General features: G+C 53.6%; 3 protein-coding genes across 3 annotated transcripts in view; 1 reads left to right on the top strand and 2 right to left on the bottom strand.

The window, feature by feature from the left end:
* Window positions 1-48,891: 48,891 nt before the first annotated feature.
* LOC137340372 (inactive pancreatic lipase-related protein 1-like) lies at window positions 48,892-118,327 on the bottom strand. The gene is made up of 13 exons (XM_068002791.1): window positions 118,322-118,327; window positions 118,178-118,226; window positions 117,249-117,403; window positions 114,930-115,055; window positions 107,912-108,046; window positions 107,072-107,180; window positions 106,616-106,735; window positions 104,019-104,138; window positions 53,988-54,106; window positions 51,930-52,059; window positions 50,747-50,858; window positions 49,491-49,658; window positions 48,892-49,077 (listed from the first exon to the last, which is right to left on the bottom strand). Exons 1-13 carry the CDS (start codon window positions 118,325-118,327, stop codon window positions 49,008-49,010), a joined length of 1,419 nt encoding a protein of 472 aa, XP_067858892.1. The 3' UTR covers window positions 48,892-49,007.
* A 5,632-nt stretch (window positions 118,328-123,959) lies between these two features.
* Window positions 123,960-139,799, top strand: taf5 (TAF5 RNA polymerase II, TATA box binding protein (TBP)-associated factor). Its single transcript, XM_068002790.1, has 10 exons — window positions 123,960-124,639; window positions 127,874-128,189; window positions 129,473-129,636; window positions 131,402-131,537; window positions 133,057-133,177; window positions 134,066-134,195; window positions 135,953-136,117; window positions 137,766-137,943; window positions 138,419-138,596; window positions 139,547-139,799. Exons 1-10 carry the CDS (start codon window positions 123,960-123,962, stop codon window positions 139,762-139,764), a joined length of 2,286 nt encoding a protein of 761 aa, XP_067858891.1. The 3' UTR covers window positions 139,765-139,799.
* Window positions 139,800-143,886: 4,087 nt separating this feature from the next.
* The window catches only part of atp5md (ATP synthase membrane subunit k), a 4,142-nt gene continuing 3,849 nt past the window's right edge, over window positions 143,887-144,179 (bottom strand). Inside the window, exon 4 of the mRNA XM_068002682.1 lies at window positions 143,887-144,039. The gene's annotated coding sequence lies outside the window, so the exon portion shown is untranslated. The remainder of the gene's footprint in view (window positions 144,040-144,179) is intronic.

Below are 144,179 nucleotides of genomic sequence, written 5' to 3'. Positions count from 1 at the left end.
GATCGTGACCTGGTGTTCTGATCGTGACCTGGTGTTCTGATCGTGACCTGGTGCTCTGATCGTGACCTGGTGCTCTGATCGTGACCTGGTGCACTGATCGTGACCTGGTGCTCTGATCGTGACCTGGTGCTCTGATCGTGACCTGGTGCACTGATCGTGACCTGGTGCTCTGATCGTGACCTGGTGCTATGATCGTGACCTGGTGCACCGATCGTGACCTGGTGTTCTGATCGTGACCTGGTGCACGAATCGTGAACTGGTGTTCTGATCGTGACCTGGTGCACGAATCGTGAACTGGTGTTCTGATCGTGACCTGGTGCTCTGATCGTGACATGGTGTTCTGATCGTGACCTGGTGCTCTGATCGTGACCTGGTGTTCTGATCGTGACCTGGTGCTCTGATCGTGACCTGGTGTTCTGATCGTGACCTGGTGCACCGATCGTGACCTGGTGCTCTGATCGTGACCGGGTGCACGAATCGTGAACTGGTGTTCTGATCGTGACCTGGTGCACCGATCGTGACCTGGTGTTCTGATCGTGACCTGGTGCTCTCATCATGACCTGGTGCTCTGATCGTGACCTGGTCCATGTATCGTGACCTGGTACTCTGATCGTGACCTGGTGTTCTGATCGTGACCTGGTGCACGAATCGTGAACTGGTGTTCTGATCGTGACCTGGTGCACCGATCGTGACCTGGTGTTCTGATCGTGACCTGGTGCTCTCATCATGACCTGGTGCTCTGATCGTGACCTGGTCCATGTATCGTGACCTGGTACTCTGATCGTGACCTGGTGTTCTGATCGTGACCTGGTGCACGAATAGTGAACTGGTGTTCTGATCGTGACCTGGTGCACCGATCGTGACCTGGTGTTCTGATCGTGACCTGGTACTCTGATCGTGACCTGGTGTTCTGATCGTGACCTGGTGCACGAATCGTGAACTGGTGTTCTGATCGTGACCTGGTGCACCAATCGTGACCTGGTGCTCTGATCGTGACCTGGTGCACGAATCGTGAACTGGTGTTCTGATCGTGACCTGGTGCACCGATCGTGACCTGGTGTTCTGATCGTGACCTGGTGCTCTCATCGTGACCTGGTGCTCTGATCGTGACCTGGTCCATGTATCGTGACCTGGTGCTCTGATCGTGACCTGGTGCTCTGATCGTGACCTGGTGTTCTGATCGTGACCTGGTGCTCTGATCGTGACCTGGTGCACGGATCGTGACCTGGTGCACGAATCATGAACTGGTGCTCTCATCGTGACCTGGTGCTCTGATCGTGACCTGGTGCACTGATCGTGACCTGGTGCTCTGATCGTGACCTGGTGCTCTGATCGTGACCTGGTGTTCTGATCGTGACCGGTGTTCTGATCGTGACCTGGTGCTCTGATCGTGACCTGGTGCTCTGATCGTGACCTGGTGCATTGATCGTGACCTGGTGTTCTGATCGTGACCTGGTGCACTGATCGTGAACTGGTGTTCTGATCGTGACCTGGGGTTCTGATCGTGACCTGGTGCTCTGATCGTGACCTGGTGCACGGATCGTGACCTGGTGCACGAATCATGAACTGGTGCTCTCATCGTGACCTGGTGCTCTGATCGTGACCTGGTCCATGTATCGTGACCTGGTGCTATAATCGTGGCCTGGTGCTCTGATCGTGACCTGGTGCTCTGATCGTGACCTGGTGCTCTGATCGTGACCTGGTGCACTGATTGTGGCCTGGTGTTCTGATCGTGACCTGGTGCTATAATCGTGACCTGGTGCACTGATCGTGACCTGGTGCTCTGATCGTGACCTGGTGCTCTGATCGTGACCTGGTGCACTGGTGGTGAACTGGAGTTCTGATCGTGACCCGGAGCACTGATCGTGACCTGGTGCACTGATCGTGAACTGGTGTTCTGATCGTGACCTGGTGCTATGGTCGTGACCTGGTGCACTGATCGTGAACTGGTGTTCTGATCGTGAACTGGTGCACTGATTGTGACCTGGTGTTCTGATCGTGACCTGGTGTTCTGATCGTGACCTGGTGCACTGATCGTGACCTGGTGCTATGGTCGTGACCTGGTGCACTGATCGTGAACTGGTTTTCTGATCGTGACCTGGTGCACTGATCGTGACCTGGTGTTCTGATCGTGACCTGGTGTTCTGATCGTGACCTGGTGTTCTGATCGTGACCTGGTGCACTGATCGTGACCTGGTGCTCTGATCGTGACCTGGTGTTCTGATTGTGACCTGGTGTTCTGATCGTGACCTGGTGCTCTGATCGTGACCTGGTGTTCTGATCGTGACCTGGTGTTCTGATCGTGACCTGGTGCTCTGATCTTGACCTGGTGGTATGATCGTGAACTGGTGCACTGATTGTGAACTGTTGCACTGATCGTGACCTGGTGTTCTGATCGTGACCTGGTGCTCTGATCGTGACCTGGTGTTCTGATCGTGACCTGGTGCTATGATCGTGACCTGGTGTTCTGATCGTGACCTGGTGCTCTGATCGTGACCTAGTGTTCTGATCGTGACCTGGTGCTATGATCGTGACCTGGTGCACTGATCGTGACCTGGTGCACTGATCGTGACCTGGTGCTCTGATCATGACCTGGTGTTCTGATCGTGACCTGGTGCACAAATTGTGACCTGGTGTTCTGATCGTGACCTGGTGCACTGATCGTGACCTGGTGCACTGATCGTGACCTGGTGCACTGATCGTGAACTGGTGCTCTGATTGTGACCTGGGGTTCTGATCGTGACCTGGTGCTCTGATCGTGACCTGGTGCTCTGATCGTGACCTGGTGCACTGATCGTGAACTGGTGTTCTGATCGTGACCTGGTGCTATGGTCGTGACCTGGTGCACTGATCGTGAACTGGTGTTCTGATCGTGACCTGGTGCACTGATTGTGACCTGGTGTTCTGATCGTGACCTGGTGCTATGATCGTGACCTGGTGCACTGATCGTGACCTGGTGCTCTGATCGTGACCTGGTGCTATGATCGTGACCTGGTGCACTGATCGTGACCTGGTGTTCTGATCGTGACCTGGTGCTCTGATCGTGACCTTGTGTTCTGATCGTGACCTGTTGCACTGATCGTGACCTGGTGCTATGATCGTGACCTGGTGCACTGATTGTGACCTGGTGTTCTGATCGTGACCTGGTGCTCTGATCGTGACCTGGTGCTCTGATCGTGACCTGGTGCACTGATCGTGAACTGGTGCACTGATCGTGACCTGGTGCACAAATTGTGACCTGGTGCACTGATCGTGACCTGGTGCTCTGCTCGTGACCTGGTGCTCTGATTGTGACCTCGTGCACTGATTGTGAACTGGTGCACTGATTGTGAACTGGTGCACTGATCGTGACCTGGTGTTCTGATCGTGATCTGGTGCACTGATTGTGAACTGGTGCACTGATCATGACCTGGTGCACTGATCATGACCTGGTGCTCTGATCGTGACCTGGTGCTCTGATCATGACCTGGTGTTCTGATCGTGACCTGGTGCTCTGATCGTGACCTGGTGGTATGATTGTGAACTGGTGCACCGATTGTGAACTGTTGCACTGATCGTGACCTGGTGTTCTGATCGTGACCTGGTGCTCTGATCGTGACCTGGTGTTCTGATCGTGACCTGGTGCTCTGATCGTGACCTGGTGTTCTGATCGTGACCTGGTGCTCTGATCGTGACCTAGTGTTCTGATCGTGACCTGGTGCTATGATCGTGAGCTGGTGCACTGATCGTGACCTGGTGCACTGATCATGACCTGGTGCTCTGATCGTGACCTGGTGCACAAATTGTGACCTGGTGTTCTGATCGTGACCTGGTGCACTGATCGTGACCTGGTGCACTGATCGTGAACTGGTGCTCTGATCGTGACCTGGGGTTCTGATCGTGACCTTGTGCACTGATCGTGAACTGGTGTTCTGATCGTGACCTGGTGCACTGATTGTGACCTGGTGTTCTGATCGTGACCTGGTATTCTGATCGTGACCTGGTGCAATGATCGTGACCTGGTGCTATGGTCGTGACCTGGTGCACTGATCGTGACCTGGTGCACGAATCGTGAACTGGTGTTCTGATCGTGACCTGGTGCACAAATCGTGAACTGGTGTTCTGATCGTGACCTGGTGCTCTGATCGTGACCTGGTGTTCTGATCGTGACCTGGTGCTCTGATCGTGACCTGGTGTTCTGATCGTGACCTGGTGCTCTGATCGTGACCTGGTGTTCTGATCGTGACCTGGTGCACTGATCGTGACCTGGTGCTCTGATCGTGACCTGGTGCATTGATCGTGACCTGGTGCTCTGATCGTGACCTGGTGCTCTGATCGTGACCTGGTGCTCTGATCGTGACCTGGTGCACTGATCATGACCTGGTGCACGAATCATGAACTGGTGCTCTGATCGTGACCTGGTCCATGTATCGTGACCTGGTGCTATAATCGTGGCCTGGTGCTCTGATCGTGACCTGGTGCACTGATTGTGACCTGGTGCTGTGATCGTGACCTGGTGCTCTGATCGTGACCTGGTGAATTGATCGTGACCTGGTGTTCTGATCGGGACCTGGTGCTATAATCGTGACCTGGTGCACTGATCGTGACCTGGTGCATTGATCGTGACCTGGTGCTCTGATCGTGACCGGTGTTCTGATCGTGATCTGGTGCTCTGATCGTGACCTGGTGTTCTGATCGTGACCTGGTGCATTGATCGTGACCTGGTGCTATGGTCGTGATCTGGTGCACTGGTGGTGAACTGGAGTTCTGATCGTCACCTGGTGCACTGATCGTGACCTGGTGCTCTGATCGTGACCTGGTGTTCTGATCGTGACCTGGTGCTCTGATCGTGACCTGGTGCTCTGATCGTGACCTGGTGCACTGATCGTGACCTGGTGCTCTGATCGTGACCTGGTGCTCTGATCGTGACCTGGTGCACTGATCGTGACCTGGTGCTCTGATCGTGACCTGGTGCTATGATCGTGACCTGGTGCACCGATCGTGACCTGGTGTTCTGATCGTGACCTGGTGCACGAATCGTGAACTGGTGTTCTGATCGTGACCTGGTGCACGAATCGTGAACTGGTGTTCTGATCGTGACCTGGTGCTCTGATCGTGACATGGTGTTCTGATCGTGACCTGGTGCTCTGATCGTGACCTGGTGTTCTGATCGTGACCTGGTGCTCTGATCGTGACCTGGTGCTCTGATCGTGACCTGGTGCACTGATCGTGACCTGGTGCTCTGATCGTGACCTGGTGCTCTGATCGTGACCTGGTGCACTGATCGTGACCTGGTGCTCTGATCGTGACCTGGTGCTATGATCGTGACCTGGTGCACCGATCGTGACCTGGTGTTCTGATCGTGACCTGGTGCACGAATCGTGAACTGGTGTTCTGATCGTGACCTGGTGCACGAATCGTGAACTGGTGTTCTGATCGTGACCTGGTGCTCTGATCGTGACATGGTGTTCTGATCGTGACCTGGTGCTCTGATCGTGACCTGGTGTTCTGATCGTGACCTGGTGCTCTGATCGTGACCTGGTGTTCTGATCGTGACCTGGTGCACCGATCGTGACCTGGTGCTCTGATCGTGACCGGGTGCACGAATCGTGAACTGGTGTTCTGATCGTGACCTGGTGCACCGATCGTGACCTGGTGTTCTGATCGTGACCTGGTGCTCTCATCATGACCTGGTGCTCTGATCGTGACCTGGTCCATGTATCGTGACCTGGTACTCTGATCGTGACCTGGTGTTCTGATCGTGACCTGGTGCACGAATAGTGAACTGGTGTTCTGATCGTGACCTGGTGCACCGATCGTGACCTGGTGTTCTGATCGTGACCTGGTGCTCTCATCATGACCTGGTGCTCTGATCGTGACCTGGTCCATGTATCGTGACCTGGTACTCTGATCGTGACCTGGTGTTCTGATCGTGACCTGGTGCACGAATCGTGAACTGGTGTTCTGATCGTGACCTGGTGCACCGATCGTGACCTGGTGTTCTGATCGTGACCTGGTACTCTGATCGTGACCTGGTGTTCTGATCGTGACCTGGTGCACGAATCGTGAACTGGTGTTCTGATCGTGACCTGGTGCACCAATCGTGACCTGGTGCTCTGATCGTGACCTGGTGCACGAATCGTGAACTGGTGTTCTGATCGTGACCTGGTGCACCGATCGTGACCTGGTGTTCTGATCGTGACCTGGTGCTCTCATCGTGACCTGGTGCTCTGATCGTGACCTGGTCCATGTATCGTGACCTGGTGCTCTGATCGTGACCTGGTGCTCTGATCGTGACCTGGTGCTCTGATCGTGACCTGGTGCACGGATCGTGACCTGGTGCACGAATCATGAACTGGTGCTCTCATCGTGACCTGGTGCTCTGATCGTGACCTGGTGCACTGATCGTGACCTGGTGCTCTGATCGTGACCTGGTGCTCTGATCGTGACCTGGTGTTCTGATCGTGACCGGTGTTCTGATCGTGACCTGGTGCTCTGATCGTGACCTGGTGCTCTGATCGTGACCTGGTGCATTGATCGTGACCTGGTGTTCTGATCGTGACCTGGTGCACTGATCGTGAACTGGTGTTCTGATCGTGACCTGGGGTTCTGATCGTGACCTGGTGCTCTGATCGTGACCTGGTGCACGGATCGTGACCTGGTGCACGAATCATGAACTGGTGCTCTCATCGTGACCTGGTGCTCTGATCGTGACCTGGTCCATGTATCGTGACCTGGTGCTATAATCGTGGCCTGGTGCTCTGATCGTGACCTGGTGCTCTGATCGTGACCTGGTGCTCTGATCGTGACCTGGTGCACTGATTGTGGCCTGGTGTTCTGATCGTGACCTGGTGCTATAATCGTGACCTGGTGCACTGATCGTGACCTGGTGCTCTGATCGTGACCTGGTGCTCTGATCGTGACCTGGTGCACTGGTGGTGAACTGGAGTTCTGATCGTGACCCGGAGCACTGATCGTGACCTGGTGCACTGATCGTGAACTGGTGTTCTGATCGTGACCTGGTGCTATGGTCGTGACCTGGTGCACTGATCGTGAACTGGTGTTCTGATCGTGAACTGGTGCACTGATTGTGACCTGGTGTTCTGATCGTGACCTGGTGTTCTGATCGTGACCTGGTGCACTGATCGTGACCTGGTGCTATGGTCGTGACCTGGTGCACTGATCGTGAACTGGTTTTCTGATCGTGACCTGGTGCACTGATCGTGACCTGGTGTTCTGATCGTGACCTGGTGTTCTGATCGTGACCTGGTGTTCTGATCGTGACCTGGTGCACTGATCGTGACCTGGTGCTCTGATCGTGACCTGGTGTTCTGATTGTGACCTGGTGTTCTGATCGTGACCTGGTGCTCTGATCGTGACCTGGTGTTCTGATCGTGACCTGGTGTTCTGATCGTGACCTGGTGCTCTGATCGTGACCTGGTGGTATGATTGTGAACTGGTGCACTGATTGTGAACTGTTGCACTGATCGTGACCTGGTGTTCTGATCGTGACCTGGTGCTCTGATCGTGACCTGGTGTTCTGATCGTGACCTGGTGCTATGATCGTGACCTGGTGTTCTGATCGTGACCTGGTGCTCTGATCGTGACCTAGTGTTCTGATCGTGACCTGGTGCTATGTTCGTGACCTGGTGCACTGATCGTGACCTGGTGCACTGATCGTGACCTGGTGCTCTGATCATGACCTGGTGTTCTGATCGTGACCTGGTGCACAAATTGTGACCTGGTGTTCTGATCGTGACCTGGTGCACTGATCGTGACCTGGTGCACTGATCGTGACCTGGTGCACTGATCGTGAACTGGTGCTCTGATTGTGACCTGGGGTTCTGATCGTGACCTGGTGCTCTGATCGTGACCTGGTGCTCTGATCGTGACCTGGTGCACTGATCGTGAACTGGTGTTCTGATCGTGACCTGGTGCTATGGTCGTGACCTGGTGCACTGATCGTGAACTGGTGTTCTGATCGTGACCTGGTGCACTGATTGTGACCTGGTGTTCTGATCGTGACCTGGTGCTATGATCGTGACCTGGTGCACTGATCGTGACCTGGTGCTCTGGTCGTGACCTGGTGCTATGATCGTGACCTGGTGCACTGATCGTGACCTGGTGTTCTGATCGTGACCTGGTGCTCTGATCGTGACCTTGTGTTCTGATCGTGACCTGTTGCACTGATCGTGACCTGGTGCTATGATCGTGACCTGGTGCACTGATTGTGACCTGGTGTTCTGATCGTGACCTGGTGCTCTGATCGTGACCTGGTGCTCTGATCGTGACCTGGTGCACTGATCGTGAACTGGTGCACTGATCGTGACCTGGTGCACAAATTGTGACCTGGTGCACTGATCGTGACCTGGTGCTCTGCTCGTGACCTGGTGCTCTGATTGTGACCTCGTGCACTGATTGTGAACTGGTGCACTGATTGTGAACTGGTGCACTGATCGTGACCTGGTGTTCTGATCGTGATCTGGTGCACTGATTGTGAACTGGTGCACTGATCATGACCTGGTGCACTGATCATGACCTGGTGCTCTGATCGTGACCTGGTGCTCTGATCATGACCTGGTGTTCTGATCGTGACCTGGTGCTCTGATCGTGACCTGGTGGTATGATTGTGAACTGGTGCACTGATTGTGAACTGTTGCACTGATCGTGACCTGGTGTTCTGATCGTGACCTGGTGCTCTGATCGTGACCTGGTGTTCTGATCGTGACCTGGTGCTCTGATCGTGACCTGGTGTTCTGATCGTGACCTGGTGCTCTGATCGTGACCTAGTGTTCTGATCGTGACCTGGTGCTATGATCGTGACCTGGTGCACTGATCGTGACCTGGTGCACTGATCATGACCTGGTGCACTGATCATGACCTGGTGCTCTGATCGTGACCTGGTGCACAAATTGTGACCTGGTGTTCTGATCGTGACCTGGTGCACTGATCGTGACCCGGTGCACTGATCGTGACCTGGTGCACTGATCGTGAACTGGTGCTCTGATCGTGACCTGGGGTTCTGATCGTGACCTTGTGCACTGATCGTGAACTGGTGTTCTGATCGTGACCTGGTGCACTGATTGTGACCTGGTGTTCTGATCGTGACCTGGTATTCTGATCGTGACCTGGTGCAATGATCGTGACCTGGTGCTATGGTCGTGACCTGGTGCACTGATCGTGACCTGGTGCACGAATCGTGAACTGGTGTTCTGATCGTGACCTGGTGCACAAATCGTGAACTGGTGTTCTGATCGTGACCTGGTGCTCTGATCGTGACCTGGTGTTCTGATCGTGACCTGGTGCTCTGATTGTGACCTGGGGTTCTGATCGTGACCTGGTGCTCTGATCGTGACCTGGTGCTCTGATCGTGACCTGGTGCACTGATCGTGAACTGGTGTTCTGATCGTGACCTGGTGCTATGGTCGTGACCTGGTGCACTGATCGTGAACTGGTGTTCTGATCGTGACCTGGTGCACTGATTGTGACCTGGTGTTCTGATCGTGACCTGGTGCTATGATCGTGACCTGGTGCACTGATCGTGACCTGGTGCTCTGGTCGTGACCTGGTGCTATGATCGTGACCTGGTGCACTGATCGTGACCTGGTGTTCTGATCGTGACCTGGTGCTCTGATCGTGACCTTGTGTTCTGATCGTGACCTGTTGCACTGATCGTGACCTGGTGCTATGATCGTGACCTGGTGCACTGATTGTGACCTGGTGTTCTGATCGTGACCTGGTGCTCTGATCGTGACCTGGTGCTCTGATCGTGACCTGGTGCACTGATCGTGAACTGGTGCACTGATCGTGACCTGGTGCACAAATTGTGACCTGGTGCACTGATCGTGACCTGGTGCTCTGCTCGTGACCTGGTGCTCTGATTGTGACCTCGTGCACTGATTGTGAACTGGTGCACTGATTGTGAACTGGTGCACTGATCGTGACCTGGTGTTCTGATCGTGACCTGGTGCACTGATTGTGAACTGGTGCACTGATCATGACCTGGTGCACTGATCATGACCTGGTGCTCTGATCGTGACCTGGTGCTCTGATCATGACCTGGTGTTCTGATCGTGACCTGGTGCTCTGATCGTGACCTGGTGGTATGATTGTGAACTGGTGCACTGATTGTGAACTGTTGCACTGATCGTGACCTGGTGTTCTGATCGTGACCTGGTGCTCTGATCGTGACCTGGTGTTCTGATCGTGACCTGGTGCTCTGATCGTGACCTGGTGTTCTGATCGTGACCTGGTGCTCTGATCGTGACCTAGTGTTCTGATCGTGACCTGGTGCTATGATCGTGACCTGGTGCACTGATCGTGACCTGGTGCACTGATCATGACCTGGTGCACTGATCATGACCTGGTGCTCTGATCGTGACCTGGTGCACAAATTGTGACCTGGTGTTCTGATCGTGACCTGGTGCACTGATCGTGACCCGGTGCACTGATCGTGACCTGGTGCACTGATCGTGAACTGGTGCTCTGATCGTGACCTGGGGTTCTGATCGTGACCTTGTGCACTGATCGTGAACTGGTGTTCTGATCGTGACCTGGTGCACTGATTGTGACCTGGTGTTCTGATCGTGACCTGGTATTCTGATCGTGACCTGGTGCAATGATCGTGACCTGGTGCTATGGTCGTGACCTGGTGCACTGATCGTGACCTGGTGCACGAATCGTGAACTGGTGTTCTGATCGTGACCTGGTGCACAAATCGTGAACTGGTGTTCTGATCGTGACCTGGTGCTCTGATCGTGACCTGGTGTTCTGATCGTGACCTGGTGCTCTGATCGTGACCTGGTGTTCTGATCGTGACCTGGTGCTCTGATCGTGACCTGGTGTTCTGATCGTGACCTGGTGCACTGATCGTGACCTGGTGCTCTGATCGTGACCTGGTGCATTGATCGTGACCTGGTGCTCTGATCGTGACCTGGTGCTCTGATCGTGACCTGGTGCTCTGATCGTGACCTGGTGCACTGATCATGACCTGGTGCACGAATCATGAACTGGTGCTCTGATCGTGACCTGGTCCATGTATCGTGACCTGGTGCTATAATCGTGGCCTGGTGCTCTGATCGTGACCTGGTGCACTGATTGTGACCTGGTGCTGTGATCGTGACCTGGTGCTCTGATCGTGACCTGGTGAATTGATCGTGACCTGGTGTTCTGATCGGGACCTGGTGCTATAATCGTGACCTGGTGCACTGATCGTGACCTGGTGCATTGATCGTGACCTGGTGCTCTGATCGTGACCGGTGTTCTGATCGTGATCTGGTGCTCTGATCGTGACCTGGTGTTCTGATCGTGACCTGGTGCATTGATCGTGACCTGGTGCTATGGTCGTGATCTGGTGCACTGGTGGTGAACTGGAGTTCTGATCGTCACCTGGTGCACTGATCGTGACCTGGTGCTCTGATCGTGACCTGGTGTTCTGATCGTGACCTGGTGCTCTGATCGTGACCTGGTGCTCTGATCGTGACCTGGTGCACTGATCGTGACCTGGTGCTCTGATCGTGACCTGGTGCTCTGATCGTGACCTGGTGCTATGATCGTGACCTGGTGCACCGATCGTGACCTGGTGTTCTGATCGTGACCTGGTGCACGAATCGTGAACTGGTGTTCTGATCGTGACCTGGTGCACGAATCGTGAACTGGTGTTCTGATCGTGACCTGGTGCTCTGATCGTGACATGGTGTTCTGATCGTGACCTGGTGCTCTGATCGTGACCTGGTGTTCTGATCGTGACCTGGTGCTCTGATCGTGACCTGGTGTTCTGATCGTGACCTGGTGCACCGATCGTGACCTGGTGCTCTGATCGTGACCGGGTGCACGAATCGTGAACTGGTGTTCTGATCGTGACCTGGTGCACCGATCGTGACCTGGTGTTCTGATCGTGACCTGGTGCTCTCATCATGACCTGGTGCTCTGATCGTGACCTGGTCCATGTATCGTGACCTGGTACTCTGATCGTGACCTGGTGTTCTGATCGTGACCTGGTGCACGAATAGTGAACTGGTGTTCTGATCGTGACCTGGTGCACCGATCGTGACCTGGTGTTCTGATCGTGACCTGGTGCTCTCATCATGACCTGGTGCTCTGATCGTGACCTTGTCCATGTATCGTGACCTGGTACTCTGATCGTGACCTGGTGTTCTGATCGTGACCTGGTGCACGAATCGTGAACTGGTGTTCTGATCGTGACCTGGTGCACCGATCGTGACCTGGTGTTCTGATCGTGACCTGGTACTCTGATCGTGACCTGGTGTTCTGATCGTGACCTGGTGCACGAATCGTGAACTGGTGTTCTGATCGTGACCTGGTGCACCGATCGTGACCTGGTGTTCTGATCGTGACCTGGTGCTCTCATCGTGACCTGGTGCTCTGATCGTGACCTGGTCCATGTATCGTGACATGGTGCTCTGATCGTGACCTGGTGCTCTGATCGTGACCTGGTGTTCTGATCGTGACCTGGTGCTCTGATCGTGACCTGGTGCACGGATCGTGACCTGGTGCACGAATCATGAACTGGTGCTCTCATCGTGACCTGGTGCTCTGATCGTGACCTGGTGCACTGATCGTGACCTGGTGCTCTGATCGTGACCTGGTGCTCTGATCGTGACCTGGTGTTCTGATCGTGACCGGTGTTCTGATCGTGACCTGGTGCTCTGATCGTGACCTGGTGCTCTGATCGTGACCTGGTGCATTGATCGTGACCTGGTGTTCTGATCGTGACCTGGTGCACTGATCGTGAACTGGTGCACGGATCGTGACCTGGTGCACGAATCATGAACTGGTGCTCTCATCGTGACCTGGTGCTCTGATCGTGACCTGGTGCACTGATCGTGACCTGGTGCTCTGATCGTGACCTGGTGCTCTGATCGTGACCTGGTGCTCTGATCGTGACCTGGTGCATTGATCGTGACCTGGGGCTCTGATCGTGACCTGGTGCTCTGATCGTGACCTGGTGCACGGATCGTGACCTGGTGCTATAATCGTGGCCTGGTGCTCTGATCGTGACCTGGTGCTCTGATCGTGACCTGGTGCTCTGATCGTGACCTGGTGCACTGATTGTGGCCTGGTGTTCTGATCGTGACCTGGTGCTATAATCGTGACCTGGTGCACTGATCGTGACCTGGTGCTCTGATCGTGACCTGGTGCTCTGATCGTGACCTGGTGCACTGGTGGTGAACTGGAGTTCTGATCGTGACCCGGAGCACTGATCGTGACCTGGTGCACTGATCGTGAACTGGTGTTCTGATCGTGACCTGGTGCTATGGTCGTGACCTGGTGCACTGATCGTGAACTGGTGTTCTGATCGTGAACTGGTGCACTGATTGTGACCTGGTGTTCTGATCGTGACCTGGTGTTCTGATCGTAACCTGGTGCACTGATCGTGACCTGGTGCTATGGTCGTGACCTGGTGCACTGATCGTGAACTGGTTTTCTGATCGTGACCTGGTGCACTGATCGTGACCTGGTGTTCTGATCGTGACCTGGTGTTCTGATCATGACCTGGTGTTCTGATCGTGACCTGGTGTTCTGATCGTGACCTGGTGCACTGATCGTGACCTGGTGCTCTGATCGTGACCTGGTGTTCTGATTGTGACCTGGTGTTCTGATCGTGACCTGGTGCTCTGATCGTGACCTGGTGTTCTGATCGTGACCTGGTGCTCTGATCGTGACCTGGTGGTATGATTGTGAACTGGTGCACTGATTGTGAACTGTTGCACTGATCGTGACCTGGTGTTCTGATCGTGACCTGGTGCTCTGATCGTGACCTGGTGTTCTGATCGTGACCTGGTGCTCTGATCGTGACCTGGTGTTCTGATCGTGACCTGGTGCTCTGATCGTGAACTAGTGTTCTGATCGTGACCTGGTGCTGTGATCGTGACCTGGTGCACTGATCGTGACCTGGTGCACTGATCATGACCTGGTGCACTGATCGTGACCTGGTGCTCTGATCATGACCTGGTGTTCTGATCGTGACCTGGTGCACAAATTGTGACCTGGTGTTCTGATCGTGACCTGGTGCACTGATCGTGACCTGGTGCACTGATCGTGACCTGGTGCACTGATCGTGAACTGGGGTTCTGATCGTGACCTGGTGCACTGATCGTGACCTGGTGCTATGGTCGTGACCTGGTGCACTGATCGTGAACTGGTTTTCTGATCGTGACCTGGTGCACTGATCGTGACCTGGTGTTCTGATCGTGACCTGGTGTTCTGATCGTGACCTGGTGTTCTGATCGTGACCTGGTGTTCTGATCGTGACCTGGTGCACTGATCGTGACCTGGTGCTCTGATCGTGACCTGGTGTTCTGATTGTGACCTGGTGTTCTGATCGTGACCTGGTGCTCTGATCGTGACCTGGTGTTCTGATCGTGACCTGGTGTTCTGATCGTGACCTGGTGCTCTGATCGTGACCTGGTGCACAAATTGTGACCTGGTGTTCTGATCGTGACCTGGTGCACTGATCGTGACCCGGTGCACTGATCGTGACCTGGTGCACTGATCGTGAACTGGTGCTCTGATCGTGACCTGGGGTTCTGATCGTGACCTTGTGCACTGATCGTGAACTGGTGTTCTGATCGTGACCTGGTGCACTGATTGTGACCTGGTGTTCTGATCGTGACCTGGTATTCTGATCGTGACCTGGTGCAATGATCGTGACCTGGTGCTATGGTCGTGACCTGGTGCACTGATCGTGACCTGGTGCACGAATCGTGAACTGGTGTTCTGATCGTGACCTGGTGCACAAATCGTGAACTGGTGTTCTGATCGTGACCTGGTGCTCTGATCGTGACCTGGTGTTCTGATCGTGACCTGGTGCTCTGATCGTGACCTGGTGTTCTGATCGTGACCTGGTGCTCTGATCGTGACCTGGTGTTCTGATCGTGACCTGGTGCACTGATCGTGACCTGGTGCTCTGATCGTGACCTGGTGCATTGATCGTGACCTGGTGCTCTGATCGTGACCTGGTGCTCTGATCGTGACCTGGTGCTCTGATCGTGACCTGGTGCACTGATCATGACCTGGTGCACGAATCATGAACTGGTGCTCTGATCGTGACCTGGTCCATGTATCGTGACCTGGTGCTATAATCGTGGCCTGGTGCTCTGATCGTGACCTGGTGCACTGATTGTGACCTGGTGCTGTGATCGTGACCTGGTGCTCTGATCGTGACCTGGTGAATTGATCGTGACCTGGTGTTCTGATCGGGACCTGGTGCTATAATCGTGACCTGGTGCACTGATCGTGACCTGGTGCATTGATCGTGACCTGGTGCTCTGATCGTGACCGGTGTTCTGATCGTGATCTGGTGCTCTGATCGTGACCTGGTGTTCTGATCGTGACCTGGTGCATTGATCGTGACCTGGTGCTATGGTCGTGATCTGGTGCACTGGTGGTGAACTGGAGTTCTGATCGTCACCTGGTGCACTGATCGTGACCTGGTGCTCTGATCGTGACCTGGTGTTCTGATCGTGACCTGGTGCTCTGATCGTGACCTGGTGCTCTGATCGTGACCTGGTGCACTGATCGTGACCTGGTGCTCTGATCGTGACCTGGTGCTCTGATCGTGACCTGGTGCACTGATCGTGACCTGGTGCTCTGATCGTGACCTGGTGCTATGATCGTGACCTGGTGCACCGATCGTGACCTGGTGTTCTGATCGTGACCTGGTGCACGAATCGTGAACTGGTGTTCTGATCGTGACCTGGTGCACGAATCGTGAACTGGTGTTCTGATCGTGACCTGGTGCTCTGATCGTGACATGGTGTTCTGATCGTGACCTGGTGCTCTGATCGTGACCTGGTGTTCTGATCGTGACCTGGTGCTCTGATCGTGACCTGGTGTTCTGATCGTGACCTGGTGCACCGATCGTGACCTGGTGCTCTGATCGTGACCGGGTGCACGAATCGTGAACTGGTGTTCTGATCGTGACCTGGTGCACCGATCGTGACCTGGTGTTCTGATCGTGACCTGGTGCTCTCATCATGACCTGGTGCTCTGATCGTGACCTGGTCCATGTATCGTGACCTGGTACTCTGATCGTGACCTGGTGTTCTGATCGTGACCTGGTGCACGAATAGTGAACTGGTGTTCTGATCGTGACCTGGTGCACCGATCGTGACCTGGTGTTCTGATCGTGACCTGGTGCTCTCATCATGACCTGGTGCTCTGATCGTGACCTTGTCCATGTATCGTGACCTGGTACTCTGATCGTGACCTGGTGTTCTGATCGTGACCTGGTGCACGAATCGTGAACTGGTGTTCTGATCGTGACCTGGTGCACCGATCGTGACCTGGTGTTCTGATCGTGACCTGGTACTCTGATCGTGACCTGGTGTTCTGATCGTGACCTGGTGCACGAATCGTGAACTGGTGTTCTGATCGTGACCTGGTGCACCGATCGTGACCTGGTGTTCTGATCGTGACCTGGTGCTCTCATCGTGACCTGGTGCTCTGATCGTGACCTGGTCCATGTATCGTGACATGGTGCTCTGATCGTGACCTGGTGCTCTGATCGTGACCTGGTGTTCTGATCGTGACCTGGTGCTCTGATCGTGACCTGGTGCACGGATCGTGACCTGGTGCACGAATCATGAACTGGTGCTCTCATCGTGACCTGGTGCTCTGATCGTGACCTGGTGCACTGATCGTGACCTGGTGCTCTGATCGTGACCTGGTGCTCTGATCGTGACCTGGTGTTCTGATCGTGACCGGTGTTCTGATCGTGACCTGGTGCTCTGATCGTGACCTGGTGCTCTGATCGTGACCTGGTGCATTGATCGTGACCTGGTGTTCTGATCGTGACCTGGTGCACTGATCGTGAACTGGTGCACGGATCGTGACCTGGTGCACGAATCATGAACTGGTGCTCTCATCGTGACCTGGTGCTCTGATCGTGACCTGGTGCACTGATCGTGACCTGGTGCTCTGATCGTGACCTGGTGCTCTGATCGTGACCTGGTGCTCTGATCGTGACCTGGTGCATTGATCGTGACCTGGGGTTCTGATCGTGACCTGGTGCTCTGATCGTGACCTGGTGCACGGATCGTGACCTGGTGCTATAATCGTGGCCTGGTGCTCTGATCGTGACCTGGTGCTCTGATCGTGACCTGGTGCTCTGATCGTGACCTGGTGCACTGATTGTGGCCTGGTGTTCTGATCGTGACCTGGTGCTATAATCGTGACCTGGTGCACTGATCGTTACCTGGTGCTCTGATCGTGACCTGGTGCTCTGATCGTGACCTGGTGCACTGGTGGTGAACTGGAGTTCTGATCGTGACCCGGAGCACTGATCGTGACCTGGTGCACTGATCGTGAACTGGTGTTCTGATCGTGACCTGGTGCTATGGTCGTGACCTGGTGCACTGATCGTGAACTGGTGTTCTGATCGTGAACTGGTGCACTGATTGTGACCTGGTGTTCTGATCGTGACCTGGTGTTCTGATCGTAACCTGGTGCACTGATCGTGACCTGGTGCTATGGTCGTGACCTGGTGCACTGATCGTGAACTGGTTTTCTGATCGTGACCTGGTGCACTGATCGTGACCTGGTGTTCTGATCGTGACCTGGTGTTCTGATCATGACCTGGTGTTCTGATCGTGACCTGGTGTTCTGATCGTGACCTGGTGCACTGATCGTGACCTGGTGCTCTGATCGTGACCTGGTGCACTGATCGTGAACTGGTGCTCTGATCGTGACCTGGGGTTCTGATCGTGACCTTGTGCACTGATCGTGAACTGGTGTTCTGATCGTGACCTGGTGCACTGATTGTGACCTGGTGTTCTGATCGTGACCTGGTATTCTGATCGTGACCTGGTGCAATGATCGTGACCTGGTGCTATGGTCGTGACCTGGTGCACTGATCGTGACCTGGTGCACGAATCGTGAACTGGTGTTCTGATCGTGACCTGGTGCACAAATCGTGAACTGGTGTTCTGATCGTGACCTGGTGCTCTGATCGTGACCTGGTGTTCTGATCGTGACCTGGTGCTCTGATCGTGACCTGGTGTTCTGATCGTGACCTGGTGCTCTGATCGTGACCTGGTGTTCTGATCGTGACCTGGTGCACTGATCGTGACCTGGTGCTCTGATCGTGACCTGGTGCATTGATCGTGACCTGGTGCTCTGATCGTGACCTGGTGCTCTGATCGTGACCTGGTGCTCTGATCGTGACCTGGTGCACTGATCATGACCTGGTGCACGAATCATGAACTGGTGCTCTGATCGTGACCTGGTCCATGTATCGTGACCTGGTGCTATAATCGTGGCCTGGTGCTCTGATCGTGACCTGGTGCACTGATTGTGACCTGGTGCTGTGATCGTGACCTGGTGCTCTGATCGTGACCTGGTGAATTGATCGTGACCTGGTGTTCTGATCGGGACCTGGTGCTATAATCGTGACCTGGTGCACTGATCGTGACCTGGTGCATTGATCGTGACCTGGTGCTCTGATCGTGACCGGTGTTCTGATCGTGATCTGGTGCTCTGATCGTGACCTGGTGTTCTGATCGTGACCTGGTGCATTGATCGTGACCTGGTGCTATGGTCGTGATCTGGTGCACTGGTGGTGAACTGGAGTTCTGATCGTCACCTGGTGCACTGATCGTGACCTGGTGCTCTGATCGTGACCTGGTGTTCTGATCGTGACCTGGTGCTCTGATCGTGACCTGGTGCTCTGATCGTGACCTGGTGCACTGATCGTGACCTGGTGCTCTGATCGTGACCTGGTGCTCTGATCGTGACCTGGTGCACTGATCGTGACCTGGTGCTCTGATCGTGACCTGGTGCTATGATCGTGACCTGGTGCACCGATCGTGACCTGGTGTTCTGATCGTGACCTGGTGCACGAATCGTGAACTGGTGTTCTGATCGTGACCTGGTGCACGAATCGTGAACTGGTGTTCTGATCGTGACCTGGTGCTCTGATCGTGACATGGTGTTCTGATCGTGACCTGGTGCTCTGATCGTGACCTGGTGTTCTGATCGTGACCTGGTGCTCTGATCGTGACCTGGTGTTCTGATCGTGACCTGGTGCACCGATCGTGACCTGGTGCTCTGATCGTGACCGGGTGCACGAATCGTGAACTGGTGTTCTGATCGTGACCTGGTGCACCGATCGTGACCTGGTGTTCTGATCGTGACCTGGTGCTCTCATCATGACCTGGTGCTCTGATCGTGACCTGGTCCATGTATCGTGACCTGGTACTCTGATCGTGACCTGGTGTTCTGATCGTGACCTGGTGCACGAATAGTGAACTGGTGTTCTGATCGTGACCTGGTGCACCGATCGTGACCTGGTGTTCTGATCGTGACCTGGTGCTCTCATCATGACCTGGTGCTCTGATCGTGACCTTGTCCATGTATCGTGACCTGGTACTCTGATCGTGACCTGGTGTTCTGATCGTGACCTGGTGCACGAATCGTGAACTGGTGTTCTGATCGTGACCTGGTGCACCGATCGTGACCTGGTGTTCTGATCGTGACCTGGTACTCTGATCGTGACCTGGTGTTCTGATCGTGACCTGGTGCACGAATCGTGAACTGGTGTTCTGATCGTGACCTGGTGCACCGATCGTGACCTGGTGTTCTGATCGTGACCTGGTGCTCTCATCGTGACCTGGTGCTCTGATCGTGACCTGGTCCATGTATCGTGACATGGTGCTCTGATCGTGACCTGGTGCTCTGATCGTGACCTGGTGTTCTGATCGTGACCTGGTGCTCTGATCGTGACCTGGTGCACGGATCGTGACCTGGTGCACGAATCATGAACTGGTGCTCTCATCGTGACCTGGTGCTCTGATCGTGACCTGGTGCACTGATCGTGACCTGGTGCTCTGATCGTGACCTGGTGCTCTGATCGTGACCTGGTGTTCTGATCGTGACCGGTGTTCTGATCGTGACCTGGTGCTCTGATCGTGACCTGGTGCTCTGATCGTGACCTGGTGCATTGATCGTGACCTGGTGTTCTGATCGTGACCTGGTGCACTGATCGTGAACTGGTGCACGGATCGTGACCTGGTGCACGAATCATGAACTGGTGCTCTCATCGTGACCTGGTGCTCTGATCGTGACCTGGTGCACTGATCGTGACCTGGTGCTCTGATCGTGACCTGGTGCTCTGATCGTGACCTGGTGCTCTGATCGTGACCTGGTGCATTGATCGTGACCTGGGGTTCTGATCGTGACCTGGTGCTCTGATCGTGACCTGGTGCACGGATCGTGACCTGGTGCTATAATCGTGGCCTGGTGCTCTGATCGTGACCTGGTGCTCTGATCGTGACCTGGTGCTCTGATCGTGACCTGGTGCACTGATTGTGGCCTGGTGTTCTGATCGTGACCTGGTGCTATAATCGTGACCTGGTGCACTGATCGTTACCTGGTGCTCTGATCGTGACCTGGTGCTCTGATCGTGACCTGGTGCACTGGTGGTGAACTGGAGTTCTGATCGTGACCCGGAGCACTGATCGTGACCTGGTGCACTGATCGTGAACTGGTGTTCTGATCGTGACCTGGTGCTATGGTCGTGACCTGGTGCACTGATCGTGAACTGGTGTTCTGATCGTGAACTGGTGCACTGATTGTGACCTGGTGTTCTGATCGTGACCTGGTGTTCTGATCGTAACCTGGTGCACTGATCGTGACCTGGTGCTATGGTCGTGACCTGGTGCACTGATCGTGAACTGGTTTTCTGATCGTGACCTGGTGCACTGATCGTGACCTGGTGTTCTGATCGTGACCTGGTGTTCTGATCATGACCTGGTGTTCTGATCGTGACCTGGTGTTCTGATCGTGACCTGGTGCACTGATCGTGACCTGGTGCTCTGATCGTGACCTGGTGTTCTGATTGTGACCTGGTGTTCTGATCGTGACCTGGTGCTCTGATCGTGACCTGGTGTTCTGATCGTGACCTGGTGCTCTGATCGTGACCTGGTGGTATGATTGTGAACTGGTGCACTGATTGTGAACTGTTGCACTGATCGTGACCTGGTGTTCTGATCGTGACCTGGTGCTCTGATCGTGACCTGGTGTTCTGATCGTGACCTGGTGCTCTGATCGTGACCTGGTGTTCTGATCGTGACCTGGTGCTCTGATCGTGACCTAGTGTTCTGATCGTGACCTGGTGCTGTGATCGTGACCTGGTGCACTGATCGTGACCTGGTGCACTGATCATGACCTGGTGCACTGATCGTGACCTGGTGCTCTGATCATGACCTGGTGTTCTGATCGTGACCTGGTGCACAAATTGTGACCTGGTGTTCTGATCGTGACCTGGTGCACTGATCGTGACCTGGTGCACTGATCGTGACCTGGTGCACTGATCGTGAACTGGGGTTCTGATCGTGACCTGGTGCACTGATCGTGACCTGGTGCTATGGTCGTGACCTGGTGCACTGATCGTGAACTGGTTTTCTGATCGTGACCTGGTGCACTGATCGTGACCTGGTGTTCTGATCGTGACCTGGTGTTCTGATCGTGACCTGGTGTTCTGATCGTGACCTGGTGTTCTGATCGTGACCTGGTGCACTGATCGTGACCTGGTGCTCTGATCGTGACCTGGTGTTCTGATTGTGACCTGGTGTTCTGATCGTGACCTGGTGCTCTGATCGTGACCTGGTGTTCTGATCGTGACCTGGTGTTCTGATCGTGACCTGGTGCTCTGATCGTGACCTGGTGGTATGATTGTGAACTGATGCACTGATTGTGAACTGTTGCACTGATCGTGACCTGGTGTTCTGATCGTGACCTGGTGCTCTGATCGTGACCTGGTGTTCTGATCGTGACCTGGTGCTCTGATCGTGACCTGGTGTTCTGATCGTGACCTGGTGCTCTGATCGTGACCTAGTGTTCTGATCGTGACCTGGTGCTATGATCGTGACCTGGTGCACTGATCGTGACCTGGTGCACTGATCATGACCTGGTGCACTGATCGTGACCTGGTGCTCTGATCATGACCTGGTGTTCTGATCGTGACCTGGTGCACAAATTGTGACCTGGTGTTCTGATCGTGACCTGGTGCACTGATCGTGACCTGGTGCACTGATCGTGACCTGGTGCACTGATCGTGAACTGGTGCTCTGATCGTGACCTGGGGTTCTGATCGTGACCTGGTGCTCTGATCGTGACCTGGTGCTCTGATCGTGACCTGGTGCACTGATCGTGAACTGGTGTTCTGATCGTGACCTGGTGCTATGGTCGTGACCTGGTGCACTGATCGTGAACTGGTGTTCTGATCGTGACCTGGTGCACTGATTGTGACCTGGTGTTCTGATCGTGACCTGGTGCTATGATCGTGACCTGGTGCACTGATCGTGACCTGGTGCTCTGATCGTGACCTGGTGCTATGATCGTGACCTGGTGCACTGATCGTGACCTGGTGTTCTGATCGTGACCTGGTGCTCTGATCGTGACCTGGTGTTCTGATCGTGACCTGTTGCACTGATCGTGACCTGGTGCTATGATCGTGACCTGGTGCACTGATTGTGACCTGGTGTTCTGATCGTCACCTGGTGCTCTGATCGTGACCTGGTGCTCTGATCGTGACCTGGTGCACTGATCGTGAACTGGTGCACTGATCGTGACCTGGTGCACAAATTGTGACCTGGTGCACTGATCGTGACCTGGTGCTCTGCTCGTGACCTGGTGCTCTGATTGTGACCTCGTGCACTGATTGTGAACTGGTGCACTGATTGTGAACTGGTGCACTGATCGTGACCTGGTGTTCTGATCGTGATCTGGTGCACTGATTGTGAACTGGTGCACTGATCATGACCTGGTGCACTGATCATGACCTGGTGCTCTGATCGTGACCTGGTGCTCTGATCATGACCTGGTGTTCTGATCGTGACCTGGTGCTCTGATCGTGACCTGGTGGTATGATTGTGAACTGGTGCACTGATTGTGAACTGTTGCACTGATCGTGACCTGGTGTTCTGATCGTGACCTGGTGCTCTGATCGTGACCTGGTGTTCTGATCGTGACCTGGTGCTCTGATCGTGACCTGGTGTTCTGATCGTGACCTGGTGCTCTGATCGTGACCTAGTGTTCTGATCGTGACCTGGTGCACTGATCGTGACCTGGTGCACTGATCGTGACCTGGTGCACTGATCATGACCTGGTGCTCTGATCGTGACCTGGTGCACAAATTGTGACCTGGTGTTCTGATCGTGACCTGGTGCACTGATCGTGACCCGGTGCACTGATCGTGACCTGGTGCACTGATCGTGAACTGGTGCTCTGATCGTGACCTGGGGTTCTGATCGTGACCTGGTGCTCTGATCGTGACCTGGTCCATGTATCGTGACCTGGTGCTATAATCGTGGCCTGGTGGTCTGATCGTGACCTGGTGCTCTGATCGTGACCTGGTGCTCTGATCGTGACCTGGTGCACTGATTGTGGCCTGGTGTTCTGATCGTGACCTGGTGCTATAATCGTGACCTGGTGCACTGATCGTGACCTGGTGCTCTGATCGTGACCTGGTGCTCTGATCGTGACCTGGTGCACTGGTGGTGAACTGGAGTTCTGATCGTGACCCGGAGCACTGATCGTGACCTGGTGCACTGATCGTGAACTGGTGTTCTGATCGTGACCTGGTGCTATGGTCGTGACCTGGTGCACTGATCGTGAACTGGTGTTCTGATCGTGAACTGGTGCACTGATTGTGACCTGGTGTTCTGATCGTGACCTGGTGTTCTGATCGTGACCTGGTGCACTGATCGTGACCTGGTGCTATGGTCGTGACCTGGTGCACTGATCGTGAACTGGTTTTCTGATCGTGACCTGGTGCACTGATCGTGACCTGGTGTTCTGATCGTGACCTGGTGTTCTGATCGTGACCTGGTGTTCTGATCGTGACCTGGTGCACTGATCGTGACCTGGTGCTCTGATCGTGACCTGGTGTTCTGATTGTGACCTGGTGTTCTGATCGTGACCTGGTGCTCTGATCGTGACCTGGTGTTCTGATCGGGACCTGGTGTTCTGATCGTGACCTGGTGCTCTGATCGTGACCTGGTGGTATGATTGTGAACTGGTGCACTGATTGTGAACTGTTGCACTGATCGTGACCTGGTGTTCTGATCGTGACCTGGTGCACTGATCGTGACCTGGTGCACTGATCATGACCTGGTGCACTGATCGTGACCTGGTGCTCTGATCATGACCTGGTGTTCTGATCGTGACCTGGTGCACAAATTGTGACCTGGTGTTCTGATCGTGACCTGGTGCACTGATCGTGACCTGGTGCACTGATCGTGACCTGGTGCACTGATCGTGAACTGGTGCTCTGATCGTGACCTGGGGTTCTGATCGTGACCTGGTGCTCTGATCGTGACCTGGTGCTCTGATCGTGACCTGGTGCACTGATCGTGAACTGGTGTTCTGATCGTGACCTGGTGCTATGGTCGTGACCTGGTGCACTGATCGTGAACTGGTGTTCTGATCGTGACCTGGTGCACTGATTGTGACCTGGTGTTCTGATCGTGACCTGGTGCTATGATCGTGACCTGGTGCACTGATCGTGACCTGGTGCTCTGATCGTGACCTGGTGCTATGATCGTGACCTGGTGCACTGATCGTGACCTGGTGTTCTGATCGTGACCTGGTGCTCTGATCGTGACCTGGTGTTCTGATCGTGACCTGTTGCACTGATCGTGACCTGGTGCTATGATCGTGACCTGGTGCACTGATTGTGACCTGGTGCTCTGATCGTGACCTGGTGTTCTGATCGTGACCTGGTGCTCTGATCGTGACCTGGTGCACGGATCGTGACCTGGTGCACGAATCATGAACTGGTGCTCTCATCGTGACCTGGTGCTCTGATCGTGACCTGGTGCACTGATCGTGACCTGGTGCTCTGATCGTGACCTGGTGCTCTGATCGTGACCTGGTGTTCTGATCGTGACCGGTGTTCTGATCGTGACCTGGTGCTCTGATCGTGACCTGGTGCTCTGATCGTGACCTGGTGCATTGATCGTGACCTGGTGTTCTGATCGTGACCTGGTGCACTGATCGTGAACTGGTGCACGGATCGTGACCTGGTGCACGAATCATGAACTGGTGCTCTCATCGTGACCTGGTGCTCTGATCGTGACCTGGTGCACTGATCGTGACCTGGTGCTCTGATCGTGACCTGGTGCTCTGATCGTGACCTGGTGCTCTGATCGTGACCTGGTGCATTGATCGTGACCTGGGGTTCTGATCGTGACCTGGTGCTCTGATCGTGACCTGGTGCACGGATCGTGACCTGGTGCTATAATCGTGGCCTGGTGCTCTGATCGTGACCTGGTGCTCTGATCGTGACCTGGTGCTCTGATCGTGACCTGGTGCACTGATTGTGGCCTGGTGTTCTGATCGTGACCTGGTGCTATAATCGTGACCTGGTGCACTGATCGTTACCTGGTGCTCTGATCGTGACCTGGTGCTCTGATCGTGACCTGGTGCACTGGTGGTGAACTGGAGTTCTGATCGTGACCCGGAGCACTGATCGTGACCTGGTGCACTGATCGTGAACTGGTGTTCTGATCGTGACCTGGTGCTATGGTCGTGACCTGGTGCACTGATCGTGAACTGGTGTTCTGATCGTGAACTGGTGCACTGATTGTGACCTGGTGTTCTGATCGTGACCTGGTGTTCTGATCGTAACCTGGTGCACTGATCGTGACCTGGTGCTATGGTCGTGACCTGGTGCACTGATCGTGAACTGGTTTTCTGATCGTGACCTGGTGCACTGATCGTGACCTGGTGTTCTGATCGTGACCTGGTGTTCTGATCATGACCTGGTGTTCTGATCGTGACCTGGTGTTCTGATCGTGACCTGGTGCACTGATCGTGACCTGGTGCTCTGATCGTGACCTGGTGTTCTGATTGTGACCTGGTGTTCTGATCGTGACCTGGTGCTCTGATCGTGACCTGGTGTTCTGATCGTGACCTGGTGCTCTGATCGTGACCTGGTGGTATGATTGTGAACTGGTGCACTGATTGTGAACTGTTGCACTGATCGTGACCTGGTGTTCTGATCGTGACCTGGTGCTCTGATCGTGACCTGGTGTTCTGATCGTGACCTGGTGCTCTGATCGTGACCTGGTGTTCTGATCGTGACCTGGTGCTCTGATCGTGACCTAGTGTTCTGATCGTGACCTGGTGCTGTGATCGTGACCTGGTGCACTGATCGTGACCTGGTGCACTGATCATGACCTGGTGCACTGATCGTGACCTGGTGCTCTGATCATGACCTGGTGTTCTGATCGTGACCTGGTGCACAAATTGTGACCTGGTGTTCTGATCGTGACCTGGTGCACTGATCGTGACCTGGTGCACTGATCGTGACCTGGTGCACTGATCGTGAACTGGGGTTCTGATCGTGACCTGGTGCACTGATCGTGACCTGGTGCTATGGTCGTGACCTGGTGCACTGATCGTGAACTGGTTTTCTGATCGTGACCTGGTGCACTGATCGTGACCTGGTGTTCTGATCGTGACCTGGTGTTCTGATCGTGACCTGGTGTTCTGATCGTGACCTGGTGTTCTGATCGTGACCTGGTGCACTGATCGTGACCTGGTGCTCTGATCGTGACCTGGTGTTCTGATTGTGACCTGGTGTTCTGATCGTGACCTGGTGCTCTGATCGTGACCTGGTGTTCTGATCGTGACCTGGTGTTCTGATCGTGACCTGGTGCTCTGATCGTGACCTGGTGGTATGATTGTGAACTGATGCACTGATTGTGAACTGTTGCACTGATCGTGACCTGGTGTTCTGATCGTGACCTGGTGCTCTGATCGTGACCTGGTGTTCTGATCGTGACCTGGTGCTCTGATCGTGACCTGGTGTTCTGATCGTGACCTGGTGCTCTGATCGTGACCTAGTGTTCTGATCGTGACCTGGTGCTATGATCGTGACCTGGTGCACTGATCGTGACCTGGTGCACTGATCATGACCTGGTGCACTGATCGTGACCTGGTGCTCTGATCATGACCTGGTGTTCTGATCGTGACCTGGTGCACAAATTGTGACCTGGTGTTCTGATCGTGACCTGGTGCACTGATCGTGACCTGGTGCACTGATCGTGACCTGGTGCACTGATCGTGAACTGGTGCTCTGATCGTGACCTGGGGTTCTGATCGTGACCTGGTGCTCTGATCGTGACCTGGTGCTCTGATCGTGACCTGGTGCACTGATCGTGAACTGGTGTTCTGATCGTGACCTGGTGCTATGGTCGTGACCTGGTGCACTGATCGTGAACTGGTGTTCTGATCGTGACCTGGTGCACTGATTGTGACCTGGTGTTCTGATCGTGACCTGGTGCTATGATCGTGACCTGGTGCACTGATCGTGACCTGGTGCTCTGATCGTGACCTGGTGCTATGATCGTGACCTGGTGCACTGATCGTGACCTGGTGTTCTGATCGTGACCTGGTGCTCTGATCGTGACCTGGTGTTCTGATCGTGACCTGTTGCACTGATCGTGACCTGGTGCTATGATCGTGACCTGGTGCACTGATTGTGACCTGGTGTTCTGATCGTCACCTGGTGCTCTGATCGTGACCTGGTGCTCTGATCGTGACCTGGTGCACTGATCGTGAACTGGTGCACTGATCGTGACCTGGTGCACAAATTGTGACCTGGTGCACTGATCGTGACCTGGTGCTCTGCTCGTGACCTGGTGCTCTGATTGTGACCTCGTGCACTGATTGTGAACTGGTGCACTGATTGTGAACTGGTGCACTGATCGTGACCTGGTGTTCTGATCGTGATCTGGTGCACTGATTGTGAACTGGTGCACTGATCATGACCTGGTGCACTGATCATGACCTGGTGCTCTGATCGTGACCTGGTGCTCTGATCATGACCTGGTGTTCTGATCGTGACCTGGTGCTCTGATCGTGACCTGGTGGTATGATTGTGAACTGGTGCACTGATTGTGAACTGTTGCACTGATCGTGACCTGGTGTTCTGATCGTGACCTGGTGCTCTGATCGTGACCTGGTGTTCTGATCGTGACCTGGTGCTCTGATCGTGACCTGGTGTTCTGATCGTGACCTGGTGCTCTGATCGTGACCTAGTGTTCTGATCGTGACCTGGTGCACTGATCGTGACCTGGTGCACTGATCGTGACCTGGTGCACTGATCATGACCTGGTGCTCTGATCGTGACCTGGTGCACAAATTGTGACCTGGTGTTCTGATCGTGACCTGGTGCACTGATCGTGACCCGGTGCACTGATCGTGACCTGGTGCACTGATCGTGAACTGGTGCTCTGATCGTGACCTGGGGTTCTGATCGTGACCTGGTGCTCTGATCGTGACCTGGTCCATGTATCGTGACCTGGTGCTATAATCGTGGCCTGGTGGTCTGATCGTGACCTGGTGCTCTGATCGTGACCTGGTGCTCTGATCGTGACCTGGTGCACTGATTGTGGCCTGGTGTTCTGATCGTGACCTGGTGCTATAATCGTGACCTGGTGCACTGATCGTGACCTGGTGCTCTGATCGTGACCTGGTGCTCTGATCGTGACCTGGTGCACTGGTGGTGAACTGGAGTTCTGATCGTGACCCGGAGCACTGATCGTGACCTGGTGCACTGATCGTGAACTGGTGTTCTGATCGTGACCTGGTGCTATGGTCGTGACCTGGTGCACTGATCGTGAACTGGTGTTCTGATCGTGAACTGGTGCACTGATTGTGACCTGGTGTTCTGATCGTGACCTGGTGTTCTGATCGTGACCTGGTGCACTGATCGTGACCTGGTGCTATGGTCGTGACCTGGTGCACTGATCGTGAACTGGTTTTCTGATCGTGACCTGGTGCACTGATCGTGACCTGGTGTTCTGATCGTGACCTGGTGTTCTGATCGTGACCTGGTGTTCTGATCGTGACCTGGTGCACTGATCGTGACCTGGTGCTCTGATCGTGACCTGGTGTTCTGATTGTGACCTGGTGTTCTGATCGTGACCTGGTGCTCTGATCGTGACCTGGTGTTCTGATCGGGACCTGGTGTTCTGATCGTGACCTGGTGCTCTGATCGTGACCTGGTGGTATGATTGTGAACTGGTGCACTGATTGTGAACTGTTGCACTGATCGTGACCTGGTGTTCTGATCGTGACCTGGTGCACTGATCGTGACCTGGTGCACTGATCATGACCTGGTGCACTGATCGTGACCTGGTGCTCTGATCATGACCTGGTGTTCTGATCGTGACCTGGTGCACAAATTGTGACCTGGTGTTCTGATCGTGACCTGGTGCACTGATCGTGACCTGGTGCACTGATCGTGACCTGGTGCACTGATCGTGAACTGGTGCTCTGATCGTGACCTGGGGTTCTGATCGTGACCTGGTGCTCTGATCGTGACCTGGTGCTCTGATCGTGACCTGGTGCACTGATCGTGAACTGGTGTTCTGATCGTGACCTGGTGCTATGGTCGTGACCTGGTGCACTGATCGTGAACTGGTGTTCTGATCGTGACCTGGTGCACTGATTGTGACCTGGTGTTCTGATCGTGACCTGGTGCTATGATCGTGACCTGGTGCACTGATCGTGACCTGGTGCTCTGATCGTGACCTGGTGCTATGATCGTGACCTGGTGCACTGATCGTGACCTGGTGTTCTGATCGTGACCTGGTGCTCTGATCGTGACCTGGTGTTCTGATCGTGACCTGTTGCACTGATCGTGACCTGGTGCTATGATCGTGACCTGGTGCACTGATTGTGACCTGGTGTTCTGATCGTCACCTGGTGCTCTGATCGTGACCTGGTGCTCTGATCGTGACCTGGTGCACTGATCGTGAACTGGTGCACTGATCGTGACCTGGTGCACAAATTGTGACCTGGTGCACTGATCGTGACCTGGTGCTCTGCTCGTGACCTGGTGCTCTGATTGTGACCTCGTGCACTGATTGTGAACTGGTGCACTGATTGTGAACTGGTGCACTGATCGTGACCTGGTGTTCTGATCGTGATCTGGTGCACTGATTGTGAACTGGTGCACTGATCATGACCTGGTGCACTGATCATGACCTGGTGCTCTGATCGTGACCTGGTGCTCTGATCATGACCTGGTGTTCTGATCGTGACCTGGTGCTCTGATCGTGACCTGGTGGTATGATTGTGAACTGGTGCACTGATTGTGAACTGTTGCACTGATCGTGACCTGGTGTTCTGATCGTGACCTGGTGCTCTGATCGTGACCTGGTGTTCTGATCGTGACCTGGTGCTCTGATCGTGACCTGGTGTTCTGATCGTGACCTGGTGCTCTGATCGTGACCTAGTGTTCTGATCGTGACCTGGTGCTATGATCGTGACCTGGTGCACTGATCGTGACCTGGTGCACTGATCATGACCTGGTGCACTGATCATGACCTGGTGCTCTGACCGTGACCTGGTGCACAAATTGTGACCTGGTGTTCTGATCGTGACCTGGTGCACTGATCGTGACCCGGTGCACTGATCGTGACCTGGTGCACTGATCGTGAACTGGTGCTCTGATCGTGACCTGGGGTTCTGATCGTGACCTGGTGCTCTGATCGTGACCTGGTGCTCTGATCGTGACCTGGTGCACTGATCGTGAACTGGTGTTCTGATCGTGACCTGGTGCTATGGTCGTGACCTGGTGCACTGATCGTGAACTGGTGTTCTGATCGTGACCTGGTGCACTGATTGTGACCTGGTGTTCTGATCGTGACCTGGTGCTATGATCGTGACCTGGTGCACTGATCGTGACCTGGTGCTCTGATCGTGACCTGGTGCTATGATCGTGACCTGGTGCACTGATCGTGACCTGGTGTTCTGATCGTGACCTCGTGCTCTGATCGTGACCTGGTGTTCTGATCGTGACCTGGTGCTCTGATCGTGACCTGGTGCTCTGATCGTGACCTGGTGCTCTGATCATGACCTGGTGTTCTGATCGTGACCTGGTGCACAAATTGTGACCTGGTGTTCTGATCGTGACCTGGTGCACTGATCGTGACCTGGTGCACTGATCGTGACCTGGTGCACTGATCGTGAACTGGTGCTCTGATCGTGACCTGGGGTTCTGATCGTGACCTGGTGCTCTGATCGTGACCTGGTGCTCTGATCGTGACCTGGTGCACTGATCGTGAACTGGTGTTCTGATCGTGACCTGGTGCTATGGTCGTGACCTGGTGCACTGATCGTGAACTGGTGTTCTGATCGTGACCTGGTGCACTGATTGTGACCTGGTGTTCTGATCGTGACCTGGTGCTATGATCGTGACCTGGTGCACTGATCGTGACCTGGTGCTCTGATCGTGACCTGGTGCTATGATCGTGACCTGGTGCACTGATCGTGACCTGGTGTTCTGATCGTGACCTGGTGCTCTGATCGTGACCTGGTGTTCTGATCGTGACCTGTTGCACTGATCGTGACCTGGTGCTATGATCGTGACCTGGTGCACTGATTGTGACCTGGTGTTCTGATCGTCACCTGGTGCTCTGATCGTGACCTGGTGCTCTGATCGTGACCTGGTGCACTGATCGTGAACTGGTGCACTGATCGTGACCTGGTGCACAAATTGTGACCTGGTGCACTGATCGTGACCTGGTGCTCTGCTCGTGACCTGGTGCTCTGATTGTGACCTCGTGCACTGATTGTGAACTGGTGCACTGATTGTGAACTGGTGCACTGATCGTGACCTGGTGTTCTGATCGTGATCTGGTGCACTGATTGTGAACTGGTGCACTGATCGTGACCTGGTGCTCTGATCGTGACCTGGTGCTCTGATCGTGACCTGGTGGTATGATTGTGAACTGGTGCACTGATTGTGAACTGTTGCACTGATCGTGACCTGGTGCTCTGATCGTGACCTGGTGCACTGATCGTGACCTGGTGCACTGATCGTGAACTGGTGCACTGATCGTGACCTGGTGCACAAATTGTGACCTGGTGCACTGATCGTGACCTGGTGCTCTGCTCGTGACCTGGTGCTCTGATTGTGACCTCGTGCACTGATTGTGAACTGGTGCACTGATTGTGAACTGGTGTTCTGATCATGACCTGGTGGTATGATTGTGAACTGGTGCACTGATTGTGACCTGGTGCACTGATTGTGACCTGGTGCACTGATCGTGACCTGGTGCTATGATCGTGATCTGGTGCACTGATTGTGAACTGGTGCACTGATCGTGACCTGGTGCTCTGATCATGACCTGGTGTTCTGATCGTGACCTGGTGCTCTGATCGTGACCTGGTGGTATGATTGTGAACTGGTGCACTGATTGTGAACTGTTGCACTGATCATGACCTGGGGTTCTGATTGTGACCTGGTGCACTGATCGTGACCTGGTGCACTGATCGTGACCTGGTGCTCTGATCGTGACCTGGTGCACTGAGCGTGACCTGGTGCACTGATCGTGAACTGGTGCACTGATCGTGACCTGGTGCACAAATTGTGACCTGGTGCACTGATCGTGACCTGGTGCTCTGCTCGTGACCTGGTGCTCTGATTGTGACCTCATGCACTGATTGTGAACTGGTGCACTGATCGTGACCTGGTGTTCTGATCATGACCTGGTGGTATGATTGTGAACTGGTGCACTGATTGTGACCTGGTGCACTGATCGTGACCTGGTGCTATGATCGTGATCTGGTGCACTGATTGTGAACTGGTGCACTGATCGTGACCTGGTCCATGTATCGTGACCTGGTGCTATAATCGTGGCCTGGTGCTCTGATCGCGACCTGGTGCACTGATTGTGACCTGGTGCTCTGATCGTGACCTGGTGCTCTGATCGTGACCTGGTGCACTGATTGTGACCTGGTGCTCTGATCGTGACCTGGTGTTCTGATCGTGACCTGGTGTTCTGATCGTGACCTGGTGCTCTGATCGTGACCTGGTGGTATGATTGTGAACTGGTGCACTGATTGTGAACTGTTGCACTGATCGTGACCTGGTGTTCTGATCGTGACCTGGTGCTCTGATCGTGACCTGGTGTTCTGATCGTGACCTGGTGCTCTGATCGTGACCTGGTGTTCTGATCGTGACCTGGTGCTCTGATCGTGACCTGGTGTTCTGATCGTGACCTGGTGCTATAATCGTGACGTGGTGCACAGATCGTGACCTGGTGCACTGATCATGACCTGGTGCACTGATCATGACCTGGTGCTCTGATCGTGACCTGGTGCTCTGATCATGACCTGGTGTTCTGATCGTGACCTGGTGCACTGATCGTGACCTGGTGCACTGATCGTGACCTGGTGCACTGATCGTGAACTGGTGCTCTGATCGTGACCTGGGGTTCTGATCGTCACCTGGTGCTCTGATCGTGACCTGGTGCTCTGATCGTGACCTGGTGCACTGATCGTGAACTGGTGTTCTGATCGTGACCTGGTGCTATGGTCGTGACCTGGTGCACTGATCGTGAACTGGTGTTCTGATCGTGACCTGGTGCACTGATTGTGACCTGGTGCTCTGATCGTGACCTGGTGCTATGATCGTGACCTGGTGCACTGATCGTGACCTGGTGCTCTGATCGTGACCTGGTGCTATGATCGTGACCTGGTGCACTGATCGTGACCTGGTGTTCTGATCGTGACCTGGTGCTATGATCGTGACCTGGTGCACTGATCGTGACCTGGTGTTCTGATCGTGACCTGGTGCTCTGATCGTGACCTGGTGTTCTGATCGTGACCTGTTGCACTGATCGTGACCTAGTGGTATGATTGTGAACTGGTGCACTGATTGTGAACTGTTGCACTGATCGTGACCTGCTGTTCTGATCGTGATCTGGTGCACTGATCGTGACCTGGTGCTCTGATCGTGACCTGGTGCTCTGATCGTGACCTGGTGGTATGATTGTGAACTGGTGCACTGATTGTGAACTGTTGCACTGATCATGACCTGGTGCTCTGATCGTGACCTGGTGCACTGATCGTGACCTGGTGCACTGATCGTGAACTGGTGCACTGATCGTGACCTGTTGCACAAATTGTGACCTGGTGCACTGATCGTGACCTGGTGCTCTGCTCGTGACCTGGTGCTCTGATTGTGACCTCGTGCACTGATTGTGAACTGGTGCACTGATTGTGAACTGGTGTTCTGATCATGACCTGGTGGTATGATTGTGAACTGGTGCACTGATTGTGACCTGGTGCACTGATCGTGACCTGGTGCACTGATCGTGACCTGGTGCTATGATCGTGATCTGGTGCACTGATTGTGAACTGGTGCACTGATCGTGACCTGGTGCTCTGATCGTGACCTGGTGGTATGATTGTGAACTGGTGCACTGATTGTGAACTGTTGCACTGATCATGACCTGGGGTTCTGATTGTGACCTGGTGCACTGATCGTGACCTGGTGCACTGATCGTGACCTGGTGCTCTGTTCGTGACCTGGTGCACTGATCGTGACCTGGTGCACTGATCGTGAACTGGTGCACTGATCGTGACCTGGTGCACAAATTGTGACCTGGTGCACTGATCGTGACCTGGTGCTCTGCTCGTGACCTGGTGCTCTGATTGTGACCTCGTGCACTGATTGTGAACTGGTGCACTGATCGTGACCTGGTGTTCTGATCATGACCTGGTGGTATGATTGTGAACTGGTGCACTGATCGTGATCTGGTGCACTGATTGTGAACTGGTGCACTGATCGTGACCTGGTGCTCTGATCATGACCTGGTGTTCTGATCGTGACCTGGTGCTCTGATCGTGACCTGGTGGTATGATTGTGAACTGGTGCACTGATTGTGAACTGTTGCACTGATCATGACCTGGGGTTCTGATTGTGACCTGGTGCACTGATCGTGACCTGGTGCACTGATCGTGACCTGGTGCTCTGATCGTGACCTGGTGCACTGAGCGTGACCTGGTGCACTGATCGTGAACTGGTGCACTGATCGTGACCTGGTGCACAAATTGTGACCTGGTGCACTGATCGTGACCTGGTGCTCTGCTCGTGACCTGGTGCTCTGATTGTGACCTCATGCACTGATTGTGAACTGGTGCACTGATCGTGACCTGGTGTTCTGATCATGACCTGGTGGTATGATTGTGAACTGGTGCACTGATTGTGACCTGGTGCACTGATCGTGACCTGGTGCTATGATCGTGATCTGGTGCACTGATTGTGAACTGGTGCACTGATCGTGACCTGGTCCATGTATCGTGACCTGGTGCTATAATCGTGGCCTGGTGCTCTGATCGCGACCTGGTGCACTGATTGTGACCTGGTGCTCTGATCGTGACCTGGTGCTCTGATCGTGACCTGGTGCACTGATTGTGACCTGGTGCTCTGATCGTGACCTGGTGTTCTGATCGTGACCTGGTGTTCTGATCGTGACCTGGTGCTCTGATCGTGACCTGGTGGTATGATTGTGAACTGGTGCACTGATTGTGAACTGTTGCACTGATCGTGACCTGGTGTTCTGATCGTGACCTGGTGCTCTGATCGTGACCTGGTGTTCTGATCGTGACCTGGTGCTCTGATCGTGACCTGGTGTTCTGATCGTGACCTGGTGCTCTGATCGTGACCTGGTGTTCTGATCGTGACCTGGTGCTATAATCGTGACGTGGTGCACTGATCGTGACCTGGTGCACTGATCATGACCTGGTGCACTGATCATGACCTGGTGCTCTGATCGTGACCTGGTGCTCTGATCATGACCTGGTGTTCTGATCGTGACCTGGTGCACTGATCGTGACCTGGTGCACTGATCGTGACCTGGTGCACTGATCGTGAACTGGTGCTCTGATCGTGACCTGGGGTTCTGATCGTGACCTGGTGTTCTGATCGTGACCTGGTGCTCTGATCGTGACCTGGTGCACTGATCGTGAACTGGTGTTCTGATCGTGACCTGGTGCTATGGTCGTGACCTGGTGCACTGATCGTGAACTGGTGTTCTGATCGTGACCTGGTGCACTGATTGTGACCTGGTGTTCTGATCGTGACCTGGTGCTATGATCGTGACCTGGTGCACTGATCGTGACCTGGTGCTCTGATCGTGACCTGGTGCTATGATCGTGACCTGGTGCACTGATCGTGACCTGGTGTTCTGATCGTGACCTGGTGCTATGATCGTGACCTGGTGCACTGATCGTGACCTGGTGTTCTGATCGTGACCTGGTGCTCTGATCGTGACCTGGTGTTCTGATCGTGACCTGTTGCACTGATCGTGACCTAGTGGTATGATTGTGAACTGGTGCACTGATTGTGAACTGTTGCACTGATCGTGACCTGGTGTTCTGATCGTGACCTGGTGCTCTGATCGTGACCTGGTGTTCTGATCGTGACCTGGTGCTATGATCGTGACCTGGTGCACTGATTGTGACCTGGTGTTCTGATCGTGACCTGGTGCTCTGATCGTGACCTGGTGCTCTGATCGTGACCTGGTGCACTGATCGTGACCTGGTGCTCTGATCGTGACCTGGTGCTCTGATCATGACCTGGTGGTATGATTGTGAACTGGTGCACTGATTGTGACCTGGTGCACTGATTGTGACCTGGTGCACTGATCGTGACCTGGTGCTATGATCGTGATCTGGTGCACTGATTGTGAACTGGTGCACTGATCGTGACCTGGTGCTCTGATCGTGACCTGGTGGTATGATTGTGAACTGGTGCACTGATTGTGAACTGTTGCACTGATCATGACCTGGGGTTCTGATTGTGACCTGGTGCACTGATCGTGACCTGGTGCACTGATCGTGACCTGGTGCTCTGATCGTGACCTGGTGCACTGATCGTGACCTGGTGCACTGATCGTGAACTGGTGCACTGATCGTGACCTGGTGCACAAATTGTGACCTGGTGCTCTGATCGTGACCTGGTGCACTGATCGTGACCTGGTGCACTGATCGTGAACTGGTGCTCTGATCGTGACCTGGTGTTCTGATCGTGACCTGGTGCTCTGATCGTGACCTGGAGTTCTGATCGTGACCTGGTGCTCTGATCGTGACCTAGTGTTCTGATCGTGACCTGGTGCTATGATCGTGACCTGGTGCACTGATCGTGACCTGGTGCACTGATCATGACCTGGTGCACTGATCATGACCTGGTGCTCTGACCGTGACCTGGTGCACAAATTGTGACCTGGTGTTCTGATCGTGACCTGGTGCACTGATCGTGACCCGGTGCACTGATCGTGACCTGGTGCACTGATCGTGAACTGGTGCTCTGATCGTGACCTGGGGTTCTGATCGTGACCTGGTGCTCTGATCGTGACCTGGTGCTCTGATCGTGACCTGGTGCACTGATCGTGAACTGGTGTTCTGATCGTGACCTGGTGCTATGGTCGTGACCTGGTGCACTGATCGTGAACTGGTGTTCTGATCGTGACCTGGTGCACTGATTGTGACCTGGTGTTCTGATCGTGACCTGGTGCTATGATCGTGACCTGGTGCACTGATCGTGACCTGGTGTTCTGATCGTGACCTCGTGCTCTGATCGTGACCTGGTGTTCTGATCGTGACCTGGTGCTCTGATCGTGACCTGGTGCTCTGATCGTGACCTGGTGCTCTGATCATGACCTGGTGTTCTGATCGTGACCTGGTGCACAAATTGTGACCTGGTGTTCTGATCGTGACCTGGTGCACTGATCGTGACCTGGTGCACTGATCGTGACCTGGTGCACTGATCGTGAACTGGTGCTCTGATCGTGACCTGGGGTTCTGATCGTGACCTGGTGCTCTGATCGTGACCTGGTGCTCTGATCGTGACCTGGTGCACTGATCGTGAACTGGTGTTCTGATCGTGACCTGGTGCTATGGTCGTGACCTGGTGCACTGATCGTGAACTGGTGTTCTGATCGTGACCTGGTGCACTGATTGTGACCTGGTGTTCTGATCGTGACCTGGTGCTATGATCGTGACCTGGTGCACTGATCGTGACCTGGTGCTCTGATCGTGACCTGGTGCTATGATCGTGACCTGGTGCACTGATCGTGACCTGGTGTTCTGATCGTGACCTGGTGCTCTGATCGTGACCTGGTGTTCTGATCGTGACCTGTTGCACTGATCGTGACCTGGTGCTATGATCGTGACCTGGTGCACTGATTGTGACCTGGTGTTCTGATCGTCACCTGGTGCTCTGATCGTGACCTGGTGCTCTGATCGTGACCTGGTGCACTGATCGTGAACTGGTGCACTGATCGTGACCTGGTGCACAAATTGTGACCTGGTGCACTGATCGTGACCTGGTGCTCTGCTCGTGACCTGGTGCTCTGATTGTGACCTCGTGCACTGATTGTGAACTGGTGCACTGATTGTGAACTGGTGCACTGATCGTGACCTGGTGTTCTGATCGTGATCTGGTGCACTGATTGTGAACTGGTGCACTGATCGTGACCTGGTGCTCTGATCGTGACCTGGTGCTCTGATCGTGACCTGGTGGTATGATTGTGAACTGGTGCACTGATTGTGAACTGTTGCACTGATCGTGACCTGGTGCTCTGATCGTGACCTGGTGCACTGATCGTGACCTGGTGCACTGATCGTGAACTGGTGCACTGATCGTGACCTGGTGCACAAATTGTGACCTGGTGCACTGATCGTGACCTGGTGCTCTGCTCGTGACCTGGTGCTCTGATTGTGACCTCGTGCACTGATTGTGAACTGGTGCACTGATTGTGAACTGGTGTTCTGATCATGACCTGGTGGTATGATTGTGAACTGGTGCACTGATTGTGACCTGGTGCACTGATTGTGACCTGGTGCACTGATCGTGACCTGGTGCTATGATCGTGATCTGGTGCACTGATTGTGAACTGGTGCACTGATCGTGACCTGGTGCTCTGATCATGACCTGGTGTTCTGATCGTGACCTGGTGCTCTGATCGTGACCTGGTGGTATGATTGTGAACTGGTGCACTGATTGTGAACTGTTGCACTGATCATGACCTGGGGTTCTGATTGTGACCTGGTGCACTGATCGTGACCTGGTGCACTGATCGTGACCTGGTGCTCTGATCGTGACCTGGTGCACTGAGCGTGACCTGGTGCACTGATCGTGAACTGGTGCACTGATCGTGACCTGGTGCACAAATTGTGACCTGGTGCACTGATCGTGACCTGGTGCTCTGCTCGTGACCTGGTGCTCTGATTGTGACCTCATGCACTGATTGTGAACTGGTGCACTGATCGTGACCTGGTGTTCTGATCATGACCTGGTGGTATGATTGTGAACTGGTGCACTGATTGTGACCTGGTGCACTGATCGTGACCTGGTGCTATGATCGTGATCTGGTGCACTGATTGTGAACTGGTGCACTGATCGTGACCTGGTCCATGTATCGTGACCTGGTGCTATAATCGTGGCCTGGTGCTCTGATCGTGACCTGGTGCACTGATTGTGACCTGGTGCTCTGATCGTGACCTGGTGCTCTGATCGTGACCTGGTGCACTGATTGTGACCTGGTGCTCTGATCGTGACCTGGTGTTCTGATCGTGACCTGGTGTTCTGATCGTGACCTGGTGCTCTGATCGTGACCTGGTGGTATGATTGTGAACTGGTGCACTGATTGTGAACTGTTGCACTGATCGTGACCTGGTGTTCTGATCGTGACCTGGTGCTCTGATCGTGACCTGGTGTTCTGATCGTGACCTGGTGCTCTGATCGTGACCTGGTGTTCTGATCGTGACCTGGTGTTCTGATCGTGAACTGGTGCTATAATCGTGACGTGGTGCACTGATCGTGACCTGGTGCACTGATCATGACCTGGTGCACTGATCATGACCTGGTGCTCTGATCGTGACCTGGTGCTCTGATCATGACCTGGTGTTCTGATCGTGACCTGGTGCACTGATCGTGACCTGGTGCACTGATCGTGACCTGGTGCACTGATCGTGAACTGGTGCTCTGATCCTGACCTGGGGTTCTGATCGTGACCTGGTGCTCTGATCGTGACCTGGTGCTCTGATCGTGACCTGGTGCACTGATCGTGAACTGGTGTTCTGATCGTGACCTGGTGCTATGGTCGTGACCTGGTGCACTGATCGTGAACTGGTGTTCTGATCGTGACCTGGTGCACTGATTGTGACCTGGTGTTCTGATCGTGACCTGGTGCTATGATCGTGACCTGGTGCACTGATCGTGACCTGGTGCTCTGATCGTGACCTGGTGCTATGATCGTGACCTGGTGCACTGATCGTGACCTGGTGTTCTGATCGTGACCTGGTGCTATGATCGTGACCTGGTGCACTGATCGTGACCTGGTGTTCTGATCGTGACCTGGTGCTCTGATCGTGACCTGGTGTTCTGATCGTGACCTGTTGCACTGATCGTGACCTGGTGGTATGATTGTGAACTGGTGCACTGATTGTGAACTGTTGCACTGATCGTGACCTGGTGTTCTGATCGTGACCTGGTGCTCTGATCGTGACCTGGTGTTCTGATCGTGACCTGGTGCTATGATCGTGACCTGGTGCACTGATTGTGACCTGGTGTTCTGATCGTGACCTGGTGCTCTGATCGTGACCTGGTGCTCTGATCGTGACCTGGTGCACTGATCGTGAACTGGTGCACTGATCGTGACCTGGTGCACAAATTGTGACCTGGTGCACTGAACGTGACCTGGTGCTCTGCTCGTGACCTGGTGCTCTGATTGTGACCTCGTGCACTGATTGTGAACTGGTGCACTGATTGTGAACTGGTGCACTGATCGTGACCTGGTGTTCTGATCGTGATCTGGTGCACTGATTGTGAACTGGTGCACTGATCGTGACCTGGTGCTCTGATCGTGACCTGGTGCTCTGATCGTGACCTGGTGGTATGATTGTGAACTGGTGCACTGATTGTGAACTGTTGCACTGATCGTGACCTTGTGCTCTGATCGTGACATGGTGCACTGATCGTGACCTGGTGCACTGATCGTGAACTGGTGCACTGATCATGACCTGGTGCACAAATTGTGACCTGGTGCACTGATCGTGACCTGGTGCTCTGCTCGTGACCTGGTGCTCTGATTGTGACCTCGTGCACTGATTGTGAACTGGTGCACTGATTGTGAACTGGTGTTCTGATCATGACCTGGTGGTATGATTGTGAACTGGTGCACTGATTGTGACCTGGTGCACTGATTGTGACCTGGTGCACTGATCGTGACCTGGTGCTATGATCGTGATCTGGTGCACTGATTGTGAACTGGTGCACTGATCGTGACCTGGTGCTCTGATCGTGACCTGGTGGTATGATTGTGAACTGGTGCACTGATTGTGAACTGTTGCACTGATCATGACCTGGGGTTCTGATTGTGACCTGGTGCACTGATCGTGACCTGGTGCACTGATCGTGACCTGGTGCTCTGATCGTGACCTGGTGCACTGATCGTGACCTGGTGCACTGATCGTGAACTGGTGCACTGATCGTGACCTGGTGCACAAATTGTGACCTGGTGCACTGATCGTGACCTGGTGCTCTGCTCGTGACCTGGTGCTCTGATTGTGACCTCGTGCACTGATTGTGAACTGGTGCACTGATCGTGACCTGGTGTTCTGATCATGACCTGGTGGTATGATTGTGAACTGGTGCACTGATTGTGACCTGGTGCACTGATCGTGATCTGGTGCACTGATTGTGAACTGGTGCACTGATCGTGACCTGGTCCATGTATCGTGACCTGGTGCTATAATCGTGGCCTGGTGCTCTGATCGTGACCTGGTGCACTGATTGTGACCTGGTGCTCTGATCGTGACCTGGTGCTCTGATCGTGACCTGGTGCACTGATTGTGACCTGGTGCTCTGATCGTGAACTGGTGTTCTGATCGTGACCTGGTGCTATAATCGTGACCTGGTGCACTGATCGTGACCTGGTGCTCTGATCGTGACCTGGTGCACTGGTGGTGAACTGGAGTTCTGATCGTGACCTGGAGCACTGATCGTGACCTGGTGCACTGATCGTGAACTGGTGTTCTGATCGTGACCTGGTGCTATGTTCGTGACCTGGTGCACTGATCGTGAACTGGTGTTCTGATCGTGACCTGGTGCACTGATTGTGACCTGGTGTTCTGATCGTGACCTGGTGTTCTGATCGTGACCTGGTGCACTGATCGTGACCTGGTGCTATGGTCGTGACCTGGTGCACTGATCGTGAACTGGTTTTCTGATCGTGAGCTGGTGCACTGATCGTGACCTGGTGCTCTGATCGTGACCTGGTGTTCTGATCGTGACCTGGTGCTCTGATCGTGACCTGGTGTTCTGATCGTGACCTGGTGCACTGATCGTGACCTGGTGCTCTGATCGTGACCTGGTGTTCTGATCGTGACCTGGTGCTCTGATCGTGACCTGGTGTTCTGATCGTGACCTGGTGCTCTGATCGTGACCTGGTGTTCTGATCGTGACCTGGTGTTCTGATCGTGACCTGGTGCTCTGATCGTGACCTGGTGGTATGATTGTGAACTGGTGCACTGATTGTGAACTGTTGCACTGATCGTGACCTGGTGTTCTGATCGTGACCTGGTGTTCTGATCGTGACCTGGTGCTCTGATCGTGACCTGGTGTTCTGATCGTGACCTGGTGCTCTGATCGTGACCTAGTGTTCTGATCGTGACCTGGTGCTATAATCGTGACGTGGTGCACTGATCGTGACCTGGTGCACTGATCATGACCTGGTGCACTGATCATGACCTGGTGCTCTGATCGTGACCTGGTGCTCTGATCATGACCTGGTGTTCTGATCGTGACCTGGTGCACAAATTGTGACCTGGTGTTCTGATCGTGACCTGGTGCACTGATCGTGACCTGGTGCACTGATCGTGCCTGGTGCACTGATCGTGAACTGGTGCTCTGATCGTGACCTGGGGTTCTGATCGTGACCTGGTGCTCTGATCGTGACCTGGTGCTCTGATCGTGACCTGGTGCACTGATCGTGAACTGGTGTTCTGATCGTGACCTGGTGCTATGGTCGTGACCTGGTGCACTGATCGTGAACTGGTGTTCTGATCGTGACCTGGTGCACTGATTGTGACCTGGTGTTCTGATCGTGACCTGGTGCTATGATCGTGACCTGGTGCACTGATCGTGACCTGGTGTTCTGATCGTGACCTGGTGCTCTGATCGTGACCTGGTGTTCTGATCGTGACCTGTTGCACTGATCGTGACCTGGTGCTATGATCGTGACCTGGTGCACTGATTGTGACCTGGTGTTCTGATCGTGACCTGGTGCTCTGATCGTGACCTGGTGCTCTGATCGTGACCTGGTGCACTGATCGTGAACTGGTGCACTGATCGTGACCTGGTGCACAAATTGTGACCTGGTGCACTGATCGTGACCTGGTGCTCTGCTCGTGACCTGGTGCTCTGATTGTGACCTCGTGCACTGATTGTGAACTGGTGCACTGATTGTGAACTGGTGCACTGATCGTGACCTGCTGTTCTGATCGTGATCTGGTGCACTGATCGTGACCTGGTGCTCTGATCGTGACCTGGTGCTCTGATCGTGACCTGGTGGTATGATTGTGAACTGGTGCACTGATTGTGAACTGTTGCACTGATCATGACCTGGTGCTCTGATCGTGACCTGGTGCACTGATCGTGACCTGGTGCACTGATCGTGAACTGGTGCACTGATCGTGACCTGTTGCACAAATTGTGACCTGGTGCACTGATCGTGACCTGGTGCTCTGCTCGTGACCTGGTGCTCTGATTGTGACCTCGTGCACTGATTGTGAACTGGTGCACTGATTGTGAACTGGTGTTCTGATCATGACCTGGTGGTATGATTGTGAACTGGTGCACTGATTGTGACCTGGTGCACTGATCGTGACCTGGTGCACTGATCGTGACCTGGTGCTATGATCGTGATCTGGTGCACTGATTGTGAACTGGTGCACTGATCGTGACCTGGTGCTCTGATCGTGACCTGGTGGTATGATTGTGAACTGGTGCACTGATTGTGAACTGTTGCACTGATCATGACCTGGGGTTCTGATTGTGACCTGGTGCACTGATCGTGACCTGGTGCACTGATCGTGACCTGGTGCTCTGTTCGTGACCTGGTGCACTGATCGTGACCTGGTGCACTGATCGTGAACTGGTGCACTGATCGTGACCTGGTGCACAAATTGTGACCTGGTGCACTGATCGTGACCTGGTGCTCTGCTCGTGACCTGGTGCTCTGATTGTGACCTCGTGCACTGATTGTGAACTGGTGCACTGATCATGACCTGGTGTTCTGATCATGACCTGGTGGTATGATTGTGAACTGGTGCACTGATTGTGACCTGGTGCACTGATCGTGACCTGGTGCTATGATCGTGATCTGGTGCACTGATTGTGAACTGGTGCACTGATCGTGACCTGGTGCTCTGATCGTGACCTGGTGGTATGATTGTGAACTGGTGCACTGATTGTGAACTGTTGCATTGATCATGACCTGGGGTTCTGATTGTGACCTGGTGCACCGATCGTGACCTGGTGCACTGATCGTGACCTGGTGCACTGATCGTGACCTGCTGGGCCCGGCTGCCACGTCTATTCGAGTGTGGGCTGTGGGTGAGAGCAGAATCACTCAGTTTTACCAACATTCACTATCAGAGCGCAGCCACTTGGGGTGAATTACTGAGGGGCTCAGAGATCGCTCTGAGCAAGAGTCAGCACCTCGAGGGGAGGAAATGGGAACAATCAGAACCGTCTCAGTCTTGCATCATTCAGTGCCTTCTCTAGGAGGCTGCCTGGTCTCTGATTAATAATTGATTCTTGTCTAAATGGCAAAACGATTAGATTTAACTGCTGCCCCCACCTTAAAATAAACTGCTCAAGGAAAGTACTTAGAGTTCGCCTGTAACTTAAAAAGCTTTTAAAAGGTCAGCTCATCCTGGGAGACTGTTAGTCTGAGGCCGGGATATTTATAGAAAACCCCTATCAGGTAGCCCCATTCGCGGAGAGCAGCCACGTACCCAGCAGCTCAGGCTCCGGGCCGACTCCCTCACCTCCAAAATCCGTGGGCCTTTGGTCCCAGTGTGAGTGTGGGGATCAGCCCAATGAGCCCCCCCCAATCACAGGGGTCCCGCCAACATCTCGGGGCTCAGGGGCAGGTTCTTCATTTCAATACGGCAGGCCGTGCCCACAACTCTTCTGTCTCTCTCTCTGTCTGTTGTTCTTTCCTTTGTCTATCTCTCTCTCTTCCTCTCTGTCTCTCTTTCCCTCTATCTCTCTCCTCCTATTTGTCTCTCTTTCCCTCTATCTCTCTCCTCCTTTCTATCTCTCTTTCCCTCTATTGCTCTCTTCCTCCCTGTCCCTCTTTCCTTTTTTCTCTCTCTCCCTCTCTTTTCTCTCTTTCCCTCTGCCTCTCTCTCCCTCCCTGTCTCTCTTTCCCCCTATCTCTCTCCCCCCCCCGCTGTCTATTTTTCCCTCTATCTCTCTCTTCCTCTCTCTCTCTCTCTTTCCCTCTATCGCTCTCTTCCTCCCTGTCCCTCTTTCCTTTTATCTCTCTCTCCCTCTCTTTTCTCTTTCCTTCTATCTCTCTCCCCCTCTCTGACTCTCTTTCCCACTATCTCTCTCTCTTCCTCTCCCTCTCTCTTTCCCTCTATCTCTCTCTCTTCCTCCCTGTCTCTCTTTCCTATTATCTCTCTCTCTCTCTTTTCTCTCTTTCATTCTATCTCTCTCTCCCTCTCTGTCTCTCTTTCCCTCTATCCCTCTCTCCCTCTCTATCTCTCTTCCCTTCTATCTCTCTCTCTCTGCCTCTCTTTCCCTTTATCTCACTCCCCCATCTGTCTCCCTTTCGTGTATCTCTCACTCTTCCTCTTTCCCTCTCTTTCCCACTATCTCTCCCTCCCCCTGTCACTCTTTCTCTCTATCTCTCTCTCTCCCCCTCTATGACTCTTTACCTCTATCTCTTGCACTCCCTCTCTGTCTCTCTTTCCCACTATCTCTTTCTCTCTCTCTTTCCCTCTATCTCTCTCTCTCCCTCTCTGACTCTCTTTCCCTCTATCTCTCTCTCTTCCTCCCTGTCTCTCTTTCCTATTATCTCTCTCTCTCTCTTTTCTCTCTTTCATTCTATCTCTCTCTCCCTCTCTGTCTCTCTTTCCCTCTATCCCTCTCTCCCTCTCTATCTCTCTTCCCTTCTATCTCTCTCTCTCTCTGCCTCTCTTTCCCTTTATCTCACTCCCCCATCTGTCTCCCTTTCGTGTATCTCTCACTCTTCCTCTTTCCCTCTCTTTCCCACTATCTCTCCCTCCCCCTGTCACTCTTTCTCTCTATCTCTCTCTCTCCCCCTCTATGACTCTTTACCTCTATCTCTTGCTCTCCCTCTCTGTCTCTCTTTCCCACTATCTCTTTCTCTCTCTCTGTCTCTCTTTCCCTCTATCTCTCTCTCTCCCTCTCTGACTCTCTTTCCCTCTATCTCTCTCTCTCCCTCTCTGTCTCTCTTTCCCTCTATCTCTCTCTCTCCCTCTCGGTCTCTCTTTCCCACTATCTCTTTCTCTCTCTCTGTCTCTCTTTCCCTCTATCTCACTCCCCAGGTCTGTCTCTCTTTCGCGTTATCTCTCTCTGTCTCTGTCTCTCTTTCCCTCTCTATCTCTCTTTCCCTCTATCTCTCTCCCTCTCTCTCTTTCCCTCTATCTCTCTCTCTTCCTCCCTGTCTCTCTTTCCTATTATCTCTCGCTCCCTCTCTTTTCTCTCTTTCCTTCTATCTCTCTCCCCTTCTCTGACTCTCTTTCCCACTATCTCTCTCTCTGTCTGTCTCTCTTTCCCTCTATCTCTCCCTCCCCCTGTCTCTCTTTCTCTCTATCTCTCTCCCCCTCTCTGACTCTCTTTACCTCTATCTCTCGCTCCCCCTCTCTGTCTCTCTTTCCCTCTATCTCTCTCTCTCTCTCCCTCTCTCCCTCTCTTTCCCTCTAGCTCTCTCTCCCTCTCTGTCTCTCTTTCCCTCTATCTCTCTCTCCCTCTCTGTCTCTCATTCCCTGTCTCTCTCTCTCCCTCTCTGTCTCTCTTCCCCCTCTCTGTCTCTCTTTCCCTCTATCTCTCTCTTTCCCTCTCTATTTCTCTTTCCCTCTATCTCTCTCTCCTTCTCTGTCTCTCTTTCCCTCTATCTCTATCTCTCTCCCCCTCTCTGTCTCTCTTTCCCTCTATCTCTCTCTCTCCCTCTATCTGTCTGCTTTGGCACTCTCTACTTCACTCTCACTCTTTCTCTCTCTACATTCTCTGTCTCGCTCTCTCAGACTTGCCAACTGTCACTCACTGGAAGTGACAGATACTCAATGTCAGTTAGAGATTTAACTATTAGTCACTTTGAAAAATAAACAGATAAATAAATAAACATGTTTAACTGTGACTGAAATCTGCCTCACTCGTGACAATCATAAATCTCAACCCTAGAATCTCCCCAATGACAGCTTCTCTCTCTCCCTCTCTCTCTCTTTCTATCTCATCCTCTGAATTTCAATCTCAATCTTGTTCACACTCAAACTCTCTCTCATGCACATTTGTGCTGTACCTGCCCTGGGAGTGTTTGACGGGACAGTGTAGAGGGAGCTTTACTCTGTATCTAACCCGTGCTGTACCTGCCCTGGGAGTGTTTGATGGGACAGTGTAGAGGGAGCTTTACTCTGTATCTAACCCTGTACCTGCCCTGGGAGTGTTTGATGGGACAGTGTAGAGGGAGCTTTACTCTGTATCTAACTCGTGCTGTACCTGCCCTGGGAGTGTTTGATGGGACAGTGTAGAGGGAGCTTTACTCTGTATCTAACCCTGTACCTGCCCTGGGAGTGTTTGATGGGACAGTGTAGAGGGAGCTTTACTCTGTATCTAACCTGTGCTGTACCTGCCCTGGGAGTGTTTGATGGGACAGTGTAGAGGGAGCTTTACTCTGTATCTAACCTGTGCTGTACCTGCCCTGGGAGTGTTTGATGGGACAGTGTAGAGGGAGCTTTACTCTGTATCTAAACACATATGCATGGTAAAGGGACAGGCCAATAAATCTCTACCTCAAGGCATTTGCAGGGCTACGGGGATAGGGCAGGGAGTGGGACTAGCTGGATTGCTCTTGCATAGAGCCAGCATGGACTCGATGGGCTGAATGGCCTCCTTCCGTGCTGTAACCTTTCTATGATTCTATGATTCAGCGTTCCCCAGGCAGCCCCTGTATAACCATGAGGAAGGGGCCATCATGATTTAAACATTTCCTGTTTATTATCTGATACAGTGTGTGTCACGTGGTGTGACACCCCTGTCGTTATAAAGCAGAGCATTGCCCCACTTCCCCTGAGGCACCAGTGACCCTCCGCTACATAAATAACATCAAGATGAATTTTAGGAAAAAGTAATAACATTACAATTTAAGAACGGTTGCTCAGAGCTCTTTAGAACTTGTTATAATCTGACTTCAAAATTCCCTTTGAAAAGCCCTTCAACTCAAAGAACAAGAAGAATCAAATTTGAATTTAATCAGTTACTCAGTGTGATGTGTATCCCAGCCCATAAACGAGAACATTCACTCCCATTTACTAGAATTCCAATGGACCAAACCCCTTTCCATTCACTCCCATTGTACACAATCCCAATGGACCAAACCCCTTCCCATTCACTCCCATTGTATCGAATCCCAATGGACCAAACCCCTTCCCATTCACTCCCATTGTACACAATCCCAATGGACCTATTCATTCCAACTCATCATCCATCTATATTGTCCATGTTGTGATGTTTGTCTCAGTTCAGTGTAATCTGTACGTTTTCTGCCATTTGCATTTCTATCGAAAAATGGAATGAGTCAATGAACAAGCAGATTCTTTATTTGTTTGTTACAGCAGCCCTGATCCAAGCTGGTGAAGATGACTGAAGATTGAGTCAGCCTCCGTTAAGTGGAATTCTCCCTGTGTCTGCACTGGGTCACCTCGGAGTAGCCAATTCCTGGATATTAGTGGTCCCCAAGCACAGACCGGGGTAAACCACCCCCCTTGCGGAAGTGATGCTCCTTATTACCCCCCCACCCCCCTCCCCCAGATTACCAATTTTCCACATCTGTCCCCAGAAGCATTCTGGTTGGAACTCTGGGAATTTGAGTGCAGATTTTGATCCTCTGACCAATAGCTCTTCAGTCGAGTCCCAGTAGATCAATGTGGCTTGGATCAGTTTCCTAGTTGGCGCAGGGAGTGAGAGTTTGCAGGGTCTTCTCTCTAACGGTCTGGTCCCCACAAAACTGGAAGCTGTGAGAGGGAGAAAACAGAGCAGGGATTGGAGCGTTCTTGTGACTGCGTCTTGTGACTGAGAATGTCTAGGCTAGGATTCAGGAAGTAAGTTCACATGAGGAATTCCCCAAAGCCCGTTTGATCCCAGCCTTCCAGAACACCAACCCCAGTACAGACAGCAGGACCATCTGAAGCACAGCACCACTGACAGTGCAGCATTCTCTCTCTCTCTCTCTCCTGGTGGCCCAGATTATGTGCTAAAGTCAGGGTTCAGCCTCTGAATCAGAGGTTACCAAACTGAGCCGTGCTCCACTTCCTCCGAGACTGAAACTATCCTTTCCCCCCCCCACTCCCCTCACATCATTCCCATCACAACCTCCCTTCACAGACAATCCAAAGACAGAAAGCAGCTCTTGATCTTCTTCACTAACCTGGTGTGGTCATTCCCTCGCTCCAGGGTGATGGTCGCAGCTCCGAGCCGAGGGTGAAATACATTTACCACATTGTTGTCCCACAGAAACTTCACACTGGTGACTTCCCCCAAGTCTAACTCTGCGTCAATAAAAGCAGAGTATGTCCTTCCCGGGCGGAGTTTAGCTCTAGATAAAGAAAAAGGAAAGTTAGCACAAGGGTACAGCAGGCAATTAGGAAGGCAAATGGCATGTTGGCCTTTATTGCAAGGGGGTTGGAGTACAAGAGTAAGGGAGTTTTACTACAATTGTACAGGGCTTTGGTGAGACCTCACCTGGAGTACTGTGTACAGCTTTGGTCTCCTTATCTAAGGAAGGATATACTTGCCTTAGAGACGGTGCAATGAAGGTTCACTAGATTAATTCCTGGGATGAGAGGGTTGTCCTATGAGGAGAGATTGAGTAGAATGGGCCTATACTCTCTGGAGTTTAGAAGAATGAGAGGTGATCTCATTGAAACATATAAGATTCTGAGGGGGCTTGACAGGGTAGATGCTGAGAGGTTGTTTCCCCTGGCTGGAGAGTCTGGAACTAGGGGGCATAGACTCAGGACAAGGGGTCAGACATTTAAGACTGAGATGAGGAGGAATTTCTTCACTCAGAGGGTTGTGAATCTTTGGAATTCTCTACCCCAGAGGGCTGTGGATGCTCAGTCGGTGAGTATATTCAAGACTGAGATCGATAGATTTTTGGACTCGAGGGGAATCAAGGGATATGGGGAATCGGGCGGGAAAGTGGAGTTGAGGTCAAAGATCAGCCATGATCTGATTGAATGGCGGAGCAGGCTCGAGGGGCCGAGTGGCCTACTCCTGCTCCTATTTCTTATGTTCTTATGAAAGGATTCCCCTATTTAATTCACCACTTTTATTTTAACCCAGGCCTCCGAGGTGAAAGGTCAGTGTCTGACCCAGTGAACTGCCCAGTTCCTCGGCAAATGGATCGAGCTCCACTCGTGCCCAATGCGGCAACACGGCCCACATCAGCATAAAATATTATAATAAAGGGATCAAACTACATAATAAAAAGGTGAAATATTTCAATTAAGGGGTTGAATATTTTAACAAAAGTTGTAATGTTGTAATAAAGCACTGAATTACTTAATAAAGGGACAGAATATTTTAATAAAGGGACTGAATATTTAGATAATAGAGATGAATATGTTAATAAAGTGATGTTATAATAAAGGTGTTGAACTTGTGAACGCTGCAGTGCCTCACTTTGTGATCTCGTGCTGCCGTGTGTTCCCCTTGGTTCCATATAAGGCGATGTTCAAGACTCCGGACACAGAATGGGAGCCAGCGAGTTTTACGGACACACGATATCGCCAAACTGTGGGGCAAGAAAGGTGAGAAAGGAGTTTGTGAGTTGGTCAAAAAAAGAATTAAAAAGTCTAATGGAATGTTGGCCTTTATCTCAAAGGGGGCTGGAATACACAGGGGTGGAAGTTATATTACAGTTTATATAAAGCTCTGGTCAGACCCCCGTCCGGAGAGACTGTGTTCAGTTCTGGGCACCGCACCTCAGGAAGGATATATTGGCCTTGGAGGGGGCGCAGCGCAGATTCACCAGAATGATACCGGGGCTAAAAGGATTAAATTATGAGGACAGGTCGCACAGACTAGGCTTGTATTCCCTCGAGTATCGAAGATTAAGGGGTGATCTAATCGAGGTGTTTAAGATGATTAAAGGATTTGATAGGGTAGATATAGAGAAACTATTTCCTCTGGTGGGGGGAGTCCAGAACAAGGGGGCAGAACCTTAAAATCAGAGTCAGGCCGTTCAGGGGTGATGTCAGGAAGCACTTCTTCACACAAAGGGGAGTGGGAATCTGGAACTCTCTTCCCCAGAAAGTTGTTGAGGCCAGGGGTCAATTGAAAAATTCAAAACTGAGATTGATCGATTTTCGTTGGGTGAGGGGATTAAGCGATAGGGAACCAAGGCAGGTAAATGGAGTTAAGGTACAGATTAGCCATGATCCAATTGAATGGAGGAACAGGCTTGAGGGGCTGAATGGCCTCCTCCTGTTTCTATGTTCATAGCGATAGAGCTGGGGGTGGTTGCCATGTTGGGATAGTTGTGTTGTTGGGATGTTGTGGCAGATTTTAGACATTGATGTGTTGAGTTGGATGTGAGATTTGTTGGGGCTGCTCTGGGATCTGCGCTTTTTGAGATCAGAATCCTTTCAGCAGAAAGTTTAATCCAAGGCCCATTTTACTTCTTTTGACTGTACCCTGCACATTGGCCCAATCACTCTTGTGTCTCTCTGGTCCCTCGTCTTATGATCTGTCCCACAAGACGTCCAGGGAAAAGGGTCAGATTTACTCACTCCATCCACACTGAAAGTCAGGCAGGACTGAGTGTGAAGATCGACAGAGCTTCCCGGGCCAGCTCACCACTCACGTGCAAAGGGGCTGGATTCTCCAGTGTTGAGGTAGAACCTCTGATGCAGAAACCCAGCTGGTACTCGATACGTCCCAATGTTGTATCCCATGGTTGGACACCCATCAGACGGACACGCAAAACATTCCCCCTGGGTCAAAACACAATTCTTCGTTAGTCAGCATTGTCAAATCACCATCACTCCTGTCGGCAAATTTGATGGGGATTTTTCCTTGGGCCTGATGTGCAGAAAACTTCCCCCATTCTTAAACGTCTCTGGCCTAGAAATTCCTTTAGGCCAATTGGTGCACGGAACAATCCCAGCGTCCAATGACGGAGGCCCGAGGAGTGCCACAATTGGGAGGAGCTGCCGGGGACTGTTCCCCCACCCCCACAGGCAGCTCCCCCCGAGGGAAGGGTTCAATTACAGCCGCCTGACTCACGGACAGGGGCCCACAGGCCATTCCCTCAATTTTAACTGAACAGTTTTTCTGTATTAGGTAGAAACACGGGTGTGGTCATTCAGCCTCTCGTGCCTGTTCGGCCGCACAATCAAGTACATCACCGAGTGTCCCAAGTAGAATGGAGGGTAGTGCAGGATAGTGCAGGGTAGTGCAGGATAGTGCAGGGTAGTGCAGGATAGTGCAGGATAGTGCAGGGTAGTGCAGGATAGTGCAGGATAGTGCAGGGTAGTGCAGGATAGTGCAGGGTAGTGCAGGATAGTGCAGGATAGTGCAGGGTATTGCAGGATAGTGCAGGGTAGTGCAGGATAGTGCAGGGTAGTGCAGGGTAGTGCAGGATAGTGCAGGGTAGTGCAGGATAGTGCAGGGTATTGCAGGATAGTGCAGGGTATTGCAGGATAGTGCAGGGTAGTGCAGGGTAGTGCAGGATAGTGCAGGGTAGTGCAGGATAGTGCAGGGTAGTGCAGGATAGTGCAGGGTATTGCAGGGTATTGCAGGATAGTGCAGGGTATTGCAGGATAGTGCAGGGTAGTGCAGGGTAGTGCAGGATAGTGCAGGGTAGTGCAGGATAGTGCAGGGTAGTGCAGGATAGTGCAGGGTATTGCAGGATAGTGCAGGGTAGTGCAGGATAGTGCAGGGTATTGCAGGATAGTGCAGGGTAGTGCAGGATAGTGCAGGGTAGTGCAGGGTGGATGTGTTCCAAGCACCGAGTGGGATTGGAAACATTTCAAATTGTGCTGAACCGGGTCAAAGTTTTTGGACACAGTTTTGTATTGTGAAGTATTTGAAAGCTCACTGGCACCACCTCGTGGCAGCGAGGAGGCTTGCAGTCTGAAACTTGCTCAATGCTGAATGATGAAGAAGCAGACTCTGTATATGTTAAAGTATCAGAAACAGGGAGGCTTTACTCTGTATCTAACCCTGTACCTGCTCTGGGAGTGTTTGATGGGACAGTGTAGAGGGAGCTTTACTCTGTATCTAACCCTGTACCTGCCCTGGGAGTGTTTGATGGGACAGTGTAGAGGGAGCTTTACTCTGTATCTAACCCTGTACCTGCCCTGGGAGTGTTTGATGGGACAGTGTAGAGGGAGCTTTACTCTGTATCTAACCCGTGCTGTACCTGCCCTGGGAGTGTTTGATGGGACAGTGTAGAGGGAGCTTTACTCTGTATCTAACCCGTGCTGTACCTGCCCCTGGGAGTGTTTGATGGGACAGTGTAGAGGGAGCTTTACTCTGTATCTAACCCCGTACTGTACCTGCCCTGGGAGTGTTTGATGGGACAGTGTAGAGGGAGCTTTACTCTGTATCTAACCCGTGCTGTACCTGCCCTGGGAGTGTTTGATGGGACAGTGTAGAGGGAGCTTTACTCTGTATCTAACCCGTGCTGTACCTGCCCTGGGAGTGTTTGATTTTTGTACTGTTACCCCCTCTTGATAGTTTCATGAGCACAAAGAAAGACTGCAACCAAATTTAATGTAAACAGTAATTCTGAATCCCATTGTGTGGGCTCGTGTCTAATGGTGAGGGTCTATCTGTGGTTCCTGGATATTTTATTCGATCAATGGACGCTGCGACGGGTACAGATGTGGCCGGAGTGCATTGCTCATGTTGTACTTACTGCCTTAAACTCTTTGTCACTGCCACAGGGATAGGCCACAAAACCATCCGGTGACTTTAAACTCTCCGAAAAATATTTAACCGCACGGAAATGGTTGCAGAAGAGAAAGTTCTTTGTACCTGTGGGAAGCAAAGTAAAATTTCCATTTCTGTTTCATATTTAATCAGGTGTGACTTTAATCGACCAAGAGGATGGTTTGATCTCGGGTCCTGTTGGCAAGGCGACAGCGAGATAGAAATGAGAAAGAGAATCAGAGGCTTCCTTGCCTCGTGAAGGAGCGGGAGGGAGTATTTCACCCTGCTTAAAGGGGACAGTAAACTTTACAAAGGCTGGACCAGCCTTCGAGAAAGTTCAGTCATCATCACCTGGTAAACTTGGGTTTCATTCCCCGGTTAATGGTGATCGATCGAGGGGTTTAAAACGATGTCGATTTTTCATGTTTTCGCAACTCTCCCCTCAGAGAATAGTGTGAAGTAGTGAGAGGATTCACAGGCTGATTAACAGTCTGACAGGCCGTGACGTGGACACTCCTCCATAACCCCCTTTATACCAGTCGGGGGGTTGGTCCTATCCGGGGGGAGGGTTTTCGGGGCTCCCACAACCCATAAAATGAGGGGGGGCCACCCACACCCATCGGACACGAGAATCCCGCTGGACGTCAACCTGGGATTCAGAGCCGGAGCCGGGACTGTCTGGAGCTCTGGTCTCCGCTCCCCGGGACTGTCTGGAGCTCCGGTCTCCGCTCCCCGGGACTGTCTGGAGCTCCGGTCTCCGCTCCCCGGGACTGTCTGGAGCTCCGGTCTCCACTCCCCGGGACTGTCTGGAGCTCCGGTCTCTGCTCCCCGGGACTGTCTGGAGCTCCGGTCTCCACTCCCCGGGACAGTCTGGAGCTCCGGTCTCCACTCCCCGGGACAGTCTGGAGCTCTGGTCTCCGCTCCCCGGGACTGTCTGGAGCTCCGGTCTCCGCTCCCCGGGACTGTCTGGAGCTCCGGTCTCCACTCCCCGGGACAGTCTGGAGCTCTGGTCTCCGCTCCCCGGGACTGTCTGGAGCTCCGGTCTCCGCTCCCCGGGACTGTCTGGAGCTCCTGTCTCCACTCCCCGGGACAGTCTGGAGCTCCTGTCTCCGCTCCCCGGGACTGTCTGGTCTCCGGTCTCTGCTCCCCGGGACTGTCTGGAGCTCCGGTCTCTGCTCCCCGGGACTGTCTGGAGCTCCTGTCTCCACTCCCCGGGACAGTCTGGAGCTCCTGTCTCCGCTCCCCGGGACTGTCTGGAGCTCCGGTCTCTGCTCCCCGGGACTGTCTGGAGCTCCGGCCTCCACTCCCCGGGACTGTCTGGGGCTCCGGTCTCCGCTCCCCGGGACTGTCTGGAGCTCCGGTCTCCACTCCCCGGGAGTGTCTGGAGTGAGGGTTCGAATCCTGCTCCTTCTGACTCAGAGATAAGCCCTAATTTTTCCTTTTACTCGTTTGTACCTGGCTCACTTTGTTCTACTGTCACCGTTTATTTTGTAGCTGAACGAGCCCCAGTGTTGTGGGATTATCTCAACTTTCAAAAGGCTGTTTGATAAAGTTCCACGTGAAAGGCGGCTGGTGAAACTGGGGATTCCGGGAAAACCATGGGAATGGATAAGAAACTATAGAGACACCCACACCATCCCACTCCCTATAGAATCACCGGACACCGTCCCACTCCCTATAGAAACACCGGACACCATCCCACTCCCTATAGAAACACCGGACACCGTCCCACTCCCTATAGAAACACCGGACACCATCCCACTCCCTATAGAAACACCGGACACCATCGAACTCCCGAAAGAAACACCGGACACCGTCCCACTCCCTATAGAAACACCGGACACCATCCCACTCCCTATAGAAACACCGGACACCGTCCCACTCCCTATAGAAACACCGGACACCATCCCACTCCCTATAGAAACACCGGACACCATCCCACTCCCTATAGAAACACCGGACACCATCCCACTCCCTATAGAAACACCGGACACCATCCCACTCCCTATAGAAACACCGGACACCGTCCCATTCCCTATAGAAACACCGGACACCGTCCCACTCCCTATAGAAACACCGGACACCATCCCACTCCCTATAGAAACACCGGACACCATCCCACTCCCTATAGAAACACCGGACACCATCCCACTCCCTATAGAGACACCGGACACCATCCCACTCCCGAAAGAGACACCGGACACCATCCCACTCCCTATAGAAACACCGGACACCATCCCACTCCCTATAGAAACACCGGACACCATCCCACTCCCTATAGAAACACCGGACACCATCCCACTCCCTATAGAAACACCGGACACCATCCCACTCCCTATAGAGACACCGGACACCATCCCACTCCCTATAGAATCACCGGACACCATCCCACTCCCTATAGAAACACCGGACACCATCCCACTCCCTATAGAAACACCGGACACCGTCCCACTCCCTATAGAGACACCGGACACCATCCCACTCCCTATAGAAACACCGGACACCATCCCACTCCCTATAGAGACACCGGACACCATCCCACTCCCTATAGAAACACCGGACACCATCCCACTCCCTATAGAAACACCGGACACCATCCCACTCCCTATAGAAACACCGGACACCGTCCCACTCCCTATAGAGACACCGGACACCATCCCACTCCCTATAGAGACACCGGACACCATCCCACTCCCGAAAGAGACACCGGACACCATCCCACTCCCTATAGAAACACCGGACACCATCCCACTCCCTATAGAATCACCGGACACCATCCCACTCCCTATAGAATCACCGGACACCATCCCACTCCCTATAGAAACACCGGACACCATCCCACTCCCTATAGAAACACCGGACACCGTCCCACTCCCTATAGAGACACCGGACACCATCCCACTCCCTATAGAAACACCGGACACCATCCCACTCCCTATAGAGACACCGGACACCATCCCACTCCCTATAGAAACACCGGACACCATCCCACTCCCTATAGAAACACCGGACACCATCCCACTCCCTATAGAAACACCGGACACCGTCCCACTCCCTATAGAAACACCGGACACCATCCCACTCCCTATAGAAACACCGGACACCATCCCACTCCCTATAGAAACACCGGACACCGTCCCACTCCCTATAGAAACACCGGACACCATCCCACTCCCTATAGAGACACCGGACACCATCCCACTCCCTATAGAAACACCGGACACCATCCCACTCCCTATAGAAACACCGGACACCGTCCCACTCCCTATAGAAACACCGGACACCATCCCACTCCCTATAGAGACACGGGACACCATCCCACTCCCTATAGAAACACAGGACACCATCCCACTCCCTATAGAGACACCGGACACCGTCCCACTCCCTATAGAAACACCGGACACCATCCCACTCCCTATAGAAACACCGGACACCGTCCCACTCCCTATAGAGACACCGGACACCGTCCCACTCCCTATAGAGACACCGGACACCATCCCACTCCCCATAGAAACACCGGACACCGTCCCACTCCCTATAGAGACACCGGACACCGTCCCACTCCCTATAGAGACACCGGACACCATCCCACTCCCTATAGAGACACCGGACACCATCCCACTCCCCATAGAAACACCGGACACCATCCCACTCCCTATAGAATCACCGGACACCATCCCACTCCCTATAGAATCACCGGACACCATCCCACTCCCTATAGAAACACCGGACACCATCCCACTCCCTATAGAGACACCGGACACCATCCCACTCCCTATAGAGACACCGGACACCGTCCCACTCCCTATAGAGACACCGGACACCATCCCACTCCCTATAGAAACACCGGACACCATCCCACTCCCTATAGAGACACCGGACACCGTCCCACTCCCTATAGAGACACCGGACACCATCCCACTCCCTATAGAAACACCGGACACCGTCCCACTCCCTATAGAAACACCGGACACCATCCCACTCCCTATAGAAACACCGGACACCATCCCACTCCCTATAGAGACACCGGACACCATCCCACTCCCTATAGAAACACCGGACACCGTCCCACTCCCTATAGAATCACCGGACACCATCCCACTCCCTATAGAATCACCGGACACCGTCCCACTCCCTATAGAAACACCGGACGCCGTCCCACTCCCTATAGAAACACCGGACACCATCCCACTCCCTATAGAAACACCGGACACCATCCCACTCCCTATAGAGACACCGGACACCATCCCACTCCCTATAGAAACACCGGACACCGTCCCACTCCCTATAGAAACACCGGACACCGTCCCACTCCCTATAGAATCACCGGACACCATCCCACTCCCTATAGAATCACCGGACACCGTCCCACTCCCTGTAGAAACACCGGACACCGTCCCACTCCCTATAGAATCACCGGACACCATCCCACTCCCTATAGAATCACCGGACACCATCCCACTCCCTATAGAAACACCGGACACCATCCCACTCCCTATAGAATCACCGGACACCATCCCACTCCCTATAGAAACACCGGACACCGTCCCACTCCCTATAGAATCACCGGACACCATCCCACTCCCTATAGAATCACCGGACACCATCCCACTCCCTATAGAAACACCGGACACCATCCCACTCCCTATAGAATCACCGGACACCATCCCACTCCCTATAGAAACACCGGACACCATCCCACTCCCTGTAGAATCACCGGACACCATCCCACTCCCTATAGAGACACCGGACACCATCCCACTCCCTATAGAGACACCGGACACCATCCCACTCCCTGTAGAATCACCGGACACCATCCCACTCCCTATAGAGACACCGGACACCGTCCCACTCCCTATAGAAACACCGGACACCATCCCACTCCCTATAGAATCACCGGACACCATCCCACTCCCTATAGAGACACCGGACACCATCCCACTCCCTATAGAGACACCGGACACCATCCCACTCCCTATAGAATCACCGGACACCATCCCACTCCCTATAGAGACACCGGACACCATCCCACTCCCTATAGAGACACCGGACACCGTCCCACTCCCTATAGAGACACCGGACACCGTCCCACTCCCTATAGAGACACCGGACACCGTCCCACTCCCTATAGAAACACCGGACACCGTCCCACTCCCTATAGAAACACCGGACACCGTCCCACTCCCTATAGAGACACCGGACACCATCCCACTCCCTATAGAAACACCGGACACCATCCCACTCCCTATAGAGACACCGGACACCATCCCACTCCCTATAGAAACACCGGACACCGTCCCACTCCCTATAGAAACACCGGACACCATCCCAATCCCTATAGAAACACCGGACACCATCCCACTCCCTATAGAGACACCGGACACCATCCCACTCCCTATAGAAACACCGGACACCGTCCCACTCCCGAAAGAATCACCGGACACCATCCCACTCCCTATAGAATCACCGGACACCGTCCCACTCCCTATAGAAACACCGGACACCGTCCCACTCCCTATAGAAACACCGGACACCATCCCACTCCCTATAGAAACACCGGACACCATCCCACTCCCTATAGAGACACCGGACACAATCCCACTCCCTATAGAAACACCGGACACCGTCCCACTCCCTATAGAAACACCGGACACCGTCCCACTCCCTATAGAATCACCGGACACCATCCCACTCCCTATAGACTCACCGGACACCGTCCCACTCCCTGTAGAAACACCGGACACCGTCCCACTCCCTATAGAAACACCGGACACCATCCCACTCCCTATAGAATCACCGGACACCATCCCACTCCCTATAGAGACACCGGACACCATCCCACTCCCTATAGAGACACCGGACACCATCCCACTCCCTATAGAAACACCGGACAACGTCCCACTCCCTATAGAGACACCGGACACCATCCCACTCCCTATAGAAACACCGGACACCATCCCACTCCCTATAGAAACACCGGACACCATCCCACTCCCTATAGAAACACCGGACACCATCCCACTCCCTATAGAGACACCGGACACCATCCCACTCCCTATAGAAACACCGGACACCATCCCACTCCCTATAGAAACACCGGGCACCATCCCACTCCCTATAGAGACACCGGACACCATCCCACTCCCAATAGAAACACCGGACACCATCCCACTCCCTGTAGAAACACCGGACACCGTCCCACTCCCTATAGAAACACCGGACACCATCCCACTCCCTGTAGAAACACCGGACACCATCCCACTCCCTGTAGAAACACCGGACACCATCCCACTCCCTGTAGAAACACCGGACACCATCCCACTCCCTATAGAAACACCGGACACCATCCCACTCCCTATAGAATCACCGGACACCATCCCACTCCCTATAGAGACACCGGACACCATCCCACTCCCTATAGAAACACCGGACACCATCCCACTCCCTATAGAAACACCGGACACCATCCCACTCCCTTTAGAGACACCGGACACCGTCCCACTCCCTATAGAGACACCGGACACCATCCCACTCCCTATAGAAACACCGGACACCATCCCACTCCCTATAGAATCACCGGACACCATCCCACTCCCTGTAGAGACACCGGACACCATCCCACTCCCTATAGAAACACCGGACACCATCCCACTCCCTATAGAATCACCGGACACCATCCCACTCCCTATAGAGACACCGGACACCATCCCACTCCCTATAGAATCACCGGACACCATCCCACTCCCTATAGAGACACCGGACACCATCCCACTCCCTATAGAATCACCGGACACCGTCCCACTCCCTGTAGAGACACCGGACACCATCCCACTCCCTATAGAATCACCGGACACCATCCCACTCCCTATAGAATCACCGGACACCGTCCCACTCCCTATAGAGACACCGGACACCATCCCACTCCCTATAGAATCACCGGACACCATCCCACTCCCTATAGAAACACCGGACACCGTCCCACTCCCTATAGAAACACCGGACACCGTCCCACTCCCTATAGAATCACCGGACACCATCCCACTCCCTATAGAAACACCGGACACCGTCCCACTCCCTATAGAAACACCGGACACCGTCCCACTCCCTATAGAAACACCGGACACCGTCCCACTCCCTATAGAATCACCGGACACCGTCCCACTCCCTATAGAGACACCGGACACCATCCCACTCCCTATAGAAACACCGGACACCGTCCCACTCCCTATAGAAACACCGGACACCATCCCACTCCCTATAGAAACACCGGACACCGTCCCACTCCCTATAGAATCACCGGACACCATCCCACTCCCTATAGAAACACCGGACACCATCCCACTCCCTATAGAGACACCGGACACCATCCCACTCCCTATAGAGACACCGGACACCATCCCACTCCCTATAGAAACACCGGACACCGTCCCACTCCCTATAGAAACACCGGACACCGTCCCACTCCCTATAGAAACACCGGACACCATCCCACTCCCTATAGAGACACCGGACACCATCCCACTCCCTATAGAAACACCGGACACCGTCCCACTCCCTATAGAAACACCGGACACCATCCCACTCCCGATAGAAACACCGGACACCATCCCACTCCCTATAGAGACACCGGACACCATCCCACTCCCTGTAGAGACACCGGACACCATCCCACTCCCTATAGAAACACCGGACACCATCCCACTCCCTATAGAAACACCGGACACCGTCCCACTCCCTATAGAATCACCGGACACCATCCCACTCCCTATAGAAACACCGGACACCATCCCACTCCCTATAGAAACACCGGACACCATCCCACTCCCTATAGAGACACCGGACACCGTCCCACTCCCTATAGAAACACCGGACACCATCCCACTCCCTATAGAAACACCGGACACCATCCCACTCCCTATAGAGACACCGGACACCGTCCCACTCCCTATAGAAACACCGGACACCATCCCACTCCCTATAGAAACACCGGACACCATCCCACTCCCTATAGAAACACCGGACACCATCCCACTCCCTATAGAAACACCGGACACCATCCCACTCCCTATAGAGACACCGGACACCGTCCCACTCCCTGTAGAAACACCGGACACCATCCCACTCCCTATAGAAACACCGGACACCATCCCACTCCCTATAGAAACACCGGACACCATCCCACTCCCTATAGAAACACCGGACACCATCCCACTCCCTATAGAGACACCGGACACCGTCCCACTCCCTATAGAGACACCGGACACCATCCCACTCCCTATAGAATCACCGGACACCGTCCCACTCCCTATAGAAACACCGGACACCATCCCACTCCCTATAGAGACACCGGACACCATCCCACTCCCTGTAGAAACACCGGACACCGTCCCACTCCCTATAGAGACACCGGACACCGTCCCACTCCCTATAGAGACACCGGACACCGTCCCACTCCCTATAGAATCACCGGACACCATCCCACTCCTATAGAAACACCGGACACCATCCCACTCCCTATAGAGACATCGGACACCGTCCCACTCCCTATAGAGACACCGGACACCATCCCACTCCCTATAGAAACACCGGACACCGTCCCACTCCCTATAGAGACACCGGACACCGTCCCACTCCCTATAGAGACACCGGACACCGTCCCACTCCCTATAGAGACACCGGACACCGTCCCACTCCCTATAGAAACACCGGACACCATCCCACTCCCTATAGAAACACCGGACACCAGCCCACTCCCTGTAGAAACACCGGACACCGTCCCACTCCCTATAGAAACACCGGACACCATCCCACTCCCTATAGAAACACCGGACACCGTCCCACTCCCTATAGAGACACCGGACACCATCCCACTCCCTATAGAAACACCGGACACCGTCCCACTCCCTATAGAAACACCGGACACCATCCCACTCCCTATAGAAACACCGGACACCGTCCCACTCCCTATAGAAACACCGGACACCGTCCCACTCCCTATAGAGACACCGGACACCATCCCACTCCCGATAGAAACACCGGACACCGTCCCACTCCCTATAGAGACACCGGACACCATCCCACTCCCTATAGAATCACCGGACACCGTCCCACTCCCGAAAGAGACACCGGACACCATCCCACTCCCTGTAGAATCACCGGACACCATCCCACTCCCTATAGAGACACCGGACACCATCCCACTCCCTATAGAATCACCGGACACCATCCCACTCCCTATAGAATCACCGGACACCGTCCCACTCCCTATAGAGACACCGGACACCATCCCACTCCCTATAGAATCACCGGACACCGTCCCACTCCCTATAGAGACACCGGACACCATCCCACTCCCTATAGAAACACCGGACACCGTCCCACTCCCTATAGAATCACCGGACACCATCCCACTCCCTATAGAATCACCGGACACCGTCCCACTCCCTACAGAGACACCGGACACCATCCCACTCCCTATAGAATCACCGGACACCGTCCCACTCCCTATAGAGACACCGGACACCATCCCACTCCCTATAGAAACACCGGACACCGTCCCACTCCCTATAGAAACACCGGACACCATCCCACTCCCTATAGAAACACCGGACACCGTCCCACTCCCTATAGAATCACCGGACACCATCCCACTCCCTATAGAATCACCGGACACCGTCCCACTCCCTATAGAGACACCGGACACCATCCCACTCCCTATAGAATCACCGGACACCGTCCCACTCCCTATAGAGACACCGGACACCATCCCACTCCCTATAGAAACACCGGACACCGTCCCACTCCCTATAGAAACACCGGACACCATCCCACTCCCTATAGAAACACCGGACACCGTCCCACTCCCTATAGAGACACCGGACACCATCCCACTCCCTATAGAATCACCGGACACCGTCCCACTCCCTATAGAGACACCGGACACCATCCCACTCCCTGTAGAAACACCGGACACCGTCCCACTCCCTATAGAATCACCGGACACCATCCCACTCCCTATAGAGACACCGGACACCGTCCCACTCCCTATAGAGACACCGGACACCGTCCCACTCCCTATAGAATCACCGGACACCATCCCACTCCCTATAGAGACACCGGACACCGTCCCACTCCCTATAGAGACACCGGACACCATCCCACTCCCTGTAGAATCACCGGACACCGTCCCACTCCCTATAGAGACACCGGACACCATCCCACTCCCGATCGAATCACCGGACACCATCCCACTCCCTATAGAAACACCGGACACCATCCCACTCCCTATAGAATCACCGGACACCATCCCACTCCCTATAGAATCACCGGACACCATCCCACTCCCTATAGAATCACCGGACACCATCCCACTCCCTATAGAATCACCGGACACCATCCCACTCCCTGTAGAAACACCGGACACCATCCCACTCCCTATAGAATCACCGGACACCGTCCCACTCCCTATAGAAACACCGGACACCGTCCCACTCCCTATAGAATCACCGGACACCGTCCCACTCCCTATAGAGACACCGGACACCATCCCACTCCCTGTAGAAACACCGGACACCATCCCACTCCCTATAGAATCACCGGACACCATCCCACTCCCTATAGAATCACCGGACACCGTCCCACTCCCTATAGAGACACCGGACACCATCCCACTCCCTATAGAATCACCGGACACCGTCCCACTCCCTATAGAAACACCGGACACCGTCCCACTCCCTATAGAGACACCGGACACCGTCCCACTCCCTATAGAAACACCGGACACCGTCCCACTCCCTATAGAAACACCGGACACCGTCCCACTCCCTATAGAAACACCGGACACCGTCCCACTCCCTATAGAATCACCGGACACCATCCCACTCCCTATAGAAACACCGGACACCATCCCACTCCCTGTAGAAACACCGGACACCATCCCACTCCCTATAGAATCACCGGACACCATCCCACTCCCTGTAGAAACACCGGACACCATCCCACTCCTGTAGAAACACCGGACACCGTCCCACTCCCTGTAGAAACACCGGACACCATCCCACTCCCTATAGAGACACCGGACACCGTCCCACTCCCTATAGAAACACCGGACACCATCCCACTCCCTATAGAAACACCGGACACCGTCCCACTCCCTATAGAATCACCGGACACCATCCCACTCCCTATAGAGACACCGGACACCGTCCCACTCCCTATAGAAACACCGGACACCATCCCACTCCCTATAGAGACACCGGACACCATCCCACTCCCTATAGAAACACCGGACACCGTCCCACTCCCTGTAGAGACACCGGACACCATCCCACTCCCTATAGAAACACCGGACACCATCCCACTCCCTATAGAATCACCGGACACCGTCCCACTCCCTATAGAATCACCGGACACCATCCCAATCCCTATAGAAACACCGGACACCATCCCACTCCCTATAGAATCACCGGACACCATCCCACTCCCTATAGAATCACCGGACACCATCCCACTCCCTATAGAATCACCGGACACCATCCCACTCCCTATAGAATCACCGGACACCATCCCACTCCCTATAGAATCACCGGACACCATCCCTCTCCCTATAGAATCACCGGACACCATCCCACTCCCTATAGAATCACCGGACACCATCCCACTCCCTATAGAAACACCGGACACCATCCCACTCCCTATAGAAACACCGGACACCATCCCACTCCCTATAGAATCACCGGACACCATCCCACTCCCTATAGAATCACCGGACACCGTCCCACTCCCTATAGAAACACCGGACACCATCCCACTCCCTATAGAAACACCGGACACCGTCCCACTCCCTATAGAAACACCGGACACCATCCCACTCCCTATAGAGACACCGGACACCGTCCCACTCCCTATAGAGACACCGGACACCATCCCACTCCCTATAGAAACACCGGACACCATCCCACTCCCTATAGAGACACCGGACACCGTCCCACTCCCTATAGAGACACCGGACACCGTCCCACTCCCTATAGAGACACCGGACACCATCCCACTCCCTATAGAAACACCGGACACCATCCCACTCCCTATAGAAACACCGGACACCGTCCCACTCCCTATAGAATCACCGGACACCGTCCCACTCCCTATAGAAACACCGGACACCATCCCACTCCCTATAGAAACACCGGACACCATCCCACTCCCTATAGAATCACCGGACACCGTCCCACTCCCTATAGAAACACCGGACACCGTCCCACTCCCTATAGAAACACCGGACACCATCCCACTCCCTATAGAAACACCGGACACCATCCCACTCCCTATAGAATCACCGGACACCGTCCCACTCCCTATAGAAACACCGGACACCATCCCACTCCCTGTAGAATCACCGGACACCGTCCCACTCCCTATAGAATCACCGGACACCGTCCCACTCCCTATAGAATCACCGGACACCGTCCCACTCCCTATAGAAACACCGGACACCGTCCCACTCCCTATAGAAACACCGGACACCATCCCACTCCCTATAGAAACACCGGACACCGTCCCACTCCCTATAGAATCACCGGACACCATCCCACTCCCTATAGAAACACCGGACACCGTCCCACTCCCTATAGAATCACCGGACACCGTCCCACTCCCTATAGAATCACCGGACACCGTCCCACTCCCTATAGAATCACCGGACACCATCCCACTCCCTGTAGAAACACCGGACACCGTCCCACTCCCTATAGAAACACCGGACACCATCCCACTCCCTATAGAAACACCGGACACCGTCCCACTCCCTATAGAGACACCGGACACCGTCCCACTCCCTATAGAATCACCGGACACCGTCCCACTCCCTATAGAAACACCGGACACCGTCCCACTCCCTATAGAGACACCGGACACCGTCCCACTCCCTATAGAATCACCGGACACCGTCCCACTCCCTATAGAATCACCGGACACCGTCCCACTCCCTATAGAATCACCGGACACCATCCCACTCCCTGTAGAAACACCGGACACCGTCCCACTCCCTATAGAAACACCGGACACCATCCCACTCCCTATAGAAACACCGGACACCGTCCCACTCCCTATAGAGACACCGGACACCGTCCCACTCCCTATAGAATCACCGGACACCATCCCACTCCCTATAGAAACACCGGACACCGTCCCACTCCCTATAGAAACACCGGACACCATCCCACTCCCTATAGAAACACCGGACACCATCCCACTCCCTATAGAAACACCGGACACCATCCCACTCCCTATAGAAACACCGGACACCATCCCACTCCCTATAGAATCACCTGACACCGTCCCACTCCCTATAGAAACACCGGACACCATCCCACTCCCTATAGAAACACCGGACACCATCCCACTCCCTATAGAATCACCGGACACCATCCCACTCCCTATAGAAACACCGGACACCGTCCCACTCCCTATAGAGACACCGGACACCGTCCCACTCCCTATAGAAACACCGGACACCGTCCCACTCCCTATAGAGACACCGGACACCATCCCACTCCCGATAGAGACACCGGACACCATCCCACTCCCTATAGAAACACCGGACACCATCCCACTCCCTATAGAAACACCGGACACCATCCCACTCCCTATAGAAACACCGGACACCATCCCACTCCCTATCGAGACACCGGACACCGTCCCACTCCCTATAGAAACACCGGACACCGTCCCACTCCCTATAGAAACACCGGACACCGTCCCACTCCCTATAGAATCACCGGACACCATCCCACTCCCTATAGAGACACCGGACACCATCCCACTCCCTATAGAAACACCGGACACCATCCCACTCCCTATAGAAACACCGGACACCGTCCCACTCCCTATAGAGACACCGGACACCATCCCACTCCCTATAGAAACACCGGACACCATCCCACTCCCTATAGAGACACCGGACACCGTCCCACTCCCTATAGAAACACCGGACACCGTCCCACTCCCTATAGAAACACCGGACACCATCCCACTCCCTATAGAATCACCGGACACCGTCCCACTCCCTATAGAGACACCGGACACCATCCCACTCCCTATAGAAACACCGGACACCGTCGCACTCCCTATAGAAACACCGGACACCGTCCCACTCCCTATAGAAACACCGGACACCATCCCACTCCCTATAGAAACACCGGACACCATCCCACTCCCTATAGAAACACCGGACACCATCCCACTCCCTATAGAAACACCGGACACCATCCCACTCCCTATAGAAACACCGGACACCATCCCACTCCCTATAGAAACACCGGACACCATCCCACTCCCTATAGAGACACCGGACACCATCCCACTCCCTATAGAAACACCGGACACCATCCCACTCCCTATAGAATCACCGGACACCATCCCACTCCCTATAGAATCACCGGACACCATCCCACTCCCTATAGAATCACCGGACACCGTCCCACTCCCTATAGAAACACCGGACACCATCCCACTCCCTATAGAGACACCGGACACCATCCCACTCCCTATAGAAACACCGGACACCGTCCCACTCCCTATAGAAACACCGGACACCGTCCCACTCCCTATAGAATCACCGGACACCGTCCCACTCCCTATAGAAACACCGGACACCGTCCCACTCCCTGTAGAAACACCGGACACCGTCCCACTCCCTATAGAAACACCGGACACCATCCCACTCCCTAAAGAGACACCGGACACCATCCCACTCCCTGCAGAAACACCGGACACCGTCCCACTCCCTGTAGAAACACCGGACACCGTCCCACTCCCTATAGAATCACCGGACACCGTCCCACTCCCTATAGAATCACCGGACACCGTCCCACTCCCTATAGAAACACCGGACACCATCCCACTCCCTATAGAAACACCGGACACCGTCCCACTCCCTATAGAATCACCGGACACCGTCCCACTCCCTATAGAATCACCGGACACCGTCCCACTCCCTATAGAGACACCGGACACCATCCCACTCCCTATAGAAACACCGGACACCATCCCACTCCCTATAGAAACACCGGACACCATCCCACTCCCTATAGAGACACCGGACACCATCCCACTCCCTATAGAAACACCGGACACCGTCCCACTCCCTATAGAAACACCGGACACCATCCCACTCCCTATAGAAACACCGGACACCGTCCCACTCCCTATAGAAACACCGGACACCATCCCACTCCCTATAGAGACACCGGACACCATCCCACTCCCTGTACAGACACCGGACACCGTCCCACTCCCTATAGAAACACCGGACACCATCCCATTCCCTATAGAGACACCGGACACCGTCCCACTCCCTATAGAAACACCGGACACCGTCCCACTCCCTATAGAATCACCGGACACCGTCCCACTCCCAAGAGACACCGGACACCATCCCACTCCCTATAGAAACACCGGACACCATCCCACTCCCTATAGAAACACCGGACACCATCCCACTCCCTATAGAAACACCGGACACCATCCCACTCCCTATAGAGACACCGGACACCATCCCACTCCCTATAGAAACACCGGACACCATCCCACTCCCTGTAGAAACACCGGACACCGTCCCACTCCCTATAGAAACACCGGACACCATCCCACTCCCTATAGAGACACCGGACACCATCCCACTCCCTATAGAATCACCGGACACCGTCCCACTCCCTATAGAGACACCGGACACCATCCCACTCCCTATAGAAACACCGGACACCGTCCCACTCCCTATAGAATCACCGGACACCATCCCACTCCCTATAGAATCACCGGACACCGTCCCACTCCCTATAGAGACACCGGACACCATCCCACTCCCTATAGAATCACCGGACACCGTCCCACTCCCTATAGAGACACCGGACACCATCCCACTCCCTATAGAAACACCGGACACCGTCCCACTCCCTATAGAAACACCGGACACCATCCCACTCCCTATAGAAACACCGGACACCGTCCCACTCCCTATAGAATCACCGGACACCATCCCACTCCCTATAGAATCACCGGACACCGTCCCACTCCCTATAGAGACACCGGACACCATCCCACTCCCTATAGAATCACCGGAAACCGTCCCACTCCCTATAGAGACACCGGACACCATCCCACTCCCTATAGAAACACCGGACACCGTCCCACTCCCTATAGAAACACCGGACACCATCCCACTCCCTATAGAAACACCGGACACCGTCCCACTCCCTATAGAGACACCGGACACCATCCCACTCCCTATAGAATCACCGGACACCGTCCCACTCCCTATAGAGACACCGGACACCATCCCACTCCCTGTAGAAACACCGGACACCGTCCCACTCCCTATAGAATCACCGGACACCATCCCACTCCCTATAGAGACACCGGACACCGTCCCACTCCCTATAGAGACACCGGACACCGTCCCACTCCCTATAGAATCACCGGACACCATCCCACTCCCTATAGAGACACCGGACACCGTCCCACTCCCTATAGAGACACCGGACACCATCCCACTCCCTGTAGAATCACCGGACACCGTCCCACTCCCTATAGAGACACCGGACACCATCCCACTCCCGATAGAATCACCGGACACCATCCCACTCCCTATAGAAACACCGGACACCATCCCACTCCCTATAGAATCACCGGACACCATCCCACTCCCTATAGAATCACCGGACACCATCCCACTCCCTATAGAATCACCGGACACCATCCCACTCCCTATAGAATCACCGGACACCATCCCACTCCCTGTAGAAACACCGGACACCATCCCACTCCCTATAGAATCACCGGACACCGTCCCACTCCCTATAGAAACACCGGACACCGTCCCACTCCCTATAGAATCACCGGACACCGTCCCACTCCCTATAGAGACACCGGACACCATCCCACTCCCTGTAGAAACACCGGACACCATCCCACTCCCTATAGAATCACCGGACACCATCCCACTCCCTATAGAATCACCGGACACCGTCCCACTCCCTATAGAGACACCGGACACCATCCCACTCCCTATAGAATCACCGGACACCGTCCCACTCCCTATAGAAACACCGGACACCGTCCCACTCCCTATAGAGACACCGGACACCGTCCCACTCCCTATAGAAACACCGGACACCGTCCCACTCCCTATAGAAACACCGGACACCGTCCCACTCCCTATAGAAACACCGGACACCGTCCCACTCCCTATAGAATCACCGGACACCATCCCACTCCCTATAGAAACACCGGACACCATCCCACTCCCTGTAGAAACACCGGACACCATCCCACTCCCTATAGAATCACCGGACACCATCCCACTCCCTGTAGAAACACCGGACACCATCCCACTCCTGTAGAAACACCGGACACCGTCCCACTCCCTGTAGAAACACCGGACACCATCCCACTCCCTATAGAGACACCGGACACCGTCCCACTCCCTATAGAAACACCGGACACCATCCCACTCCCTATAGAAACACCGGACACCGTCCCACTCCCTATAGAATCACCGGACACCATCCCACTCCCTATAGAGACACCGGACACCGTCCCACTCCCTATAGAAACACCGGACACCATCCCACTCCCTATAGAAACACCGGACACCATCCCACTCCCTATAGAAACACCGGACACCATCCCACTCCCTATAGAAACACCGGACACCGTCCCACTCCCTATAGAAACACCGGACACCATCCCACTCCCTATAGAATCACCGGACACCGTCCCACTCCCTATAGAAACACCGGACACCATCCCACTCCCTGTAGAAACACCGGACACCGTCCCACTCCCTATAGAGACACCGGACACCGTCCCACTCCCTATAGAAACACCGGACACCATCCCACTCCCTGTAGAGACACCGGACACCGTCCCACTCCCTATAGAAACACCGGACACCATCCCACTCCCTATAGAGACACCGGACACCATCCCACTCCCTATAGAAACACCGGACACCGTCCCACTCCCTGTAGAGACACCGGACACCATCCCACTCCCTATAGAAACACCGGACACCATCCCACTCCCTATAGAATCACCGGACACCGTCCCACTCCCTATAGAATCACCGGACACCATCCCAATCCCTATAGAAACACCGGACACCATCTCACTCCCTATAGAATCACCGGACACCATCCCACTCCCTATAGAATCACCGGACACCATCCCACTCCCTATAGAATCACCGGACACCATCCCACTCCCTATAGAATCACCGGACACCATCCCACTCCCTATAGAATCACCGGACACCATCCCACTCCCTATAGAATCACCGGACACCATCCCACTCCCTATAGAATCACCGGACACCATCCCACTCCCTATAGAAACACCGGACACCATCCCACTCCCTATAGAAACACCGGACACCATCCCACTCCCTATAGAATCACCGGACACCATCCCACTCCCTATAGAATCACCGGACACCGTCCCACTCCCTATAGAAACACCGGACACCATCCCACTCCCTATAGAAACACCGGACACCGTCCCACTCCCTATAGAAACACCGGACACCATCCCACTCCCTATAGAGACACCGGACACCGTCCCACTCCCTATAGAGACACCGGACACCATCCCACTCCCTATAGAAACACCGGACACCATCCCACTCCCTATAGAGACACCGGACACCGTCCCACTCCCTATAGAGACACCGGACACCGTCCCACTCCCTATAGAGACACCGGACACCATCCCACTCCCTATAGAAACACCGGACACCATCCCACTCCCTATAGAAACACCGGACACCGTCCCACTCCCTATAGAATCACCGGACACCGTCCCACTCCCTATAGAAACACCGGACACCATCCCACTCCCTATAGAAACACCGGACACCATCCCACTCCCTATAGAATCACCGGACACCGTCCCACTCCCTATAGAAACACCGGACACCATCCCACTCCCTATAGAAACACCGGACACCATCCCACTCCCTATAGAAACACCGGACACCATCCCACTCCCTATAGAATCACCGGACACCGTCCCACTCCCTATAGAAACACCGGACACCATCCCACTCCCTGTAGAATCACCGGACACCGTCCCACTCCCTATAGAATCACCGGACACCGTCCCACTCCCTATAGAATCACCGGACACCGTCCCACTCCCTATAGAAACACCGGACACCGTCCCACTCCCTATAGAAACACCGGACACCATCCCACTCCCTATAGAAACACCGGACACCGTCCCACTCCCTATAGAATCACCGGACACCATCCCACTCCCTATAGAAACACCGGACACCGTCCCACTCCCTATAGAATCACCGGACACCGTCCCACTCCCTATAGAATCACCGGACACCGTCCCACTCCCTATAGAATCACCGGACACCATCCCACTCCCTGTAGAAACACCGGACACCGTCCCACTCCCTATAGAAACACCGGACACCATCCCACTCCCTATAGAAACACCGGACACCGTCCCACTCCCTATAGAGACACCGGACACCGTCCCACTCCCTATAGAATCACCGGACACCGTCCCACTCCCTATAGAAACACCGGACACCGTCCCACTCCCTATAGAGACACCGGACACCGTCCCACTCCCTATAGAATCACCGGACACCGTCCCACTCCCTATAGAATCACCGGACACCGTCCCACTCCCTATAGAATCACCGGACACCATCCCACTCCCTGTAGAAACACCGGACACCGTCCCACTCCCTATAGAAACACCGGACACCATCCCACTCCCTATAGAAACACCGGACACCGTCCCACTCCCTATAGAGACACCGGACACCGTCCCACTCCCTATAGAATCACCGGACACCATCCCACTCCCTATAGAATCACCGGACACCGTCCCACTCCCTATAGAAACACCGGACACCATCCCACTCCCTATAGAAACACCGGACACCATCCCACTCCCTATAGAAACACCGGACACCATCCCACTCCCTATAGAAACACCGGACACCATCCCACTCCCTATAGAATCACCTGACACCGTCCCACTCCCTATAGAAACACCGGACACCATCCCACTCCCTATAGAAACACCGGACACCATCCCACTCCCTATAGAATCACCGGACACCATCCCACTCCCTATAGAAACACCGGACACTGTCCCACTCCCTATAGAGACACCGGACACCGTCCCACTCCCTATAGAAACACCGGACACCGTCCCACTCCCTATAGAGACACCGGACACCATCCCACTCCCGATAGAGACACCGGACACCATCCCACTCCCTATAGAAACACCGGACACCATCCCACTCCCTATAGAAACACCGGACACCATCCCACTCCCTATAGAAACACCGGACACCATCCCACTCCCTATAGAGACACCGGACACCGTCCCACTCCCTATAGAAACACCGGACACCGTCCCACTCCCTATAGAAACACCGGACACCGTCCCACTCCCTATAGAATCACCGGACACCATCCCACTCCCTACAGAGACACCGGACACCATCCCACTCCCTATAGAAACACCGGACACCATCCCACTCCCTATAGAAACACCGGACACCGTCCCACTCCCGAAAGAGACACCGGACACCATCCCACTCCCTATAGAAACACCGGACACCATCCCACTCCCTATAGAGACACCGGACACCGTCCCACTCCCTATAGAAACACCGGACACCGTCCCACTCCCTATAGAAACACCGGACACCATCCCACTCCCTATAGAATCACCGGACACCGTCCCACTCCCTATAGAGACACCGGACACCATCCCACTCCCTATAGAAACACCGGACACCGTCCCACTCCCTATAGAAACACCGGACACCGTCCCACTCCCTATAGAAACACCGGACACCATCCCACTCCCTATAGAAACACCGGACACCATCCCACTCCCTATAGAAACACCGGACACCATCCCACTCCCTATAGAAACACCGGACACCATCCCACTCCCTATAGAAACACCGGACACCATCCCACTCCCTATAGAAACACCGGACACCATCCCACTCCCTATAGAGACACCGGACACCATCCCACTCCCTATAGAAACACCGGACACCATCCCACTCCCTATAGAATCACCGGACACCATCCCACTCCCTATAGAATCACCGGACACCATCCCACTCCCTATAGAATCACCGGACACCGTCCCACTCCCTATAGAAACACCGGACACCATCCCACTCCCTATAGAGACACCGGACACCATCCCACTCCCTATAGAAACACCGGACACCGTCCCACTCCCTATAGAAACACCGGACACCGTCCCACTCCCTATAGAATCACCGGACACCGTCCCACTCCCTATAGAAACACCGGACACCGTCCCACTCCCTGTAGAAACACCGGACACCGTCCCACTCCCTATAGAAACACCGGACACCATCCCACTCCCTAAAGAGACACCGGACACCATCCCACTCCCTGTAGAAACACCGGACACCGTCCCACTCCCTGTAGAAACACCGGACACCGTCCCACTCCCTATAGAATCACCGGACACCGTCCCACTCCCTATAGAATCACCGGACACCGTCCCACTCCCTATAGAAACACCGGACACCATCCCACTCCCTATAGAAACACCGGACACCGTCCCACTCCCTATAGAATCACCGGACACCGTCCCACTCCCTATAGAATCACCGGACACCGTCCCACTCCCTATAGAGACACCGGACACCATCCCACTCCCTATAGAAACACCGGACACCATCCCACTCCCTATAGAAACACCGGACACCATCCCACTCCCTATAGAGACACCGGACACCATCCCACTCCCTATAGAAACACCGGACACCGTCCCACTCCCTATAGAAACACCGGACACCATCCCACTCCCTATAGAAACACCGGACACCGTCCCACTCCCTATAGAAACACCGGACACCATCCCACTCCCTATAGAGACACCGGACACCATCCCACTCCCTGTACAGACACCGGACACCGTCCCACTCCCTATAGAAACACCGGACACCATCCCATTCCCTATAGAGACACCGGACACCGTCCCACTCCCTATAGAAACACCGGACACCGTCCCACTCCCTATAGAATCACCGGACACCGTCCCACTCCCAAGAGACACCGGACACCATCCCACTCCCTATAGAAACACCGGACACCATCCCACTCCCTATAGAAACACCGGACACCATCCCACTCCCTATAGAAACACCGGACACCATCCCACTCCCTATAGAGACACCGGACACCATCCCACTCCCTATAGAAACACCGGACACCATCCCACTCCCTGTAGAAACACCGGACACCGTCCCACTCCCTATAGAAACACCGGACACCATCCCACTCCCTATAGAGACACCGGACACCATCCCACTCCCTATAGAAACACCGGACACCGTCCCACTCCCTATAGAAACACCGGACACCATCCCACTCCCTATAGAGACACCGGACACCATCCCACTCCCTATAGAAACACCGGACACCGTCCCACTCCCTATAGAAACACCGGACACCATCCCACTCCCTGTAGAGACACCGGACACCGTCCCACTCCCTATAGAGACACCGGACACCATCCCACTCCCTATAGAAACACCGGACACCATCCCACTCCCTGTAGAAACACCGGACACCATCCCACTCCCTATAGAAACACCGGACACCATCCCACTCCCTGTAGAAACACCGGACACCGTCCCACTCCCTGTAGAAACACCGGACACCGTCCCACTCCCTATCGAAACACCGGACACCATCCCACTCCCTATAGAAACACCGGACACCATCCCACTCCCTGTAGAAACACCGGACACCGTCCCACTCCCTATAGAAACACCGGACACCATCCCACTCCCTATAGAAACACCGGACACCATCCCACTCCCTATAGAAACACCGGACACCATCCCACTCCCTGTAGAGACACCGGACACCATCCCACTCCCTATAGAAACACCGGACACCATCCCACTCCCTGTAGAAACACCGGACACCATCCCACTCCCTGTAGAAACACCGGACACCGTCCCACTCCCTATAGAAACACCGGACACCATCCCACTCCCTATAGAAACACCGGACACCATCCCACTCCCTATAGAAACACCGGACACCATCCCACTCCCTATAGAAACACCGGACACCATCCCACTCCCTATAGAAACACCGGACACCATCCCACTCCCTATAGAAACACCGGACACCATCCCACTCCCTATAGAAACACCGGACACCGTCCCACTCCCGAAAGAGACACCGGACACCATCCCACTCCCTATAGAATCACCGGACACCATCCCACTCCCTATAGAAACACCGGACACAATCCCACTCCCTATAGAATCACCGGACACCGTCCCACTCCCTATAGAATCACCGGACATCATCCCACTCCCTATAGAAACACCGGACACCATCCCACTCCCTATAGAATCACCGGACACCATCCCACTCCCTATAGAAACACCGGACACCATCCCACTCCCTGTAGAAACACCGGACACCGTCCCACTCCCTATAGAGACACCGGACACCATCCCACTCCCTATAGAGACACCGGACACCGTCCCACTCCCTATAGAAACACCGGACACCATCCCACTCCCTATAGAAACACCGGACACCATCCCACTCCCTATAGAAACACCGGACACCATCCCACTCCCTATAGAAACACCGGACACCGTCCCACTCCCTATAGAAACACCGGACACCATCCCACTCCCTATAGAAACACCGGACACCATCCCACTCCCTATAGAAACACCGGACACCGTCCCACTCCCTATAGAGACACCGGACACCATCCCACTCCCTATAGAAACACCGGACACCATCCCACTCCCTATAGAATCACCGGACACCATCCCACTCCCTATAGAAACACCGGACACCGTCCCACTCCCTATAGAAACACCGGACACCGTCCCACTCCCTATAGAAACACCGGACACCATCCCACTCCCTATAGAAACACCGGACACCATCCCACTCCCTATAGAAACACCGGACACCATCCCACTCCCTATAGAAACACCGGACACCATCCCACTCCCTATAGAATCACCGGACACCGTCCCACTCCCTATAGAAACACCGGACACCATCCCACTCCCTATAGAAACACCGGACACCATCCCACTCCCTATAGAAACACCGGACACCATCCCACTCCCTGTAGAAACACCGGACACCATCCCACTCCCTATAGAAACACCGGACACCATCCCACTCCCTATAGAGACACCGGACACCATCCCACTCCCTATAGAAACACCGGACACCATCCCACTCCCTATAGAAACACCGGACACCGTCCCACTCCCTATAGAAACACCGGACACCATCCCACTCCCTATAGAAACACCGGACACCATCCCACTCCCTATAGAGACACCGGACACCATCCCACTCCCTATAGAAACACCGGACACCGTCCCACTCCCTATAGAAACACCGGACACCGTCCCACTCCCTATAGAAACACCGGACACCATCCCACTCCCTATAGAAACACCGGACACCATCCCACTCCCTATAGAAACACCGGACACCATCCCACTCCCTATAGAATCACCGGACACCGTCCCACTCCCTATAGAAACACCGGACACCATCCCACTCCCTATAGAAACACCGGACACCATCCCACTCCCTATAGAAACACCGGACACCATCCCACTCCCTGTAGAAACACCGGACACCATCCCACTCCCTATAGAAACACCGGACACCATCCCACTCCCTATAGAGACACCGGACACCATCCCACTCCCTATAGAAACACCGGACACCATCCCACTCCCTATAGAAACACCGGACACCGTCCCACTCCCTATAGAAACACCGGACACCATCCCACTCCCTATAGAAACACCGGACACCATCCCACTCCCTATAGAGACACCGGACACCATCCCACTCCCTATAGAAACACCGGACACCGTCCCACTCCCTATAGAAACACCGGACACCGTCCCACTCCCTATAGAAACACCGGACACCGTCCCACTCCCTATAGAAACACCGGACACCATCCCACTCCCTATAGAAACACCGGACACCGTCCCACTCCCTATAGAATCACCGGACACCGTCCCACTCCCTATAGAAACACCGGACACCGTCCCACTCCCTATAGAAACACCGGACACCATCCCACTCCCTATAGAAACACCGGACACCATCCCACTCCCTATAGAAACACCGGACACCATCCCACTCCCTATAGAAACACCGGACACCGTCCCACTCCCTATAGAAACACCGGACACCGTCCCACTCCCTATAGAAACACCGGACATCATCCCACTCCCTATAGAGACACCGGACACCATCCCACTCCCTATAGAAACACCGGACACCGTCCCACTCCCTATAGAAACACCGGACACCATCCCACTACCTATAGAAACACCGGACACCGTCCCACTCCCTATAGAAACACCGGACACCATCCCACTCCCTGTAGAAACACCGGACACCGTCCCACTCCCTATAGAAACACCGGACACCATCCCACTCCCTATAGAATCACCGGACACCATCCCACTCCCGAAAGAAACACCGGACACCATCCCACTCCCTATAGAATCACCGGACACCGCCCCACTCCCTATAGAAACACCGGACACCATCCCACTCCCTATAGAATCACCGGACACCATCCCACTCCCTATAGAGACACCGGACACCGTCCCACTCCCTATAGAAACACCGGACACCATCCCACTCCCTATAGAATCACCGGACACCATCCCACTCCCTATAGAGACACCGGACACCATCCCACTCCCTGTAGAGACACCGGACACCATCCCACTCCCTATAGAAACACCGGACACCATCCCACTCCCTATAGAATCACCGGACACCATCCCACTCCCTATAGAATCACCGGACACCGTCCCACTCCCTATAGAAACACCGGACACCATCCCACTCCCTATAGAAACACCGGACACCATCCCACTCCCTGTAGAAACACCGGACACCATCCCACTCCCTATAGAGACACCGGACACCGTCCCACTCCCTATAGAAACACCGGACACCGTCCCACTCCCTATAGAGACACCGGACACCATCCCACTCCCTATAGAAACACCGGACACCATCCCACTCCCTATAGAAACACCGGACACCATCCCACTCCCTATAGAGACACCGGACACCATCCCACTCCCTATAGAAACACCGGACACCGTCCCACTCCCTATAGAAACACCGGACACCATCCCACTCCCTATAGAAACACCGGACACCGTCCCACTCCCTATAGAAACACCGGACACCATCCCACTCCCTATAGAGACACCGGACACCATCCCACTCCCTGTACAGACACCGGACACCGTCCCACTCCCTATAGAAACACCGGACACCATCCCATTCCCTATAGAGACACCGGACACCGTCCCACTCCCTATAGAAACACCGGACACCGTCCCACTCCCTATAGAATCACCGGACACCGTCCCACTCCCAAGAGACACCGGACACCATCCCACTCCCTATAGAAACACCGGACACCATCCCACTCCCTATAGAAACACCGGACACCATCCCACTCCCTATAGAAACACCGGACACCATCCCACTCCCTATAGAGACACCGGACACCATCCCACTCCCTATAGAAACACCGGACACCATCCCACTCCCTGTAGAAACACCGGACACCGTCCCACTCCCTATAGAAACACCGGACACCATCCCACTCCCTATAGAGACACCGGACACCATCCCACTCCCTATAGAAACACCGGACACCGTCCCACTCCCTATAGAAACACCGGACACCATCCCACTCCCTATAGAGACACCGGACACCATCCCACTCCCTATAGAAACACCGGACACCGTCCCACTCCCTATAGAAACACCGGACACCATCCCACTCCCTATAGAGACACCGGACACCGTCCCACTCCCTATAGAGACACCGGACACCATCCCACTCCCTATAGAAACACCGGACACCATCCCACTCCCTGTAGAAACACCGGACACCATCCCACTCCCTATAGAAACACCGGACACCATCCCACTCCCTGTAGAAACACCGGACACCGTCCCACTCCCTGTAGAAACACCGGACACCGTCCCACTCCCTATCGAAACACCGGACACCATCCCACTCCCTATAGAAACACCGGACACCATCCCACTCCCTGTAGAAACACCGGACACCGTCCCACTCCCTATAGAAACACCGGACACCATCCCACTCCCTATAGAAACACCGGACACCATCCCACTCCCTATAGAAACACCGGACACCATCCCACTCCCTGTAGAGACACCGGACACCATCCCACTCCCTATAGAAACACCGGACACCATCCCACTCCCTGTAGAAACACCGGACACCATCCCACTCCCTGTAGAAACACCGGACACCGTCCCACTCCCTATAGAAACACCGGACACCATCCCACTCCCTATAGAAACACCGGACACCATCCCACTCCCTATAGAAACACCGGACACCATCCCACTCCCTATAGAAACACCGGACACCATCCCACTCCCTATAGAAACACCGGACACCATCCCACTCCCTATAGAAACACCGGACACCGTCCCACTCCCGAAAGAGACACCGGACACCATCCCACTCCCTATAGAATCACCGGACACCATCCCACTCCCTATAGAAACACCGGACACAATCCCACTCCCTATAGAATCACCGGACACCGTCCCACTCCCTATAGAATCACCGGACATCATCCCACTCCCTATAGAAACACCGGACACCATCCCACTCCCTATAGAATCACCGGACACCATCCCACTCCCTATAGAAACACCGGACACCATCCCACTCCCTGTAGAAACACCGGACACCGTCCCACTCCCTATAGAGACACCGGACACCATCCCACTCCCTATAGAGACACCGGACACCGTCCCACTCCCTATAGAAACACCGGACACCATCCCACTCCCTATAGAAACACCGGACACCATCCCACTCCCTATAGAAACACCGGACACCATCCCACTCCCTATAGAAACACCGGACACCGTCCCACTCCCTATAGAAACACCGGACACCATCCCACTCCCTATAGAAACACCGGACACCATCCCACTCCCTATAGAAACACCGGACACCGTCCCACTCCCTATAGAGACACCGGACACCATCCCACTCCCTATAGAAACACCGGACACCATCCCACTCCCTATAGAAACACCGGACACCGTCCCACTCCCTATAGAATCACCGGACACCATCCCACTCCCTATAGAAACACCGGACACCGTCCCACTCCCTATAGAAACACCGGACACCGTCCCACTCCCTATAGAAACACCGGACACCATCCCACTCCCTATAGAAACACCGGACACCATCCCACTCCCTATAGAAACACCGGACACCATCCCACTCCCTATAGAATCACCGGACACCGTCCCACTCCCTATAGAAACACCGGACACCATCCCACTCCCTATAGAAACACCGGACACCATCCCACTCCCTATAGAAACACCGGACACCATCCCACTCCCTGTAGAAACACCGGACACCATCCCACTCCCTATAGAAACACCGGACACCATCCCACTCCCTATAGAGACACCGGACACCATCCCACTCCCTATAGAAACACCGGACACCATCCCACTCCCTATAGAAACACCGGACACCGTCCCACTCCCTATAGAAACACCGGACACCATCCCACTCCCTATAGAAACACCGGACACCATCCCACTCCCTATAGAGACACCGGACACCATCCCACTCCCTATAGAAACACCGGACACCGTCCCACTCCCTATAGAAACACCGGACACCGTCCCACTCCCTATAGAAACACCGGACACCATCCCACTCCCTATAGAAACACCGGACACCATCCCACTCCCTATAGAAACACCGGACACCGTCCCACTCCCTATAGAATCACCGGACACCGTCCCACTCCCTATAGAAACACCGGACACCGTCCCACTCCCTATAGAAACACCGGACACCATCCCACTCCCTATAGAAACACCGGACACCATCCCACTCCCTATAGAAACACCGGACACCATCCCACTCCCTATAGAAACACCGGACACCGTCCCACTCCCTATAGAAACACCGGACACCGTCCCACTCCCTATAGAAACACCGGACATCATCCCACTCCCTATAGAGACACCGGACACCATCCCACTCCCTATAGAAACACCGGACACCGTCCCACTCCCTATAGAAACACCGGACACCATCCCACTACCTATAGAAACACCGGACACCGTCCCACTCCCTATAGAAACACCGGACACCATCCCACTCCCTGTAGAAACACCGGACACCGTCCCACTCCCTATAGAAACACCGGACACCATCCCACTCCCTATAGAATCACCGGACACCATCCCACTCCCGAAAGAAACACCGGACACCATCCCACTCCCTATAGAATCACCGGACACCGCCCCACTCCCTATAGAAACACCGGACACCATCCCACTCCCTATAGAATCACCGGACACCATCCCACTCCCTATAGAGACACCGGACACCGTCCCACTCCCTATAGAAACACCGGACACCATCCCACTCCCTATAGAATCACCGGACACCATCCCACTCCCTATAGAGACACCGGACACCATCCCACTCCCTGTAGAGACACCGGACACCATCCCACTCCCTATAGAAACACCGGACACCATCCCACTCCCTATAGAATCACCGGACACCATCCCACTCCCTATAGAATCACCGGACACCGTCCCACTCCCTATAGAAACACCGGACACCATCCCACTCCCTATAGAAACACCGGACACCATCCCACTCCCTGTAGAAACACCGGACACCATCCCACTCCCTATAGAGACACCGGACACCGTCCCACTCCCTATAGAAACACCGGACACCGTCCCACTCCCTGTAGAAACACCGGACACCGTCCCACTCCCTATAGAAACACCGGACACCATCCCACTCCCTATAGAATCACCGGACACCATCCCACTCCCTATAGAAACACCGGACACCATCCCACTCCCTATAGAAACACCGGACACCGTCCCACTCCCTATAGAAACACCGGACACCGTCCCACTCCCTATAGAGACACCGGACACCATCCCACTCCCTATAGAAACACCGGACACCGTCCCACTCCCTATAGAAACACCGGACACCGTCCCACTCCCTATAGAAACACCGGACACCGTCCCACTCCCTATAGAAACACCGGACACCGTCCCACTCCCTGTAGAGACACCGGACACCATCCCACTCCCTATAGAGACACCGGACACCGTCCCACTCCCTATAGAAACACCGGACACCATCCCACTCCCTATAGAGACACCGGACACCATCCCACTCCCTATAGAAACACCGGACACCATCCCACTCCCTATAGAATCACCGGACACCATCCCACTCCCTATAGAATCACCGGACACCGTCCCACTCCCTATAGAAACACCGGACACCATCCCACTCCCTATAGAAACACCGGACACCGTCCCACTCCCTATAGAAACACCGGACACCGTCCCACTCCCTATAGAATCACCGGACACCGTCCCACTCCCTATAGAAACACCGGACACCGTCCCACTCCCTGTAGAAACACCGGACACCGTCCCACTCCCTATAGAAACACCGGACACCATCCCACTCCCTATAGAGACACCGGACACCATCCCACTCCCTATAGAGACACCGGACACCATCCCACTCCCTATAGAAACACCGGACACCATCCCACTCCCTGTAGAAACACCGGACACCGTCCCACTCCCTGTAGAAACACCGGACACCGTCCCACTCCCTATAGAATCACCGGACACCGTCCCACTCCCTATAGAATCACCGGACACCGTCCCACTCCCTGTAGAAACACCGGACACCATCCCACTCCCTATAGAAACACCGGACACCGTCCCACTCCCTATAGAATCACCGGACACCGTCCCACTCCCTATAGAGACACCGGACACCATCCCACTCCCTATAGAAACACCGGACACCATCCCACTCCCTATAGAAACACCGGACACCATCCCACTCCCTATAGAGACACCGGACACCGTCCCACTCCCTATAGAAACACCGGACACCGTCCCACTCCCTATAGAAACATCGGACACCATCCCACTCCCTGTAGAATCACCGGACACCATCCCACTCCCTGTAGAGACACCGGACACCGTCCCACTCCCTATAGAAACACCGGACACCATCCCACTCCCTATAGAAACACCGGACACCGTCCCACTCCCTATAGAAACACCGGACACCATCCCACTCCCTGTAGAAACACCGGACACCATCCCACTCCCGAAAGAGACACCGGACACCATCCCACTCCCTATAGAAACACCGGACACCGTCCCACTCCCTATAGAAACACCGGACACCATCCCACTCCCTATAGAAACACCGGACACCGTCCCACTCCCTATAGAAACACCGGACACCATCCCACTCCCTATAGAGACACCGGACACCATCCCACTCCCTATAGAAACACCGGACACCATCCCACTCCCTATAGAGACACCGGACACCATCCCACTCCCTATAGAAACACCGGACACCATCCCACTCCCTGTAGAAACACCGGACACCGTCCCACTCCCTATAGAAACACCGGACACCATCCCACTCCCTATAGAGACACCGGACACCATCCCACTCCCTATAGAAACACCGGACACCGTCCCACTCCCTATAGAAACACCGGACACCATCCCACTCCCTATAGAGACACCGGACACCATCCCACTCCCTATAGAAACACCGGACACCGTCCCACTCCCTATAGAGACACCGGACACCGTCCCACTCGCTATAGAGACACCGGACACCATCCCACTCCCTATAGAAACACCGGACACCATCCCACTCCCTATAGAGACACCGGACACCGTCCCACTCCCAATAGAAACACCGGACACCATCCCACTCCCTATAGAAACACCGGACACCGTCCCACTCCCTATAGAAACACCGGACACCATCCCACTCCCTGTAGAGACACCGGACACCATCCCACTCCCTATAGAAACACCGGACACCGTCCCACTCCCTATAGAATCACCGGACACCATCCCACTCCCTGTAGAAACACCGGACACCATCCCACTCCCTATAGAAACACCGGACACCATCCCACTCCCTGTAGAGACACCGGACACCATCCCACTCCCTATAGAAACACCGGACACCATCCCACTCCCTGTAGAAACACCGGACACCATCCCACTCCCTGTAGAAACACCGGACACCGTCCCACTCCCTATAGAAACACCGGACACCATCCCACTCCCTATAGAAACACCGGACACCATCCCACTCCCTATAGAAACACCGGACACCATCCCACTCCCTATAGAAACACCGGACACCATCCCACTCCCTATAGAAACACCGGACACCATCCCACTCCCTATAGAAACACCGGACACCATCCCACTCCCTATAGAAACACCGGACACCGTCCCACTCCCGAAAGAGACACCGGACACCATCCCACTCCCTATAGAATCACCGGACACCATCCCACTCCCTATAGAAACACCGGACACCATCCCACTCCCTATAGAAACACCGGACACCATCCCACTCCCTATAGAAACACCGGACACCGTCCCACTCCCTATAGAGACACCGGACACCATCCCACTCCCTATAGAGACACCGGACACCGTCCCACTCCCTATAGAAACACCGGACACCATCCCACTCCCTATAGAAACACCGGACACCATCCCACTCCCTATAGAAACACCGGACACCATCCCACTCCCTATAGAAACACCGGACACCGTCCCACTCCCTATAGAAACACCGGACACCATCCCACTCCCTATAGAAACACCGGACACCATCCCACTCCCTATAGAAACACCGGACACCGTCCCACTCCCTATAGAGACACCGGACACCATCCCACTCCCTATAGAAACACCGGACACCATCCCACTCCCTATAGAAACACCGGACACCGTCCCACTCCCTATAGAATCACCGGACACCATCCCACTCCCTATAGAAACACCGGACACCGTCCCACTCCCTATAGAAACACCGGACACCGTCCCACTCCCTATAGAAACACCGGACACCATCCCACTCCCTATAGAAACACCGGACACCATCCCACTCCCTATAGAAACACCGGACACCATCCCACTCCCTATAGAAACACCGGACACCATCCCACTCCCTATAGAATCACCGGACACCGTCCCACTCCCTATAGAAACACCGGACACCATCCCACTCCCTATAGAAACACCGGACACCATCCCACTCCCTGTAGAAACACCGGACACCATCCCACTCCCTATAGAGACACCGGACACCGTCCCACTCCCTATAGAAACACCGGACACCATCCCACTCCCTATAGAAACACCGGACACCATCCCACTCCCTATAGAGACACCGGACACCATCCCACTCCCTATAGAAACACCGGACACCATCCCACTCCCTATAGAGACACCGGACACCATCCCACTCCCTATAGAATCACCGGACACCATCCCACTCCCTATAGAAACACCGGACACCGTCCCACTCCCTATAGAAACACCGGACACCATCCCACTCCCTATAGAAACACCGGACACCATCCCACTCCCTATAGAGACACCGGACACCATCCCACTCCCTATAGAATCACCGGACACCGTCCCACTCCCTATAGAAACACCGGACACCATCCCACTCCCTATAGAAACACCGGACACCGTCCCACTCCCTATAGAAACACCGGACACCGTCCCACTCCCTATAGAAACACCGGACACCATCCCACTCCCTATAGAAACACCGGACACCATCCCACTCCCTATAGAAACACCGGACACCGTCCCACTCCCTATAGAATCACCGGACACCGTCCCACTCCCTATAGAAACACCGGACACCGTCCCACTCCCTATAGAAACACCGGACACCATCCCACTCCCTATAGAAACACCGGACACCATCCCACTCCCTATAGAAACACCGGACACCATCCCACTCCCTATAGAAACACCGGACACCGTCCCACTCCCTATAGAAACACCGGACACCATCCCACTCCCTATAGAAACACCGGACACCATCCCACTCCCTATAGAGACACCGGACACCATCCCACTCCCTATAGAAACACCGGACACCATCCCACTCCCTATAGAATCACCGGACACCGTCCCACTCCCTATAGAAACACCGGACACCATCCCACTCCCTATAGAATCACCGGACACCATCCCACTCCCTATAGAGACACCGGACACCATCCCACTCCCTGTAGAGACACCGGACACCATCCCACTCCCTATAGAATCACCGGACACCGTCCCACTCCCTATAGAAACACCGGACACCATCCCACTCCCTGTAGAGACACCGGACACCATCCCACTCCCTATAGAAACACCGGACACCGTCCCACTCCCTATAGAGACACCGGACACCGTCCCACTCCCTATAGAATCACCGGACACCATCCCACTCCCTATAGAGACACCGGACACCATCCCACTCCCTGTAGAGACACCGGACACCATCCCACTCCCTATAGAGACACCGGACACCATCCCACTCCCTATAGAAACACCGGACACCATCCCACTCCCTATAGAATCACCGGACACCGTCCCACTCCCTATAGAAACACCGGACACCATCCCACTCCCTGTAGAGACACCGGACACCATCCCACTCCCTGTAGAGACACCGGACACCGTCCCACTCCCTATAGAATCACCGGACACCATCCCACTCCCTGTAGAAACACCGGACACCATCCCACTCTCTGTAGAAACACCGGACACCATCCCACTCCCTGTAGAAACACCGGACACCGTCCCACTCCCTGTAGAAACACCGGACACCGTCCCACTCCCTGTAGAAACACCGGACACCGTCCCACTCCCTATAGAGACACCGGACACCATCCCACTCCCTATAGAATCACCGGACACCGTCCCACTCCCTGTAGAGACACCGGACACCATCCCACTCCCTATAGAATCACCGGACACCATCCCACTCCCTATAGAAACACCGGACACCGTCCCACTCCCTATAGAAACACCGGACACCATCCCACTCCCTATAGAAACACCGCACACCATCCCACTCCCTATAGAAACACCGGACACCGTCCCACTCCCTATAGAAACACCGGACACCATCCCACTCCCTATAGAAACACCGGACACCATCCCACTCCCTATAGAAACACCGGACACCGTCCCACTCCCTATAGAAACACCGGACACCGTCCCACTCCCTATAGAAACACCGGACACCATCCCACTCCCTATAGAATCACCGGACACCATCCCACTCCCTATAGAAACACCGGACACCATCCCACTCCCTATAGAATCACCGGACACCATCCCACTCCCTATAGAAACACCGGACACCATCCCACTCCCTGTAGAAACACCGGACACCATCCCACTCCCTATAGAAACACCGGACACCATCCCACTCCCTGTAGAAACACCGGACACCATCCCACTCCCTGTAGAAACACCGGACACCATCCCACTCCCTATAGAAACACCGGACACCATCCCACTCCCTATAGAAACACCGGACACCATCCCACTCCCTATAGAAACACCGGACACCATCCCACTCCCTATAGAATCACCGGACACCATCCCACTCCCTATAGAAACACCGGACACCATCCCACTCCCCATAGAAACACCGGACACCATCCCACTCCCTATAGAAACACCGGACACCGTCCCACTCCCTATAGAGACACCGGACACCATCCCACTCCCTATAGAGACACCGGACACCATCCCACTCCCTATAGAGACACCGGACACCATCCCACTCCCTATAGAAACACCGGACACCATCCCACTCCCTATAGAAACACCGGACACCATCCCACTCCCTATAGAGACACCGGACACCATCCCACTCCCTATAGAGACACCGGACACCGTCCCACTCCCTATAGAAACACCGGACACCGTCCCACTCCCTATAGAAACACCGGACACCGTCCCACTCCCTATAGAAACACCGGACACCATCCCACTCCCTATAGAATCACCGGACACCATCCCACTCCCTATAGAAACACCGGACACCATCCCACTCCCTATAGAAACACCGGACACCATCCCACTCCCTATAGAGACACCGGACACCATCCCACTCACTATAGAAACACCGGACACCATCCCACTCCCTATAGAGACACCGGACACCGTCCCACTCCCTATAGAATCACCGGACACAATCCCACTCCCTATAGAAACACCGGACACCATCCCACTCCCTATAGAATCACCGGACACCGTCCCACTCCCTATAGAAACACCGGACACCATCCCACTCCCTATAGAGACACCGGACACCGTCCCACTCCCTATAGAAACACCGGACACCATCCCACTCCCTATAGAAACACCGGACACCGTCCCACTCCCTATAGAGACACCGGACACCGTCCCACTCCCTATAGAAACACCGGACACCATCCCACTCCCTATAGAGACACCGGACACCATCCCACTCCCTATAGAGACACCGGACACCGTCCCACTCCCTGTAGAATCACCGGACACCGTCCCACTCCCGATAGAAACACCGGACACCATCCCACTCCCTATAGAGACACCGGACACCATCCCACTCCCTATAGAAACACCGGACACCATCCCACTCCCTATAGAAACACCGGACACCATCCCACTCCCTATAGAATCACCGGACACCATCCCACTCCCTATAGAGACACCGGACACCATCCCACTCCCTATAGAAACACCGGACACCATCCCACTCCCTATAGAATCACCGGACACCGTCCTACTCCCTATAGAAACACCGGACACCGTCCCACTCCCTATAGAGACACCGGACACCATCCCACTCCCTATAGAAACACCGGACACCATCCCACTCCCTATAGAATCACCGGACACCATCCCACTCCCTATAGAAACACCGGACACCATCCCACTCCCTATAGAAACACCGGACAACATCCCACTCCCTATAGAGACACCGGACACCATCCCACTCCCTATAGAAACACCGGACACCATCCCACTCCCTATAGAAACACCGGACACCGTCCCACTCCCTGTAGAAACACCGGACACCATCCCACTCCCTATAGAAACACCGGACACCATCCCACTCCCTATAGAAACACCGGACACCATCCCACTCCCTATAGAAACACCGGACACCATCCCACTCCCTATAGAAACACCGGACACCGTCCCACTCCCTATAGAAACACCGGACACCATCCCACTCCCTATAGAAACACCGGACACCATCCCACTCCCTATAGAATCACCGGACACCATCCCACTCCCTATAGAAACACCGGACACCATCCCACTCCCTATAGAGACACCGGACACCATCCCACTCCCTATAGAAACACCGGACACCGTCCCACTCCCTATAGAGACACCGGACACCATCCCACTCCCTATAGAAACACCGGACACCATCCCACTCCCTATAGAGACACCGGACACCATCCCACTCCCTATAGAATCACCGGACACCATCCCACTCCCTATAGAAACACCGGACACCATCCCACTCCCTATAGAGACACCGGACACCATCCCACTCCCTATAGAAACACCGGACACCATCCCAATCCCTGTAGAGACACCGGACACCATCCCACTCCCTATAGAATCACCGGACACCATCCCACTCCCTATAGAGACACCGGACACCGTCCCACTCCCTATAGAGACACCGGACACCATCCCACTCCCTGTAGAAACACCGGACACCGTCCCACTCCCTATAGAAACACCGGACACCATCCCACTCCCTGTAGAAACACCGGACACCGTCCCACTCCCTATAGAAACACCGGACACCATCCCACTCCCTATAGAGACACCGGACACCATCCCACTCCCTGTAGAAACACCGGACACCGTCCCACTCCCTATAGAAACACCGGACACCGTCCCACTCCCTGTAGAAACACCGGACACCGTCCCACTCCCTATAGAAACACCGGACACCATCCCACTCCCTATAGAGACACCGGACACCATCCCACTCCCTATAGAGACACCGGACACCGTCCCACTCCCTATAGAAACACCGGACACCGTCCCACTCCCTGTAGAAACACCGGACACCATCCCACTCCCTATAGAAACAACGGACACCATCCCACTCCCTATAGAAACACCGGACACCATCCCACTCCCTATAGAAACACCGGACACCGTCCCACTCCCTATAGAGACACCGGACACCGTCCCACTCCCTGTAGAAACACCGGACACCATCCCACTCCCTGTAGAAACACCGGACACCATCCCACTCCCTATAGAAACACCGGACACCATCCCACTCCCTATAGAATCACCGGACACCATCCCACTCCCTATAGAAACACCGGACACCATCCCACTCCCTGTAGAGACACCGGACACCATCCCACTCCCTATAGAAACACCGGACACCGTCCCACTCCCTATAGAAACACCGGACACCATCCCACTCCCTATAGAAACACCGGACACCATCCCACTCCCTGTAGAGACACCGGACACCATCCCACTCCCTATAGAATCACCGGACACCATCCCACTCCCTATAGAATCACCGGACACCATCCCACTCCCTATAGAAACACCGGACACCGTCCCACTCCCTATAGAGACACCGGACACCATCCCACTCCCTATAGAAACACCGGACACCATCCCACTCCCTATAGAATCACCGGACACCATCCCACTCCCTATAGAAACACCGGACACCGTCCCACTCCCTATAGAAACACCGGACACCGTCCCACTCCCTATAGAAACACCGGACACCATCCCACTCCCTATAGAGACACCGGACACCATCCCACTCCCTATAGAATCACCGGACACCATCCCACTCCCTATAGAAACACCGGACACCGTCCCACTCCCTATAGAAACACCGGACACCATCCCACTCCCTATAGAATCACCGGACACCGTCCCACTCCCTATAGAATCACCGGACACCATCCCACTCCCTATAGAGACACCGGACACCATCCCACTCCCTATAGAAACACCGGACACCATCCCACTCCCTATAGAATCACCGGACACCATCCCACTCCCTATAGAAACACCGGACACCGTCCCACTCCCTATAGAAACACCGGACACCATCCCACTCCCTATAGAAACACCGGACACCGTCCCACTCCCTATAGAGACACCGGACACCATCCCACTCACTATAGAGACACCGGACACCATCCCACTCCCTATAGAAACACCGGACACCGGCCCACTCCCTATAGAAACACCGGACACCGTCCCACTCCCTATAGAAACACCGGACACCGTCCCACTCCCTATAGAAACACCGGACACCGTCCCACTCCCTATAGAAACACCGGACACCGTCCCACTCACTATAGAGACACCGGACACCATCCCACTCCCTATAGAAACACCGGACACCGGCCCACTCCCTATAGAGACACCGGACACCATCCCACTCCCTATAGAATCACCGGACACCATCCCACTCCCTATAGAAACACCGGACACCGTCCCACTCCCTATAGAAACACCGGACACCGTCCCACTCCCTATAGAAACACCGGACACCGTCCCACTCCCTATAGAGACACCGGACACCATCCCACTCCCTATAGAGACACCGGTCACCATCCCACTCCCTATAGAAACACCGGACACCATCCCACTCCCTATAGAAACACCGGACACCATCCCACTCCCTATAGAGACACCGGACACCATCCCACTCCCTATAGAAACACCGGACACCATCCCACTCCCTATAGAAACACCGGACACCATCCCACTCCCTATAGAAACACCGGACACCATCCCACTCCCTATAGAGACACCGGACACCATCCCACTCCCTATAGAAACACCGGACACCATCCCACTCCCTATAGAAACACCGGACACCATCCCACTCCCTATAGAAACACCGGACACCGTCCCACTCCCTATAGAAACACCGGACACCATCCCACTCCCTATAGAGACACCGGACACCATCCCACTCCCTATAGAGACACCGGACACCATCCCACTCCCTGTAGAAACACCGGACACCATCCCACTCCCTATAGAAACACCGGACACCATCCCACTCCCTATAGAGACACCGGACACCATCCCACTCCCTATAGAGACACCGGACACCGTCCCACTCCCTATAGAGACACCGGACACCGTCCCACTCCCTGTAGAGACACCGGACACCATCCCACTCCCTATAGAAACACCGGACACCATCCCACTCCCTATAGAGACACCGGACACCATCCCACTCCCTATAGAAACACCGGACACCATCCCACTCCCTATAGAAACACCGGACACCATCCCACTCCCTGTAGAATCACCGGACACCGTCCCACTCCCTATAGAAACACCGGACACCGTCCCACTCCCTGTAGAATCACCGGACACCATCCCACTCCCTATAGAAACACCGGACACCATCCCACTCCCTGTAGAATCACCGGACACCATCCCACTCCCTATAGAAACACCGGACACCATCCCACTCCCTGTAGAAACACCGGACACCATCCCACTCCCTATAGAGACACCGGACACCATCCCACTCCCTATAGAGACACCGGACACCATCCCACTCCCTATAGAGACACCGGACACCATCCCACTCCCTATAGAAACACCGGACACCGTCCCACTCCCTATAGAAACACCGGACACCATCCCACTCCCTATAGAAACACCGGACACCGTCCCACTCCCTATAGAGACACCGGACACCATCCCACTCCCTATAGAGACACCGGACACCATCCCACTCCCTATAGAGACACCGGACACCGTCCCACTCCCTATAGAATCACCGGACACCATCCCACTCCCTATAGAAACACCGGACACCATCCCACTCCCTATAGAAACACCGGACACCATCCCACTCCCTATAGAATCACCGGACACCATCCCACTCCCAAAAGAATCACCGGACACCATCCCACTCCCTATAGAAACACCGGACACCGTCCCATTCCATATAGAAACACCGGACACCATCCCACTCCCTATAGAATCACCGGACACCATCCCACTCCCTATAGAATCACCGGACACCATCCCACTCCCTATAGAAACACCGGACACCATCCCACTCCCTATAGAAACACCGGACACCATCCCACTCCCTATAGAATCACCGGACACCATCCCACTCCCTATAGAAACACCGGACACCATCCCACTCCCTATAGAAACACCGGACACCATCCCACTCCCTATAGAATCACCGGACACCATCCCACTCCCGATAGAGACACCGGACACCGTCCCACTCCCTATAGAAACACCGGACACCGTCCCACTCCCTATAGAAACACCGGACACCATCCCACTCCCTATAGAGACACCGGACACCATCCCACTCCCTATAGAAACACCGGACACCATCCCACTCCCTATAGAATCACCGGACACCGTCCCACTCCCTATAGAAACACCGGACACCATCCCACTCCCTGTAGAGACACCGGACACCGTCCCACTCCCTATAGAGACACCGGACACCATCCCACTCCCTGTAGAGACACCGGACACCATCCCACTCCCTGTAGAAACACCGGACACCGTCCCACTCCCTATAGAATCACCGGACACCATCCCACTCCCTATAGAAACACCGGACACCGTCCCACTCCCTATAGAATCACCGGACACCATCCCACTCCCTATAGAAACACCGGACACCGTCCCACTCCCTATAGAAACACCGGACACCGTCCCACTCCCTATAGAATCACCGGACACCATCCCACTCCCTATAGAAACACCGGACACCGTCCCACTCCCTATAGAAACACCGGACACCATCCCACTCCCTATAGAAACACCGGACACCGTCCCACTCCCTATAGAAACACCGGACACCGTCCCACTCCCTATAGAATCACCGGACACCGTCCCACTCCCTATAGAATCACCGGACACCATCCCACTCCCTGTAGAGACACCGGACACCATCCCACTCCCTATAGAAACACCGGACACCGTCCCACTCCCTATAGAAACACCGGACACCATCCCACTCCCTATAGAAACACCGGACACCGTCCCACTCCCTATAGAAACACCGGACACCGTCCCACTCCCTATAGAAACACCGGACACCATCCCACTCCCTATAGAAACACCGGACACCGTCCCACTCCCGATAGAAACACCGGACACCGTCCCACTCCCCATAGAAACACCGGACACCATCCCACTCCCTATAGAAACACTGGACACCGTCCCACTCCCTATAGAATCACCGGACACCATCCCACTCCCTATAGAATCACCGGACACCGTCCCACTCCCTATAGAATCACCGGACACCATCCCACTCCCTGTAGAAACACCGGACACCATCCCACTCCCTATAGAAACACCGGACACCGTCCCACTCCCTATAGAAACACCGGACACCGTCCCACTCCCTATAGAAACACCGGACACCATCCCACTCCCTATAGAATCACCGGACACCATCCCACTCCCTATAGAAACACCGGACACCATCCCACTCCCTATAGAAACACCGGACACCATCCCACTCCCTATAGAGACACCGGACACCATCCCACTCCCTATAGAAACACCGGACACCATCCCACTCCCTATAGAAACACCGGACACCATCCCACTCCCTATTGAAACACCGGACACCGTCCCACTCCCTATAGAAACACCGGACACCATCCCACTCCCTATAGAGACACCGGACACCATCCCACTCCCTATAGAGACACCGGACACCATCCCACTCCCTGTAGAAACACCGGACACCATCCCACTCCCTATAGAAACACCGGACACCATCCCACTCCCTATAGAGACACCGGACACCATCCCACTCCCTATAGAGACACCGGACACCGTCCCACTCCCTAAAGAGACACCGGACACCGTCCCACTCCCTGTAGAGACACCGGACACCATCCCACTCCCTATAGAAACACCGGACACCATCCCACTCCCTATAGAGACACCGGACACCATCCCACTCCCTATAGAAACACCGGACACCATCCCACTCCCTATAGAAACACCGGACACCATCCCACTCCCTGTAGAATCACCGGACACCGTCCCACTCCCTATAGAAACACCGGACACCGTCCCACTCCCTGTAGAATCACCGGACACCATCCCACTCCCTATAGAAACACCGGACACCATCCCACTCCCTGTAGAATCACCGGACACCATCCCACTCCCTATAGAAACACCGGACACCATCCCACTCCCTGTAGAAACACCGGACACCATCCCACTCCCTATAGAGACACCGGACACCATCCCACTCCCTATAGAGACACCGGACACCATCCCACTCCCTATAGAGACACCGGACACCATCCCACTCCCTATAGAAACACCGGACACCGTCCCACTCCCTATAGAAACACCGGACACCATCCCACTCCCTATAGAAACACCGGACACCGTCCCACTCCCTATAGAGACACCGGACACCATCCCACTCCCTATAGAGACACCGGACACCATCCCACTCCCTATAGAGACACCGGACACCATCCCACTCCCTATAGAGACACCGGACACCGTCCCACTCCCTATAGAATCACCGGACACCATCCCACTCCCTATAGAAACACCGGACACCATCCCACTCCCTATAGAAACACCGGACACCATCCCACTCCCTATAGAATCACCGGACACCATCCCACTCCCTATAGAATCACCGGACACCATCCCACTCCCTATAGAAACACCGGACACCGTCCCATTCCATATAGAAACACCGGACACCATCCCACTCCCTATAGAATCACCGGACACCATCCCACTCCCTATAGAATCACCGGACACCATCCCACTCCCTATAGAAACACCGGACACCATCCCACTCCCTATAGAAACACCGGACACCATCCCACTCCCTATAGAATCACCGGACACCATCCCACTCCCTATAGAATCACCGGACACCATCCCACTCCCTATAGAAACACCGGACACCATCCCACTCCCTATCGAAACACCGGACACCATCCCACTCCCTATAGAATCACCGGACACCATCCCACTCCCGATAGAGACACCGGACACCGTCCCACTCCCTATAGAAACACCGGACACCGTCCCACTCCCTATAGAAACACCGGACACCATCCCACTCCCTATAGAGACACCGGACACCATCCCACTCCCTATAGAAACACCGGACACCATCCCACTCCCTATAGAATCACCGGACACCGTCCCACTCCCTATAGAAACACCGGACACCATCCCACTCCCTGTAGAGACACCGGACACCGTCCCACTCCCTATAGAGACACCGGACACCATCCCGCTCCCTGTAGAGACACCGGACACCATCCCACTCCCTGTAGAAACACCGGACACCGTCCCACTCCCTATAGAATCACCGGACACCATCCCACTCCCTATAGAAACACCGGACACCGTCCCACTCCCTATAGAATCACCGGACACCATCCCACTCCCTATAGAAACACCGGACACCGTCCCACTCCCTATAGAAACACCGGACACCGTCCCACTCCCTATAGAATCACCGGACACCATCCCACTCCCTATAGAAACACCGGACACCGTCCCACTCCCTATAGAAACACCGGACACCATCCCACTCCCTATAGAAACACCGGACACCGTCCCACTCCCTATAGAAACACCGGACACCGTCCCACTCCCTATAGAATCACCGGACACCGTCCCACTCCCTATAGAATCACCGGACACCATCCCACTCCCTGTAGAGACACCGGACACCATCCCACTCCCTATAGAAACACCGGACACCGTCCCACTCCCTATAGAAACACCGGACACCATCCCACTCCCTATAGAAACACCGGACACCGTCCCACTCCCTATAGAAACACCGGACACCGTCCCACTCCCTATAGAAACACCGGACACCATCCCACTCCCTATAGAAACACCGGACACCGTCCCACTCCCGATAGAAACACCGGACACCGTCCCACTCCCCATAGAAACACCGGACACCATCCCACTCCCTATAGAAACACTGGACACCGTCCCACTCCCTATAGAATCACCGGACACCATCCCACTCCCTATAGAATCACCGGACACCGTCCCACTCCCTATAGAATCACCGGACACCATCCCACTCCCTGTAGAAACACCGGACACCATCCCACTCCCTATAGAAACACCGGACACCGTCCCACTCCCTATAGAAACACCGGACACCGTCCCACTCCCTATAGAAACACCGGACACCATCCCACTCCCTATAGAATCACCGGACACCATCCCACTCCCTGTAGAGACACCGGACACCATCCCACTCCCTGTAGAAACACCGGACACCATCCCACTCCCTATAGAAACACCGGACACCGTCCCACTCCCTATAGAAACACCGGACACCGTCCCACTCCCTATAGAAACACCGGACACCATCCCACTCCCTATAGAATCACCGGACACCATCCCACTCCCTGTAGAGACACCGGACACCATCCCACTCCCTATAGAATCACCGGACACCATCCCACTCCCTGTAGAAACACCGGACACCATCCCACTCCCTATAGAAACACCGGACACCGTCCCACTCCCTATAGAATCACCGGACACCGTCCCACTCCCTATAGAAACACCGGACACCATCCCACTCCCTATAGAGACACCGGACACCATCCCACTCCCTATAGAAACACCGGACACCGTCCCACTCCCTATAGAAACACCGGACACCATCCCACTCCCTATAGAGACACCGGACACCATCCCACTCCCTATAGAAACACCGGACACCATCCCACTCCCTATAGAAACACCGGACACCGTCCCACTCCCTATAGAAACACCGGACACCGTCCCACTCCCTATAGAAACACCGGACACCGTCCCATTCCCTATAGAATCACCGGACACCGTCCCACTCCCTATAGAAACACCGGACACCATCCCACTCCCTATAGAGACACCGGACACCGTCCCACTCCCTATAGAGACACCGGACACCGTCCCACTCCCTATAGAGACACCGGACACCATCCCACTCCCTATAGAAACACCGGACACCATCCCACTCCCTATAGAAACACCGGACACCGTCCCACTCCCTATAGAAACACCGGACACCGTCCCACTCCCTATAGAATCACCGGACACCATCCCACTCCCTGTAGAAACACCGGACACCATCCCACTCCCTATAGAAACACGGGACACCGTCCCACTCCCTATAGAAACACCGGACACCATCCCACTCCCTATAGAAACACCGGACACCGTCCCACTCCCTATAGAAACACCGGACACCGTCCCACTCCCTATAGAAACACCGGACACCGTCCCACTCCCTATAGAAACACCGGACACCATCCCACTCCCTATAGAAACACCGGACACCGTCCCACTCCCTATAGAATCACCGGACACCGTCCCACTCCCTATAGAAACACCGGACACCGTCCCACTCCCTATAGAAACACCGGACACCATCCCACTCCCTATAGAATCACCGGACACCATCCCACTCCCTATAGAAACACCGGACACCGTCCCACTCCCTATAGAAACACCGGACACCATCCCACTCCCTATAGAAACACCGGACACCATCCCACTCCCTATAGAGACACCGGACACCGTCCCACTCCCTATAGAAACACCGGACACCGTCCCACTCCCTATAGAGACACCGGACACCATCCCACTCCCTGTAGAAACACCGGACACTGTCCCACTCCCTATAGAAACACCGGACACCATCCCACTCCCTGTAGAGACACCGGACACCATCCCACTCCCTATAGAAACACCGGACACCATCCCACTCCCTATAGAATCACCGGACACCATTCCACTCCCTATAGAATCACCGGACACCATCCCACTCCCTATAGAAACACCGGACACCATCCCACTCCCTATAGAATCACCGGACACCATCCCACTCCCTATAGAGACACCGGACACCGTCCCACTCCCTATAGAAACACCGGACACCGTCCCACTCCCTATAGAAACACCGGACACCATCCCACTCCCTATAGAAACACCGGACACCGTCCCACTCCCTATAGAGACACCGGACACCATCCCACTCCCTATAGAAACACCGGACACCATCCCACTCCCTATAGAAACACCGGACACCATCCCACTCCCTATAGAAACACCGGACACCATCCCACTCCCTATAGAAACACCGGACACCATCCCACTCCCTATAGAAACACCGGACACCATCCCACTCCCTATAGAATCACCGGACACCATCCCACTCCCTATAGAGACACCGGACACCGTCCCACTCCCTATAGAAACACCGGACACCATCCCACTCCCTATAGAAACACCGGACACCATCCCACTCCCTATAGAAACACCGGACACCGTCCCACTCCCTATAGAGACACCGGACACCGTCCCACTCCCGATAGAGACACCGGACACCATCCCACTCCCTGTAGAAACACCGGACACCGTCCCACTCCCTATAGAAACACGGGACACCGTCCCACTCCCTATAGAAACACCGGACACCATCCCACTCCCTATAGAAACACCGGACACCGTCCCACTCCCTATAGAAACACGGGACACCGTCCCACTCCCTATAGAAACACGGGACACCGTCCCACTCCCTATAGAAACACCGGACACCGTCCCACTCCCTATAGAAACACGGGACACCGTCCCACTCCCTATAGAAACACCGGACACCATCCCACTCCCTATAGAAACACCGGACACCGTCCCACTCCCTATAGAGACACCGGACACCGTCCCACTCCCGATAGAGACACCGGACACCATCCCACTCCCTGTAGAAACACCGGACACCCTCCCACTCCCTATAGAAACACCGGACACCGTCCCACTCCCTATAGAGACACCGGACACCATCCCACTCCCTATAGAAACACCGGACACCATCCCACTCCCTATAGAATCACCGGACACCATCCCACTCCCTATAGAGACACCGGACACCGTCCCACTCCCTATAGAAACACCGGACACCATCCCACTCCCTATAGAAACACCGGACACCATCCCACTCCCTATAGAAACACCGGACACCGTCCCACTCCCTATAGAGACACCGGACACCGTCCCACTCCCGATAGAGACACCGGACACCATCCCACTCCCTGTAGAAACACCGGACACCGTCCCACTCCCTATAGAAACACGGGACACCGTCCCACTCCCTATAGAAACACCGGACACCATCCCACTCCCTATAGAAACACCGGACACCGTCCCACTCCCTATAGAAACACGGGACACCGTCCCACTCCCTATAGAAACACGGGACACCGTCCCACTCCCTATAGAAACACCGGACACCGTCCCACTCCCTATAGAAACACGGGACACCGTCCCACTCCCTATAGAAACACCGGACACCATCCCACTCCCTATAGAAACACCGGACACCGTCCCACTCCCTATAGAGACACCGGACACCGTCCCACTCCCGATAGAGACACCGGACACCATCCCACTCCCTGTAGAAACACCGGACACCCTCCCACTCCCTATAGAAACACCGGACACCGTCCCACTCCCTATAGAGACACCGGACACCATCCCACTCCCTATAGAGACACCGGACACCGTCCCACTCCCTATAGAGACACCGGACACCATCCCACTCCCTATAGAAACACCGGACACCATCCCACTCCCTATAGAATCACCGGACACCATCCCACTCCCTATAGAAACACCGGACACCGTCCCACTCCCTATAGAAACACCGGACACCATCCCACTCCCTGTAGAAACACCGGACACCATCCCACTCCCTATAGAAACACCGGACACCGTCCCACTCCCTATAGAGACACCGGACACCGTCCCACTCCCTATAGAAACACCGGACACCGTCCCACTCCCTATAGAATCACCGGACACCGTCCCACTCCCTATAGAAACACCGGACACCATCCCACTCCCTATAGAAACACCGGACACCATCCCACTCCCTATAGAGACACCGGACACCGTCCCACTCCCTATAGAGACACCGGACACCGTCCCACTCCCTATAGAAACACCGGACACCGTCCCACTCCCTATAGAAACACCGGACACCGTCCCACTCCCTATAGAAACACCGGACACCATCCCACTCCCTATAGAAACACCGGACACCATCCCACTCCCTATAGAAACACCGGACACCATCCCACTCCCTATAGAATCACCGGACACCGTCCCACTCCCTATAGAAACACCGGACGCCATCCCACTCCCTATAGAAACACCGGACACCATCCCACTCCCTATAGAAACACCGGACACCATCCCACTCCCTATAGAAACACCGGACACCGTCCCACTCCCTATAGAATCACCGGACACCATCCCACTCCCTATAGAATCACCGGACACCGTCCCACTCCCTATAGAATCACCGGACACCATCCCACTCCCTATAGAATCACCGGACACCGTCCCACTCCCTATAGAAACACCGGACACCATCCCACTCCCTATAGAATCACCGGACACCGTCCCACTCCCTATAGAATCACCGGACACCGTCCCACTCCCTATAGAATCACCGGACACCGTCCCACTCCCTATAGAATCACCGGACACCGTCCCACTCCCAATAGAAACACCGGACACCATCCCACTCCCTATAGAAACACCGGACACCATCCCACTCCCTATAGAAACACCGGACACCATCCCACTCCCTGTAGAATCACCGGACACCATCCCACTCCCTGTAGAAACACCGGACACCGTCCCACTCCCTGTAGAATCACCGGACACCATCCCACTCCCTATAGAAACACCGGACACCATCCCACTCCCTATAGAATCACCGGACACCGTCCCACTCCCTGTAGGGACACCCGACACAGGACGGTCTTCCTTTAAACGATACCCTGCGTGCTGTGGGGAGTTTCATTCCCACCAGTGGCACGTGTCTAAGTAACATTCACACCACCCACCTGTCCAGATCCCATCGATGTCCAAAATGGTTGAAAGGATGTTCTTGGAGCAGCCTGGCATATTCTCTCCCCCGTTTGGGTAGTAGTCGACATGTCCACAGGCCTGGTACATCCCAAATCCTGCGACAGGAGGCAGGCAATGAGAGTGGTCCATGGAGAGACACCCCCTCCCTCACACTCCCATAACAGAAAGGCCATGATCCTCTCACCTCTAGCCTCCAACTTCTAGAACCATAGAACCATAGAAAAGATACAGCACAGAAGGGGGCCATTCAGCCCATCGTGTCCGCGCCGGCTCGAAGAACAACCAGGTGCCCATTCTAATCCCACCTTCCAGCACCCAGTCCGTGGCCCTGCAGCTTACAGCACTTTAGGTACAGGTCCAGGTACTTTTTAAAAGAGTTGAGGGTCCCTGCCTCTACCACCAATTCGGGCAGCGAATTCCATACACCCACCACCCTCTGGGTAAAAAAGTTTTTCCTCATGTCCCCTCTAATCCTTCCGCCAATCAGCTTAAATCTATGTCCCCTAGTTCTTGAACTCTCCGCTAGGGGAAACATGTACTTCCTGTCTACTCTATCTGGGCCCCTCATAATTTTGTACACCTCAATCAAGTCTCCCCTCAGCCTCCTCTGCTCCAAGGAAAACAACCCCAGCCTATCCAATCTCTCCTCGTAGATGCAATTTTCAAGCCCCGGCAACATTCTTGTAAATCTTCTCTGCACTCTCTCCAGAGCAATTACGTCCTCTCTCTCTCTCTCGCTCTCTCTCTCTCTCTCTCCCAATCTTTCTCATCTCTCTCTCTTGCTCTCTCTCTTTCTCTTGCACTTTCCCTGTCTCTCTCTCTCTCTTTTGCTCTTTCTCTCTCTGTCTCACTCACTCTCTCTCACCCTTTCTCTCCCTCTCGCCTTCTCTCACAATCTTTCTTGTCCCATTATTCTATGGACAGGACTTTCCTCTCTTGTTCCTGCTGATCTCCTATTCCCCAATCCCACAACTCTTCCTCCTTCCTGCAACTTCACTGTGTTCAAGTAAAGACTCATCACATCATAGAATCATGGAATCATAGAAAGATTACAGCAGGGAAGGAGGCCATTCAGCCCATCGAGTCCATGCTGGCTCTATGCAAGAGCAATCCAGTTAGTCCCACTCCCCCCGCCCTTTCCCCGTAGCCCTGCAAATTTTTTCCTTTCAAGTACTTATCCAGTTCCCTTTTGAAGGCCATGATTGAATCTGCCTCCACCACCCCCTCGGGCAGTGAATTCCAGAAAAAATGATTTTCCTCATGTCACCTTTGGTTCTTTCGCCAATGACCTTAAATCTATGTCCTCTGGTTCTTGACCCTTCCGCCAATGGGAACAGTTTCTCTCTATCTACTCTGTCTAGATCCTTCATGATTTTGATTCATCTCTTAATTTACAGGCCCAGTGGCCCTGTACTGCCCCTGTTACAATCTCAGTGGCCCTATACTGCCCCTGTTACAATCTCAGTGGCCCTATACTGCCCCTGTTACAAACTCAGTGGCCCTATACTGCCCCTGTTACAAGCTCAGTGGCCCTATACTGCCCCTGTTACAATCTCAGTGGCCCTATACTGCCCCTGTTACAAGCTCAGTGGCCCTATACTGCCCCTGTTACAAACTCAGTGGCCCTATACTGCCCCTGTTACAAGCTCAGTGGCCCTATACTGCCCCTGTTACAAGCTCAGTGGCCCTATACTGCCCCTGTTACAAACTCAGTGGCCCTATACTGCCCCTGTTACAAGCTCAGTGGCCCTATACTGCCCCTGTTACAATCTCAGTGGCCCTATACTGCCCCTATTACAAGCTCAGTGGCCCTATGCTGCCCCTGTTACAATCTCAGTGGCCCTATACTGCCCCTGTTACAATCTCAGTGGCTCTATACTGCCCCTGTTACAATCTCAGTGGCCCCATACTGCCCCTGTTACAATCTCAGTGGCCCTATACTGCCCCTGTTACAATCTCAGTGGCCCTATATTGCCCCTGTTACAAGCTCAGTGGCCCTATAATGGCCCTGTTACAGGCCCAGTGGCCCTTTATTGCTCCTGTTACAAGCTCAGTGGCCCTATACTGCCCCTGTTGTAATCCCAGTGGTCCTATACTGCCCCTGTTACAAGCTGAGTGGCCTTATATTGCCTGTTATAAGTGCAGTGGCCTTACACTGTTCCTGTTACAAGCCCAGTGGCCTTATACTGCCCCTGTTACAAGCCCAGTGGCCCTATACTGCTCCTGTTACAAGCCCAATGGCCCTGTACTGCTTCTGTTACAAGCCCAGTGGCCCTATACTGCATCTGTTACAAGCTCAGTAGCCCTATAGTGCCCCTATTACAATCCCAGTGGCCCTATACTGCCCCTGTTACAAGCTCAGTGGCCAGAAACACTGCTCCTGTTACAAGCCCAGCAGCCTTAAACTGTCCCTGTTACAAGCCCAGTGGCCCTATACTGCCCCTGTTACAGTACCAATGACCCAATATTGCCTCAGTGGCCCTATCTTGCCTCTGGTGTAAGTCCAATAACCTTATACTGTCGCCCCTGCCTAGGTATCTCATTTGTTGAATATTTCAGCGATAGCACTTACCAATACTTAGGATGTGAGACGAGCCATCCGTATGAATCACATCAACGAATGATGCGTCAGTGGGATCCAGTCGGACTTCAGTTGGAGTGTTCTGGAAGTACGGCTCGACGGGATCAAGCCCTGTGGAACAATTCTGGCATCAGTCAGTTATCCGTGAATTGCTTTTCGAGATCTTCACTAGAATATTCATAGACATCACAGAAAGGGGGTTTAATCCCAGATTGCTAACTGAGCCCCTTCCCATTTATTCCCATTGCGTAGAATCCCAATGATTGAATAGTATCCCAATAGATCGAACCTACCCCATTAATTCCCATTGAATAGTATTTGAATGGGCCAAACCCCTTCTCTTTGACTCCCATTATATGGGATTCCATTGGGCCAAACGCCTTCTCTTTGACTCCCATTCAAACACCAGGTTGACCTAATACTGGGTGTGTGGATAGAATGACTCACCAGTAATGCGAGCAATGCCTGGCCTTCGTCTGCCTGCTTCGCCTGCAGTGTGTGCACCCAGACCATGTCCCACCAGGTACACATCAGGCAAGGTATAATTGTAGTTGCTCTGGGACAGAAAAAGAGAAGCAGGTAGGTAAATCGACAGATATCTGAAGTTAATTTCGTAGTTCAAAGGGAAGAGCTATCCAAATCTCTGTGTGAATCCCCTCTCAATTCAATCTAACGTGACTTTAGAACACCCTGGGAGCAGGATTCAAATCCAGCCCAGATAGAGGGGTGAAGATCGCCTGTCTCTAATGGGACCATATGGCTCATTGCATTTGGCCAATGCCCCATCATCTCCTCATCCAACCACTTACAATCGAGTTCCAGGGTACATGACTTATCTGGTGGTCTAATCAAAAACCATGTGGGTCTTTTGACCCAATCAATAAGGATTGTTACATATAATAAGAGCATTGCCCTGTTTGGTGAGGTTATTACCCCTCATCTATAGGGTGATTACCCCTATTCTATAAGGTGATTACTTCTGCTCAATAGGATTCTCACACGTATTATGTAAGGTGATCATTCGTGCTCCATCAGATTATTCCCCTCCTGTTCTATAGGGTGATTACTCCTGTTCTATCAGATTATTCCCCTCCTGTTCTATGGGGTGATTACTCCTGTTCTATGGGGTGATTACTCCTGTTCTATAGGGTGATTACTCCTGTTCTATCAGATTATTCCCCTCCTGTTCGATAGGGTGATTACTCCTGTTCTATAGGGTGATTACTCCTGTTCTATTAGATTATTCCCCCCTGTTCTATAGGGTGATTGGTAGTGATTATTACTTACATCCAGAACATCAAGGAAATATGCGATTTCTGCCCCCACTACACGGATGTTCTGAGCAGCCTGGCTGAACGGACATTGAGACCCTCCCCTCCAGTCAACGCAAATACAGTTCACATTGTCCACTCGCAGAATCGCCTCAAAGGGAAGAAAACAGAGTGAGACTTTACCCAGAGTGAGACTTTATCCAGAGTGAGACTTTATCCAGAGTGAGACTTTATCCAGAGTGAGACTTTATCCAGAGTGAGACTTTATCCAGAGTGAGACTTTATCCAGAGTGAGTCTTTACCCAGAGTGAGACTTTATCCAGAGTGAGTCTTGACCCAGAGTGAGTCTTTATCCAGAGTGAGTCTTTACCCAGAGTGAGACTTTACCCAGAGTGAGTCTTGACCCAGAGTGAGTCTTTATCCAGAGTGAGTCTTTATCCAGATTGAGAATTTACCCAGAGTGAGACTTTACCCAGAGTGAGACTTTATCCAGAGTGAGACTTTACCCAGAGTGAGACTTTATCCAGAGTGAGACTTTATCCAGAGTGAGACTTTACCCAGAGTGAGACTTTACCCAGAGTGAGACTTTACCCAGAGTGAGACTTTATCCAGAGTGAGACTTTATCCAGAGTGAGACTTTATCCAGAGTGAGACTTTACCCAGAGTGAGTCTTGACCCAGAGTGAGTCTTTATCCAGAGTGAGTCTTTATCCAGAGTGAGACTTTACCCAGAGAGTCTTTACCCAGAGTGAGACTTTACCCAGAGTGAGTCTTGACCCAGAGTGAGTCTTTATCCAGAGTGAGTCTTTACCCAGAGTGAGACTTTATCCAGAGTGAGACTTTACCCAGAGAGTCTTTACCCAGAGTGAGTCTTTACCCAGAGTGAGACTTTATCCAGAGTGAGTCTTTACCCAGAGTGAGTCTTGACCCAGAGTGAGTCTTTACCCAGAGTGAGTCTTTATCCAGAGTGAGTCTTTACCCAGAGTGAGACTTTACCCAGAGTGAGTCTTTACCCAGAGTGAGTCTTTACCCAGAGTGAGTCTTGACCCAGAGTGAGTCTTTATCCAGAGTGAGACTTTATCCAGAGTGAGTCTTTACCCAGAGTGAGTCTTTATCCAGAGTGAGTCTTTATCCAGAGTGAGACTTTATCCAGAGTGAGTCTTTACCCAGAGTGAGTCTTTATCCAGAGTGAGTCTTTATCCAGAGTGAGTCTTTACCCAGAGTCAGTCTTTACCCAGAGTGAGTCTTTACCCAGAGTGAGACTTTATCCAGATTGAGACTTTATCCAGAGTGATTCTTTACCCAGAGTGAGACTTCATCCAGAGTGAGTCTTTACCCAGAGTGAGACTTTATCCAGAGTGAGTCTTTACCCAGAGTGAGACTTTACCCAGAGTGAGACTTTATCCAGAGTGAGTCTTTACCCAGAGTGAGACTTTACCCAGAGTGAGTCTTTACCCAGAGTGAGTCTTTACCCAGAGTGAGACTTTATCCAGATTGAGACTTTATCCAGAGTGAGACTTTATCCAGAGTGAGTCTTTACCCAGAGTGAGACTTTATCCAGAGTGAGTCTTTACCCAGAGTGAGACTTTATCCAGATTGAGACTTTATCCAGAGTGAGTCTTTACCCAGAGTGAGACTTTATCCAGAGTGAGTCTTTACCCAGAGTGAGACTTTATCCAGATTGAGACTTTATCCAGAGTGAGTCTTTACCCAGAGTGAGACTTTATCCAGAGTGAGTCTTTACCCAGAGTGAGACTTTATCCAGAGTGAGACTTTATCCAGAGTGAGACTTTATCCAGAGTGAGTCTTTACCCAGAGTGAGACTTTACCCAGAGTGAGACTTTATCCAGAGTGAGTCTTTACCCAGAGTGAGACTTTATCCAGAGTGAGACTTTACCCAGAGTGAGTCTTTACCCAGAGTGAGACTTTATCCAGATTGAGACTTTATCCAGAGTGAGACTTTATCCAGAGTGAGTCTTTACCCAGAGTGAGACTTTATCCAGAGTGAGTCTTTACCCAGAGTGAGTCTTTACCCAGAGTGAGACTTTATCCAGAGTGAGTCTTTACCCAGAGTGAGACTTTATGCAGATTGAGACTTTATCCAGAGTGAGTCTTTACCCAGAGTGAGACTTTATCCAGAGTGAGTCTTTACCCAGAGTGAGACTTTATCCAGAGTGAGACTTTATCCAGATTGAGACTTTATCCAGAGTGAGTCTTTACCCAGAGTGAGTCTTTACCCAGAGTGAGACTTTATCCAGAGTGAGACTTTATCCAGATTGAGACTTTATCCAGAGTGAGTCTTTACCCAGAGTGAGACTTTATCCAGAGTGAGACTTTATCCAGATTGAGACTTTATCCAGAGTGAGACTTTATCCAGATTGAGACTTTACCCAGAGTGAGACTTTATCCAGATTGAGACTTTATCCAGAGTGAGTCTTTACCCAGAGTGAGTCTTTACCCAGAGTGAGACTTTATCCAGAGTGAGACTTTATCCAGATTGAGACTTTATCCAGAGTGAGTCTTTACCCAGAGTGAGACTTTACCCAGAGTGAGACTTTATCCAGAGTGAGACTTTATCCAGATTGAGACTTTACCCAGAGTGAGACTTTATCCAGAGTGAGACTTTACCCAGAGTGAGTCTTTACCCATGGTTCCCAGTAATTTGGTGACCTCACCATTTCCCAGCACCCACCGTGGGGATCACAAAACTACACAGAATGTACAGCACAGAAACAGGCCATTCGGCCCAACTGGTCTATGCCAGCACTTATACTCCACAGGAGCCTCTTCCCACTCTAATTACCTCTTCCCACCCTCCCTCCCCCCGCCCCCGATATCCCTCTATTCCCTTCTCCCTCGTGTATACATCAAGCCTCCCCTTAAATGCGTGTGCTTTCTGCTTTAATCTTTTCTTGTGGCAGCGAGTTCCGCATTCTCACCACTCCCTGTACAGAAATTCCTCCTCCTGAATTCTGCTCGTGGCAATCTTATATCTGCCCACTGATTTGGCCTCACAGCGACCCTGCCTCAAATCCTGGGGACGGGATCATTAACATATAACAAGGGTGGTCATCAGGCCCCAGTTTGACCACGGGCCTGAGCGGGGAGACGAAGTCTGCCTTTCCCGCCAGGTCAAGCAAGCGGGAAGAGGAATCAGAGTCAGAGGTTACCCAAAGAGGCCGAGCCTTCCTACCTTCTCCTGACTCTCTTAGTGGGGCCAGAAGGAGCAGGAATTCTCCTCTGGTCTCTACAAAGATAGTTCAGGCCTCCCCAATCCTGGGCTTCCCACCTCAACCAATTGTGAGGTGCTCCTGGTAACCCTCCCCTGGGTGAGGGGGGGACCGTTCCTTCAGTCCCTGGGGGTGGCCTCCTCTCACCTGACTGTCCGCTCCCAGCTCCCACTTCCCGTCAGTTCCAGGCGGACGCCATCCGGGGGGCATGCAGGTGCGTTCCAGTCTCCCGGGTCTCACTCCACTGGGGTCAGGAAGGTTGGCTACCCTCCGTGACCCCCTGCTCACCCACCCGATTCCCACCCCAAGTTAAAATTGGGGTTTGAATGAATCACTTCACGGTGGGAGAGGGCCTTCACACAACGGCTGCAAGGAGAGGAACGTGACAGTGACCGGCTGACAGAGCGGCCACAGCCCAGACCCTGCACAGATACACAGCCCAGACCCTGCACAGATACACAGTCCGTACCCTGCACAGATACACAGTCCGTACCCTGCACAGATACACAGCCCACCCCCTGCACAGATACACAGCCCGTACCCTGCACAGATACACAGTCCATACCCTGCACAGATACACAGTCCATACCCTGCACAGATACACAGTCCGTACCCTGCACAGATACACAGTCCGTACCCTGCACAGATACACAGTCCGTACCCTGCACAGATACACAGCCCAGACCCTGCACAGATACACAGTCCGTACCCTGCACAGATACACAGTCCGTACCCTGCACAGATACACAGTCCGTACCCTGCACAGATACACAGCCCAGACCCTGCACAGATACACAGTCCGTACCCTGCACAGATACACAGCCCACCCCCTGCACAGATACACAGCCCAGACCCTGCACAGATACACAGTCCGTACCCTGCACAGATACACAGTCCGTACCCTGCACAGATACACAGTCCGTACCCTGCACAGATACACAGCCCAGACCCTGCACAGATACACAGTCCATACCCTGCACAGATACACAGCCCACCCCCTGCACAGATACACAGCCCAGACCCTGCACAGATACACAGTCCGTACCCTGCACAGATACACAGCCCAGACCCTGCACAGATACACAGTCCGTACCCTGCACAGATACACAGCCCACCCCCTGCACAGATACACAGTCCATACCCTGCACAGATACACAGCCCAGACCCTGCACAGATACACAGCCCAGACCCTGCACAGATACACAGTCCATACCCTGCACAGATACACAGCCCAGACCCTGCACAGATACACAGTCCGTACCCTGCACAGATACACAGTCCGTACCCTGCACAGATACACAGCCCAGACCCTGCACAGATACACAGCCCACCCCCTGCACAGATACACAGCCCAGACCCTGCACAGATACACAGCCCAGACCCTGCACAGATACACAGCCCAGACCCTGCACAGATACACAGTCCATACCCTGCACAGATACACAGCCCACCCCCTGCACAGATACACAGCCCAGACCCTGCACAGATACACAGTCTGTACCCTGCACAGATACACAGTCCGTACCCTGCACAGATACACAGCCCAGACCCTGCACAGATACACAGTCCGTACCCTGCACAGATACACAGCCCAGACCCTGCACAGATACACAGTCCGTACCCTGCACAGATACACAGTCCATACCCTGCACAGATACACAGTCCGTACCCTGCACAGATACACAGCCCAGACCCTGCACAGATACACAGTCCGTACCCTGCACAGATACACAGCCCACCCCCTGCACAGATACACAGCCCAGACCCTGCACAGATACACAGTCCGTACCCTGCACAGATACACAGCCCAGACCCTGCACAGATACACAGTCCATACCCTGCACAGATACACAGTCCATACCCTGCACAGATACACAGCCCGTACCCTGCACAGATACACAGCCCGTACCCTGCACAGATACACAGTCCATACCCTGCACAGATACACAGCCCAGACCCTGCACAGATACACAGCCCAGACCCTGCACAGATACACAGCCCAGACCCTGCACAGATACACAGCCCAGACCCTGCACAGATACACAGTCCATACCCTGCACAGATACACAGCCCACCCCCTGCTCAGATACACAGTCCGTACCCTGCACAGATACACAGTCCGTACCCTGCACAGATACACAGCCCAGACCCTGCACAGATACACAGTCCATACCCTGCACAGATACACAGTCCATACCCTGCACAGATACACAGTCCATACCCTGCACAGATACACAGTCCATACCCTGCACAGATACACAGTCCATACCCTGCACAGATACACAGCCCGTACCCTGCACAGATACACAGCCCGTACCCTGCACAGATACACAGTCCATACCCTGCACAGATACACAGCCCAGACCCTGCACAGATACACAGTCCATACCCTGCACAGATACACAGTCCATATCCTGCACAGATACACAGCCCAGACCCTGCACAGATACACAGCCCAGACCCTGCACAGATACACAGTCCATACCCTGCACAGATACACAGCCCACCCCCTGCACAGATACACAGTCCATACCCTGCACAGATACACAGTCCATACCCTGCACAGATACACAGTCCATACCCTGCACAGATACACAGTCCACCCCCTGCACAGATACACAGTCCATACCCTGCACAGATACACAGTCCATACCCTGCACAGATACACAGTCCATACCCTGCACAGATACACAGTCCACCCCCTGCACAGATACACAGCCCGTACCCTGCACAGATACACAGTCCGTACCCTGCACAGATACACAGTCCATACCCTGCACAGATACACAGTCCACCCCCTGCACAGATACACAGCCCGTACCCTGCACAGATACACAGTCCGTACCCTGCACAGATACACAGTCCGTACCCTGCACAGATACACAGTCCGTACCCTGCACAGATACACAGTCCGTACCCTGCACAGATACACAGCCCAGACCCTGCACAGATACACAGTCCATACCCTGCACAGATACACAGTCCATACCCTGCACAGATACACAGTCCATACCCTGCACAGATACACAGTCCATACCCTGCACAGATACACAGTCCATACCCTGCACAGATACACAGCCCGTACCCTGCACAGATACACAGCCCGTACCCTGCACAGATACACAGTCCATACCCTGCACAGATACACAGCCCAGACCCTGCACAGATACACAGTCCATACCCTGCACAGATACACAGTCCATATCCTGCACAGATACACAGCCCAGACCCTGCACAGATACACAGCCCAGACCCTGCACAGATACACAGTCCATACCCTGCACAGATACACAGCCCACCCCCTGCACAGATACACAGTCCATACCCTGCACAGATACACAGTCCATACCCTGCACAGATACACAGTCCATACCCTGCACAGATACACAGTCCACCCCCTGCACAGATACACAGTCCATACCCTGCACAGATACACAGTCCATACCCTGCACAGATACACAGTCCATACCCTGCACAGATACACAGTCCACCCCCTGCACAGATACACAGCCCGTACCCTGCACAGATACACAGTCCGTACCCTGCACAGATACACAGTCCATACCCTGCACAGATACACAGTCCACCCCCTGCACAGATACACAGCCCGTACCCTGCACAGATACACAGTCCGTACCCTGCACAGATACACAGTCCGTACCCTGCACAGATACACAGCCCGTACCCTGCACAGATACACAGTCCGTACCCTGCACAGATACACAGTCCGTACCCTGCACAGATACACAGTCCATACCCTGCACAGATACACAGTCCATACCCTGCACAGATACACAGTCCATACCTTGCACAGATCCATAACCCAGCTGGCATCTCCATTTTCCAAATATCCGTGGATCACAAAGACAGCCTTCTGATCGAAGGTGAAGTTGGAGACAGCGACAGTTGCAGGACTTGTCCCGCTAATTTCCTAAATAAATAACAGAGACAAAAGCACAGGAAGGAAAGAAACAGGTTCAGAAACAGAGCAAACTATTCCCTTCATTTGAATAATGTACAGTCAAGGACGCATCACTTGTCACATGATCTTTCGGTTCTTGGGCTGATAAATCTGTGTAAGTTCCAGGAACCATTGGACTCGACCCTCGGGGCTGGAATACACAGGGGTGGAAGTTATATTACAGTTTATATAAAGCTCTGGTCAGACCCCCGTCCGGAGAGACTGTGTTCAGTTCTGGGCACCGCACCTCAGGAAGGATATATTGGCCTTGGAGGGGGCGCAGCGCAGATTCACCAGAATGATACCGGGGCTAAAAGGGTTAAATTACGAGGACAGGTTGCACAGACTAGGCTTGTATTCCCTCGAGTATCGAAGATTAAGGGGTGATCTAATCGAGGTGTTTAAGATGATTAAAGGATTTGATAGGGTAGATATAGAGAAACTATTTCCTCTGTTTGGGAGAGTCCAGAACAAGGGGGCAGAACCTTAAAATTAGAGCCAGGCCGTTCAGGGGTGATGTCGGGAAGCACTTCCTCACACAAAGGGGAGTGGGAATCTGGAACTCTCTCCCCCAAAAAGCTGTTGAGGCTGGGGGTCAATTGAAAATTTCAAAACTGAGATTGATCGATTTTTGTTGGGTGAGGGGATTAAGGGAAATGGAACCAAGGCGGGTAAATGGAGTTAAGATACAGATCAGCCGTGATCTAATTGAATGGTGGAACAGGCTCGATGGGCTGAATGGCCTCCTCCTGTTCCTATGTTTCTCATTTAAATGGCAGTGGAAGAAACCCAGACCAAGTGTCAGCTGTGGCTCAGCGGGTCACCCTTTCACCCCTGAGTCAGAAGGTCGTGGGTTCAATCCCACTCCAGAGACCTGAACACAAAATCCAGGCCGACACTCCCAGTGCAGTACTGAGGGAGCGCTGCACTGTCGGAGGGTCAGTACTGAGGGAGCGCTGCACTGTCGGAGGGTCAGTACTGAGGGAGCGCTGCACTGTCGGAGGGTCAGTACTGAGGGAGTGCCGCACTGTCGGAGGGTCAGTACTGAGGGAGCGCTGCACTGTCGGAGGGTCAGTACTGAGGGAGCGCTGCACTGTCGGAGGGTCAGTACTGAGGGAGCGCTGCACTGTCGGAGGGTCAGTACTGAGGGAGCGCTGCACTGTCGGAGGGTCAGTACTGAGGGAGCGCTGCACTGTTGGAGGGGCAGTACTGAGGGAGCGCTGCACTGTCGGAGGGTCAGTACTGAGGGAGCGCTGCACTGTCGGAGGGTCAGTACTGAGGGAGCGCTGCACTGTCGGAGGGTCAGTACTGAGGGAGCGCTGCACTGTTGGAGGGGCAGTACTGAGGGAGCGCTGCACTGTCGGAGGGTCAGTACTGAGGGAGCGCTGCACTGTCGGAGGGTCAGTACTGAGGGAGCGCTGCACTGTCGGAGGGTCAGTACTGAGGGAGCGCTGCACTGTCGGAGGGTCAGTACTGAGGGAGTGCTGCACTGTCGGAGGGTCAGTACTGAGGGAGTGCTGCACTGTCGGAGGGTCAGTACTGAGGGAGCGCTGCACTGTCGGAGGGTCAGTACTGAGGGAGTGCCGAACTGTTGGAGGGGCTTTCAGATGAGACGTTAAAGTGAGGCTCCACTCGGGTGGTCTTAAAAGATCCCATGGCACTATTTTGAAGGAGTTCTCCCCGGTGTCCTGGCCAATATTTATCCCTCAACCAACATAACTAAAAAACAGATTATCTGGTCATTATCACATTGCTGTTTGTGGGATCTTGCTGTGTGCAAATTGGCTGTCGCATTTCCTACATTACAACAGTGACTACACTTCAAAAGTACTTCATTGGCTATAAAACGACAGTGCAGCACTCCCTCAGTACTGACCCTCCAACAGTGTGGCGCTCCCTCAGTACTGACCCTCCGACAGTGCAGCACTCCCTCAGTACTGACCCTCCGACAGTGCGGCGCTCCCTCAGTACTGACCCTCCGACAGTGCAGCGCTCCCTCAGTACTGACCCTCCGACAGTGCGGCAGTCCCCCTGTACTGCACCAAAATGTAGTGTTTCGCATTATGTCACTTTACATACACTCCATACACTAGTTTCTGCTCGTTGTTTCTCTGCCTCTGGTGATCGTCTTTGCCAGGTGGGCCTGGGTGAAGTTGTCCTTACCTGATAATTGTCTGGGTTGAGCCTCGTGTACAGTAGGAAGCGCGTATTGATCTGCTCAGGGCTCCAGGGGGTCCTGGTGACGGGCCTCTCCTTTGTCCCCGTCCATGGATATCCATCTGGGAAACAGCCAAGTCTATCGTAGCAAACGGTCTCAGCTTCACAGAAATGTGATGTCGACAGGAGAGGAGAGAAAGCAGAATCAGTGAGAAATCCAACACGATATACACAGTGCGTCCTGTACTCGTAATATTCTGTCTAATAAAACTACTGCAGTTTGAATCACATGGTGCAATATGAGGGGAGCATATCACATGGTATAACATCGCTACAGTACGTGTCACATGGTATAATATCGCTACGGTACGTGTCACATGGTATAACATCGCTACGGTACGTGTCACATGGTATAATATCGCTACGGTACGTGTCACATGGTATAACATCGCTACGGTACGTGTCACATGGTATAATATCGCTACGGTACGTGTCACATGGTATAACATCGCTACGGTACGTGTCACATGGTATAACATCGCTACAGTACGTGTCACATGGTATAATATCGCTACGGTACGTGTCACATGGTATAATATCGCTACGGTACGTGTCACATGGTATAACATCGCTACGGTACGTGTCACATGGTATAACATCGCTACAGTACGTGTCACATGGTATAACATCGCTACAGTACGTGTCACATGGTATAATATCGCTACGGTACGTGTCACATGGTATAATATCGCTACGGTACGTGTCACATGGTATAATATCGCTACAGTACGTGTCACATGGTATAACATCGCTACAGTACGTGTCACATGGTATAACATCGCTACAGTACGTGTCACATGGTATAACATCGCTACAGTACGTGTCACATGGTACGATATCGCCAATCCTTTAAGAAACGTTTCCTGGTTCCTTACCATTGACTCGGGTGAGAAAGAACACGACAGAAATCCACAGCCTCAGCATCTGCAAGAGAAATGGAACTGTGATATCAACACAGCACAAGCAGGCGTGGGAACTTTAACCTTTGAGAGAGGCACCTCCTCATATGGCAAACTTACCGTCATCTTTTTTATAAACATATTAGCTCAGAAACTTGACTGTGCAATGTTAGTGTGCAGACAAATGAAGGAGGTGCTGAGTTATTAGAAACAGCATCTTGTTAATTCACTTTAAGTGTTTGTTACAGCATCAAATCTAAGTCTGTGATACTCACTGAACTGGCACTCTCCCAGCTTACGAACCAGTCCCTCGTGTGCTGTAACTCTCTCCCTCGTGAGCTGGAACTCTCTCCCTCGTGTGCTGTAACTCTCTCTCTCGTGTGCTGTAACTCTCTCTCTCGTGTGCTGTAACTCTCTCCCTCGTGTGCTGTAACTCTCTCTCTCGTGTGCTGTAACTCTCTCCCTCGTGTGCTGTAACTCTCTCTCTCTCGTGTGCTGTAACTCTCTCTCTCGTGTGCTGTAACTCTCTCCCTCGTGTGCTGTAACTCTCTCCCTCGTGTGCTGTAACTCTCCCTCGTGTGCTGTAACTCTCTCCCTCGTGTGCTGTAACTCTCTCTCTCTCGTGTGCTGTAACTCTCTCTCTCATGTGCTGTAACTCTCTCTCTCGTGTGCTGTAACTCTCTCCCTCGTGTGCTGTAACTCTCCCTCGTGTGCTGTAACTCTCTCTCTCGTGTGCTGTAACTCTCTCTCGTGTGCTGTAACTCTCTCTCGTGTGCTGTAACTCTCTCTCGTGTGCTGTAACTCTCCCTCGTGTGCTGTAACTCTCTCCCTCGTGTGCTGTAACTCTCTCTCGTGTGCTGTAACTCTCTCCCTCGTGTGCTGTAACTCTCTCTCGTGTGCTGTAACTCTCTCTCTCTCGTGTGCTGTAACTCTCTCCCTCGTGTGCTGTAACTCTCTCCCTCGTGTGCTGTAATTCTCTCCCTCGTGTGCTGTAACTCTCTCTCTCGTGTGCTGTAACTCTCTCTCTCGTGTGCTGTAACTCACTCTCTCGTGTGCTGTAACTCTCTCCCTCGTGTGCTGTAATTCTCTCCCTCGTGTGCTGTAACTCTCTCTCTCGTGTGCTGTAACTCTCTCTCTCTCGTGTGCTGTAACTCTCCCTCGTGTGCTGTAACTCTCTCCCTCGTGTGCTGTAACTCTCTCCCTCGTGTGCTGTCACTCTCTCCCTCGTGTGCTGTAACTCTCTCTCTCGTGTGCTGTAACTCTCTCCCTCGTGTGCTGTAACTCTCTCTCTCGTGTGCTGTAACTCTCTCCCTCGAGTGCTGTAACTCTCTCCCTCGTGTGCTGTAACTCTCTCCCTCGTGTGCTGTAACTCTCTCTCTCGTGTGCTGTAACTCTCTCTCGTGTGCTGTAACTCTCTCTCTCGTGTGCTGTAACTCTCTCTCGTGTGCTGTAACTCTCTCTCTCGTGTGCTGTAACTCTCTCTCTCGTGTGCTGTAACTCTCTCCCTCGTGTGCTGTAACTCTCTCCCTCGTGTGCTGTAACTCTCTCTCGTGTGCTGTAACTCTCTCTCGTGTGCTGTAACTCTCTCTCTCGTGTGCTGTAACTCTCCCTCGTGTGCTGTAACTCTCTCTCCCTCGTGTGCTGTAACTCTCTCTCGTGTGCTGTAACTCTCTCTCTCGTGTGCTGTAACTCTCTCTCTCGTGTGCTGTAACTCTCTCCCTCGTGTGCTGTAACTCTCTCCCTCGTGTGCTGTAACTCTCTCTCGTGTGCTGTAACTCTCTCTCGTGTGCTGTAACTCTCTCCCTCGTGTGCTGTAACTCTCTCTCGTGTGCTGTAACTCTCTCTCGTGTGCTGTAACTCTCTCTCGTGTACTGTAACTCTCTCTCTCGTGTGCTGTAACTCTCTCCCTCGTGTGCTGTAACTCTCTCTCTCGTGTGCTGTAACTCTCTCTCGTGTGCTGTAACTCTCCCTCGTGTGCTGTAACTCTCTCTCTCTCGTGTGCTGTAACTCTCTCTCTCGTGTGCTGTAACTCTCTCTCTCGTGTGCTGTAACTCTCTCTCTCGTGTGCTGTAACTCTTTCCCTCGTGTGCTGTAACTCTCTCCCTCGTGTGCTGTAACTCTCTCTCTCGTGTGCTGTAACTCTCTCCCTCGTGTGCTGTAACTCTCTCTCGTGTGCTGTAACTCTCTCTCTCGTGTGCTGTAACTCTCTCTCTCGTGTGCTGTAACTCTCTCTCGTGTGCTGTAACTCTCTCTCTCGTGTGCTGTAACTCTCTCTCTCGTGTGCTGTAACTCTCTCCCTCGTGTGCTGTAACTCTCTCTCTCTCGTGTGCTGTAACTCTCTCTCGTGTGCTGTAACTCTCTCTCTCGTGTGCTGTAACTCTCTCTCTCGTGTGCTGTAACTCTCTCCCTCGTGTGCTGTAACTCTCTCTCTCGTGTGCTGTAACTCTCTCCCTCGTGTGCTGTAACTCTCCCTCGTGTGCTGTAACTCTCTCCCTCGTGTGCTGTAACTCTCTCCCTCGTGTGCTGTAACTCTCTCCCTCGTGTGCTGTAACTCTCTCTCCCTCGTGTGCTGTAACTCTCTCCCTCGTGTGCTGTAACTCTCTCCCTCGTGTGCTGTAACTCTCTCCCTCGTGTGCTGTAACTCTCTCCCTCGTGTGCTGTAACTCTCTCTCTCGTGTGCTGTAACTCTCTCTCTCGTGTGCTGTAACTCTCTCTCTCGTGTGCTGTAACTCTCTCTCCCTCGTGTGCTGTAACTCTCTCCCTCGTGTGCTGTAACTCTCTCCCTCGTGTGCTGTAACTCTCTCCCTCGTGTGCTGTAACTCTCTCTCCCTCGTGTGCTGTAACTCTCTCCCTCGTGTGCTGTAACTCTCTCCCTCGTGTGCTGTAACTCTCTCCCTCGTGTGCTGTAACTCTCTCTCCCTCGTGTGCTGTAACCCTCTCCCTCGTGTGCTGTAACTCTCTCCCTCGTGTGCTGTAACTCTCTCCCTCGTGTACTGTAACTCTCTCCCTCGTGTACTGTAGCTCCTCTGAACTCTCCTCTCTTGTTCCTCATGAGTTACAAACTCTCCTTCTTCCCTGCATCCTCCCTGTGTTGGAATCAAGACTCAAAGAACCTTCTCCTACTCTAACTCATTTTTTCCCAGGATCTCAAACCTGTGGAACTTCTCCCCTCCCTCAGTCTTCCCTCCCTCAATATCCCCTCCCTCAGTCTCCCCTCCCTCAGTCTCCACTCCCTTAGACTCGCCCTGCACAATTTTCCCCTTCAAGTATTTATCCAATTCCCTTTTGAAAGTTATTATTGAATCTGCTTCCACCGCCCTTTCAGGCAGCGCATTCCAGATCATCACAACTCGCTGCGTAAAAAACATTCTCCTCATCTCCCCCCTGGCTCTTTTGCCAATTACCTTAAATCTGTGCCCTCTGGTTATCGACCCTCCCGCCACTGGTACTGTTCTAACTATGAGACTCAAGCTTTCACTGTGCTCCTCAATTAATAAACTGCTACTTAACTGTCATTGAGTCATTGTCAGAAGTGACAAATGTTGAATGTTGCAGGTGAGAAATGAAGCAATAAACATGGTGACTCACCTCGTCCTGCGCTCCGTCACAGTGTGCTCAGTGCTACTCTCTGCTGCTCTTTATATCATCTCATCGATTGCCTGATCGTTTTAAACATCAGTTTAAAATGTGTGAAGTGCACAGATGTACTCTGGAGAATGTCAAACACATTATCCAGATGCTTCATTCACTCTGTCACTCCCACAAGGTCAGAAGATATTGGGCGGAAAAAAGCAAGAAGCACAAGCCTGATCCAATTAAAGCCTCGATTTTAACCCCTCGTCCGACAAGAACGGTGTGTGTGTGGGTGGGGAAGGGTTAAAATAACAGCAAGGTGGCAGTCCCCGAATCCACATCACCAGTAGTTGGGTGAAGGGAGTGGGAGATGCACAAGGCACGAGAATCAGAGGAACAAACAGTTTGAGGAGGGGGTGTAGGACTGGAGGAGGTTACAGAGATAAGGGAGGGGTGTAGGGCTGGAGGAGGTTACAGAGATAAGGGAGGGGTGTAGGACTGGAGGAGGTTACAGAGATAAGGGAGGGGTGTAGGGCTGGAGGAGGTTACAGAGATAAGGGAGGGGTGTAGGACTGGAGGAGGTTACAGAGATAAGGGAGGGTGAGGCCATGGAGGGATTTGAAAACAAGGATAAGAATTTTAAAATCGAGGCGTTCCTGGACCAGGAGCCAATGTAGGTCAGCGAGCACAGGGGGTGATGGGTGAACAGGACTTGGTTCGAGTTGGGACACGGGCAGCAGAGTTTTGAATGAGCTGCAGTTTAGGGAGGGTGGAAGATGGGAGGCCGGGCAGGAGAGCATTGGAATAGTCCAGTCTGGAGTTGGTAAAGGCATGGATGAGGGTTTCAGTGGTAGATGGGTTAATCTTCCCTGTACCATTCCAATTTTAGTGTATGTGCTTGGGTAAGGGTGACGTTACAGTGGTGTAAGTAGGCAGTCCGAGTGATTGGGAGGATATGGATTCAGATCCCCAGTATGGGGGTGAGGCTCTGAACAGTCTGATTCAGCCTGAGACAGTGGCCAGGAAGTGGGATTAAGGTAATGGTCGTCAGGGAAAATTTGTTCCATTGTACAAATGAGTTAATTTTTAATACCAGTTACTTATATTTAATAACATTCCATCCATTATCGCTAAATGAATATATTTTTCTTTCCTAAGTGACATGTTTTCATTTAGTTATCACTGCAAAATACCACCAGTAACCTTGGGAGATAAGAGTAAAATCCGGTAAATTAATTTGTATTTTATACAAAGCTCCGTGACATCACGGAAGATCAATTATTCTCCTCCGGTGGGCTGAACATCAGTGGCACCGGGTGGGGCAAGCAGGACGATGGGGTTACAGGTTGTGGGGTATTGGGGTTCCCTGTCCCCATGTGATGTATTGGGGTTCCCTGTCCCCATGTGATGTATTGGGGTTCCCTGTCCCCATGTGATGTATTGGGGTTCCCTGTCCCCGTGTGATGTATTGGGGTTCCCTGTCCCCGTGTGATGTATTGGGGTTCCCTGTCCCCATGTGATGTATTGGGGTTCCCTGTCCCCATGTGATGTATTGGGGTTCCCTGTCCCCGTGTGGGGTATTGGGGTTCCCTGTCCCCATGTGATGTATTGGGGTTCCCTGTCCCCATGTGATGTATTGGGGTTCTCTGTCCCCATGTGATGTATTGGGGTTCCCTGTCCCCGTGTGATGTATTGGGGTTCCCTGTCCCCATGTGATGTATTGGGGTTCCCTGTCCCCATGTGATGTATTGGGGTTCCCTGTCCCCATGTGATGTATTGGGGTTCCCTGTCCCCGTGTGATGTATTGGGGTTCCCTGTCCCCATGTGATGTATTGGGGTTCCCTGTCCCCATGTGATGTATTGGGGTTATCCCCACACACTAACACAACTGGATGCTGCAGTGGGGGTAGTTTAGGGCTATTCTGGATGAATGGGCTGAATGGCCTCCCCTTCCATCGATGTTTTGTGCTCTTGTGAACTCCGTCTGACCTTTAATTGCCAACCGTGAACAGAAGGCCTGTCCCTTTAAGTGAGGTTTAATCCGTAAAGGAGATTTTCATTTGCCCGAACCGTCGTAAAATGGAAGAGAAGCGGCCGGCGGTTTGCCAGTACTACCGTAAAGTGACACCGCCTTCTCTTTATAAGGGGAGGTCGGTGTCGCAAAGAGCGCCAGATGGTGGTGAAAATGGCGGCGGTGCCGGAGCTGCCGACACCGAGCGAGGCCTCGGGCCCGTCCCCGTCCCCGTCCCCGTCCCCGGCCCCATCTCCATCCCCGGCCCCCTCCCCGACACCGGCCCCCGCCCCGGCCCCGGCCCCCGCACTGAAAGTGGAGCCGAGTGAAACCCCGCCCGACAACAACAACAAGCCGGCCCCCGGCCCGGCCCCGGCTCCGGCTCCGACTCCAGCCCCCGGCCCAGCTCCGGCTCCTGCCCCCGGCCCGGCTCCGACTCCAGCCCCCGGCCCGGCTCCGGCCCCGGCCCCCGGGCCCGACCTGACGGACAAGCAGACACTGCTGGCCGTGCTGCAGTTCCTGAAGAAGAATCACTTCAAGGAGGCCGAGGAGATCCTGCGGAAGGAGGCCAACCTGCAGGAGGTGCTCGACGAGTCGCTGCTGAGGGCGGCCGGCCAGCGGGGCTCCGACTCGGTGCACCAGCCCGACGTCAGCTCGGTGCTCTCGGCCTACAGCAACGAGGGCGACCCGACCCTGTACGAGGAATACTACACCGGCCTCAAGGGCTTCATCGAGACGGCGCTCGACGCCTTCAAGGCCGAGCTGTCCACCCTGCTGTACCCGGTCTTCGTGCACCTGTACCTGGAGCTGGTGTACAACGAGCATGAGAGGGAGGCGCGGCACTTCTTCCACAAGTGAGGGGCTAGTAATATAATAATATACAAAATATCACCGGGACAGCACAGGAGGAGGACATTCGGCCCATCGTGCCCGTACCAGCTCTTTGAAAGAGCCATCCAATTAGTCCCACTCCCCCCTGCCCTTTCCCCATAGTCCTGTAAATTTTTCCTGTTCAAGTATTTATCCAATTCCCTTTTGAAAGTTATTATTGAATCTGCTTCCACCGCCCTCTCAGGCAGCGCATTCCAGATCAGAACAACTCGCTGCGTAAAAAATGTTTCCTCATCGCCCCTCTGGTTCTTTTGCCGATCACCTTAAATCTGTGTCCTCTGGTTACCGACCCTCCTGCCACTGGAAACAGTTTCTCCTTATTTACTCTGTCAAAACTGTTCATGATTTTGAACATCTCTATCAAATCTCCCCTTAACCTTCTCTGTTCTAAGGAGAACAATCCCAGCTTCTCCAGTCTCTCCACACAACTGAAGTCCCTCATCCCTGGGACCATTCTAGTAAATCTCCTCATCTCGCTCTCCAAAGCCCTGACATCCTTCCTAAAGTGTGGTGCCCAGAATTGAACACAATCCTCCAGCTGAGGCTGAACCAGTGATTTATAAAGGTTTAGCGTAACTTCCTTGCTTTTGTACTCTCTGCCTCTATTAATAAAGCCCAGGCTCCCATCTGCTTTTTTAACAGTCTTCTCAACTCAAAGATTTGTGTACAGGTCTTTCTGTATAATAAATATAATATAATCAATATAAAATATAATATAACATCAATATATAAACATCTTAACAGCTGGTGTGCAATGAGAATGAGAGGGAGGTGTGACATTTCTTCCACAAGTGAGGGATTAATAATATATGAAATATTAAATGTAATATAACATCAATATATTAACAGCGGGAGCTGACGTACAGCGAGAATGGGATGGGAGGCTCAGCATTTCAATGAGTAGAGGGTTAATATATAAAATATGATATAAATATAACTAACAGCTCGTTGTCAGGAGCATGAGAGGGAGGGAGAGGATTAATATAGTATAATCTAAAATAGTACAACATCGTTATTTAAACAGTTAACAGCTGGATCTGGTGTACAGTGAGCATGAGAAGGAGGTGTGACACTTCCACAAGTGAGAGATTAATAAATAAAATATAAAATAAACATCTCACACATAGACCTGTACCATGAGCTGGGGTACAGCAAGCATCAGAGTGAGCCATGACACTTCCACTAGTGTATATCTCATAAAATACAGATGATATATTGATATACATTAGTATATTTTATAATACATCTAATATACGCAGCTGAAACTGGTGTATAATGAGCATGAGGAGGCGTGAGACTTGAACAAGTGAGAGGATTATAATTAATAATTTATATACCAGTATATTATACATCTAATAATATAAACACGTGTGGACTGTAAGTTATATCCTGGCGATCTATTCTGTGAATATGCATCCAGCTCTAGCTCTGATATTGTGTTTAAATCTAACACTTCAGCTAATCCGCATCTTTATTATTCTCATGATGTGGGCAACCTTGGAAAGGCCACATTTTCTGCCTAGCGCTGTTGCCCTGGTCACTTCAGAGGGCATTAAGAATCTACCACATAGGTGGCAGGATCCCTAATGAACTGGTTGGGTTTTTACAACAATCTTGCAGCTTTCATATTTTATTGGATTCAGTTTCGCAACTTGCCCTGGTGAGATTTGACCTTGGGGTCCTCTGGGTTGCTGGTCCAGTGTTATAATCACGAGGCTGCCGTACCCAACATACCCGTATAGGGCCCTGGTCTGCACACAGTTGCTACATCCACACTGGACCCACTCCCACCCCAAAAAGCACGGCCCAGTCCGCTCCCCGACCACTGATCGGGACACTGTCCACTCAGGCCCAATATTAACCACATTCTGAATCACAGGAGCTCCCATGTCATTGATTATTGGGGTAGAGGAAGTTCTAACTGGCTGCATGGGATTGCTTAGTGTGAAACAGAAGTAAGGTTGATCTGAGGTGGGCACAAGGCACTATGTGGCGGTGGTGAGGGGGTGGGGGTTAGATGAAGCTAAAAGGGAGCAGGTGGGAGATAGGGCAGGTGGGGGATGGTGGGGCGGCCAGAGCTTGTGGGGGAGGGGAGGGTGGAGCAGTTGGGGAGCGTGGGGGGTGGGCTTGGAGCAGTTAGGTGCACTGTTCTACGGGCTGACGGTGCACATTTATGTTTTGGTTTTGTTTTCTGGTCCTTTCTCATCACATGATAAATAACATTATGGGCAATGACCAGTCAGCAGCGCTGCAGGCAGCCCACTGTCGCACATTGATGCACGTTTACACGATACTTGTAACACGCCCCATGATGTTGCTCGTGGAGTGGGAGAGTGTGTGTTGTTTTCTGACATGGACACACTTATCCCACCTCAGCCATCTTTCCTGCTCTCAGCGGAGTCTGAGATGCTGCCTCCCATAGCGGAGTTTCTCTCCATCCTCCCATTCCCCCCCCCCCAGCTCAACAGGTTCTTTCGTCTTTCACTTCCACCCCAAGAAATGGGTCCTTTCTCTCCACCTCCCATTACAGGCTCTCTCTCTCATCACTTGAACAAGATTTCCCAAACCTCGAAGTGGGTCTTTTCCCCTTGGCCAGCACCTTGAAGGCCTCTTCCCCCTCCTCCCAAACATTTCTTTCTCTCTTTTCCTGTTCTCGACCGCAGTGCTCTTGAAATAAGTGATGTTGGGAGTTTTGTCGGGGACAGACCCCTCCGTATATTTTGGGGCCACAGTTGGTGATGGAGGCGTGTTATTTTTTGCAGGTGATGGCTCCTAGGAAATTTAGCCTTTTACATCGAAGATGGACTTCTATGCGTCCGTGTTTTATTTGCTTCCAAATGGGGGAGTCCGCTAACCTGAGGGAAGGGTAGACTCCAGTCCCCAATTGCGTTTTGGGGTTCCGGGGGTGGGGGGCAGAAGGGGAGGGGAGCTCTCCTGTCGGTGAAGGGGGCAGAATCGAGGTTTAGAGTCAATTTTCTTTCTGTTTGTGTTTCTTAGGAGTGTATCGTGGTGTTGGTGAGGAAATGGGGAGTGGGCTGGATGCTGGAGAGTCACTGTGGGAATGTGGGCACGGCTTCCCCTGTAGAATATTGGCAGCTGTGCACTAAATCAGCACAGGACCGTCTGGCAGAGGTGGTGTTGCCCAAGTTCCGGGTGCAGCTTGTCACAGAATTAACCTGTTTTCTGGTTTGCTGCAGGTATCATGGGGATCAGGAAGGTTATTACCATGGCGACCTGCGCGTGCTGGCTGGGCTGTCGAAGAAGGAGCACATGCAGGGCAACGAGACGGTGCTGGATTTTCGCACCAGCAAGTTCGTGCTGCGCATCTCGCGGGACTCGTACCAGTGCCTGAAACGCCACCTGCAGGAGAGGCACAACAACCAGATCTGGAACATCGTGCAGGAGCACCTGTTCATCGACGTGTTCGACGGCATGCCCAGGAGTAAGCAGCAAATCGAGATAACATCCGGGGGGATGGCCGGAGAAGCCAAGAGGGAGGCAAATAAAACAAAGGTATGGAGTACTGTGTACCGTTTTAGTCTCCTTATCTCCTTATCATATCTAAGGAAGGATATATTTGCCTTAGAGACGGTGCAATGAAGGTTCACTAGATTAATTCCTGGGATGAGAGGGTTGACCTATGAGGAGAGATTGAGTAGAATGGGCCTATACTCTCTGGAGTTCAGAAGAATGAGAGGTGATCTCATTGAAATGTATAAAATTCTTAGAGGGCTTGACAGGGTAGATGCTAAGAGGTTGTTTCCCCTGGCTGGAGAGTCTAGAACTAGGGGGCATAGTCTCAGGATAAGGGGTCGGCCATTTAAGACTGAGATGAGGAATTTTTTCACTCAGAGGGTTGTGAATCTTTGGAATTCCCTACCCCAGAGGGCTGTGGATGCTGATCATTGAGTATATTCAAGACTGAGATCGATAGATTTTTGGACACTAGGGGAATCGAGGGATATGGGAATTGGGCAGGAAAGTGGAGTTGAGGTCGAAGATCAGCCATGATCTGATTGAATGGGGAGCAGGCTCGAGGGGCTGAATGGCCTACTCCTGCTCCTATTTCTTTAGTTCTTTTGTAAGGAATGCTCGTTCTCTACTGAATCGCCAGGGGGTTGGCAGACAGTTGGATGCTTTTTATTCTCTCCTCGACTAGCTGAGGTAGGTTCCCAGAGGCACCCTCACCCAATTCTTTGCTTGAACCCAAACTGAGTATCAGCGGGCCATTCAACTATTGTGGGCATCCCAGCCATGGGCAGTCGTGTCTCCAGCTGATGCACAGCTTGACTTTCCAATGGGGATTGCTGGATAATGATCAGCAGCAAGTACCCAGGCTGAGATTATAATCTCCCCTCACCACGGGGGAGATCAGCATACTACTGCTGGCACTGAGCCATCGAGAGGCAGCTCAATCTCCGGGGGTTCCTGTGTACCAGATCTCCGGGGGATCTCCTGATCACAAGCTAGTGCCCCATGCTGGAATGTGTGCGCGTGGACAGGATCAGGGCCGCTATGATGCCTTCCATGGTTGGATAGCCTGCCGTCACTCACTGTTCAGGCACACACATGAAGCATGGCCACTTGAGTGAAGTAGCAGAGGACCTGTACACCAGGATGGAGTTGACACCTTCAAGAGAGGAGAGGAACAAACTGAAGCAAGAGGAGGGTAGGGGTGATAAAATGTACCAGATACTGCCATGCAGTGTTGATTTGCTGGACCTGAGTGCCCTGTGCAGTCTCTGGGTGGGTAGATCAGGACGCTGGGCTCAGTTAACTCTGTGAACTCTGGGCAGGTTTTCTTTGGGCTGTTGAAGGAGCCGGAGATTGAGCTGCCCCTCGACGATGAGGATGAGGAAGGAGAGAACGAGGAAGGGAAGCCAAAGAAGAAAAAGCCAAAGAAGGACAGCCTGAGTGCAAAGAGCAAGAAGCAGGACCCCAACGCCCCTCCGCAGAACAGGTGAGTGGGGCAGCACTGTACACAAGCTGCATCCTTCCACCTCCTCAGTCTCAGTGAGCGCTGTCAAGCTGTTGGATAATGTCTACACTTAGCAGCTGAGCTCTGTCCTCAATGATTAATTGTTGCCAGTAGAGTGGCAATTTTTAAAATATTTTTTTACGAGACACTGGGGTAATTTTAACTTTGAACGATGGTGTAAAACGGGCGATAGTGGATCAGCCGCCCGTGACAGCTCTCCCCATTTTAATTTCCATTATGAAATTCAGGAGAAGTGTACAACAGACAGCTGATTCGATATCGCCCGTTACACACTCACCCAGAGTTAAAATTACCCCCAGTGTGTTTTAAAATCGATCAGCCAGTGTCAGCTGTGTGCATCTTGAGGCGAGCAGAACCAGGGCAGTAGCGTTAAGGATGTGACCCTGACGATAGCGGGGAGCACTCTCCAAAACTGGTTCAGCAAATGATGGTTAAGTTTGCATTTAAACTTCATTAAAAAAAAAGGAGTCGTGTTTAAGGTATTGGCACTGTTTGAGAAACAATTCTACAGGCAGGAGAAGTGAGATGTGATATTTCACCCTCACCGGCACAAGTGGGGCATGAAGCTACACTGCTGGGATCTCTGGACGTTTTGCTGCAGTGATCAGCACATGTGTTGATGGTGCAGGAATTGGCAGCAGTGCTCTGTATTTCAGCTCTGATTTAATCATATCCTTTCCTTTCATTATTAGCCATTAGCAGCACTCACTAACCAGGGTGTAACGGTGGAGTCTGCCCGTCACACTGTAGAACACTGAATTTTACTTCTCAGTTCCAGATTTATTATGGAAAACTTTCCTTTATTCAATCAAAAAAAGTGAATTTTGTAATACAAGTTTCTAATGTTTGATGGAAAGAGTACATACCAGGTTGTGAACATACTTTTGCTACAACAAACACTCCCAGGGCAGGTACAGCATGGGTTAGATACAGAGTAAAGCTCCCTCTACACTGTCCCATCAAACACTCCCAGGGCAGGTACAGCACGGGTTAGATACAGAGTAAAGCTCCCTCTACACTGTCCCATCAAACACTCCCAGGGCAGGTACAGCACGGGTTAGATACAGAGTAAAGCTCCCTCTACACTGTCCCATCAAACACTCCCAGGGCAGATACAGCACGGGTTAGATACAGAGTAAAGCTCCCTCTACACTGTCCCATCAAACACTCCCAGGGCAGGTACAGGGTTAGACACAGAGTAAAGCTCCCTCTACACTGTCCCATCAAACACTCCCAGGGCAGGTACAGCACGGGTTAGATACAGAGTAAAGCTCCCTCTACACTGACCCATCAAACACTCCGAGGGCAGGTACAGCATGGGTTAGATACAGAGTAAAGCTCCCTCTACACTGTCCCATCAAACACTCCCAGGGCAGGTACAGGGTTAGATACAGAGTAAAGCTCCCTCTACACTGAATGAACAATGTGCCTCTGCCCCAAACTTAGAAGAGCACCCGATCCTCCAGTGACATTTTCCATTTCCCCCACCAGTCAACCTGTATCCCGTCTGAGTGAGATTGCCTGATTATGAACAGTTTTGTGCTGTGAATCCATGCCCACTGGACACTGCCAGATTCAGAATATTGTTGAGAATTGTTCTTTATTGATCTTATTGAATGGCGGAGTAGGCTCAAGGGGCCGATTGGCCTACTCCTGCTCCTATTTCTTATGTTCTTTAATCTATTTTCTCCCCTCCCCACCCCACCACCCCCCCCCCCAAACTCAGAATTCCGCTTCCTGAGTTGAAAGATTCCGACAAACTGGACAAGATCATGATAATGAAGGAAGCCACAAAGAGGGTGAAGCTTGGCCCAGACTGCCTGCCCTCCATCTGCTTTTACACCTTCCTCAATGCCTACCAGGTTAGTGAGGCCTGCCCAGCGACATGCTGCAGCTTATAGTATTAATCCTGTCCCTGCCAGGAACTGCTCGCCCTCCCCCCGGTTACCCGCCTGCAATCAGGGAGTTGTGGATGAAGTCCTGTGTCTTCCCACTCGGTGCCTCGCTGTGCCGAGGAACTTTCCAACCTTTGGAGAAATCCAGGTGGAAATGAGATTGTTGGTTCGAGGCACAGGTGCAGAATATTGCACAGAGAAGGATGGTTCCAGGGAGAGAGCTGGGGGGTTGGTGAAAGGACTTCTGGGTCAGTGTCGTCCAAAACGTTAGCTACTAGCCACATAGAAACACAGAAAATAGGAGCAGGAGTAGGCCATTCGGCCCTTCGAGCCTGCTCCGCCATTCAATATGATCATGGCTGATCCTCTATCTCAATACCATATTCCCGCTCTCTCCCCATACCCCTTGATGACTTTTGTGTCTAGAAATCTATCAATCTCCTTCTTCAATATATTCAGTGACTTGGCCTCCACAGCCTGACATGTGGCTAATTGGGAATCCAGATGTGGCTAATTGTATTTCTGATTTAGTAAATAAAAAATGAGTAATAGACTCTCGTTGGGCATGTGATCTCAATACTCATTCGCACGGTGTGTGCATGTGAACTTTAACCTTTTTGTGCATTTGTTGGTAAAATGTTACAATGCAAAGCCGAGTGTGGGAGTGTTTGATCATTGTGAGCACTTCACTTCCTGGGTTACTGAATGGTAAAGTAAATATACACATGTGGAGTCCATTTACCTGTATTGTGTGTAAGGTGTTTTCTATTAAAATTAGTGCTTGTGGCTACAATGGTGTCACTGCCGGCCGAAAAGGAGCTATCCAGCTTGATCCCACTTTCCAGCACTTGGTCTGTAGCCCTGTAGGTTACAGCACTTCAGGTGCACATCCAGGTACTTTTTAAATGAGTTGAGGGTTTCTGCCTCTACCACCCTCTCAGGCAGTGAGTTCCAGACCCCCACCACTGTGGCTGGTCAGTGATTTCTATTGGACAGCTCTGGCCTAGAGGAGAGCAGAAGGATGGATGAATATTCTGCAGTTCTGGCTTCACTTTTAGGGATTAGGGAGTGTTTTTATCAAATTAAACGGAGGAGGACATTAAGGTTAGCAGATTGGGCAGACAGGTGGCAGGTGCAGAGAAATGAGAAGCAATATATTTTGGGGAAAATGAACAGCGAAAGGAAATATCCGTTAAATGATGAGATTCCTAATGTAATGGAGGAACAGAAAGATCTGGGGGTGCAGGTACACGGATCGTTAAAGGGGAGAGTGCAGGTAGTAAAGGCATAAAGCAGTTAAATGGGATTGAATCTGTACATAGAATGTAAAAGCAAGGAAGTGCTGTTGAATTTGTAGAAGACCTTGATTCAGCTGCAACTGGAGTACTGTGTGCACCATTAATGATTTAATGACTAATTCCTCAGAAATGGCTGTCTTGTTCTGTCTAGTTTGTAATCTGCGTTCCCCCTTTCTGTACCGGTCCAGGGTCTCACGGCGGTTGATTTCACGGATGATTCTAGTCTGATAGCGGGAGGATTCGCTGACTCCACAGTGAGGGTGTGGAGTGTCACACCGAAGAGGCTGCGGAGTGTCAAAGGGGCTACAGGTAAAGTCACTCCGCTCCGGGGTCGTCAGCCCTCTGCAGCCTCCCCCGGGGGATTGGAGTGGGAGACGGAAATGTCCCAGTGCAGTGGGGCAGGTGTGTCGGGGAGCTGGGGATCAGCCACTTTGTTAAAGCAGTTTCACCCTCCGTGGCTCCTCGCAGAATAGCCCGGGGCTGCTCTTGGCCCAAGGCCTGGAGATTGTTTACAGCTCTCTTGCCCTTCACGGCCCTTTAGCAGGCTTGCTCCACCTGCCTCAGGGCCTCCGCTGTAGATGGTTGTGATGGTTAACTGAGCCAGGATTTCTGTGCTGCTCCCTGACCAGCAAAAGAAGGTGAGAGAATGTTATTGGGAGTGGGGGATCCCAGCTCCCTCACGGTGAGTGAAAGGGCCCTGTTATTGGGCCTGTAGTCTTTTATCCCCCCCCCCCCCCTGTGGTGAATTGCCACAGGCTTTAGTGTCATGCCTGAAATCAGGAGCTCACTGCCTGGGATATCGGGTACAGACCCGTGTCCCATCACACTGCAACGTGCCAGGGAGTCCCCTCCATACTTGGGATTGTGAATCTTGATATAACATGAGTGAGTGGCTGTAGCTAACCTGGAGGCTTCACACAGACTCTGCGTGCAGGTTCTCTTGCGATCGCCGTAACTCCTGGGCTCCATCGATAGCGCCGTGCAGCCCTGTGCATCACCCCTACACGTGTTGTAGTTTCAGCTGTGGTCCAGGACAGTCAAAGGATATTTTGGTCTCTCGGGACATACTGTGATTATCTTCATATATAAAGTTTCTGGTGTCATCAGGGAGCGACTGAGGCCCCGGAGATGGGTCGGCTCTCAGTCGCAGCAGGACTAGAGGCAGCAGTCACTCTGAATGTTTTATCTGTCCTCCAGATCTCAGTTTAATCGACAAGGAGTCGGAAGATGTGCTGGAGAGGATAATGGACGAGAAGACTGCGTGCGAGTTTAAAATGTTACTGGGACATGGCGGCCCTGTCTACGGGACCAGCTTCAGTCCCGACAAGTAAGGAGCAGCTCCCCACAAATCAGTTAACGTGTTCTTTTATAACAGCGTGAACGAGCAGACTGAGGGCCTGTCACTGGTGAGAAAGAAAGACTTGCATTTATACAGCGCCTTTCACCACCTCACGACATCCCAAAGCGTTTCACAGCCAGTGAAGTACTTTTGAAGTGTGGTCACTGTTGTAATGTAGGAAACGCAGCAGCCAATTTGCGCACAGCAAGATCCCACAAACAGCAATGTGATAAATGACCAGATAATCTGCTTTAATGATGATTGAGGGATAAATATTGGCCCCGGACACCGGGGAGAACTCCCCTGCTCTTCGAAATAGTGTCAAGGGATCTTTTACACCCACCGTTCAGGGAAGTATTCACCAGAGTGGCGAATTCACTGCCCCCCCCACCCCCCACACACAGCGGCAAATTCACTGCCCCCCCACCCCCAGAGCGATGAATTCACTGCCCCCCCCACCCCCAGAGCGATGAATTCACTGCCCCCCCCACCCCCAGAGCGATGAATTCACTGCCCCCCCCCACCCCCAGAGCGATGAATTCACTGCCCCCCCCACCCCCAGAGCGATGAATTCACTGCCCCCCCCCACCCCCAGAGCGATGAATTCACTGCCCCCCCCACCCCCAGAGCGATGAATTCACTGCCCCCCCCACCCCCAGAGCGATGAATTCACTGCCCCCCCCACCCCCAGAGCGATGAATTCACTGCCCCCCCCACCCCCAGAGCGATGAATTCACTGCCCCCCCCCACCCCCAGAGTGATGAATTCACTGCCCCCCCCACCCCCAGAGCGATGAATTCACTGCCCCCCCCCCACTCCCAGAGCGATGAATTCACTGCCCCCCCCCCCACTCCCAGAGCGATGAATTCACTGCCCCCCCACCCCCAGAGCGATGAATTCACTGCCCCCCCCACCCCCAGAGCGATGAATTCACTGCCCCCCCCACCCCCAGAGCGATGAATTCACTGCCCCCCCCCCCACTCCCAGAGCGATGAATTCACTGCCCCCCCACCCCCAGAGCGATGAATTCACTGCCCCCCCACCCCCAGAGCGATGAATTCACTGCCCCCCCACCCCCAGAGCGATGAATTCACTGTCCCGTTCTCCCCCCCCCCCCCACCCCCCAAGTGCGGTGAATTCACTGGGGCAGAAGCTGCCACTCTCTGATCTAGTTCAGTTCTTACTCTGGGCTGGCTGGGCACAGCAGTGTCTCTCCTCACGAACTGGTCTAACGTGCTCCAGAGCTCCCACGCACCCAGTTGTTCTTTACAACCCGTGTTTACATGGCGGTGAAGGTGTGTCTGCGCCCTCGTGGAGTTCCCGTATCTCACACGCGGGCACGTAACGGCGAGAGTCGTCCCTCTCCTCCAGTCAGCACTCTGTCGGTCTGTCTGGTTATTTCGGTGAGAGGGCAGGCTCGAAGCGCAGGACATCACCGAAGATGTAAAGAGTGGGAGAGAAGATGAGATAAATCAGGAAGATGTGATTACAAAAGCCTGTATATAGTCAGAGGAAGGGTAGATATGGGGAGCTGAGGAGTCCCACAGTTTTAAGGTGCTGGGAGAGCGTGGGAGAAGGAGACTGCAATCAGACGTGATTTGAACCATGCGGAGGAATGATGAGTATTGTGTTAGCAGCAACAGAATAGAAAGACGGACAAGGAGGGTTGTGACTGAGACAGACCGTACGCTGCAGAGTGGGACATCTGGTTGTGTTTGATGTTTCTCCACTCTCCTCCTCCTCAGGAATTACCTGCTGTCCAGCTCGGAGGACGGGACTGTGAGACTGTGGAGTCTGCAAACCTTCACCTGTCTCGTGGGCTACAAAGGGCACAACTACCCGGTGTGGGATACGCAGTTCTCTCCGTACGGTTACTACTTCGTGTCGGGGGGGCACGACCGAGTGGCACGGTGAGTGGGCGGGGTCATGGCGAGTGGGCGGGGTCACGGCAAGGCAGTTCAAAGCCACCTTGAGCTTTTTGTATAATATTCCATTGGTCCAGTTGATGTATATTTGATATAAAGTGGTTAATATGTTGGAAACTGGGTGGTGGGGTTTTGGACTGGGCAAGTAATGGGGGCTTTCCTAGAATTGTGAGTGATCACTGCCCTCTACCATGTGGCATAAGATCAAAGTCCAGAGTGAGACAAAGCCATTCAACCCATCAGGGACCCTGCCCCAGGGTCCATGTCTGATTGTTCCATCAGGGACCCTCCCCCAGGGTCCGTGTCTGATTGTTCCATCAGGGACCCTCCCCCAGGGTCCATGTCTGATTGTTCCATCAGGGACCCTCCCCCAGGGTCCGTGTCTGATTGTTCCATCAGGGACCCTCCCCCAGGGTCCGTGTCTGATTGTTCCATCAGGGACCCTCCCCCAGGGTCCGTGTCTGATTGTTCCATCAGGGACCCTCCCCCAGGGTCCGTGTCTGATTGTTCCATCAGGGACCCTCCCCCAGGGTCCGTGTCTGATTGTTCCATCAGGGACCCTCCCCCAGGGTCCGTGTCTGATTGTTCCATCAGGGACCCTCCCCCAGGGTCCGTGTCTGATTGTTCCATCAGGGACCCTCCCCCAGGGTCCGTGTCTGATTGTTCCATCAGGGACCCTCCCCCAGGGTCCGTGTCTGATTGTTCCATCAGGGACCCTCCCCCAGGGTCCGTGTCTGATTGTTCCATCAGGGACCCTCCCCCAGGGTCCGTGTCTGATTGTTCCATCAGGGACCCTCCCCCAGGGTCCATGTCTGATTGTTCCATCAGGGACCCTCCCCCAGGGTCCGTGTCTGATTGTTCCATCAGGGACCCTCCCCCAGGGTCCGTGTCTGATTGTTCCATCAGGGACCCTCCCCCAGGGTCCGTGTCTGATTGTTCCATCAGGGACCCTCCCCCAGGGTCCGTGTCTGATTGTTCCATCAGGGACCCTCCCCCAGGGTCCGTGTCTCCCCAGCCTGTTCCTGCCGTACCTCCCCTGAAATACCACCAATCTGTTAATATCTCTCTAACCCCCAATCCCCATCCCAGCAGATGTCGATCCAGCTCCTGTTAAAGGTACAAAGTGACCCTGAATCAAATCCTTTCTCTGGGAATCTGTTCCCTCTCGATCACCCTGTGAGCGGTCGTGGAGTTTTTCTAATCTCTGACCTTGCTCCAGATTCCTGAATTTTGTGCTAGTGCCCTCCAGTCCTGGGCTCATTGTCTCGGTTAAATAGCTTCTTTACTTCCATCATCCCTCCTCGACACCTTCCAATATTTACAGACCTGGACCATGTCTTCCCTCGGTCTTTCCTCCCGCAAAAATCAGTTCAGTTGCTTGTGCTTTCTTCACAGGGCCTGCAACCACACCCCAACTTTCCCCCCGAGCCTGTCTAAAGACTCGACATTCACTTCTGGCAATCAGTCCTGAACTTGGCACAAGTGAACTGTAATTCAGCAGTACGATGTGCCCCTGGGACCAGGAATACAGTGGGAGCGACACCAAATGTAGTGGATGAATTGGCATCGTTGCAGGCTCGTTAGTAAGATGCAGTCGTATTTCAGTAACAGTTTGGGATGTTTCACCCCTCAGCCTTTGGGTGACTGACCATTACCAGCCGCTGCGAATATTCTCCGGTCACCTCTCTGACGTCACATGCACAAGGTTTCACCCCAACTCTAATTACGTGGTGACGGGATCTGCAGACAGGACTATCCGGCTATGGGACGTTCTAAACGGCAACTGCGTTCGAATTCTCACAGGACACAAGGTAGGAGGGCCACAGCTGCTGGTGAGTTCAGCGATTACTCTCTCAGATCCCCGCTGAAACCATCTCATAGAATGATACAGCACAGAAGGAGGCCATTCAGCCCATCGTGCCCGTGCCGGCTCTTTGAAAGAGCGATCCAATTAGTCCCACTCACCTGCTCTTTCCCCATGGCCCTGTAATTTTTATCCACTTCAAGTATTTATCCAATTCCCTTTTTGAAAGTTATTATTGAATCTGCTGCTTAAAATAAAATTCTCCTCATCTCCCCTCTGGTTCTTTTGCCAATTACCTTAAATCTGTGTTCTCTGGTTACCGACCCTCCTGCCACTGGAAACAGTTTCTCCTTATTTACTCTATCAAAACCCTTCATGATTTTGAATACCTCTATCAAATCTCCCCTTAACCTTCTCTGTTCTAAGGAGAACAACCCCAGCTTCTCCAGTCTCATAATGTTCCTTTTATTTATTCCTCCCAGGGGCCGATCCATTCGCTGGTGTTTTCTCCAAACGGCAGGTACCTGGCATCCGGTGCTACAGACGGGCGGGTGCTGCTCTGGGACATTGGGCACGGGCTGCTTGTGGGCGAGTTGAAAGGTCACACTGACACAGTCTACGCACTGAAGTTCAGCCGAGATGGAGAGATTTTAGCCTCGGGTGAGATTATGCGTCTTCGTGGGATCAGGATGTGGAGCAAAGAAAAGGAATTTTTTTAATTCATTCTCTCCGTGGGCATCGCTGGCAAGGCCGGCATTTATTGCCCATCCATACAACTGGGTGTCTTGCTGGGCCTCTTCAGAGGGCAGTTAAGAGTCAACCACATTGGTGAGGGATTATCCGAAACAGAGCGGGAATCGAGCCTGAGAGCTTCTTGGTCTGTGGGGATCGGCACTGCCCCACGAGGTGCATTTACCCACCGAGCATGGGGTCAGGGTCAGTATAGGCCGGCCGTGTACTCTGACTTGGGTGTCAGCTGTGGCTCAGTGGTATCACTCTCACCCACTCCAGAGACTCGAGCACATAACCCAGGCCAGCACTCCCAATGCAGTACTGAGGGAGTGCTGTCTTTCAGATGAGATGTTAAACTGAGGCTCCCTTTGCCTTTTCAGGTGGATGTAAAAGATCCCACGGCACTGTTTTGAAGAGGAGCAGGGAGTTCTCCCCGGTGTCCTGAGGCCAATATTTATCCCTCAACCAACACTACTAAAAGGAGATTTTCTGGTCATTTGTCTCAGTGCTGTTTGTGGGATCTTGCTGTGCACAAATTGGCTGCTATGTTTCCTATATTACAGCAGTGACTACACTTCAAAGTACTTCATTGGCTGTAAAGTGCTTTGGGATGTCCTGCAGTTGTGAAAGGCGCTATATAAATGCAAGTTCTTTCTTTTAGTTTCAACCTGCCCAGGTCCCAGCATCTTTCATGAGTTGAATACAGACGACCCACACGGGTGATATTGTCACTGGAGAGAGGGCAGAGGGCAGAGGGCAGAGAGCGGAGGGCAGAGGGCGGAGGGCGGAGACGAGGCTGATTCACAGGGTCCGTTGGAGAATCGAGCTTTTCAGCCAGGAAACAAGTCCTGACCCTCCTCCCAATTGTTGTGTTTCAGGTTCCATGGATCACACAGTGAGAATGTGGGACACAGTCAAGGCCTTTGAGGACCTGGAGACGGACGATTTCAGCACGGCCACAGGGCACATCAACTTACCCGATAACTCGCAGGAGCTGCTGCTGGGCACTTACCAGACCAAATCCACCCCCGTCATCGGCCTGCACTTCACTCGCCGCAACCTGCTGCTGGCTGCAGGGGCGTACAATCCGCAGTGACGGGCTCCCCCCCCCCACCGCTCACTCACCCCCCCCCCCCCCCCCCCCCCACCGCTCGCTCACTCACCCCCCCCCCCACCGCTCGCTCACCCCCCCCCCCCCACCGCTCGCTCACTCACCCCCCCCCCCCCCCACCGCTCGCTCACTCACCCCCCCCCCCCCCCCCCCACCGCTCGCTCACTCACCCCCCCCCCCACCGCTCGCTCACCCCCCCCCCCCACCGCTCGCTCACTCACCCCCCCCCCCCCCCCACCGCTCGCTCACTCACCCCCCCCCCCCCCCCCCCCACCGCTCGCTCACTCACCCCCCCCCCCCCCCACCGCTCGCTCACTCACCCCCCCCCCCCCCCCCCCACCGCTCGCTCACTCACCCCCCCCCCCCCCCCCCCCACCGCTCACTCACTCACCCCCCCCCAACCGCTCGCTCACTCACCGCCCCCCCCCCCCCCCACCGCTCGCTCACTCACCGCGCCCCCCCCCCCCCACCGCTCGCTCACTCACCGCCCCCCCCCACCGCTCGCTCACTCACCGCCCCCCCCCCCCACCGCTCGCTCACCCCCCCCCCCCCCCCACCGCTCACTCACTCACCCCCCCCCAACCGCTCGCTCACTCACCGCCCCCCCCCCCCCCCACCGCTCGCTCACTCACCGCCCCCCCCCCCCCCCCCCCACCGCTCGCTCACTCACCGCCCCCCCCCACCGCTCGCTCACTCACCGCCCCCCCCCCCCCCACCGCTCGCTCACTCACCGCCCCCCCCCCACCGCTCGCTCACTCACCGCCCCCCCCCCCCCCACCGCTCGCTCACTCACCGCCCCCCCCCCCCCCCCCCACCGCTCGCTCACTCACCGCCCCCCCCCCCCCCCACCGCTCGCTCACTCACCGCGCCCCCCCCCCCCCCCCCCCACCGCTCGCTCACTCACCCCCCCCCCCCCCCCCCCCCACCGCTCGCTCACTCACCCCCCCCCCCCCCCCCCCCCCACCGCTCGCTCACTCACCGCCCCCCCCCACCGCTCGCTCACTCACCGCCCCCCCCCCCCCCACCGCTCGCTCACCCCCCCCCCCCCCCCACCGCTCACTCACTCACCCCCCCCCAACCGCTCGCTCACTCACCGCCCCCCCCCCCCCACCGCTCGCTCACTCACCGCCCCCCCCCCCCCCCCCCCCACCGCTCGCTCACTCACCCCCCCCCCCACCACCGCTCGCTCACTCACCCCCCCCCCCCCCCCCCCCCACCGCTCGCTCACTCACCGCCCCCCCCCCACCGCTCGCTCACTCACCGCCCCCCCCCCCCCCCCACCGCTCGCTCACTCACCGCCCCCCCCCCCCCCCCACCGCTCGCTCACTCACCGCCCCCCCCCCCCCCCACCGCTCGCTCACTCACCGCGCCCCCCCCCCCCCCCCCCCCCACCGCTCGCTCACTCACCGCCCCCCCCCCCCCCCACCGCTCGCTCACTCACCGCCCCCCCCCCCCCCCTCACCGAATGCCGGTTCAGGCCACGAGCCTTGTTGCTCTCACTGTGTCGTTTGCCCTGGCGTTGGGGTCTGTTGGGGAAACGATTCTCCCCCCCCCCCCCCCCAATGGGAGACCGAGCTGGGTTGGCAGCAGATGATTCCACACGTTATTGATACGTGTCTGGATTTGACAATTGCATCTCCATCCTGAGAGCAGGACATCCCGTTTAAGCCCCTTCCGATTCCAATCCACCGGATCTCCAATCCAGTCCATGGCTTCTGATTCTCACACCCGCTGAGGCGCAGCGAGCTCCGGTCACTCACCTTTTGCCCAGACTTGTATTGGGCAGCCGGAGGTCAAGGGCCACTGTGAACAACCGTCACCCACAAGGCTGGTGAGCAGGACCACTAGGGTTCGGGTGTGATAATCAGCTCATTGATTGGCCTGTTCACCAGGATACCCCTCAGGGTTGTCACCTTTTCCAGGATGAAGAACCCAAGTCTCTCCCGTCTGTTCCCATCCTCATTCCCCGGTCCCCACCCCACTACCAGAATCGACGGAGGATGTAGATATCTTCACGGTATCCGTGACATTCCTGTATTTAGCCCCCTCCCCTTCCGTGAGGTGCCTCACCTACAGCCATACACGCGACACATTGTCGTACTGGGATATTTTGCATCGTAATGTGGATGAATGTGTTCGTTCTTGTTTCTGTTTGTATATTTTTTTACTTTTTGAAGTTTACAATAAAACACTGATTAGTTATGTTGACCTATGGATTTTTTGCGGGAACAGGAAGAAAATTTTCCCTTCGCAAAACGTAAATTATCAGCGCAATATTTTGCAGTGACTCCCTTCACACTGCTCATCAAACATTCCCAGAGCAGGTAGAGAGGGGAAACTGGCACCTTATCGAGCTGGGTAATGTTTCCTCATCTAAAAAACACAGCTCTCAAACCCAGGGTTTTAAGAGATTTCACCTTTGTTCCAGAAATAGGGCAGTACCCAATGATTGGTTTTACTGGCCTCAGTCCCAGTTACTGCTCGCTCCAGGGAGGGGGGAGGAAGAAATCTAGTAATCTGCCATTTCAGGGGTTAACTTTGTGTGCTCCCTCAGGCAGTAGCAGCAACGCTCATTTAACTCGAGTACCTCGCATCCAATGAGCAAGGACGAGGCACAGAGACCTGTAACCAGCCCAGTGCTTGAAACCCACCAGGTGATAGAGGTTCAAGGGCAGAGTTGTAACTACACCAACTTCATCCATGCCAAACCAGCAGTGTGTGCGTGTCTGGCACTGCTCAGTAAGTCACCCTATGATTTGTTCACTTGTGGGCAGGCAGTGTCACTGAAGTAAGCGTTTCTCTAGGCTGTCATGGCTCACTAATAGAATGCTTTGGAAGCCCTCACATCAGGAATGTATAAGGTGGTGTGCAGCTTTATACCAGATGGCAGAACGTGTTCAGCCATGGAGCAAGCTGACTTCGTTTTCATCCTGCTTTCAGCCCAATACCAGAGGAGATTTACTAGAATGGTTCCAGGGATGAGAGACTTCAGTTATCTGGAGAAGCTGGGATTGTTCTCCTCAGAGCAGAGAAGGTTAAGGGGAGATTTAATAGAGGTATTAAAAATGATGAAGGGTTTTGAGAAGAGTAAATGAGGAGGAACTGTTTCCAGTGGCAGAAGGGTCGGTAACCAAAGGACACAGATTTGTGATTGTCAAAAGAACCAGAGGCGACATGAGGAGACATTTTTTTTACACAGCAATTTGTAATGATCTGGAACGCACTGCCTGAAAGGGGGTAGAAGCAGATTCAATAACTTTCAAAAAGGAATTGGAGAAATATTTACAGGGCTGTGGGAGAAAAGAGTGGGACCAATTGGATAGCTCTTTCTAAGTGCCAGCACAGGAACGATGGGCCGAATTGCCACCTCCTGTGCTGTACCACATGTCGAGGGTGGATGAGTTACCGAACTGATCTGAAATGAGAAGTGGGGTAAGGCTGATTTGTGTCACCCATCCTATCTTTCAGTGACACACTGGAATGAGTGTCTGCTCTAGACATTTCTGACATGATGTTGCTGCCAAACTCATCCAGGGAACCCATCTCACCCTTTTTGGCTGCAGAGCAGATTTGCAGGAGACTCCCCAAACACTGGGAATCCCACCAAGAAAAGGGGGTCAAAATTTCCAAGGGGGGGGGGGGGTTAAACCCCCACTCTGCTCCAGGAAATAATTGTTGCGACATAAGATCTCTCCCCAATTAACAATTTTCGTGTGTTCTCGAACATAACTGGTGGAATCGTAGGTTCAGCTGTTTTAAGTTCACATTACGTTGCACGCCCATCGTAACAGCTTTTTGCACATTTTACAACAGGGTGTTGAGTTTCAGTTTTCATAGGAAAAACAATTGGTGAATTTGATCTGAAAAACACTGGAAATTGTGGATTGGGGATAGAGCTCTGATGGGGCAACAATTATTTCCCAGAACAAGGAAGGCTTTCCCACTGGCCAGGGTTCCTGCTCCGTGTGTGTGTGTGTGTGTGTGTAACTGCACTCCAGCAACATTCCATACCCGAGGGTGGGAGCTGGGAGTTATTAAGACATTCCATTGCTCCTATACAGCTGCACCAACACGAGACGATTTACACTCGAAAATAAACGCTGCTGATACGGATTCCCACTAGTTTTATTTGTGACAGCCGATAACTTATATTACACCACTATAGTGACACGAATGTTGAGGTTACAAACATTCCCACAGGTTCCACAAACAACTCCACATGCTGGTCCTTAAATTCCCATTTGCCCCTCCGAGGAGAACCTGAAATGAAAAATCAAAGAAAGATGCAGTCAGACTTCATATTTACACAAGGACTGACCATTTCAGAGTTCAAAAACAAACCACAACATTCTCAGACTAAACGGGCAACAATTCTTTTGTAACCACAGAGGTGAAGGACA

Source organism: Heptranchias perlo, chromosome 21 (assembly GCF_035084215.1).
Source record: "Heptranchias perlo isolate sHepPer1 chromosome 21, sHepPer1.hap1, whole genome shotgun sequence".
NCBI lineage: Eukaryota > Metazoa > Chordata > Chondrichthyes > Hexanchiformes > Hexanchidae > Heptranchias > Heptranchias perlo.
This window is presented reverse-complemented; position numbering and strand designations above follow the sequence as displayed.

Coding starts and splice junctions, on each gene's coding strand:
- LOC137340372 (XM_068002791.1), bottom strand. Junction 117,404..118,177: donor CTTTCTCACCCGAGTCAATG/GTAAGGAACCAG, acceptor ATTTCTGTGAAG/CTGAGACCGTTTGCTACGAT. Junction 49,078..49,490: donor CGAGGGAATGACCACACCAG/GTTAGTGAAGAA, acceptor TCCCTCTCACAG/CTTCCAGTTTTGTGGGGACC.
- taf5 (XM_068002790.1), top strand. CDS start 123,960: ATGGCGGCGGTGCCGGAGCTGCCGACACCGAGCGAGGCCTCGGGCCCG. Junction 124,640..127,873: donor GCGCGGCACTTCTTCCACAA/GTGAGGGGCTAG, acceptor GGTTTGCTGCAG/GTATCATGGGGATCAGGAAG. Junction 137,944..138,418: donor GAATTCTCACAGGACACAAG/GTAGGAGGGCCA, acceptor TATTCCTCCCAG/GGGCCGATCCATTCGCTGGT.